Source organism: Somniosus microcephalus, chromosome 31, assembly GCF_052327205.1.
Source record: "Somniosus microcephalus isolate GS21.2 chromosome 31, FLI_Smic_1.0, whole genome shotgun sequence".
Lineage (NCBI taxonomy): Eukaryota > Metazoa > Chordata > Chondrichthyes > Squaliformes > Somniosidae > Somniosus > Somniosus microcephalus.
Genome location: NC_141017.1, coordinates 36,492,891 through 36,634,244, shown reverse-complemented (window position 1 = coordinate 36,634,244; position 141,354 = coordinate 36,492,891). Strand labels below are relative to the sequence as shown.

Sequence of the window (141,354 nt, the reverse complement as noted above, 5' to 3'; positions counted from 1 at the left end):
AAACTACCTTGTATTTCTGGCCCCTAGTTTTGGATTCTCCCACCAGTGGAAACATTCTCTCCACATCTACCCTGTCCAACCGTTCATCATTTTAAAGACTTCCAAGTCTTCTCTTTTCTAAAGAAAAATATCGCGCAACGGGCGCAGCCTGGTGCTAATTACAAAGTATTTGTTCTTCAGTGGGTGAGGGTGTCCAAGCTGGAAATAAAACTTGGCTTCCACTGCCAGAAGCAGGAGTACCCCTGGTGAGATGGAGCACAGTTTGATGCAGAATAAAGTTCCCTCTCCTCGGGACCGACGTCAGAAACACCATCCATTCTGACCAGGCACAAACTAGTGAGCTTGTGCTTCCCAACATCGGGTTGTCAACTGGGTGGACGTATTCCTGCAGGTTTCATCACAACCTCCCGCATCCAACCACCCCACCTCGTCAAATAGCCTCCTCCCCGGTCTCTCGTTACTTTTATAATTAACAAACTAAGGGGTTCAAAGAATATTGAGATCTCTGCGCTCCTCCAATTCTGCCCTCTTGCACATCCCCGATTTTCATCGCTCCACCATTGGCGGCCGTGCCTTCAGCTGCCTGGGCCCTAAACCTCTCCGCCTCTCTCTCCTCCTTTAAGACGCTCTTTAAAACCGACCACTTTGACCAAGCTTCCCTGTCCTAATATCTCCTTATGTGGCTCGGTGTCAAATTTTGTTTTATAATTGCTCCTGTGAAGCCCCTTAAGATGTTTTACTACATTAAAGGCGCTATATAAATGCAGGATGTTGTTGAAAATGATAAACATTTTATTTTTTAAACACCCCCTGTGATTTTTCTCCCGGGTTTTGCTCCCAGCAGTGTGCCCGAGATTAATCTTCAATTCCTGGAGGGTTGGTGACCCTATCACAGCACAGAATCGCCCTAAGAGCGAGTTTCCCGTGGGACTCCGACATCTGTCTGGGTTCAAATATAGAGGTGAAAAGGCATCTCTAACCAACTGTGGTAGCCAGGGGGAGGGCACGTGCTGCTGGGCGAGGGGGGGGGGGGGGGGGGAGGACATCAATCAGGGTTCCTGCCCAGGCCCATGGGAAGAATGCTCGCCTGGGAGGCGCTGCAGGAGAGGGGGACGGAACTGACAACAGCACCAGGACACCGTGAGCCCATCTTGCACATGTCCCGGGGGCCGGTTTCAGAGTAGCACTGGCACAGCTCCAAGTCCCGCTCTCTCGGGGGAGCGGAGACCCAATGAGAGAAGTGGAGGGAAGGGATTAAGAAAAGGAGTTGTGTTCTCGTCACTCAGACTGCAATTCAGGACCAACCTTGCACTGTTTTCCAAGTAAGTCTGGACATGTCCGCTTTCTGCTGGTTGAAACCCAGAGACATTTCCTCTACAGAAGTGATCTCAAATGCAGAAAATAAATTCTGGAGAGAGAAACAGAGCAAAATCAAACACAAAAGGCCATTCTTGCGCAAAGCAAGACGTTCACTTCAATTTTTTTCCATTTCCACAGGCCCCCCAAAGGTCCCTTTCCCAAGAAGCCAGTCTCAGACTATGCTTAGTGAGTATCCGCAGACATTCGACCATGAGTGGCATCGTAGCCGAGCAGGGTCTTGTCCTTGCTCATGGTTGTTGCATGTTGCTACAGAGCGACCAGGACCAGGGACCCTGGCTCAGAGCGAGGGTCAAATCTGGGCCCCTGCAGGTGTGTGTCAGGCTCAGGGCCACACTGGCTAAAGCTTTGCTACCACAGATCATAAACAACGGGCCTGTCGCACACTCTCCCCAGAGCCTCCCATTTTCCCCACAACCCATACCTTCCCTTTCCACCATCTACAAGGCACAAGTCAGGAGTGTAATGGAATACTCTCCACTTGCCTGGATGAGTGCAGCTGTAACAATACTCAAGAAGCTCGACACCATCCAGGACAAAGCAGCCTGTTTGATTGGCACCCCATCCACCACCTTAAACATTCACTCCCTCCACCACCGGTGTACCATCTACAAGATGCGCTGCAGCAACTCGCCAAGGCTTCTTCGGCAGCACCTCCCAAACCCGTGACCTCTACCACCTAGAAGGACAAGGGCAGCAGGCGCATGGGAACACCACCACCTCCAAATTCCCCTCCTAGTCACACACCATCCTGACTTGGAAGTATATCGGCCGATCCTTCATCGTCGCTGGGTCAAAATCCTGGAACTCCCTCCCTAACAGCACTGTGGGAGCACCTTCACCACACGGGACTGCAGCGGTTCAAGAAGGCGGCTCACCACCACCTTCTCAAGGGCAATTAGGGATGGGCAATAAATGCTGGCCTTGCCAGCGACGCCCACATCCCATGACTGAACAAAAAAAACCTCACCGCCCAACACAGCCTGGTAGCTGTGTTTCCCCCAACACACATGTACACTCATGTAACCTGCTTCCTCACCCACACTCCCAGGTCAGATCCTAACACGGTCTCCCCATTCATTCCCAGCTCTCAGAATTTCGGATATACCGAACTCCACGGTCATGGTGGAATTAAAGCTTCACGACGTTTGACACTCCAACCATCCTCACTTTGTATTTTGCCTCTTTCAGTCACCACTTAAACCAGGAAGGGAACCTACAGCCAGATCCACGGTGACGGGCTTCGAGTAGACGCTGCTCTCCCCTTTTTCAAACTGGTGCTCCAGGCGTAGCAGGACGGACTGGGAGTCCCACTGGGCCAGGGTGAGGAGATGGAGGTTGTGAGGCAGCTCTTCCTTCAGGGCCGAGAACTGGAAACGGCAGGAAAACAAATGAAATAATGGGGAAAAGATTATTCAATTGTGCTACATAGAATGCACACCACAGAAACAGGCCATTCGGCCCAACCAGTCCATGCCGGCGTTTATGCTCCACTCGAGTCTCCTCCTGTCTTTCCTCATCTCACTCTATCAGCGGAACCCTCTATTCCCTTCTCCCGCATGTGTTTATCGAGCTTCCCCTTAAATGTATCTATACTATTCGCCTCAACCACTCCCTGTGGCAGCGAGTTCCACATTCTCACCACTCTCTGGGTAAAGAAGTTTCTCCTGAATTCCCTATTGGAGTTATTAGTGACTATCTTATATTTATGGTCCCAAGCTCTGGTCTTGCCGCAAGTGGAAATGTCTTCTCTACGTCTACCCTATCGAATCTTTTCAGAATCTTAAGACCTCTCTCAGGTCACTCCTCAGAAAAGAGCCCCAGCCTGTTCAGTCTTTCTGGGTATAACCGCTCAGTTCTGTATTTGTATCTGAGACACTTCAAAATATTAACCATATAAGATATAACGTATGTGGCAACGAAACATTTTATATTTATAAATTATTATAAATATATATAATGAATGTATTGCTGCTCATGGGTAGCCCGGAGCCAGAGCGTGACGTTGAAAGGATGCTGCTGGAACTCACTGGTGTCAGAGCTTGCCCTCCTCCCCTGCCCTCAAACACTCCCAAACCCATCCTTCAATTGGCTTACCTCGGTAATGTGAGTCGGACGGGCGCTGTAGGGTGTTCCTGTGGCCTCGGCCATGATGGCCCACGGAGCCATGTACTCTGCCTGCGCTTGCAGTCTGTGGAGCTCGGCGGAGGCTTCGACCGTGTCCAGGAAGACGAGGTGCTTCCCTCGCGCCACCAGCCCGCTGCCGTCGTAACCCGGCTCCAACAGCGCCTCACCCACACCTCGGTTATCATCGTACAGCAGTCTCCGGTGCACCTGCGGTGATTAGCGCAGGAGTTCAGTTCTGTGGCAATGGCTGGGAGTCAGGGACTGGTCACTCGATCTTTAATCCCATGGTTACAAACCAACAGGTGGCCAATAACGTTCCCAAATTCACCACAACATTGAGGTCTTACCATCTGGCAATTACAACCAAATCCATCACTTTCAATTCCCCCTTTAATAGTATTGGCACATTTTTATTACCAATCACTTCACACCCACCGCCACCCCGCCCCCCGCAGGGAATAACTGAAGAGAGATTTACCATGAGTTCCAGTGAACCATCCGTGATACTGCTCCCTCCCTGCGATCGATCGGTGAGCACAGTCAGCTGAATCTTGCCGTCCTGAGGAGAGATTACACAAATTAGGGTTGTACTCCCTGGAATTTAGAAGGTTAAGGGGTGATCTGATCGAAGTTTTCAAGATATTAAAAGGGAAACAAATAGGGTAGATAGAGAGAAACTATTTCCGCTGGTTGGGAAGTCTAGGACTAGGGGACATAGTCGAAAAATTAGAGCCAGACCTTTCAGGAGTGAAATTAGGAAACACTTCTACACACAAAGGGTGGTAGAAGTTTGGAACTCTCTTCCGCAAACGGCAATTGATGCTGGGTCAGTTGTTAATTTTAAATCTGAGATTGATTGATTTTTGTTAACCAAAGGTATTAAGGGATATGGGCCAAAGGCGGGTGGATGGAGTTAGGTCGCAGATCAGCCATGATCTCACTGAATGGTGGAACAGGCTCGAGGGGCTGAATGGCCTCCTCCTGTTCCTATGGAACAAGATCAACGCCATTAATCCAAGCCCGAGGGGCTTGGTGGGTAAACCCCTCCACCAAACCGCTGCAGGGTGACGAGCGGCCACCTACACCAGCTGGGTCTTGGCTCCGATCCGAGCTCACCTCTGCGGAGGTATCCGGAGTGAGAGAGTTAGCCTCAGTGCCCTTGGCTGTTCCTACCTCCTCCTCCCCCCCGCGCGGTATCCGGAGTGAGAGAGTTAGCCTCAGTGCCCTTGGCCGTTTCTTCCTCCTCTCCCCACCCCCCCACCCGCCGTGTCACGGTCCAGCGACCCCTGCTGCAGAAATGTGCGCAGTTTGGGTGGAGACAGAATCCGGATGTGAGGCACACAGCGGTGGAACGCTGTCGACACTCACTAGGGGCCACTCTGAGGAGATGCACTGGGGGCGGGGGTGGGGGTGGGGGCGGGGGGGGGGGGGGGAATGCCCACGGGACTGTACCCCAGCAAGGAGCGGAGGTGGGGCTGGACTCGGCTTACCATAAACAGGGTGGGGTGGGGGGGGGCCTTTGTCCCGGGAAGAGGGTGTAGAATTAAAAGTTAAATTAAAACAAGGTTTTACCTTCATGTAAATACGAGTGTTCACAGGATAGTAGTTCCCAGCAACGGGCTCGGTTTGACTCAACGGCCATGTTGCTCGATAATCTCTCCTTGAAGCAAAACGGGTAATTACAGAATGCAGTACAGTGCATGGTGACTGTACTGCCCCAAACAGGAGCCGTAATTCGTAATCCCCACCCTTCGTTTAACTCCCATTCTTTGGCTGCAGTTTTACGATTTAAAACGTCTGGTCGTGGGCAGCTTCGGAGCAGAGCTTTTGTGGAATGTGCTGCCGACAGCTCACTGCTCCCGGACTGGACTTTCACAATCTCACTGCAGCGGGATATTACCTCACACTAGTGGTCAGTGGTAGCACTCTCACCAAGAACACAAAATCCAGGCTGACGCTCCCCAGCGCAGTACTGAGGGAGCGGCGCACTGTCGGAGGGGCGGTACTGAGGGAGCGGCGCACTGTCGGAGGGGCGGTACTGAGGGAGCGGCGCACTGTCGGAGGGGCGGTACTGAGGGAGCGGCGCACTGTCGGAGGGGCGGTACTGAGGGAGCGGCGCACTGTCGGAGGGGCGGTACTGAGGGAGCGGCGCACTGTCGGAGGGGCGGTACTGAGGGAGCGGCGCACTGTCGGAGGGGCGGTACTGAGGGAGCGGCGCACTGTCGGAGGGGCGGTACTGAGGGAGCGGCGCACTGTCGGAGGGGCGGTACTGAGGGAGCGGCGCACTGTCGGAGGGGCGGTACTGAGGGAGCGGCGCACTGTCGGAGGGGCGGTACTGAGGGAGCGGCGCACTGTCGGAGGGGCGGTACTGAGGGAGCGGCGCACTGTCGGAGGGGCGGTACTGAGGGAGCGGCGCACTGTCGGAGGGGCGGTACTGAGGGAGCGGCGCACTGTCGGAGGGGCGGTACTGAGGGAGCGGCGCACTGTCGGAGGGGCGGTACTGAGGGAGCGGCGCACTGTCGGAGGTGCCATCTTTCAGATGAGACGTTAAACCGAGGCCCCGTCTGCTCTCTCAGGTGGACGTGAAAGATCACCAAGGCACTTTTTCGAAGAGGAGTCTCCCTGGTGTGCTGGCGAATATTTATCCCTCAGCGAATATTTATCCCTCAACCAATATCACTTAAAACAGATTATCTAGTCACTATGTCATTGCAGCTTGCTGTGCACAAATTAGCTGTTGCGTTTCCTACATTACAACAGTGACTACACTTCAAAAGTACTTAATTGGCTGTAAAGCACTTTGGCACGTCCAGAGTTTGTGAAAGGCGCTGTAGAAATGCAAGTCTCTTTAGTGAATTAACTGGTTTCACCCGTCAGTTGCCGAGTACTTTTTATATAACAAGATGCTAAGGTGGTTGGGTAAAATTTCAGGGGCTCCCTCCACAGCATCACCTAGTGGCCAGAGCCTGTGACAACATTGTTACATAGAAGATAGGAGCAGGAGTAGGCCATTCGGCCCCTCGAGCCTGCTCCAACATTCAATGAGATCATGGCTGATCATCCAAATTCAGTACCCTGTCCCTGCCTTCTCCCCATACCCCTTGATCCCTTTAGCCTTAAGAAATATATCCAACTCCTTCTTGAATATATTTAATCAATTGGCCTCAACTGCCTTCTGTGGTAGAGAATTCCACAGGTTCACCACTCTCTGGGTGAAGAAATTCCTCCTCATCTCTGTCCTAAATGGCTTACCCCTTATCCTTAGATTAGACTGTGACCCCTGGTTCTGGACTCCCGGCCATCGGGAACATCCTTCCTGCATCTAGTCTGTCTAGTCCTGTTATAATTTTATACGTTTCAATGAGATCCCCTCTCATTCTTCTAAACTCCAGCGAATATAAGCCCAATCGACCCAATCTCTCCTCATACGTCATTCCTGCCATCCCAGGTATCAGTCTGGTGAATCTTCGCTGTACTCCCTCCATGGCAAGAACATCCTTCCTCAGATAAGGCAAGCAAAACTGCACACAATACTCAAAGTGTGGTCTCACCAAGGCCCTGTACAACTGCAGCAAGACATCCTTGCTCCTGTACTCGAATCCTCTCGCTACGAAAGCCAACATACCATTTGCCTTCTTAACCGCCTGCTGCACCTGCATACTTACCTTCAGCGACTGGTGCACAAGGACACCCAGGTCTCGTTGCACTTCCCCTTTTCCTAATCTATTGCTGTTCAGATAATAATCTGTCTTCCTGTTTTTGCCACCAAGTGGATAACCTCGCATTTATCCACATTATACTGCATTTGCCATGCATCTGCCCAATCACCCAACCTGTCCAAATCATCCTGGAGTTTCTCGGCATCCTCCTCACAGCACACACGCCCACCCAGCTTTGTGTCGTCTGCAAACTTGGAGATATTACATCTAGTTCCCTCGTCTAGATCATTTATATATATTGTGAATAGCTGGGGTCCTAGGACCGATACCTGCGGTACCCCACTAGTCACTGCCTGTCACTCGGAAAAAGACCCGTTTATTCTAACTCTTTGCTTCCTGTCTGCCAACCAGTTCTCTATCCAAGTTAGTACCTTACCCCCAATCCCATGTGCCTTAACTTTACACGCTAATCTCTTATGCGGGACCTTATCAAAAGCCTTCTGAAAGTCCAAACACACCACATCCACTGGTTCTCCCTTATCTATTCTACCAGTTACATCCTCAAAAAATTCCAGTAGATTAGTCGAGCACGATTTACCTTTTGTAAATCCATGTTGACTTTGTCCAATCCTGTCACTGTTTTCCAAGTGCTCTGCTATTACATCTTTTATAATGGACTCTAGCATTTTCCCCACTACCGATGTCAGGCTTACCGATCTAGAATTCCCCGTTATCTCTCTACCACCTTTTTTGAATAGTAGGGTTACATTAGCTACCCTCCAATCCATGGGTACTGTTCCAGAGTCTATAGAATTTTGGAAGATGACCAGCAATGCACCTACTATTTCTAGGGCCACTTCCTTAAGTACCCTAGGATGTAGATTATCAGGCCCTGGGGATTTATCGGCCTTCAATCCCGTCAATTTCCCTAACACCATTTCCCTACAAATACTGATTTCATTCAGTTCCTCCCTGTCATTAGACACTATGTTCCCCGGCATCTCTGGGAGGTTATTTGTGTCCTCCTTTGTGAAGACAGAACCAAAGTATGTATTTAATTGGTCTGCCATTTCTTTGTTCCCCATTATAAATTCCCCCCCGATTCTGACTGCAAGGGACCTACGCTTGACTTCACCAATCTTTTTCTCTTCACATATCTATAGAAGCTTTTACAGTCAGTTTTTATGTTCCTTGCAAGCTTACTCTCATATTCTATTTTCCCTTTCTTAATTAATCCCTTTGTCCTCCTTTGTTGAATCCTAAACTGCTCCCAATCCCCAGGTTTGCTGCTTTTTCTGGCCAATTGATATGTCCTCTCCTTGGATCTTATGCTATCCCTAATTTCCCTTATAATACAGGATTGCCAATCCGTGCTCTTACCTCCGTGTAAGGATCTGTCTCCCGTTGGAATCCGTGTAGAAAACTCCATCTGTTTTTAACGGCGTGTCAAAGCGGCTGATAACTTCCTTGCCGATTTTGTCACTGAAGTTTAGGAAAAAGGGAAACAGGAAGTTAAACTTGCACCTGGTTCCCCTGGAGCGCACATGGACACAGACAATGTTTCTTAAAGTAGGGAAAAAACCTCGAAGGTCTGATGAAGACTTGCTGCACTTTATATGGGCTGTATTGTGTAAAGATGGTTGTTCCGGTAAACACTGATGGGTATGTGCACTGTATGGCACAGCATGAAGACATGCCAACCAGGGGCACCCCTACTCCCCCTCACCCACCAACCTGACCCCGTGTGTCCAGGTCATTCTCACCCCTGACCCCGTGTGTCCAGGTCATTCTCACCCCTGACCCCGTGTGTCCAGGTCATTCTCACCCCTGACCCCGTGTGTCCAGGTCATTCTCACCCCTGACCCCGTGTGTCCAGGTCATTCTCACCCCTGACCCCGTGTGTCCAGGTCATTCTCACCCCTGACCCCGTGTGTCCAGGTCATTCTCTCTCCCTGACCCCGTGTGTCCAGGTCATTCTCACCCCTGATCCCGTGTGTCCAGGTCATTCTCTTCCCCCTGACCCCGTGTGTCCAGGTCATTCTCTTCCCCCTGACCCCGTGTGTCCAGGTCATTCTCTTCCCCCTGACCCCGTGTGTCCAGGTCATTCTCTTCCCCCTGACCCCGTGTGTCCAGGTCATTCTCTTCCCCCTGACCCCGTGTGTCCAGGTCATTCTCTTCCCCCTGACCCCGTGTGTCCAGGTCATTCTCTTCCCCCTGACCCCGTGTGTCCAGGTCATTCTCTTCCCCCTGACCCCGTGTGTCCAGGTCATTCTCTTCCCCCTGACCCCGTGTGTCCAGGTCATTCTCTTCCCCCTGACCCCGTGTGTCCAGGTCATTCTCTTCCCCCTGACCCCGTGTGTCCAGGTCATTCTCTTCCCCCTGACCCCGTGTGTCCAGGTCATTCTCTTCCCCCTGACCCCGTGTGTCCAGGTCATTCTCTTCCCCCTGACCCCGTGTGTCCAGGTCATTCTCTTCCCCCTGACCCCGTGTGTCCAGGTCATTCTCTTCCCCCTGACCCCGTGTGTCCAGGTCATTCTCTTCCCCCTGACCCCGTGTGTCCAGGTCATTCTCTTCCCCTGACCCCGTGTGTCCAGGTCATTCTCTTCCCCCTGACCCCGTGTGTCCAGGTCATTCTCTTCCCCCTGACCCCGTGTGTCCAGGTCATTCTCTTCCCCCTGACCCCGTGTGTCCAGGTCATTCTCTTCCCCCTGACCCCGTGTGTCCAGGTCATTCTCTTCCCCCTGACCCCGTGTGTCCAGGTCATTCTCTTCCCCCTGACCCCGTGTGTCCAGGTCATTCTCTTCCCCCTGACCCCGTGTGTCCAGGTCATTCTCTTCCCCCTGACCCCGTGTGTCCAGGTCATTCTCTTCCCCCTGACCCCGTGTGTCCAGGTCATTCTCTTCCCCCTGACCCCGTGTGTCCAGGTCATTCTCTTCCCCCTGACCCCGTGTGTCCAGGTCATTCTCTTCCCCCTGACCCCGTGTGTCCAGGTCATTCTCTTCCCCCTGACCCCGTGTGTCCAGGTCATTCTCTTCCCCCTGACCCCGTGTGTCCAGGTCATTCTCTTCCCCCTGACCCCGTGTGTCCAGGTCATTCTCTTCCCCCTGACCCCGTGTGTCCAGGTCATTCTCTTCCCCCTGACCCCGTGTGTCCAGGTCATTCTCTTCCCCCTGACCCCGTGTGTCCAGGTCATTCTCTTCCCCCTGACCCCGTGTGTCCAGGTCATTCTCTTCCCCCTGACCCCGTGTGTCCAGGTCATTCTCTTCCCCCTGACCCCGTGTGTCCAGGTCATTCTCTTCCCCCTGACCCCGTGTGTCCAGGTCATTCTCTTCCCCCTGACCCCGTGTGTCCAGGTCATTCTCTTCCCCCTGACCCCGTGTGTCCAGGTCATTCTCTTCCCCCTGACCCCGTGTGTCCAGGTCATTCTCTTCCCCCTGACCCCGTGTGTCCAGGTCATTCTCTTCCCCCTGACCCCGTGTGTCCAGGTCATTCTCTTCCCCCTGACCCCGTGTGTCCAGGTCATTCTCTTCCCCCTGACCCCGTGTGTCCAGGTCATTCTCTTCCCCCTGACCCCGTGTGTCCAGGTCATTCTCTTCCCCCTGACCCCGTGTGTCCAGGTCATTCTCTTCCCCCTGACCCCGTGTGTCCAGGTCATTCTCCCCCTGACCCCGTGTGTCCAGGTCATTCTCACCCCTGACCCCGTGTGTCCAGGTCATTCTCACCCCTGACCCCGTGTGTCCAGGTCATTCTCACCCCTGACCCCGTGTGTCCAGGTCATTCTCACCCCTGACCCCGTGTGTCCAGGTCATTCTCTTCCCCCTGACCCCGTGTGTCCAGGTCATTCTCTTCCCCCTGACCCCGTGTGTCCAGGTCATTCTCTTCCCCCTGACCCCGTGTGTCCAGGTCATTCTCTTCCCCCTGACCCCGTGTGTCCAGGTCATTCTCTTCCCCCTGACCCCGTGTGTCCAGGTCATTCTCCCCCTGACCCCGTGTGTCCAGGTCATTCTCCCCCTGACCCCGTGTGTCCAGGTCATTCTCCCCCTGACCCCGTGTGTCCAGGTCATTCTCTTCCCCCTGACCCCGTGTGTCCAGGTCATTCTCTTCCCCCTGACCCCGTGTGTCCAGGTCATTCTCCCCCTGACCCCGTGTGTCCAGGTCATTCTCCCCCTGACCCCGTGTGTCCAGGTCATTCACTCCCCCTGACCCCGTGTGTCCCGGTCATTCTCCCCCGACCCCGTGTGTCCCGGTCATTCTCTCCCCCTGACCCCGTGTGTCCAGGTCATTCTCTCCCCCTGACCCCGTGTGTCTAGGTCATTCTCTCCCTGACCCCGTGTGTCCAGGTCATTCTCTCCCTGACCCCGTGTGTCCCGGTCATTCTCTCCCCCTGACCCCGTGTGTCCAGGTCATTCTCTCCCTGACCCCGTGTGTCCAGGTCATTCTCTCCCTGGCCCCGTGTGTCCAGGTCATTCTCTCCCCCTGACCCCGTGTGTCCAGGTCATTCTCTCCCTGACCCCGTGTGTCCAAGTCATTCTCTCCCTGGCCCCGTGTGTCCAGGTCATTCTCTCCCTGACCCCGTGTGTCCAGGTCATTCTCTCCCTGACCCCGTGTGTCCAGGTCATTCTCTCCCTGACCCCGTGTGTCCAGGTCATTCTCTCCCTGACCCCGTGTGTCCAGGTCATTCTCTCCCTGACCCCGTGTGTCCAGGTCATTCTCTCCCTGACCCCGTGTGTCCAGGTCATTCTCTCTCCCTGACCCCGTGTGTCCAGGTCATTCTCTCCCTGACCCAGTGTGTCCAGGTCATTCTCTCCCCCTGACCCCGTGTGTCCAGGTCATTCTCTCCCTGACCCCGTGTGTCCAGGTCATTCTCTCCCTGACCCCGTGTGTCCAGGTCATTCTCTCTCCCTGACCCGGTGTGTCCAGGTCATTCTCTCCCTGACCCAGTGTGTCCAGGTCATTCTCTCCCCCTGACCCCGTGTGTCCCGGTCATTCTCTCCCTGACCCCGTGTGTCCAGGTCATTCTCTCCCTGACCCCGTGTGTCCAGGTCATTCTCTCCCCCTGACCCCGTGTGTCCAGGTCATTCTCCCCCTGACCCCGTGTGTCCAGGTCATTCTCTCCCTGACCCCATGTGTCCAGGTCATTCTCTCCCTGACCCCGTGTGTCCAGGTCACTCTGACCTTGCCCTTAGGGCGAGATGTGATGAGCAGTATCTGTGCCTTTGTATCCGGACCTGGATACTTACTGCACTGGAATCGGCCCGACAGTCCATTCAAGTTCAACAAACGTTTGGTTTTTGTAGAGTCGGACAACCTGTGAGCACCACGACGAAAAGTTTTGATAAACTTCCTGAAATAAATCTGTCTGCAAAATGGATGAAAAGGAACTCTTTATTTCTGTCACGTATTTCCCTCTGTTCGATCGCCGAATACCCCACGCATGATATCCCCACCCGCAGAGAGTTATGCGTAACCCGTAATCTGTCACTAAACCTCAGTTAGAGAGGTGTAGAGAATGGAAATAGGTCACCAGTGCAGCAGGGCATCCTTCAGCTTGGGGCCGAGCAGCAGGAGCTTTACTCTGCACTTATCTTGTAATCTGCCTGAGCCAATACGTCCCACTCGAGACTTGAGCACAAAATCTAGGCTGACACTCCAGGGCGGTACGGAGGGCGCGCCGCGCTGTCGGAAGGGGCGGTACGGAGGGCGCGCCGCGCTGTCGGAAGGGGCGGTACGGAGGGAGCGCCGCGCTGTCGGAAGGGGCGGTACGGAGGGAGCGCCGCGCTGTCGGAAGGGGCGGTACGGAGGGAGCGCCGCGCTGTCGGAAGGGGCGGTACGGAGGGAGCGCCGCGCTGTCGGAAGGGGCGGTACGGAGGGAGCGCCGCGCTGTCGGAAGGGGCGGTACGGAGGGAGCGCCGCGCTGTCGGAAGGGGCGGTACGGAGGGAGCGCCGCGCTGTCGGAAGGGGCGGTACGGAGGGAGCGCCGCGCTGTCGGAAGGGGCGGTACGGAGGGAGCGCCGCGCTGTCGGAAGGGGCGGTACGGAGGGAGCGCCGCGCTGTCGGAAGGGGCGGTACGGAGGGAGCGCCGCGCTGTCGGAAGGAGCGGTACGGAGGGAGCGCCGCGCTGTCGGAAGGGGCGGTACGGAGGGAGCGCCGCGCTGTCGGAAGGGGCGGTACGGAGGGAGCGCCGCGCTGTCGGAAGGGCCGTCTTTCGGATAAGACGTTAAACCGAATGCCCCATCTGCTCTCAGGTGAACACAAAAGATCCCATGGTACAATTTCGAAGAAGAGCAGGGGAGTTTTGCCCGGTGTTCTGGGCTAATATTTATCCCTCAATCAACATTGCTGAAACAGATTATTTGGTCATGATCACATTGCTGTTAGTGGGAGCTTGCAGTGCACAGATTGGCTGCTGCATTTCCTACATTACGAAAGTTCGAAACACAGACCTGCCCTCCCCGGTCTGTAGGCTCAGTTACTCACTGGATAAACCCTTTGAACGTGCAACTCTCTGATCAGGTGCCCAGTGCTCACACCCGGGCTGCCCGGCCACTCATTCCATTTATAATAAAAATAGAAGCTATACTGCCTCTCGCTCCCCTTTACCTGGACTGTGTATGTCTTCACAGTTTTGGACATTGGGAAAGGAAATTGTTGTTTCGGCCGAAAAATATAGGCTCCAGAGGCTTGTTTGCTCTTGTTGCCAGGACTGGCACTGTACCTATTCAAACACATTAACAGCACAGATTCAGGGATAACCTCAGCCAGATAAGCAAAGGACTTTTTTTTTTTTTTTTAAATTAAAGGTTCTCTCCTGAAGGTGTGGTTCTGCAGGGACGAGCAGGGCTCCAGTAGTTCGACTACGGCGTGCATCACAGCCCAGGCCGACACCGGCACGCACCCGATTTCCAGCAGGGGTCACTGGTCAGCGATCGGAAGCAGGAACCGTGCCTGGATTGTGCCCACCTTAGCCAAAGGGGCTCCGAGGCCAATTACAGGGGCCTGAACATCACCCCAACCAAGAGCGGCCAACCCCGCTCAGTCTAGGGGTCAGAGACACGCACCCGTCTCCTGTGTGGCTCAGTACCGCCCCACAGGGCGTATTTAACCACGAGGCATAGCAGCAACTAACTGCTGCACAATTAATCGAATGTCTTGCACATACCGCCTCCCCTCCACGCTTCAAACTGTCCGACATGCAAATAAATGGAAAGACCCACCCCAACACTGCAAACCCCACATCGTCCAGTGGCGGGCTAGGGCTGAGTGGGCCGAACGGCCGTTCCCTGCTCCACACGTCCTCAATTTCTGTAACATTAGAGTGTAGCGCCTCCAGCAATGTTCCCGTTAAGCTGTGCCCGACCGTCTGAAGCTCCCAAGACAGCCGCTTGCTGGTTCCTCAGTGGAAAAACCGCCCACACACGGAAGTTTGAATGGGCTGCTCACCCAAAAAAAATAATTGGAGGGAACATTGGTCTCGAGTATGCTGATTAAGCCTGTCGTCAACAGAACATGCTGGAGACACTCAGCAGGTCAGGCAGCATCTGTGAAGAGAGAAACAGAGTTAACATTTCAGGTCGATGACCTTTCGTTGGAACTGACGTAAGGTCATCTACCTGAAACGTTAACTCTGATTCTCTCTTCACAGATGCTGCCTGACCTGCTGAGTATCGCCAGCATGTTCTGTTTTTATTTCAGATTTCCAGCATCTGCAGTATTTTCTTTTTGTAAGCCTGTTATCAATGCTGGTTCAAGTTATGGAGCAAAGCAAGGTCTGGTTAACTGGTAGAGAGGGTCCACGGTACCAGAAGGTCACTTACCAGTGGAAACTCTGGGTAACAGACAGAGAAAGATTCTTGCGCAGATTCTCAATCCCACTGATCAGGCCGGTGTCCTCGTCGAATAATACTCGGATATACTGCACACGAAGCACGGGAGAGAAAGATTAAAGCACCATTTGCAACCCATCTCGCACATTAAACCTTTCCTGTGCTGGGGACGATCTGTTACTACTGAGAAAACTAGGTGGATCCCCAGAGCGGGAGAACACCAAGGTGGCAGGAGTAGCAGAGAAGACACGGACATCGGGGAAGAGTTACCTACTTGCATGGACTTGGGCAGCGAGATTCGGCCGGCTATTTGACCATGGGGGGGAGTCACAGCCAAGCCTGATCCACGCTGTTGCCCGACTCTCTGCACACACGCACTCTCCCGCAGGGTGTGAATGGGAAGGGGCAGTACGTTCAGTATCCCCCAGTTGTCCTGGTGTAAGCGCACCCAGTGCTGGTGGTACTGAGCCACAGACTGTCTCTCAGGGACTGTGCTCGATACCCAGCCAGTGCTGATTTTGGGTTGGCTGTTTGGGAGGGCTCATGCTGTAAAATACATGCGTACAGATGTCCGATTAGGTACAAAAACTTAGCTGCAATGCCTCACTTTAAGGGAATTGGTGAAAGAACCAGAGGCGACATGCAGAAAAAAAATTTACGCAGCGACTTGTTGTGATCTGGAGCACGCTGCCTGAAAGGGCGGTGGAAGCAGATTCAATAGTAACTTTCAAAAGGGAATTGGATAAATACTTGAAAAGGAGAAATTTTCAGGGCTCTGGGGAAAGAGCAGGGGGGAGTGGGACTAATTGGAGAGCTCTTTCAAAGAGCCGGCACAGGCAGGATGGGCCGAATGGCCTCCTCCTTCGCTGTATGATTCTAAGTGGTGTAATTGCCAGCGGACCCTCCCTGTCGAGGCCCCTCACATGAAGCATGGCGCACACAGGGGTGGACATTCCCCATGGGACTATAGCTCTGTAACACCACCACGGAATAGACTGCTTACCTCATTTTCAATAGTGAGGGCTTTCCTTCTCTGGACCTGATGGCTCCTCACTGACCTGACCTGTCTGCTAAACACAGAGCTGTCAGGCGTCCTGGACACACTGTAAATGCTAAAACCCAACGCTGGCACCCTGGCCTGGAACACCAGCTCGTTCATTGCGTAGCCACGGTCCTTCCGTACCGCTTTTGTAAAATTTGACACGGCAACAACCTGAGAGAGAGAGAAAGACAGACAGAGAGAGATAGCGTGAGAGACCGAGCCAGCGCGAGAGGCAGACCGAGCCAGCGCGAGAGGCAGACCGAGCCAGCGCGAGAGGCATTATTACCAAAAAGTTACTACACCACTGTACATTATATATTTATATATTCCAACTTTTTGAGCCACTGGCTTTAGAGTAAATCACTGAGGTGAGCTGTTAAATGACAGCACTGCTGAAACAGCAGGTTTGATGCATTACAAGTTAATAAAAACCCTTCCGATATATCCAAGTAGTTCTTAAAATAGTTTTTAGATTTACATTACCTGGTTTAGTACCGTGCTGCCTCTGGGGTCAGAAACGGCGTAGTGAGTGCCATTGACAGGGACTCGTACATACAGGCTCACTGCTCGGGCCAAGGGATTGTAGAGAGTGACTGTAAACTGGAGGCACAGGGTTAATACTCAACCGTCAATCGTACCAACGCCACACAGAGATAGCACCCCAGGAAATAAAAAGCGAAATAAGATAACGTTACTGGAACTCAAATGATATCCACTATAATCTGACATCATAAGAGAAACACTGGGGGGGGGGGGGGGGTTAGAAAGAAGGAAGGGAGGGTGGAGGGGAGGAAGGAAGGGGGCGAGAGACCTACTGAGCTGCTGCAAACCTACTTTGCCGAGTCCTTCGATGCGAGGGCAGGCGCTGATGTTGAGTTTGTTGCAGAAGATGAAATTCTGCTTCGTTCCACTGAGACGCGACAGAGCGTTACTAACGAGCACCTACGAGCGAGAGAGCACAACATAAGACACTAAACACAGGACAACCCTTCTACAGCAAATCCCCATCTCACCTGACCACTGAATGATGCTGTAAGGGAGGCACTTCGAATGCCACGCAGCGTTTGATATTGTCTGTCATGGCCGTTTCCTGATACCTCAGCACCCCCTGGTGTGGAACGTGCCGTATTGGGGGGGGGGGGGGGGGGGGGGGAAGATGGTCATTCCTTGGCACTCGGGTGGTGTTACCCGTCAGCCCAAGCCTGGATGTTATCCAGGTCCTGCTCTAGGCTGGCATGGGCTGCTTATTATCAGAGAGGTTGTGAATGGAGCTGAACACTGTGGAATCATCAGCAAACAGCCCCACTCCTGCCCTGATGACGGGGGGAAGGTCACTGATGAAGATAGTTGGCCTAGGACGCTTCCCTTAGAAACTCCTGCCCCAATGCCCTGGAGCTGTGATAGCTGCCTGCTCCTGTTAGGTGCATGGTTGTCCACCTCCATTCTCGACTGGACATTAGTAGGACGACAGAGCTTTGCTCGGATCTGCTGGTTGTTTAGCCTGAAGGTACCTAGCCCCGTGTGTTAGCTTCACGCGTTCTCGAGTAAACCTGGTGCAGCTCTTAGCATCCCCTCTACCTCCTGGATTGAACCAGCATTGGTCTCCTGGCTTGATCCCAATCGAAGAGTGAGGAATGCGCCTCACCTTGAGGTTACAGATCCTGAAGGTGTACAATTCCGCTGCTGCAGATGGCCCCCACAATGTCAAGGTTGCCCAGTTTTGGTCTGCTAGATCTGTGTGCCCCAAATGGCACGTTACACAATGGAGGATGTCCTCACAATGGAGACAAGACTTTGCCTTCACAAGGATTGAGTGGTGGTCAATGGTACCACAGCTATGGTAGACACATGCATCAACAGCAGGTAGCCTGATGAGGATGTGATCAAGTAGGTTACTTCCTTATAGTGGCCATTTAGGACTGAGATGAGGAGGAATTTCTTCACTCAGAGGGTGGTGAATCTTTGGAATTCTCTACCCCAGAGGGCTGTGGATGTTGAGTCGTTGAGTGTATTCAAGACAGAGATTGATTGATTTTTGGACTTGAGGGGAATTAAGGGATATGGGGATCGGGCGGGAAAGTGGAGTTGATGTAGAAGATCAGCCATGATCTTATTGAATGGCGAAGCAGGCTCAAGGGGCCGTATGGCCTACTCCTGCTCCTATTTCCATGTGCCAACTTTGGTGTCAGTGACCGCAATTAATCTTCTCTCCTAACCTCGCTCCAAGGACCATGGCTTCTCGATAAAATCTGTAGGGTGGACAGATTCTGGTCATACCTCACACCGGTCCCAGCCTTTGGACAGCCTCTTGGCGTAATCATCCGCGACGTGCTGCTTCTCTGTGCCGGAGACAGCGTCGTGATGCTGGGCCACTCCCATCGCCTTCTCTAAATGTAAAAAGGCCACGCTCAACATTAATTCCACGTGATCGCAAGACAAGCATCAAACCGCCATTAGACACAGAATGCTGTGAAGATAAACCAGAAAGAGTGCAGATAAAGAGAGCGCAAAACTACATGGAGGGACCAAGAGGTCACCCAGCGACCCCACAGCAACGAAAATCTCAGCTCCCTCCGACTGGGAGTCACGTCCCATCTACCCAAGATGTCGGCAGTGCGATTCAATGCTGTTCCCTCTCCTCCTCTCAGTGACAGAAAACAGGGGACACAATAAGATCAGGGCCTGGTGTTTCCGCTCGGTTGCACTGATTTTTTTCCAGCACCATTTCCTGTCCCCCGCCGAGATCGGCCAATCCAGCGGAAAAGATGGCTGAACTTTAAGCGCAAATTAGGTTCAGTGCAAATCGCGATCTTTTGCGCCGGTTTTTAAAAAAAATCGCACTGGAAGCCGGCCCCGCCCACAACACTGCCCCCTCCCCCCACGATCGAATTAATCATCACGGCGAGTCTCCGCTAATGGCGCCCTTTTGCGGCCCTTCGAGGAGGCTCCAAAAATTAAGCTTTATTTTTTTAGGTGCTAATAGGCACCTGTTAGAAGCTTTAGAGTATAATGTTTTTTAATTTGCTATGAATCTGACAACGTTACATTAAAAAAACGATACAGAACCGGTTACTAGTAAAGTCATTTTCAATCATTACAACAGTGACTACACTTCAAAAAGTACTTCATTGGCTGTGAAGCGCTTTGGGACGTCCGGTGGTCGTGAAAGGCGCTATAGAAATGCAAGTCTTTCTTTTTTTTCCCAGTTAAAACCGGGTTACTCACAGGTGCTGAACTCGACGTCGATTAAAAATGCTTATTTTTTGTGATAAACCCAGTTTGTGTGTTAACAAAACTGCACCAAGTTACTACTTAAATAATATCAAGGAATATTTTTTAATGCAAATTTTAAAAAAAAGATAAAACCATGTTCTAAAACGCTGCCCGATTGCGCTGGTTCATGGAAGATTTTACGGGCAGCGATGTGCGAACTAGTGCAACTTTGCGCCCAGATCACCGACTGCACCCAAAGAGGGAACTCGAGCCCCAGGTGCTCACTGTGGGAGATCTGCGGGCAGTGACCTTTGCCCCCTCGTTACACAGAGCAGCGTGTTGGGACGTTACTTAGAGCCCTTCCCTGGGTTTTTCTTTTGGCCGCTGTCCGCCCGCCCGCTCCCTCCCGACGGCGCTGACCGGTGTGCGATACGGGCCCCAGGAGTGTCGGTCGCCCTCCAGTCCCTCGCTGAATTTTCCACGAGAGCCCGGACAGTGATTGGCAGTAGGCTCTTCCACCGCGTGAGGCATTGCAGCCGTGCCAGATCCCGTCCGCGTCCACAACCCTCGTTCCAGCGGGAGTTACTGAATGGCAGTCAGGGGCGGCGGCCGTGGCCGATTTTCCCTTTTCTAGCCCGGGGACACTGCAGCCAAGGTGACACCAGCGCTCAGATCACATGACACAGCACCGGCCAGTGACTGAACGCGAGGCCTTCTGGTCTTCATGGGTCAGATACAAACTGAGCTGCCCAACAGGGAGGGACGGAGAGAGAGAGAGCGAGCGAGCGAGCAAGAAAAAGAACGAACTTACATTTCTACAGCACCTTTCACAACCTCAGGACACCCCAAAGCGCTTTACAGCCAATGAAGTACTTTTTGAAGTGTAGTCACTGTTGTAATGTAGGAAACACACGGCAGCCAATTTGCGCACAGCAAGCTCCCACAAACAACAATGTGAGATTGACCAGATAATCTGTTTTAGTGATGTTGGTGGAGCGATAACTATTGGCCCCAGGACATCAGGGAGAACTTGCCTATTCTTCTTTGAAATAGTGCCGTGGGATCTTTTATATCTCCAACAGTGCAGCGCTCCCTCAGTACTGCCCCTCTGACAGTGCGGTGCTCCCTCAGCACTGCACTGGAGTGTCAGCCTGGATTTTTGTGCTCAAGTCTCTGGAGTGGAGCTTGAACCCACGACCATTCTGACTCGGAGGCGAGTGTGCTGCCCACTGAGCTCCTAGGCAAGGGAATGAAGAGGAGTAGAATACAAATAACAAAAGGCGTCTTCTGTAGTTTTATTCAGCGGGAAAGAAAGTGGTGTAATGAGCCGCCATCTTGTACAAGCCTGTGTAATGTGGAAATTCAGGCGGGCGATAGGAGTGTGGATAACGGAGGCTCCACCACCCTGCGTCAATAATTAGGGGTTTCAGGAGAGAGGGTCTCCCGAGCCAGTGCTCCGTCCCTCTCCACGCTGTGTGCCTCAGACTGGAGGTTTGTCTCTGGTCAGCAGGGCTACACAGTGCTGTCCCCCTTGGCTGACCAACCACTGTAACGTCATAGGTTTCCTGAGATGCGGGTGGCAACATGTAATTCGGGGAGTGGGACTCACTCAGTACAGAGCTGTCTCCGACACCGTAAGGGCCACTGTGAGAATCCGAAGCCGCCAGGACCTCCAACTGATTGCAGATCTACAAAGGAAACAGATATTGGAGACAGTAACTTCCTGACTAATGAAAGAACGCCTCACGTCTGCCTGATCAGTGTCCCATTGTTCCATCAGGAGCTCCTTCCTCAATTCCATTTATTGCAGAATCTGGGGTATTAGTCACACTTGGTGACTTTACAACGTGTAATGCGCAGGGGCTGAGTTACGGCTCGACCTTGTAGAACCGTAGAATAGTACAGCACAGGAGGCGGCCATTCGGCCCGTCGAATCTGTGCCGGCTCTTTCGAAGAGGAGGACCATGCGCTCAAACTCTTCGTAGAACTTGCGCAGTTCACATTAGCCCATGATTCCCATTCCTGCATTGCCCCCATGCAGCCCACTGTTGCATCTTTCCCATGCACCCATTCCTGCATTGCCCCCATGCAGCCCACTGTTGCATCTCTCCCATGCACCCCATTCCTGCATTGCCCCCCATGCAGCCCACTGTTGCACCTCTCCAATGCACCCCATTCCTGCATTGCCCCCATGCAGCCCACTGTTGCATCTCTCCCATGCACCCTATTCTTGCACTGCCCCCATGCAGCCCACTGTTGCATCTCTCCAATGCACCCCATTCCTGCATTGCCCCCCATGCAGCCCACTGTTGCATCTCTCCCATGCACCCTATTCTTGCACTGCCCCCATGCAGCCCACTGTTGCACCTCTCCAATGCAGCCCATTCCTGCATTGCCCCCATGCAGCCCACTGTTGCATCTCTCCCATGCAGCCCATTCCTGCATTGCCCCCATGCAGCCCATTCTTGCGTCGCCCCCATGCAGCCCATTCCTGCGTCGCCCCATTGCTGCCACACCCCTAACGTACCACCAGCTCGTTCCTTAATCCCAATTCATTTTTTTTTAAATGGAGAGTATGTTTTTTCTCTGTGCTTCTGCCGATTGAAGCAGCTCGGAACCAAACCACAAACCCGTGCAAAAAGGAAAAAAAATGAAGGGACCTACAAAGCGGAGAGAAAGATGATATTGCGTCCACATAAACCTGGCCCACCTGCAGGAAATTGTTGCTCAGCCTCTCGTATCGCTTCAAAGCCGGGCGGCTGGTGAAGTAACCTGTCCAGAACTGGTGGGGACCGTCTGCGTACGGGAAGAAATCATCGGACTTCACAGACCTGCGAGGGTTTGTTATTTTAAAAAGCAGAGGGTTAAAGGCTGCAGTTATACTGCCTGTTTCACATTGTTGTGAGGCGCTTTCCCAGTTTGAGTTAACACTTTCAGGGACTGAGGGGAGGAGAGCGCAAAACCAGCTGGAGACTTACCAGGTCAAGTTTGCCTTGTTTAACTCATACAGATAGCAGGATGGGGTGGAGTAGAACACATTGACGTCACTCCCAGCGCTTTGCTGCTTAGAAACAAAACGAGAGGTTTGAATTAATTGATTCATCCTCCAACAAAAATGCAAGTCTTTTCTTTCTTTCTTTACACCCATCGGGAAAGGATGAACAGGCTGGGTCTATTTTCTCTTGAAAAGAGGAGGCTGAGGGGTGACCGAACAGAGGTCTTTAAAATTATGAAAGGTTTTGATAGAGTGGATACAGAGAGAATGTTTCCACTTGTGGGGAAGAGCATAACTAGAGGCCGTCAATATAAGATAGTCACCAAGAAATCAAATAGGGAATTCAGGAGAAACTTCTTTACCCAGAGAGTGGTGAGAATGTGGAACTCGTTACCACAGGGAGTGGTTGAGGTGAATAGTATAGATGCATTTAAGGGAAGGCTAGATAAACACATGAGGGAGAAGGGAATAGAGGGCTACGCTGATAGAGTTAGATGAGGAAAGACGGGAGGAGGCTCGAGTGGAGCATAAACACCAGCATGGACTGGTTGGGCCGAATGGCCTGTTTCTGTGCCGTATATCCAATGTAATCCTGTGTAATATCTGCCAAGTGTATGTCCATGTGCACAGATCAGGCTCCGCTGTTTGACTCTTTCCACGGTCGAGCAGTCTAGCAGTAGCAGTACTGCCTAGGCCTATGAATGAAGAGACGACCCTTGGTTGGGTCTGTGATCCATGTACCCCAGCTCGACTGTAGAGAGAAGGCACAGAATTGGAATTTTAAAAAACAGGTGGTCCAAAGTCTGCTCCAATTAGACTCCTGGACTCTCACTAGACTCCTGCAAATCAACAAGGGAGTGCAAAAGGTTCTGTGTGTCAGGGCTTTCGAGTGAATGATCCATCCCTGAACCCTACTTCAGCCCCTTTAGGTTGGAGAACTGTGAGCTGGGGAATGACACAGGGCCCTGGGGGATTGTAAGTCAGGAGAATCAGTAAAAAGCACGGCGAACAGACGAGGGTTCTGCAGCAACATTACCGCAGCATTCACGTGTTTGATGAGCTTGTCCAGGTTCTTGTACCACATGTTCGCGTTCTGAAACTGGAAGTCCGATCCCATGGTCATGATGATGTGCTTGGTCCGGTAATGTCGCGCCTTAAGGTAGGAGACACACACACACAGTTAAACACTCAATGGCATTTACATAGTGTCTTTTCATAGCAAAATGCCCCAAAACACTGGAGTATTTTAGATCTACTGCCTGTCCCTTTAACACCGCCTAGCGTTATAAAACCTTTATAAATCACTGGTTAGGCCTCAGCGGGAGTATCGAGTCCAATTCTGGGCACCGCACTTTAGGAAGGATGTGAAGGCCTTGGAGAGGGTGCGGAGAAGATTTACTGGAATGGTTCCAGGGATGAGGAACTTCAGTTACGTGGATAGACTGGAGAAGCTGAGGTTGTTCTCCTTCGAGCAGAGACGGTTAAGAGGAGATTTGATGGAGGTGCTCCAAATCATGATCGGTTTAGAGTAAACAAGGAGAAACTGCTTCCAGTGGCAGGAGGGTCGCTAACCAGAGGACACAGATTTAGGGTGATTGGCAAAAGAATCAGAGGCGACATGAGGAAACATTTATTTATTTATTTTTTTTAATCGCAGCGAGTTGTCGTGATCTGGAATACGCTGCCTGAAAGGGCGGTGGAAGAAGATTCAATGGTAACTTTCAAAAGAGAATTGGATAAATACTTGAAGGGGAAAAATTCACAGGGCTATGGGGAAAGAGCAGGGGGGAGTGGGACTAATTGGAGAGCTCTTTCAAAGAGCCGGCACAGGCACGATGGGCCAATTGGCCTCCTCCTGTGCTGTACTCCTGAAAGTAAGCATGCAGGTGCAGCAGGCGGTTAAGAAGGCAAATGGTATGTTGGCCTTTGTAGCGAGAGGGTTCGAGCACAGGAACAAGGATGTCTTGCTGCAGTTGTACAGGGCCTTGGTGAGACCACACCTGGAGTATTGTGTGCAGTTTTGGTCGCCTTATCTGAGGAAGGATGTTCTTGCCATGGAGGGAGTGCAGCGAAGATTCACCAGGCTGATACCTGGGATGGCAGGAATGACGTATGAGGAGAGATTGGGTCGATTAGGCTTATACTCGCTGGAGTTTAGAAGAATGAGAGGGAATCTCATTGAAACTTATAAAATTCTAACAGGGCTGGACAGACTAGATGCAGGAAGGATGTTCCCGATGGCCGGGGAGTCCAGAACCAGGGGTCACAGTCTAAGGATAAGGGGTAAGCCATTTAGGACAGAGATGAGGAGGAATTTCTTCACCCAGAGAGTGGTGAACCTGTGGAATTCTCTACCACAGAAGGCAGTTGAGGCCAATTCATTAAATATATTCAAGAAGGAGTTAGATATATTTCTTAAGGCTAAAGGGATCTGGGGAGAAAGCAGGGACCGGGTACTGAATTTGGATGATCAGCCATGATCTCATTGAATGGCGGAGCAGGCTCGAGGGGCCGAATGGCCTACTCCTGTGCTGTACTATTCTATGATTCTAGTGCCCAAACTACTTTTGAAGTGTGTGTCTGTTATGTAGGGAGATGCGGTAGACAGACATTCGGTACCACGAACGATCTACAAACAGGAGACCGGCCAGTTAACGGGTGATTCATTTTACTGGGAGTACATCGAGGTGCTGAATCTGTTGGTGCGGCTGGGGGTAGCAGGACAATGCTGCACCTTTCGAGACTGTGTGTTGTTTGCAGTGATGGGGCCACAGAGAGGGGGAAGCTGGGCAGCTGCATCCGAGATCCATCCTGGCCTCTTTTGAGATGGCGTCGGGTCAGGTTGTTGGCAAACTAAGTTGTGTTGTTTTAAATCCTGAACGTATTTGGCCATTAAAGAGTCCCTGATCTCCTCGGCCCCAAGACGGAAGGTGCTGAGGGGAGGCCAGAACTTTCCCAGCATCTGATGTAACCTTCCCCCCCCCCCCCACCCGCCCAACAACCCGGTAGCTGCAGAGAGAGTGGCATTGTTAGGAAGGAGGTCATACACTCGCTCCCCCATGGGGAAGATGGTACCTGACAAAGGCAAAGGCGATTTTGTAGGGAGAGTTGAGCATTTATAAACCCGAGGCTGACTCCACTTGGCTCCTGATGGGAGCCGTGTTGAGTGAAGGGGCGGGGAGCGGAGGTTGCAGCACCTTCCACTGGGGAGCGGTGTTGAACAGAAAAGCGGTGGGCAGTGTTCTCTGGTGGCAGGCTTTAAGACCGACCGCTGGATTATTTGACTGTGGAAGGCGTCACAGCGGAGCCCATCCTCTCCTGAAGCCACAATATGGCTCGGGTCAGGAGCGGGGGATCAGGAGCAGGACCCCTGGCTAACGTCTCCATTGATGCCAATGTCGCACCCAATCCTGTCCTGGATAAAATCACCCGACTCAGGACAGCCCAGGTATCACCTCGTGGGGCTTCCTCGTCTTTCTGGCCTAATATTACAGTCGGTGGCTCCAACTACCCCCACCGATCAGTCAGGGAACCTCACGTCCAAACACTAACTCCCGAGTAAAGAAACACACTCGCCTGTTTGTGCGCCGTTAGTAAGAAGTATGAAACAATCCAGTCCACGTTGTACTCATCCAGATCTTTATCATCTTTGATGGGCTCATCTGAACAAAGCTCATCCCAACAGAGCATTCTGGGAGGGTTATATCCATTGGGAAGAACACCTGGGGGAAAAATGTAAAAAGCATTAACGTAACAAGACAGGATGATTCTTCGGACTGCATAAACGAAAAGGTAAATATGTAGAAGAGCTCGATAGTTATTACTGAACGATAGCGTTCTGTTCAATCCTTTTCACTGCATGTGGTAGAGATCATTCGATGCACAAACTCCTTTTGTTATTGTGTAACTATAATAGAAAGGCTTTAAGGAGCTCCCTCGTTATCATTCCTCTTCTCCCCGTCATTTTCATTGATTTACTCTGCTTCCATCACCAAACTCAACCAATACCCAACTCTCATTCCCATACCTTCCATCTCTCGCCTCAGAGTCAGAAGGTTGTGGGTTCAAGACCCACTCCAGGGACTTGAGCACAAAAATCTAGGCCGACACTCTCAGTGCAATGCTGAGGGAGCGTCGCACTGTCGGAGGGGCGGTGCTGAGGGAGCGCCGCACTGTCGGAGGGGCGGTGCTGAGGGAGCGCCGCACTGTCCCCGGGGCCAATATTTATCCCTCAACCAACATCACAAACAGATTATCTGGGTCATTATCACATTGCTGTTTGTGGGAGCTTGCTGTGCGCAAATTGGCTGCCGCGTTTCCCACATTACAACAACGACTACACTTCAAAAAGTACTTCATTGGCTGTAAAGCGCTTTGGGCGTCTGGTGGTCGTGAATGGCGCTGGAGAAATGCAAGTCTTTATTTATCTCAAAACCCAACCAATACCCAACTCTCATTTCCATAGCTTTCATCTGCGCTCCCTATAACCCTCTTCACTCCCACCCTTTGCTCACTCCTCTTACACTAGCATCGAGACGCATTTACGGTGCTGCCTGTTACCAGGTCTACCTGGCTCGGGTTATCATACTTTCCCACCACCGGAGGAATAATCGCGAGAAACCATTTGCAATGCAGCAGTTTTTACAAAATGGTGGTTTGATGAGGAAAAATAAATAAACAGACAGAAAAGATGTTGAACCACCTGTGAACAGGTCAGCGCTGGGTCTGGGCAGATCTGCACTGGCTCTCCACACTTGTTCCATTTCCCTGAGATGTTCTCGGTTTCTCTTGTCCTGATAATCGAGGCGGCCAAAAAAAAACCCATCGAATCCCATCTGCAGAGTAAAACAATAAAGAGAGTGCAACTCGCAACATGTAATGTTACCGCGGGTTAGTAACAGGTCTCTGCAAACAGGGCTACCGAGACATTCACTCGGCGGGGCTGCAAGGCCTCTCTCATTTTTCTTCTCTCCCTTTTGACAAGTGGCCTGGCGTCTCCAATTCCCTACGGACTGAAGTCCCAATCCCAAGCAGCAGTGGCAAGATTGGGAACTCACTGCGTGGGCTGGCAGCAACCCACATACTGTACACGAACTGCCTGTGTCGGGGCAGCAGGTCCACCGTGCACTCTTGCTCTGCAGAGCCACCGAGTGGCTGGAAGCTGCAACTACATCGTGACCGTTGACATGTAAAATTGAATGGGAAATGTTGACATGGCAATTTACAACAGTAAAAGTGAGACCAACAACGATGATGACAGGACGTGAGGTTTGTGGACATGGAGTGGCATTTTTAATTATCTTCTTTTTAGGCAGTCCCTCGGAACCGAGGATGACTTGCTTCCACACTAAAAATGAGTTTGCAGGTGACTGATGAGTCCAATGCGGGACCAACAGTCTCTGTCACAGGTGGGGCAGACAGTGGTTGAAGGGACGGGTGGGTGGGGTGCTTGGGTTGACATGCGCTCCTTGCGCTTGGCTTCCGCTTGCTCCCAGCGAAGAGACTCGAGGTGTTTGGTGCCTTCCCGGATGCTTCTCCTCCACTTTGTGCGGTCTTGGGCCAGGGATTCCCAGGTGTCGGTGGGGATGTTGCACTTTTTCAAGGAGGCTTTGAGGGTGTCCTTGAAGCGTTTCCTCTGCCCACCTGGGGCTCTCTTGCCGTGTCGGAGCTCCGAGTAGAGCGCTTGTTTTGGGAATCTCATATCGGGCATGCGGACAATGTGGCCCGTCCATCGGAGCTGATCAAGCGTGGTCAGAGCTTCGATGCTGGGGATGTTGGCCTGAGCAAGAACACTGACGTTGGTGCGCCTATCCTGCCAATGGATTTGCAGGATCTTGCGGAGGCAGTGTTGGTGGTACCTCTCCAGTTATATTAGGTCACTGATTAATAAAATGAACAGAATTCCTACCTGAGCAAACAGGGAGGCCTGTTCTTTGGAATGGCCGAATGGGTCGATGTGCCAGGCCACACGGGGACGCCCACACTCTCCAAACGTGTCGTTGAGAAATTGGAAGCCCAGGGTCATTTGATCGATGATGGCACTGTAGTGGGTGGTTGCCTCGTCATTCATGCACCAGCCTCCGTTAACAAACTCCAACCTGCCTGCAGAAGCAAGACAGTCTTGGCTTAGAACAGGGAAAATCCAACCAAACTAGGGGCTTCCGAGGGCTCCCCGTCCTCGGACTCAGTTGATGCAGGGGGCCATTTAACTGAAGGACGCGACGGGTGCCAACAGTACAAGCGGACGCGCTCGTGCAGCTCCAGGCGTTATTTTGGTTGCTCGCTAACAGGGGAAACGAGATCGCGGCCGTCGTACGGAGCCGCGGCAGGAAAAGAGAGAGAGAGCGAGCACGAGAGAGAGAGCGCGAGATAATCACAAGAAACCATTTGCAATGCAGCAGTTTTTACAAAATGGTGGTTCTGGTGACAGACGAGGAAAAACAAACACAGAAAAGATCTTGAACCACCTGTGAACAGGTCAGCGCCGGGTCTGGGCAGAGCTGCACTGGCTTTCCACATTTGTTCCATTTCCCTGAGACGGAGAGCATGGTCACATTACCTTCATCGACCAGCCGTTTCACCAGCTCCTTCATCGCCCCGGTCTGCTGCTTCCACCAGCGGTAGAAGAAGGCAATCTCCACATAGATGAATCGCTTGGCCGGGTCTGCCTGCAGTTGTGGGATGACAGAGTCCAGGATGTACTGTACCCCGGCACGCTGGATGGAAGTCTTGGCTGAATGGAGAAAACATAAGACCATAAGAATTAGGAGCAAGAGTCGACCATTCAGCCCCTCGAGCCTGCCCCGCCATTCAATAAGATCATGGCTGATCTTCAACCTCAACTCCACTTTCCCGCCCGATCCCCATATCCCTCGATTCCCCTAGAGTCCAAAAATCTATCGATCTCAGCCTTGAATATACTCAAAGACTCAGCATTCACAGCCCTCTGGGGCAGAGAATTCCAAAAATTCCCCACCCTCTGAGTGAAGAAATTCCTCCTCATCTCAGTCTTAAATGGCCGACCCCTTATCCTGAGACTATGCCCCCTAGTTCTAGACTCTCCAGCCAGGGGGAAACAATCTCTCAGCATCTACCCTGTCAATCCCCCTCAGAATCTTGTATGTTTCAATGAGATCACCTCTCATTCTTCTAAACTCCAGAGAGTATAGGTCCAAAACAAATACTATTTTCTGAACTTGGGCTCCAAAACAGCTTTGAAAAATTCAAACTCGTCTCCTGAGAGGCCCACGAGACAAAAAGAGAGAGAGAGAGAGACACACACACACATTACATAGGAACAGGAATAACAACAGAAAATGCTGGAAATACTCAGCAGGCCTGGCAGCATCCGTGGAGAGAGAAACAGAGTTAACGTTTCAGGTCTGGGACCCTTCATCAGAACTCTCCACGGATGCTGCCTGGCCTGCTGAGTACTTCCAGCATTTTCTGTTGTTATTTCAGATTTCCAGCATCCGCAGTATTTTGCTATTACATAGGAACAGGAGCCCGTTCCGCCCTTTAATTAGATCATGGCTGATCTGCGACCCAGCTCCATTTACTTGCCGTTGCTCAATATCCCTCGATACCCTTACCCGAGTGATCGTAGTCTCGAAAGCTCCAATTGTCCCAGCATTAGCGAGGGAGCAACTTCCAGATTTCCGCGACCTTCTGCGTGGAAAAATGGCTTCATGATTTCACTCCTCAAGGGGCCGAGCTCTAATTTTAAGACTCACGCACAGGAAAGGTCAACTCCCTCTGTTTCACTTCGAATATTGCCATGGAACTTTTTAGCACCCACATGAACCACAAATACCTGACAACACCTCTGACAATGCAGAACTCCCGCAGTACTGCACTGCAGGTCTTAGCGCAGCGGTCCTACCAAGTAGTCGAAGAACTTGAATGTATTCACCTCCATAATAATACTGATCCACTGTCTTAAGCCATCCCACATCATTGTGAGTGTGTGGCACCAGGTGTACATTCAGCATCTCAGGGTTGACAGCAGGACAGGCCTTGTGGAGGAAGAAAGTGAAATGACATTAATACTTAACCTAAAAATAATGTTTAACTGATCCCGGAGCCAGTTTTCTCATCTGACGGGTGCTGGATCTCAAGGACTGTGGTCGAGGACACTCGCGGGGAAACCCGCTCCTCGGTTCAATGTGAAAACATGAGTCAAAGGTTAGCACCTTTCCACACGACCTCGCCAATCTCCCAAGTCTGGGTTTGCAAACTGGTTGAAAAGGCTTGGGCTCATCCAAGACTCTGCTGCCCGTGTCCTAACTCGCACCAAGTCCCGTTCACCCATCACCCCCTGTGCTCACTGCCCCGTGTCCTAACTCGCACCAAGTCCCGTTCACCCATCACCCCCTGTGCTCACTGCCCCGTGTCCTAACTCACACCCAGTCCCATTCATCCATCACCCCGTGCTCACTGCCCCGTGTCCTAACTCACACCAAGTCCCGTTCACCCATCGCCCCCTGTGCTCACTGCCCCATGTCCTAACTCACACCCAGTCCCGTTCACCCATCACCCCCTGTGCTCACTGCTCCGTGTCCTAACTCTCACCCAGTCCCGTTCACCCATCACCCCGTGCTCACTGCCCCGTGCCCTGACTCGCACCAAGTCCCGTTCACCCATCACTCCGTGCTCACTGCCCCGTGTCCTAACTCACACCCAGTCCCGTTCGCCCATCACTCCGTGCTCACTGCCCTGTGTCCTAACTCACACCCAGTCTCGTTCACCCATCACCCCGTGCTCACTGCCCCGTGTCCTAACTCACACCCAGTCTCGTTCACCCATCACCCCGTGCTCACTGCCCCGTGTCCTAACTCACACCCAGTCCCGTTCACCCATCGCCCCCTGCCCCGTGTCCTAACTCGCACCAAGTCCCGTTCGCCCATCACCCCCTGTGCTCACTGCCCGTGTCCTACCTCACACCAAGTCCCGTTCACCCATCACCCCCTGTGCTCGCTGCCCCGTGTCCTAACTCACACCCAGTCCCGTTCACCCATCACCCCCTGTGCTCACTGCCCCATGTCCTAACTCACACCCAGTCCCATTCGCCCATCACCCCCTGTGCTCGCTGCCCCGTGTCCTAACTCGCACCGAGTCCCGTTCACCCATCACCCCCTGTGCTCACTGCCCCGTGTCCTAACTCGCACCAAGTCCCGTTCACCCATCACCCCCTGTGCTCACTGACCTACGTTGGCTCCCAGCCCGCCAACACCTCAATTTTAAAATTCTCATCCTTGTTTTCAAATCCCTCCTTGGCCTCGCCCATCCCTATCTCTTTAACCTCCTCCAGCCCCATAACCCTTCGAGATCTCAGCGCTCCTCCAATTCTACCCTCTTGCGCATCCCTGATTATAATCGCCTTCAGCTGCCTGGGCCCTAAGCTCTGGACTACACTTCAGAAAAGTACTTCATTGGCCATGAAGAGCTTTGGGAGGTCTTGACCTCGTGAAAGGCCCTGGAGAAATGTAAATTCTTCTTCATTGAAGGGAAGTGATTTCTATAAAAAGAATCCCCTGCTTCCTCTTTCTAAAATATTTTGAAGTAGATTTGCTTTTAGTTTCTGCTCCCTCGGTCCAGGGTCCTGGGCCGCTCAGGTCTGCTAGTTGGATAAGAACCTCTCCAGTCATAGGAGCCTGCTAACCATGTGGCCTTCAGTGTGCTGAGTGAGGGATCAGTATCCTTGCCAGCGAGACATTCAGTCCCAGACACTTCCTCCTGCATGTCTAACTTGGGTTCCTAGTTACACAGTGTTGCCCTGACGACTCAGTGGATAGATATGGTGCCTGGCGCCATACAGACCAGAGAGGGCCCGAGTATCTGCGGAGTGGTGGTGGCGGTGAGGTCACTAAGATTCAGGGCTCGTGCTCCCATTCGCTATCCATCGAGCAGCTATCAGAAATGACTGCGATTTCCCCCTGCGGTTGAATAACACCCGACACCCTAGTGTCTGGATCCTCGCATTAAGAGTGGCCACAAATTGGCTGCCGCATTTCCTACGTTACAACAGTGACTGTACAGCGCTTTGGGATGTCCTGAGGTTGTGAAAAGCACTTTAGAAATTCAAGTTCTTTCTTGTCTCTTAATATTTCGCTGAAATTTTACATGGATTTTCATATTCAGTTAGGTCCGGACAGATGAAAGGAAAAATGAAAACAGGAAAGTGCGGGCAGCACGCAGCCAGTCTGTGAGCACCTGCGAGAGATAGTCGATCGCACTGAGACGTTAATCTATCAGAAGTGGCCCGTCCCCATGATCTGGCCACCGTGAATCGAACCAAACTCTCCCGTTCAGATGCTGACTGCTCCCTGCACCTCCTGTTTTTATCTAAATCCTTGTATATTCAGCCCAGACACTGTTTTGCATTGCGTCTGGCGCCTGTTTACTGTTTGTGAGTTCCAGCTTATGATTCAAGGCTCTTTGAACTTCCTGCTGACTAAACACGAGATTTTAAACCATTAAATAAATGGAGAGGGTCGTGACATTGTTCCAGTGTTTGTTTTTCAGTTTGATGAGTTTATTAATACTCCTGCTTCCCCTGCTACCCCCGACCTTCCCACCCCACCCCCGGTGCCTCCAACTGTGCCCCTCACACCCCTCCCCCCCTCCTCAATCAGGAGAAACGGAGGGCAGTCTGAGGAGAGTCACCCCAGGCACTCACATACACCTCTTGGGAGCTGGGAGTGAACGGCGGGGTGAAAGTCTTCAGCGCCACCTCCTAATATCGAAAGAAAGACTTGCATTTCTATAGCGCCTTTCACAACCTCAGAGCATCCCAAAGCGCTTCACAACCGATGAAGTAGAGTCACTGTTGTAATGTGGGAAACGCGGCAGCTAATTTGCGCACAGCAAGCTCCCACAAACAGCAATGAGATAATGACCAGATCATCTGTTTTTTAGTGATGTTGATTGAGAAGTATTCGCCAGGACACCAGGGAGAACGCCCCTGCTTTTCTTTGAAATAGTGCCGTGGGATCTTTTACATCCACCCGAGAGCGCAGACGGGGCTTCGGTTTAACATCTCATCTGAAAGACGGCACCTCCTACAGTGCAGCGCTCCCTCAATATTGACCCTCCGACAGTGCGGCGCTCCCTCAATACTGCCCCTCCGACAGCGTGGCGCTCCCTCAGTCAGTGCTGCACTCCCTCAGTACTGCCCCTCCGACAGTGCAGCACTCCCTCAGTACTGCCCCTCCGACAGTGCGGCGCTCCCTCAATACTGCCCCTCCGACAGCGTGGCGCTCCCTCAGTACTGCCCCTCCGACAGTGCCGCACTCCCTCAGTACTGCCCCTCCGACAGCGCGGTGCTCCCTCAGTACTGCCCCTCCAACAGTGCGGCGCTACCTCAGTACTGCCCCTCCGACAGCGCGGCGCTCCCTCAGTACTGCCCCTCCGACAGCGCGGCGCTCCCTCAGTACTGCCCCTCCGACAGCGCGGCGCTCCCTCAGTACTGCCCCTCCGACAGCGCGGCGCTCCCTCAGTACTGCCCCTCCGACAGTGCGGCGCTCCCTCAGTACTGCCCCTCCGACAGTGCGGCGCTCCCTCAGTACTGCACTGGAGTATCAGCCTAGAGAGAGATCTTGGAGACTAGAGTGCTTTCAAACCTAGTGTATCTAACTCCCGTCAATCCTAAATCATTCAGCAAAAGTACCTCCTACACACCTGCAGGATATATTTTTACACTTCTTAATGTAAAATCAAGAGCCGAGGTGGGACTTGTGTTTAGGTCAGTCTTGTGTGTTACAGCTGCTAGTTTAGAATAAAGGTCGCTGTTGAGAGGCTGGGCACGCAGCGGGTTCACACACTGTCCTTTCATCTCCAAAACAGATTGAAAAACGGCCTACACAGGTGGGAATAGGCTCGCCTCTGCCAGCTGGAAGTTTGGGAAGTGAAGTTAATTTAGGGACGTCAACATTCAGTACTTAGTGGCAGAAGTACAGGCTCGAAGGGCCGAAGGGCCTACTCCTGCTCCTATCTTCTATGAAGTCGCGCGCACAGACACTGCCCGTGATCTGGCACAAATTGGCAATTTCCCTCGGAAAGGGCATGAAGGATGGCTGGTGTAGCAAGTGGGGATGGAAGTGGAAACTGGTTCAACTATCGGGGGGCGGAGTAGGGTTCGAGGCAGTGTTGGGTTTACAGTCTGTCCCGGGAAAAAGTGCCGAGTGTCCCACAACACAGGGTTGAAATGAGGAAGGCCATTTAGCCGATCCCAGGTCACTCATCCTCAACAGTCCCTGATCACATAACATAAGAAATAGGAGCAGGAGTCGGCCATTTGGCCCTTCGAGCCTGCTCCGCCATTCAATAAGATCAAGGCTGATCTAGATCGTGGCCTGCCACTGATTCTTAAATGATCCCAGGGTTCACCTCCTGCAGCCTGGCCAGAAATCCACTCCACACACTGGTCGGTGTCAAGGAGATGTGCCGCCCTTCAGTTCAAAGTCCCGTCACAGTTTAAACAGGTACACCATATAGGGCCACCTCTTTTCAAGGTTTTACAGAAAGAATTTGAGAAATGAATCTGAGAACTCCTCTGTGCACCACCTGTAGGATTTGAACAACAATGGGTCCCAGTGACCAAAGTGGACAGAATGCTCATCTTGATGAGCAGTAAAAGTGATCCAAAAAAATGGTTACACAAGTCACTTCCCTATGTTGAGACATAAAGACGAGCCTGTTACTTAATGTACCATCATTCCGGAAAATAAAACGGACCGCGTAAGGTTCAATTATTCTGTGTTAAAATATGATCTATTTTGATGCATCTTTCTCAGAAAAAGAAACACAATTCTATTTAAATGGCTTTGCAGTTCCTCTCAAAACTTCCTAAACCACTAACTTTCTTTGGGCAAAATAAACGTTATGTGTCTGATCAAATTAGAAAAATCGCCTTAGGAACAATCCAAACTCACAAGCACACTCTCTTAGCTCATGAAAAAAGAATCCCTTGCTGAATAATATCTGTAGAAAAACACATTGAAAGCCTTGCTTCAGTGTTTTAGTAGAAACCAGAAACAGTGCAGTTGTTTAAGAAAAATGTAAATGGGGTTATGCACAACAGACCTGCAACTTCTGAAAGCTGACAAGTTAAAGTCGCTTTTACACAGATGTTGGTTTAGTTCAGACTCCAGACCAGAGACGGGGACACTGCCACTCGATCAGGGAGGCGATTTTAGTAACTTCAAATGCAGTGACCCAGCTCACAAGCACCGTGCTCTGAATTGATGCATGTGTAAAAACAGCTCAGGTAGAGAGCCTTGAAATGCTCCACTCTCTCCCCCTTCTCTTGCTCTCTCTCTCCATTCCCAACATCTGGTGCCGTGGTCTCGGATTTCTCGCCCGTTCCCCTGCGGCTCCCACCAGACCGCTGATCAGATCACACTGCCCCAGCTGTAGGGGGTGTTTGTGGGGGGTGGGGGGTGGGGGGACCACACCAACCTGCCCTCGCTGGGCTTTGCCCCCCCACTCACCTGGTAGCCACAGGTAGCCCCGGCACCATCGGCCCCGAGGAGCAGGATCCGGAGAGCGAGGATCCGAATCCAGCTCCAACCCGGCGCTGCCATTACCCCGGGTCAGGTGACACCGCGCCACGTGATCCGAGAAAACGATACATACAGAGCGGGTCAGCTGACCGGGCTTCACTCCCCCCCCACACACACTGCAAGAGCTGCACTTAAAGCAGGCACTCAGGCCTGACATCACAATCGGCTAAAATGTCGCAAAGCAGTTCCACTAAAGTCCTGCCCATCCCACATGTCTACCTGCAGGAAACTCTCGTTTAAACGGCACCAGAATGCTCTATTAACTGGAAAAATTCATACTCTGAAAACAACACCTCAGTAACCGGAAATGTTGCCGAGTCTCCCGCGGTGGCCGAGTTAGTCAGTGGGGGTAGTTCTCGGCTTCTTGGCGCTGTCGGAAGTTGGAACACCTCAATAACAGGAGTCTGACACTCCCGCGCTGCCGGGAGTCTCTTTCGATCCGCCATTTTTCTGTGTGTGTCTCCATCTTTATCGTGAATTATCACCCCCATCTTGCATTATGGAATTCCCAAAAGTTGGTCCAAGCAAAAGGAAGAGAGTGGTGTTAACTTTAAAACAGAAAATCGACATATGCAAACGACTAGAAAGGGGAGAGAAGCGTATCAACATTATGAATGAATTCAAAATCGGTTCGTCAACAATCTACGACATCAAATCGCAGAAGAATAAGCTGCTCGAGTTTTATTCAAGCTCGGAGACATCTAAGAGTGTAGAGAAACGGCATACGCTTCATAAGCCTAAGCTTGAAGAGCTGGATACTGTGCTTTATGAGTGGTTTTCTCTTAAGCGTTCAGAGGGTGTTCCACTTTCTGGACCTATGCTAATCGAGAAAGCGAAGGATTTCTACGCAAAGATGGAGCTCACTGACAAGTGTGCTTTCTCTGACGGATGGTTAACTTGCTTCAAGTTACGTCATGGGATACGACGACTCGATATTTCCGGGGAGAAGAAATCAGCTGATCACAACGCCGCAGAAGAATACTGCGGTTATTTCAATCGGATTGTGCAGCAACACGATTTGTCGCCAGCACAGATATACAATGCTGATGAAACTGGCTTATTTTGGAGGTTTTTACCAGAATCAATGTTTGCTGGGGCTAGTGAGGCTAATACTTCAGGTTACAAGAAAAATAAAGATCGTGTAACCATGCTAACATGTGCAAATGCTGCTGGATCACACCGGGTTAACCTTCTTGTTATTGGGAAGTATAAAAATCCCCGTGCATTTAAAAATGTGAGGCACTTACCTGTTGAGTACAAAGCTCAAAGAAATGCTTGGATGGATAAGGAAATCTTTTCGAATTGGTTCTATCATATTTTTGTTCCATCTGTGAGGGAACATTTCCGTAAAATAGGGAAACCTGAAGATAGCAAATGCATTTTATTGCTTGATAATTGTAGAGCCCATCCGCATGAATCCGAGTTGGTTTCGGGAAATATTTTCACCATTTATTTGCCACCAAATGTAACTTCTCTCATACAACCCATGGACCAGGGCGTTATCCAAAATCTCAAGTGTCATTACAAGAAAGACTTCTTACGTAAACTGATAAGCCAAGATGACAATATTCACACATTTCAGAAGGAATACAATCTTAAAGATGCCATCTTTAATGCTGCATGTTCCTGGAACTTGGTGAAAGGTCACACGTTGAGACAAGCCTGGTGCAAATTGTGGCCTTCTGTAATGTTTGCTGAAGGTTCTTCTTCAGAGGAGGAATTTCATGGGTTCAATGTTCGTCCCAAGAGGAGTACAGTAATGGAAATGGCTGGCATGGTGAAAAATGTAGGCCCAGCAAACCCTCTACGTCACCTCACTGAAAGTGATATTGAGCAGTGGGTTGATGCAGATAGAGAAGTTGGCGTTGTGCATGTGCTAAGTGATGATGAAATCATGGAGAATGTTTTGAATCCAAAGAAAGAAAAAGAAAGTGAGATGGAAAGTGAAGAGGATGAGATTTCTGAAGAGAAGATTTCTTGGGCTAAAGCTGCCGAAGGATTTGCTTTAATCCTCCAATTTGCTGAAAGGCACCCTTGCTACTCTGCCCAAGAAGCTATGCAACTCCATATTCTGCATTCCAACTTTCTACAAAAAAGGCAAGAGTCCACTAAGCAAGCAGACATCCGGGACATGTTTAGGCAAGCTTCCAAAAGAGTTGGAGCAGTAGAAGTGCCTGAAGAATCTGTTGAAGTGCATGATCCTGATGACCCAGCCAACATGGAATAAGTGTAGTGTCAACTACAGTACTGTATAGTCATTTACTGTATAAGTTGTTTTACTGTTACGTAATTAGAGTTATGGATTACCCTAACTGGCAGTACTGTACTTAAGCATCTTCCACCATCCATTTAACACAACATTCTGTAGGTGAGTACCTAGTGAGTAATTCTAACAAAGAAAGACTTACATTTCTACAGCGCCCTTCACAACTACCACAGGGAGTGGTCGAAGCGAATAGTGTAGATGCATTTAAGGGGAGGCTGGACAAGCATGAGGGAGAAGGGAATAGAGGGTTATGCTGAGAGTTAGATGAGGAAAGATGGGAGGAGCATAAACGCCAACATGGACTGGCTGGGCCGAATGGCCTGTTTCTGGGCCGTACATCCTATGTAATCCTATGTACCAGACGTCCCAAAGCGCTTTACATCCAATGAAGTACTTTTTCCAAGTGTAGTCACTGTTGTAATGTAGGAAACACAGCAGACAATTTGCGCACAGCAAGCTCCCACAAACAGCAATGTGATAATGACCAGATAATCTGTTTCAGTGATGTTGATTGAGGGATAAATATTGGCCCAGGACACCGGGGAGAATGCCCCTGCTCTTCTTCGAAATAGTGGCCGTGGGATCTTTTACGTCCACCCAAGAGGGCAGACGGGGCCTCAGTTTAACGTCTCATCTAAAAGACGGCACCTCCGACAGTGCGGCACTCCCTCAGCACTGCACTGGGAGTGTCAGCCTAGATTTTTGAGCTCAAGTCTCTGGAGAGGGACTTGAACCCACAACCTTCTGACTCAGAGGCGAGAGAGTGCTGCCCACTGAGCCACAGGCTGACACTTACATAGATACATAGATACATAGAAGATAGGAGCAGGAGTAGGCCATTCGGCCCTTCGTGCCTGCTCCGCCATTCGATGAGATCATGGCTGATCCTTTAATTCAGTATCCCGTCCCCGCCTTCTCTCCGTAACCCTTAACCCCTTTTGCCCGTAGAAATATATCTAATTCCCTCTTAAATATATTTAATGAGCTGGCGTACACTGCCCTCTGTGGCAATGAGTTCCACAGGTTCACCACTCTCTGAGTGAAGAAATTCCCCCTCATCTCTGTCCTAAATGGTTTAGCCCTTATCCTTAAATTATGTCCTCTAGTTCTGTTCTCACCCGCCAAGGGAAACATTCCTTCTGCATCCAGTCTGTCTAGACCTGTCAGAATTTTATACACTTCTATGAGGTCCCCTCTCAATCTTCTAAACTCCAGTGTGTACATCCCTAAACTACATAGTCTCTCCTCATAGGTCATTCCCGCCATTCCTGGTATCAGCCTGGTGAATCGCCGCTGCACCCCCTCCATGGCAAGAACATCCTTCCTCAGATGAGGCGACCAAAACTGTACACAGTACTCGAGGTGTGGTCTCACCAGTGCCCTGTACAGCTGCAGCAAGGTATCCCTGTTCCTGTATTCTAACCCTTTTGCTATGAAGGCCAGCATACCGTTTGCCTTCTTGACCGCCTGTTGCACCTGCATGCTCGCCTTCAGTGACTGGTGTACAAGAACACCCAGGTCTCTCTGTACTTCCCCCTCTCCCAATCTATTGCCATTTAAATAATAATTTGCCCTCCCGTTCCTGCACCCAAGGTGGATAACTTCGCACTTGTCCACATTATAGTGCATCTGCCATTTATCCGCCCAATCGCCCAGTCTGTCCAAATCGCTCTGGAGCTTCCTGGTCTCTTCCTCTGAGCCCACCCCCCCTCCTAGTTTAGTGTCGTCTGCAAATTTGGAAATGCTGCATCCGACTCCCTGATCCAGGTCATTAATGTAAATTGTGAACAGCTGGGGGCCCAGGACAGATCCCTGTGGTACCCCACTTGTTACTGCCTGCCATTCAGAAAATGAGCCGTTTATTCCAACTCTCTGTTTTCTATCTGACAGCCAGTTCCCTATCCACGCCAAAACTTTCCCCTTTATCCCATGAGCCTCAATTTTCCATGCTAATCTTTTATGTGGGACCTTATCGAAGGCCTTTTGGAAGTCCAGGTACACCACATCTACTGGCTCTCCCCCATCTATTCTACCAGTTACTCCCTCAAAAAATTCCAATAGATTAGTCAAGCACGATTTACCCTTTGTAAATCCATGTTGACTCTGTCCTATCCTGTCCCCATTTGCTAAGTGCTCCGCTATTTCATCCTTAATGATGGACTCCAGCATTTTGCCCACAACTGATGTAAGGCTTACAGGTCTGTAATTACCTGCTTTTTCCCTACCCCCCTTTTTGAATAGTGGGGTAACGTTAGCTACCCTCCAATCCATCGGCACTGTTCCCGAGTCTAATGAATTCTGAAAAATCATCCTTAGTGCATCCGCTATCTCTAGGGCCACCTCCTTCAGTACCCTAGGATGCATGTTATCAGGCCCTGGGGATTTGTCCACCTTCAATCCCTTTAGCTTCCTTAACACCATATCCTTAGAGATATTGATTTGCGTCAGTTCCTCCTTTGCCAATGTCCCTATTTTTCCCAATATCCCAGGGAGGTTTTTTGTGTCTTCCTTCGTAAAGACTGACCCAAAGTATGCATTTAGTTGATCTGCCATTTCCTTATTTCCCATTATATATTCCCCCGTATCTGACTGCAATGGACCAACTTTGGTTTTTACCAGTCTTTTCCTTTTGATATATTTATAAAAGCTTTTGGAGTTAGTTTTTATATTTTCCGCCAGCTTGTTTTCGTAAGCTATTTTGCCCCTCTTGATCATGCCCTTTGCCCTCCTTTGCTCTATCTTAAACTGTTCCCAATCTTCCGCTCTGGCGCTTTTTTTGGCTATTTTATACGCCCTATCTTTGGATTTTATGCTGTCTCTAATTTCCCCTGTTATCCACGGTTGAGTCACCTTTTTAGATTTCCTTTTATGCCAGATTGGTATAAACAATTTTTGCAATTTTGTCATTCTATCTTTAAATGTTTGCCATTGTTTATCTACCTCCAGTCCTCCCAGGAACGTTGTCCAATCAGACCTACTCAGTTCCCGTCTCATGGCATCATAATTCCCCTTGTTTAAATTCAGGACCTTAGTCTCTGAGTCAATTTCTTCGCTCTCCATTTCGAGTGAGAAATCGATCATGTTATGATCGCTCTGACCCAAGGGTCCCCGTACAACAAGATTACTGATTAGTCCCTTCTCATTGCACAGTACCCAGTCCAATATAGCCTGTTCCCGAGTTGGTTCCTCGACATATTGATCCAGATAACCATCCCTTAAACACTCAAGGAATTCCTCCTCCTCATTATTTTTACTGATTAGGCTAGTCCAATCTATATGTAAGTTAAAGTCACCTATGATGACAGCTGTGCTCTTATTGCACGCTTCTCTAATTTCCCTCGTGATGCCCTCCCTAACCTCTATTTTACTATTTGGAGGCCTATATACCACTCCTATTAATGTTTTTCGCCCCTCGCTATTTCTTAGCTCCACCCATATAGATTCTGTATTAACTGAGTTAATATCCTTCTTTTCAATTGCATTTATCCCCTCTTTTACTAGCAATGCTACCCCTCCTCCCTTTCTTTTTTGTCGATCCTTCCTAAATACTGAATACCCCTGTATGTTAAGCTCCCAGCCCTGCTCACCCTGCAACCATGTTTCCGTAATCCCAATTAGATCATAATTATTAACCTCTATTTCCACTTGTCACTAGGTTCACTAGATTGATCCCTGGGATGAGAGGGTTGTCCTATGAGAGATTGTGTAGAGTTGGCCTATACTCTCTGGAGTTTAGAAGAATGAGAGGTGATCTCATTGAAACATATAAGACTCTGAGGGGGATTGACAGGGTAGATGCTGAGAGGCTGTTTCCCCCTGGCTGGAGAGTCTAGAACCAGGGGGCACAGTCTCAGGATAAGGGGTCGGCCATTTAAAACTGAGATGAGGAGCAATTTCTTCACTCAGAGGGTTGTGAATCTTTGGAATTCTCTAGCCCAAAGGGCTGTGGATGCTGAGTCGTTGAGTATATTCAAGGCTGAGATCGATAGATTTTTGGACTAGTGGGGATATGGGGATTGGGCAGGAAAGTGGAGTTGAGGTCGAAGATCAGCCACGATCTTAATGAATGGCGGAGCAGGCTCGAGGGGCCGTCTGGCCGACTCCTGCTCCTCATTCTTATGTTCTTATGTCTATATAATTCTAACATCTCTATGTAATTCTAGGTAACATAGAATGTACAGCACAGGAACTGGCCATTCAGCCCATCTGCTCCACACGAGCCTTCTCTCAGCAGATCCTTCTATTCCTTTCTCCCTCGTGTGTTTATCGAGCTTCCCCTTAAATGCGTCTATACTATTCGCCTCCACCACTCCCTGTGGTAGCGAGTTCCACATTCTCACCACCTTGGATTGTTGGGTCGAGGCAAAATAATGGGACTCAAGGCAGATAAATCACCTGGACCTGATGGCTTACATCCTAGAGTCTTGAGGGAAGTGGCGGTAGGGATTGTGGATGCATTAGTAATAATTTTCCAAAACTCCCTGGACTCAGCAAAGGTCCCGGCAGACTGGAAAACTGCTAATGTAACACCCTTATTTAAAAAGGGCAGTAGACAGAAGGCTGGAAACTATAGACCGGTTAGCCTAACATCTGTGGTAGGTAAAATTTTGGAGTCCATTATTAAGGAGACAGTAACAGGACATTTGGATAATCATAATTTAATAGGACAAAGTCAGCATGGTTTTATGAAGGGGAAGTCATGTTTGACAAATTTGCTGGAGTTCTTTGAGGAAGTAACATATAGGTGGATAAAGGGGAACCAGTGGACGTAGTGTATTTAGACTTCCAAAAGACATTTGACAAGGTGCCACACAAAAGATTATTGCTTAAGATAAAAAATCACGGGATTGGGGGTAATATTCTGGCATGGATAGAGGATTGGCTATCTAACAGAAGGCAGAGAGTTGGGATAAATGGTTCATTCTCAGACTGGCAATCAGTAACTAGTGGTGTTCCGCAGGGGTCAGTGCTGGGTCCCCAACTCTTTACAATCTATATTAACGATTTGGAGGAGGGGACCAAGTGTAACATATCAAAGTTTGCAGATGATACTAAGATGGGAGGGAAAGTAGTGAGTGAGGAGGACATAAAAAACCTGCAAGGGGACATAGCCAGGCTAAGTAAGTGGGCAGAGATTTGGCAGATGGAATACAATACTGGAAAGTGTGAGGTTATGCACTTTGGCAGGAAAAAATCGTAGAGCAAGTTATTATCTTAATGGCAAGAAACTGGAAAGTACTGAAGTACAAAGGGATCTGGAGGTCCTGGTGCACGAAACTCAAAAAGGTTAGTATGCAGGTGCAGCAAGTGATTAAGGCCAATGGAATGTTGGCTTTCATTGCTAGGGGGATAGAATATAAAAATAGGGAGGTATTGCTTCAGTTGTACAAGGTATTGGTGAGACCGCACCTGGAATACTGCGTACAGTTTTGGTGTCCATACTTAAGAAAGGACATACTTGCTCTCGAGTCAGTACAAAGAAGGTTCACTCGGTTAATCCCGGGGATGAGGGGATGGACATATGAGGAGAGGTTGAGTAGATTGGGACTCTACTCATTGGAGTTCAGAAAAATGAGAGGCGATCTTATTGAAACATAAGATTGTGAAGGGGTTGGATCAGGTGGATGCGGGGAGGATGTTCCCGATGATGGGTGAAACTAGAACTAGGGGACATAGTCTTAGAATAAGGGGCTGCTCTTTCAAAATTGAGATGAGGAGGAACTACTTCACTCAGAGGGTGGTAGGTCCATGGAATATGCTGCCCCAAAAAGCTGTAGAAGCTACATCATTACATAAATTTAAAACAGAAATAGACAGCTTCCTAGAAGTAAAGGGAATTAAGGGTTACGGGGAGCGGGCAGGAATTTGGACATGAGTCTAGGTTCGGATCGGACATGGCCCTGTGGGTAGCGGAGCGGGCCCAGGGGCCGTGTAGCCTGATCCTGCTCCTATTTCGTGTGTCTAATTCTGTTAGATTCAGGAGATGGTTCTGTGATAGTGGATTGGCGGTTAGGATCAGATCAGCCATGATCTTATTGAATGGCGGAGCAGGCTCGAGGGGCCGATTGGCCTACTCCTGCTCCTATTTCTTATGTTCTTAGAAGCCTGAGCCCACAGCTAGTCTAGTCCGACCCAGGATCTTCTGTGAAAGGGGATTTTACACAGGAGGGCACCGGTCAGGAAATTTAACCTACAATAGCAAAAAAGGCAGGCATATACTTGGAAACTGATATTTTTTTTTGGATAGAATTTGGCAATCGGGATTGCTGCATTAAACATAGGAACAGGAGGAGGCCATTCAGCCCCTCGAGCCTGTTCCACCATTCAATGAGATCATGGCTGATCTGCAACCTAACTCCATCCACCCGCCTTTGCCCCATATCCCTTAATACCTTTGGTTAACAGAAATCTATCAATCTCAGATAAAAAATTAACAATTGACCCAGCATCAATTATCATTTGCGGAAGAGAGTTCTAAATTTCTACCACCCTTTGTGTGTAGAAGTGTTTCCTAATTTCACTCCTGAAAGGTCTGGCTCTAATTTTTAGACTATGCCCCCTAGTCCTAGACTCCCCAACCAGCAGAAATAGTTTCTCTATCGACCCTATCTGTTCCTCTAAACACAACAGTTGCTCCGAAACGTAAAAAAATAAATAAATTGTATAACTTTCTATCGCACTTTTCACGACCTGAGGATGTCCCGAAGCGTTTTTACAGCCACGTAAGTACTTTTTGAAGTGTAGTCACTGTTGTAATGTGGGAAACGCAGCAACCCAATTTGCGCACAGCAAGCTCCCACAAACAGCAATGTGATAATGACCAGATCATCTGTTTTTAGTGATGTCAATTGAGGGATATATGTTGGCCCCGGGTCACCGGGGAAGAACTCCACTGCTCTTCTTCAGAATAGTGCCCGTGGGATCTTTTACATCCAGCTGCAAGGGCAGATGACACCAAATTGGGGGGGGGGGGGGGGAAGAGAGTCAATACTGAGGAGGACTGCAACAAGTTACAGGAGGACATTAATAAACTTGCAGAATGGGCATATAATTGGCAAATGAAGTTCAACACAGATAAATGTGAGGTACAGGTTGAGCGTCCTGAATCCGGCAACCTTGGGACCGAGGCCGAGCCGGTTTTCGTGTTTTTCCGGACTTCGGAACGTGTTTCTGATGTCCGAAAATATCGCAACCTGGGCTCGGGCGTTTCCAGACTTCGGACATCAGAAACACGTTCTGAGTCCGGAAATGCCTGGGCCCAGGTTATATTTCCGGTTTTTGGACGTCACCTTATAGTTCTCCTTGCAGGCCTGGTTGTCCTCGCTTCTTCACAACGCATGGTAAGCCTCCCTCTCGTTTTTGCAGCGCAGTACTCTGAGCTGTACTTAATGTGAGCCGGACGTCCCAAAGCGTTTTACAGCCAATGAAGTATTTTTTTTTTTGAAGTGTAGTCACTGTTGTAATGTAGGAAACGCGGCAGAGAATTTGCGCACAGCACAAACAGCAATGTGATAAATGACCAGATCATCTATAGAGGGGGCTGCGATGTGCTGGATAGGCAGCAGTTTTAATTTCCAGGATCTGAACCTACACACCCGTTCAGCAGGAGTCACCCTACCCGGCCCAACAAACTCCGGGTCGGTCGGGTTCTCTCATTGAAGTGGGCCTGGGCTAACTAGATCCAGGTCAGTCAATATCCCAAAAGGAAGTCACAGTCTGAGGCTTAGCATTGCAAAGGGAACACGCTAAAAGCCCCCGCTATCTGGCTGCATTAGCACGTGTGGCATTTGAGCCTCGCGCCCATCAACTGCACCCCCCTAGACAAGCAAATAAAGAGGCCGCTTTGAAAACATGTACTGCAAATAAAGAGTTTATTAAACACAATCCCTTGGCAATACAAGTCAATATTGTAAATGCACAGAATCTCAAACATCAAGGACCTACAACTGTATGCAAGTCCCTATTAATACAGATTCCCAGAATGTCTACTGAAAGTACATGCATCTGGGAATTTACTTTAAAAGACTATTTGTGCAATGCACAGACCAATTGGTCAGGAGGACAGGCGTACTGGCGTCACCAGCCCAGCCTCTCCGCATTTTCTGGGACTGAAATAGGCAACATTTAAGTCTCAGGTTTTTTTTCCCCCTCTAAAATGTAGCAGCATTATGTAATTTAAGGCAACACCACAGCATTTTATTTGGAAAAAAAATGATATGCATCGTCCACAGTAATTAAAATAGAAATCTCGCCCTGTTTGAGTGCGGAGGCGAGAAATACAAAACGGCAATTAGGGACAGCCAGACGCAAACAGGTTTTAGTTTTCCTGCTCCTCAATTGCTCTACAGTTGTACAAACACATGATTTCCTGAGTGTATGCAGAACTGACGCAACACAGCACTCACGTTATGATGGCTCGGCTCATCCCTCGCATTGCAGAAGTAAATGCGACCGTTAGATTGGCGTGCAAAATTGTCCACTGTACACAGAGTCATCAGGGTCATTCTCAAACAGAGCGGTGCGGTTCCACCCCAGGCCGCTCCTGGTTTGGGTTGCTGAATCACACTGGTTGGACGGGCTCTCTCGTGTGCTGCAGGATCTTTTAAGCCGCGCAGTAGTTGAAGGACTGAAGCTGTGGCAAAACAAATAACTGGACTCAGGTTCTGTACCAGATACATTGCACATCGAGACCCAGCAGAAACAAAAAACCACGCAGACCACTCGCTGCGCTCCACACACGCACATACACCCAAAACTTTTGCATGAAACAATTTTTTTTCTCCCAAATAAAAAGGATATCTCAGAACGGCTTTGTAGATCAAGAGAGAATTTTGGACTGGTTGGGATGACAAGTGCTGTACCAGAGGACTTTTTTTTTTTTTTTTTTTAAATCAGTCTCGGGATGTGGGCGTCGCTGGCAAGGCCAGCATTTATTGCCCATCCCTAATTGCCCTCGAGAAGGTGGTGGTGAGCCGCCTTCTGGACCCGCTGCAGTCCGTGTGGTGAAGGTGCCCCCACAGTGCTGTTAGGGAGGGAGTTCCAGGATTTTGACCCAGCGACGATGAAGGAACGGCGATATATTTCCAAGTTAGGATGGTGTGTGACTTGGAGGTGGCGGCGTTCCCATGCGCCTGCTGCCCTTGTCCTTGGTGGAAGAGGTCACAGATTTGGGAGGTGCTGCCGAAGAAGCCTTGGCGAGTTGCTGCAGTGCATCTTGTAAATGGTTCACACTGCAGCCACGGTGCGCCGGTGGTGGAGGGAGTGAATGTTTAAGGTGGTGGATGGGGTGCCAATCAAGGATACTGTTTGTGTGTAGTCAGCGGTAATAAACTGGGCATCGTACAAAGTACCAATTTCTGGATTAACGCAATGGAGCTGTACCCAAACATACCGACTTAAATGAGAGCCCTGTATGAGGGGAGATGGACGTGACTCATTCCCATAAGCGAGAGGTTCATTAATACAGTGGCCTCTGGGGGAGAAAACATCTTTACGGAAAAGATCAAATCCATCGTTAGGGCGGAAGGCAGTGAGAGACAAAGAACATGTACTTTACACAGCACCTTCACACCTTGCATCCCCACCACACTCTCCCCCAGCCAACACCACGGACATCTGATAAACCCTTCAGTAATGGGGCAAGTTCGAAAGGGACCCGACAGGATCAACACCGGCACTCACCTCTGTTCTGGAATCATCCCCAATGCTTTGTACAATTCGTGGGTTGTCGGCAGCGAGTGCCTCCGGGGGTTTGCTCCTTTGGACGGTGGGCTTGGAGTGTGTATGGGAGCACAGCGAGAACGCGCGGACCACATGCCCATCTTTCGATTGGTTAGACGCGGCGACATATTTATTTGGTCCGGGCCTAGTAAAGTAAAGCAAAGGTGAGTTAGTAAACCCGTACACAGAGGGACACGGGCACTCGAAGACAGAATAAGCAAGCTCCCGAATAGATCAGTCACTCACCTACTCTAATCCTTAATTTACTTGAAATTGGGGCTCGAGAGTGGTATGCCCCACGATTAACTACACCATTTTCCTTCCCAAACAAGTGTGACTTTTGTTTAAATAGCATGTACTTCAAAGGTAATGCATGGTATGAAATGTGTTGAGCTGTTGGAGAGGTGGCGAGACACGGTGTCAAATTAAAGTCTCTTGCACCAATCTATCCCCAACAGTTTTATTTTCACTCAAAAGCTCTCTCCAGAGCATGTGTTGTTCACTGGCCAAGACATGGGTGGTCAGGGGAGCGGGCCCAGGTAATACACTCAATGGTCTTGATTACCATCTCCTTTTGCCTTGCACCATCCCAATGTCTGTTAGTCTCTCCTGCCTTCCACCCTATCACAGACCTTCCCTTTTGTTCTTTCCTTCCCTCTCCCTGCCCCACACTTGCTTAAAAACCTGGTCCATCTCCAGCTTTTTCCAGTTCTGACAAAGGGTCATTGACCTGAAACGTTAACTCTGTTTCTCTCTCCACAGATGCTGCCTGACCTGCGAGTATTTCTAGCAGTTTCTGTTTTTGTTTCAGATTTCCAGCGTCCGCATTATTTTGCTTTTGAATATGCTCAATGCCTTTGCAAATATGGTGGTCTGAGGCAACAGCCAATCAAATGTTACTGTTGGGGGGTGGGGGGGGGGGGGGGCAGGAGGGGAAAGAGAGCGAACCTGGGGCCAGTTCAGCAGTAGTGATAACGTTGGCCATCAACTGGAGTCCTACCACAAAAACAGATCCAACATACCAGGGGGACTGAGGGGCCGCAGGCCGAGGGCCCCGATCCCCAAGGAAGGGTATGGCCCCCTTGCCTTTACAAAAGATAATTAGAACGGGAATGGGAGGAGAACTCTGCTCCAGCCAGCTGAGCATAAAGGGGCGAGGTTCAAGAGAAGTACAGAAGAGCTGAAAGATGTACTGTGTGGTCTTGATTATAAAAGTGTTTGAAATTCGGATTGTTGAAGGACTGTCGGAGAATGGAAGGGGTAGGGACGAAGCAACACAAGAAACACTTCTTCACAAAGGGAAATCTGGAAAACTCTCCCCCCCAAAATGCTGTTGAGGCTGGGGGTCAACTGAAAATTGTGTATCTGAGGTTGATAGATTTTTTTTTATTTTTTTAGTTAAGGGTTATGGAACCAAGGCAAGTGGATGGAGTTAGGTCGCAGATCATGCATGATCTCATTGAATGGTGAAACAGGCTCGAGGGGCTGAATGGCCTCTTCCTGTTCCTATGGTCCTAAAAGCCCATCTACTTAGTTTTGTGCACAGTATCTCCCAAACAACTTGGGGGAAAACAAGGTATTTTAAAAAAAGAATCCCCAGACTGCACTCTAGTTATTAGATTGAATATCCAACACAACAACACAAGAAACTCGACACCATCCAGGACAAAGCAGCCCGCTTGATCGGCACCCCATCCACCACCTTAAACATTCACTCCCTCCACCACCGGCGCACCGTGGCTGCAGTGTGTACCATCTACAGGATACACTGCAGCAACTCGCCAAGGCTTCTTCGGCAGCACCTCCCAAACCCGCGACCTCTACCAACTAAAAGGACAAGGGCAGCAGGCGCATGGGAACACCATCACCTCCAAGTTCCCCTCCAAGTCACACACCATCCTGATTTGGAAATATATCGGCCGTTCCTTCGTCGCTGGGTCAAAATCCTGGAACTCCCTCCCTAACAGCACTGTGGGAGCACCTTCACCTCACGGACTGCAGCGGTTCAAGGCGGCTCACCACCACCTTCGAGGGCAACTAGGGACGGGCAATAAATGCTGGCTTTGCCAGCGACGCCCACATCCCATAAACAAATAAAAAAAATATCCTGCCCAAGGCCACTACTTTTCGTAGAAAAAACATTTGGAACGACAGAATGCAATTCCAAAACACTAGTAACAATCCTACAATCCACGTAATAAAACAGATCTCATCGTAAACCAGCGCTCCTTTGGCAATCTTCATTAGGCGAGATTTAGAAAGAGGTAGCCCCTTACTGGCCATAGCAAAGGGAGTCCGCAGCTTCCAGTTGGGCTTTGTCCTGTGATCCCGAAATGGAGTCAGGTTCAAGAACTGCTCCTTCACGTGTAGTGCACAATCCTCCTCAAACAACCTCCTCTAAAGCAATAAAACAAAAGAGAAGCGGTTTGCAGCAGAGGACATAACAAGAATTAGGAGCAGGAGTCGGCCATTCGGCCCCTCGAGCCTGCTCCGCCATTCAATAAGACCATGGTTGATCTTAGACCTCAACTCCACTTTCCCGCCCGATCTCCATATCCCTCGATTCCAAAAATCTATCGATCTCCACCTTGAATATACTCAACGACTCAGCATCCACAGCCCTCTGGGGTTGAGAATTCCAAAGATTGACCACCCTCAGTGAAGAAATTCCTCCTCATCTCAATCTTAAATGGCCGACCCCTTATCCTGAGACTATGCCCCCTAATTCTAGACACTCCAGCCAGGGGGAAACAACCTCTCAGCATCTACCCTGTCAATCCCCTCAGAATCTTGTATGTTTCAATGAGATCACCTCTCATTCTTCTAAACTCCAGAGAGTATCGGCCCAATCTACACAATCTCTCCTCATAGGACAGCCCTCTCATCCCAGGAATCAATCTAGTGAACCTTCGTTGAACCGCCTCCAAGGCAAGTATCTCCTTCCTTAGATAAGGAGACCAAAACTGTGCCCAGTACTCCAGGTGTGGTCTCACCAAGGCCCTGTACAATTGGAGCAAGACTTCCTGACTCTTATACTCCAACTCCCTTGCAATAAAGGCCAAGATGCCATTTGCCTTCGCGTGTGCCCGCTGTCCCCGCGTGTGCCCGCTGTCCCCGCTGTCCCCGCCTGTCCCCGCTGTCCCCGCCTGTGCCCGCTGTCCCCGCCTGTGCCCGCTGTCCCCGCCTGTGCCCGCTGTCCCCGCCTGTGCCCGCTGTCCCCGCTGTCCCCGCCTGTCCCCGCTGTCCCCGCCTGTCCCCGCTGTCCCCGCTGTCCCCGCCTGTGCCCGCTGTCCCCGCCTGTGCCCGCTGTCCCCGCCTGTGCCCGCTGTCCCCGCCTGTGCCCGCTGTCCCCGCCTGTGCCCGCCTGTGCCCGCTGTCCCCGCCTGTGCCCGCTGTCCCCGCCTGTGCCCGCTGTCCCCGCCTGTGCCCGCTGTCCCCGCCTGTGCCCGCTGTCCCCGCCTGTGCCCGCTGTCCCCGCCTGTGCCCGCTGTCCCCGCCTGTGCCCGCTGTCCCCGCCTGTGCCCGCTGTCCCCGCCTGTGCCCGCTGTCCCCGCCTGTGCCCGCTGTCCCCGCCTGTGCCCGCTGTCCCCGCCTGTGCCCGCTGTCCCCGCCTGTGCCCGCTGTCCCCGCCTGTGCCCGCTGTCCCCGCCTGTGCCCGCTGTCCCCGCCTGTGCCCGCTGTCCCCGCCTGTGCCCGCTGTCCCCGCCTGTGCCCGCTGTCCCCGCCTGTGCCCGCTGTCCCCGCCTGTGCCCGCTGTCCCCGCCTGTGCCCGCTGTCCCCGCCTGTGCCCGCTGTCCCCGCGTGTGCCCGCTGTCCCCGCGTGTGCCCGCTGTCCCCGCGGTTAACTCGGTTTCTTGTACTCGGACACCAAAATCCCTTTGAACATCAACATTTAATAGTTTCTCACCATTTAAAATAAAAGTGTGGGTTCGGGGGGGGGGGGTAAAAGTGTGGGTTCGGGGGGGGGGGGGGGTGGGTGGGGGGGGGGGGGGGGGGGGGGGGGAAGAGTCCTGGCTCCACAACTGTTCCGCAATAGAACCGACGCAAGCATCCCCTTGGGCTCTTTAGATGCTCGGTCCAGTAGCAGGAATATCAGGAGCAGTTCCCAACTCACCTCCTGACCCAGTCGAATTGCTGCCTCCGTGAACTTTTCCCGCTCCGCCTTGAAGTTCTTTCGCTGCTCCTCAAACAGCTGGCGCTCTTTGTAAAACCATTCCTGCTCCTCCAGCAGATCAGAACCTTGGGCGAGATCTTCCTGCCGAACGGCCAACTGGTCCTGGAATATTAAAGCGGCCGAAATCCGCTTTTTTAAAAAAAAGAGGAGTTTTGGCACAAACTACCCCATTTCATTACGTCCCTACAACCTCTGGAGATCCCATTAAACTGCGAACCACCAGGACTGCCCACTTGCGTACTAAAGCGTCACATCTCTGAATCCTTGTTCTAGGATGTCGGAGGAAGGTCCTCATCTCGGTCTTAAATGGCCGACTCCTTATCCTGAGACTATGCCCCCTAGTTCTAGACTCTCCAGCCAGGGGGAAACAACCTCTCAGCATCTACCCTGTCAATCCCCCTCAGAATCTTATATGTTTCAATGAGATCACCTCTCATTCTTCTAAACTCCAGAGAATATCAGGCCAATCTACACAATCTCTCCTCATAGGACAGCCCTCTCACCCCAGGAATCAATCTAGTGAACCTGTGTGGTCTCCCTCCCACCCCTCCCTGTAAATGCACAAAAGCCGCACCAAGACTCGCCACCTCCCCTCGCCCCAGAGTCTCTCTCCTTTTTGGGCAGGACAAAACATGGCTACAGACTAATCTCGCTCTTCGGGCTACACCTTAACAGGCGCGTCTCAGACACTTGAGCCTCGTCACCATCGCCCGCCCTCCCCAAAGATAGGAGTGTTCCCGCCTGCAGTACGGTAAAGAGGGAAAGTCTCAACAAGGCTGCCCTTTGAACTCCGAACCCGTGAGTTAAATGCTCCTCCGAGCCTTCGGAGCTCAACTCCATCGTAGTAATTGGAGATTGGAAACCGGGGCAGGAGGAGGGGACTTCCTCTGAGCAATGCCACTGGACATCTACTAGCACAGTGTCAGCCTGTGGCTCAGTGGGCAGCACCCTTGCCTGAGTCAGAAGGTTGTAGGTTCAAGGCCCACTCCAGAGACTTGAGCACAGAAATCTAGGCTGACACTCCCAGTGCAGTACTGAGGGAGCACCGCACTGTCGGAGGGGCAGTACTGAGGGAGCGCCACACTGTCAGAGGGGCAGCACTGAGGGAGCGCCGCACTGTCGGAGGGGCAGTACTGAGGGAGCGCCGCACTGTCGGAGGGGCAGTACTGAGGGAGTGCCGCACTGTCGGAGGGGCAGTACTGAGGGAGCGCCGCACTGTCGGAGGGGCAGTACTGAGGGAGCGCTGCACTGTCAGAGGGGCAGTACTGAGGGAGCGCCGCACTGTCAGAGGGGCAGCACTGAGGGAGCGCTGCACTGTCAGAGGGGCAGCACTGAGGGAGCGCCGCACTGTCGGAGGGGCAGTACTGAGGGAGCGCCACACTGTCGGAGGGGCAGTACTGAGGGAGTGCCGCACTGTCGGAGGGGGCCATCTTTCAGATGAGACGTTAAACCGAGGCCTTGTCTGCTCTCTCAGGTGGACGTAAAAGATCCCACGGCACTATTTTGAAGAGCAGGGGGGTGTAGTTCTCCCTGGTGTCCTGGGCCAATATTTATCCCTCAATCAACATCACTAAAACAGATGATCTGGTCATTATCACATTGCTGTTTGTGGGAGCTTGCTGTGCGCAAATTGGCTGTCGTGTTTCCTACATTACAACAGTGACTACACTTCAAAAAGTACTTCATTGGCTGTAAAGTGCTTTGGGACGTCCTGAGGTTGAGAAAGGCGCTATAGAAATGCGAGTCTTTTTTAACATAGAAAGAACTGAGGAAGAGGGAGGAGACTGGTGCAGGGAGAAGAGAGATACGTACAGCATTATAAGAACAAAAGTGGGACAAAATTGCTCCTTAGCGAACACTTGTGCTAATCAAAGAAGCTAAAGGATTTGCTGCTCCAGTATGAAAATGGTGTCCATTCAAACCTGGTGTTGCCCAGGAGCCCGTACCTCGAGAAGCTGCTGCTGTGCACAGATCATGTCCTTACTCTGCTCCAGCTCCAGCTTCAACTTGGCAATTTCCTTGTCGTGGTCGGTTACGCTGACAACGTGCTCAGCCTCCACAGCAACCAGTGACTTCTGCGCAGCTGAGGGGGGAAAGAGATTGCAAACGGAGAGTGGGATTCAGTAAAGCTTAAAAGGCATCAAGGGGTATGGGGAGAGAGCGGGAATATGGTATTGAGCTAGAGGATCAGCCATGATCATATTGAATGGCGGAGCAGGCTCGAAGGGCCGAATGGCCGACTCCTGTTCCTAGTTTTTGATGTTTTTATCGGCCACTCGTTATACTGAACAGTCACCAATAAGACACCTGAAATCGATGGCTGCTGGTTAGTCATTTCATTCATTCTTGGGACACGGCCAAGGCCAGCATTCATTGACCACCCCTCAAGGTGGTGGTGGTGAGCCGGTTTGTGGCGGTTTGATACAACCGAGTGGCCACTTCAGAGGGCAGTTAAGAGTCAACCACTTTAAGAGTGGGACCGGAGTCACATATAGGCCCAGACCGGGTAAGGGCGGCAGGTTTCTTTCCCTAAAGGGACCTTAGTGAACCAGTTGGGTTTTCACGACAATCCGACAGCTTCACGCTCATTTTTAATCAAGACCAGCTTTATATTTCCAGATTAAAATTTTTTTTTAAATTTTTTTTAAAATCCAAATTCACCAACGGCCACGATGGGATTTGAACTCCCACAAGGTGATCTCATTGAAACATTCAAAATTCTTACAGGACGTGACAGGGTGGATGCAGGGTGGATGTTTCCCCTGGCTGGGGAGTCTAGAACCAGGGGTCACAGCCTCAGAGTAAGGGGTCGGTCATTTAGGACTGAGATAAGGAGAAATTTCTTCACTCAGAGGGTGGTGGAGGCTCGGTCATTGAACATAAGAATTAGGAGGAGTCGGCCATTCGGCCCCTCGAGCCTGCTCCGCCATTCAATGAGATCATGGCTGATCATCGACCTCATCTCCACTTTCCTGTCCGATCTCCGTGTCCCTCGATTCCCTTAATATTCAAAAATCTATCGCTCTCTGTCTTGAATATACTCAACGACTGAGCCTCCACAGCCCTCTGGGTAGAGAATTCCAAAGATTCACCGCCCTCCGAGTGAAGAAATTTCTCCTCATCTCAGTCCTAAATGGCCGACCCCTTATTCTGAGACTGTGACCCCTGGTTCTGGACTCCCCAGCCAGGGAAACATCCTCCCTGCATCTACCCTGTCAAGCCCTGTAAGAATTTTGTATGTTTCAATGAGATCACCTCTCATTCTTCTAAACTCTAGAGAATATAGGCCTAGTTTACTCAATCTGTCCTCCGAGGACAATCCCCCCATCCCAGGAACCAGTCTGGTGAACCTTCGTTGCACTCCCTCTATGGCAAGTATATCCTTCCTTAGGTAAGGAGACCAAAACTGTACACAATACTCCAGGTGTGGTCTCACCAGGGCCCTGTATAATTGCAGTAAGACGTCTTTACTCAAATCCTCTTGTAATAAAGTATATTCAAGATAGATCGATAGGTGTTTGGATATGAAGGGAATCAAGGGATATGGGGATTGGGCGGGAAAGTGGAGATGAGATAGAAGATCAGCCATGATCTTACTGAATGGCGGAGCAGACTCGAGGGGCCGAATAGACAACTCCTGCTCCTATTTCTTATGTTCTCTGGACGATTAGGCCAGGCCTCTGGATTATTAGTCCAGTAACATAACCACTACGCTACTGGACCAGAAAGCAAACAGCCAGTGTAAATTACACTCTGCTAAGTGAACGGATGGACGTGTCAATTCACAGACATCTCCTGATGTTGGGCTGCTTTTTAAAAATTAACAAGATGTTGGGGATGGGGGTGCAGGTAACGTAACTGGCAGTCACCCGACCAAGATATCGCACAGCACCTGGCAGCAATAGACCGCTCTGGACCCACACTAGCCATCCAGTCACAAGGGAGACTGGCGTCAGGGAGCGATCGACATGTGGACAGGGTTTCTGGGTAGGATAGTGGGGGTAAAAACCCTGGAACCCTTTAAGAAACAGGTGGTTGCTGTGATATGGGGAGGGTGCAGAGACACTGGAATTTCTCCTATTTGAGCGAGCAGGGATGAACCCAATATCCTGCCTCATACCTTACGGTTAGAGTGACACTGGCAGCACTGCCCAACCAACAGTGGGTGAAATTTAAAATGGTCACAAAGGGTACAGTAGCATAGTGGTTATGTTACTGGACTAGCGAGCCAGAGGCCTGGACTAATGATCTGCTAGTTCAGAAGTTCAAATCCCACCACGGCAGCTGGGGAATTTAAATTCAGTTAATTAAATTAAATAAATCAGGAATAAAAAGCTAGCATCAGTAATGGTGACCATGTAACTACCAGATTGCCGTAAAAACCCATCTGGTTCATTAATGTCCTTTAGGGACGGAAATCTGCTGCCCTTACCTGGTCTGGCCTATATGTGACTCCAGACCCACAGCAATGTGGTTGGCTCTTAACTGCTCCTCTGAAATGGCCCAGCGAGACACTCAGTCGTTTCAAGAAAGTGACTCACCACCACCTTCTCAAGGGCGATTAGGGATGGGTACATCCAGTGGCTAAATAAAAAACAAAAAAAAATCCACTTTTTTATATAGTTATAATGTGGACAGAGGCTCCCTCGTATTGGACTTGGAAACAGCAGCTAGCACCAACTCCACCCCTCCCCACCCAGCCAAGGACTTTTGAGATGTGCTGAGGACCATTAGCTGAGGGACTCCTTGGCTAATGTGTAAAAGGAGAAAAAGTTTGTACACAATGGGGTCCGTTACACGATGTAAATTCTTATCAAGACTTAAAGCCCCACTTCTCGCGCATCAGATAATTGCCAGTCCAGCTGCCGTAAAGAGATAAGGCGCCATTCACTTTACCCACGGCGCCGAGTTTCTCCATGTGATCCTTTAAGGAGGTCCAGTACTTCTGAATGCTGTCCGTGAGATGCCCCCTGGCCGTATCCTGGGATTCGTTGAGGCTGATTTCTTCCTCCTATTTCAAGCAATCAGCACAGAATTTCAGCAACTTAGTTTATCACACAGCAACATTACTTCAAGTATTCAGTACTGAATACCAGACATTCAAAGCGCAGTTTACAAAGACACCCATTGCACAATCGTGTGTACAAGTCCCTTGGTGTGGACTGAAAACCCTCCAGTTCTGATGGGCAGGCCACCAGTCTACCTGGGGCAGACCTGACCTCGGTTCATTCAGCCTCCAACTGGATCAAAACCGTTGGCAACACAATTGTCCGATACTGGGAAACTGTGTGATAGACAGAGCTGTATAATTCAGCTGACAAAACAGAATCTATCTTCCAATAACATTGCAAAAGACAGTTTAAACATTACGGATAGTGACATGATTTTAAGAATGAGATGATAGTCAATTGTGTTATGTTTGCTCAATCAATTGTGAGAATGGAGAAAGAACATGAATTTATAGTGTCCATCACACCTTCAGATGTCCAGCACTCCATGGCAATTCATTGCTTTTGAAGTGTGATCGCTGTAGTTTCGCAGCAGCCAATTTCCCCACAGCAAGGTCCCATGAACAGTAAAGACCCCAGTTACTCGGTTTTGGTGATGTTGGTCGAGATATTGGCCAGGACACCAGGAGAATGCCCCTGTGCTTTAAAATAGTGCCCTGTAAACTATTACGTCCAGCTAAATAGGCAGACACGATATCGGTTTAACATCTCATCAAAAGACGGCACCTCCGACAGCGCAACGCTCCCTCAGTACTGCCCCTCCGACAGCACGGCGCTCCCTCAGTACACAGTCCCTCCGACAGTGCAGCGCTCCCTCAGTACTGCCCCTCCGACACTCCCTCAGCACTGCACTGGAGTGTCGGCCAATGTTATCTGCTCAAATCCTGAAGTGGGACTTGAACCTAGACCCTCTGACTCAGGTAAAAGTGCCACCACCTAGCCAAGGTGACACTGAAAAACAAATAATAATGGCTCCTTTTATTTGGCATCATTCTATGATTACGAAATCAATTACTGCATTCTCCCACTTCCCCTTCAGAATGCAGAAACTCACTTGGGCCGGGGGGGGGGGGTGGAAAGTGATAAAAGCACAGTTCCAGGGATGATGGGGGCTTATCATGCAATGAATTACAGTTACAATCTTGCATGCATCAGCACAGAAGGAGGCCATTCGGCCCATCGTGTCCGTGCTGGCCGACAAAGAGCTCTCCAGCCTAATCCCACTTTCCAGCTCTTGGTCCATAGCCCTGCAGGTTACGGCACTTCGAGCACATATCCAAGTACTTTTTAAATGTGACGAGGGTTTCTGCCTCGACCACCTTTTCAGGCAGTGCTGCTGTTAAATCGCAGCATTTCTCTTGGAAAGAGGGAACACACTAGAGGCAAGACTAGCTCCGAGTGGCAATGACAGCCCCTTTAAAACTACAGGATGTTTAGTTTTAAGACAGCCTTCACTTCTGCATTGGTGCTACAGTAGTTCCATCTCTTGCTTTCCAGCCACAGAAAACTTACAAATCCCTGTGGGCAAATGATGGGAATAGGTTAAAGAGCGAGCAGAGAGCACCAACGACATAAAGCATCCCTGGAGTCCCTGTGGCACACACAGGCTGCCTCTTAAACTCTTTGGGAGCATGTTGCCACCTCAGGTAAACGCCACCCAACGGCACAAACTCACACCCGGGATTGCAGGATTCTGCTTACAGCATCCCAGGAGGCCATTCTTAATGTCAGCCTCAGCCGTGGCTCAGTGGGCAGCACTCTCGCCTCTGAGTCAGAAGGTTGTGGGTTCATAGTCCCACTCCAGAGACTCGAGCACAAAATTCTAGGCTGACACTCCCAGGGCAGGACTGAGGGAGCACCGCACTGTCGGAGGGGCAGGACTGAGGGAGCGCCGCACTGTCGGAGGGGCAGGACTGAGGGAGCGCCGCACTGTCGGAGGGGCAGGACTGAGGGAGCGCCGCACTGTCGGAGGGGCAGGACTGAGGGAGCGCCGCACTGTCGGAGGGGCAGGACTGAGGGAGCGCCGCACTGTCGGAGGGGCAGGACTGAGGGAGCGCCGCACTGTCGGAGGGGCAGGACTGAGGGAGCGCCGCACTGTCGGAGGGGCAGGACTGAGGGAGCGCCGCACTGTCGGAGGGGCAGGACTGAGGGAGCGCCGCACTGTCGGAGGGGCAGGACTGAGGGAGCGCCGCACTGTCGGAGGGGCAGGACTGAGGGAGCGCCGCACTGTCGGAGGGGCAGGACTGAGGGAGCGCCGCACTGTCGGAGGGGCAGGACTGAGGGAGCGCCGCACTGTCGGAGGGGCAGGACTGAGGGAGCGCCGCACTGTCGGAGGGGCAGGACTGAGGGAGCGTCGCACTGTCGGAGGGGCAGGACTGAGGGAGCGCCGCACTGTCGGAGGGGCAGGACTGAGGGAGCGCCGCACTGTCGGAGGGGCCGACTTTCTGATGAGACGTTAAACCGAGGCCCCGTCTGCTCTCTCAGGTGGACATAAAGGATCCCATGGGACACTATTTCGAAGAGGAGCAGGGGAGTTCTCCCCGGTTTCCTGGGGCCAATATTTATTCCTCAATCAACATCACTGAAGCAGATTATCGGGTCATTATCGCATTGCTGTTTGTGGGAGCTTACTGTGCGCAAATTGGCTGCTGCGTTTCCCACATTACAACAGTGACTATACTTCAAAAAAAAGTACTTCATTGGCTGTAAAGAGTTTTGGGACATCCTGAGGATGTGAAAGGCGCTATAGAAATGCAAGTCTTTCTTTCTTTCTCAACAGCACGTGTCAAACAATTAGGCAGCATCGTCCCCCGGTCAGCTTTACAGAGGGGGCAGTGACGGCGAGCTGCGGAGAGGACTTGAAGCTTTCACATCATACATTGCCCCAGCAGAGGTTCGGTAATACCAGTGCAAACGGAATAAATGATCCTAATAGAAGACAGTGACGATGTGAAACAAATAATACTCCTCTTCACAACAGCAGAAACTATCACAGCGATAGAACGGACCCCGCCCACCACAACCAACCCACAACTCAGTACGAGAGAGTTTGGAACATTCCAACAGTGCCAGACCTCGGGGTCCGAATGACATTCATGGGCTAAGCAGGATCCCATTAGAATCAGTTAGTAACAAAGACACCCCCATTGTTCCTTTTAACACAAGTACAGAAGCCAAGTACTCACCGTCAGCGACTGAGGAGAACTGGCTCTGCCGAGTTTCTTGTGAGGACTGAGAAATTCACTTATTTCTCTCTTCATTTGGTTCAGAACCCTCTTCAGCTCTGCATTGTCCAATGCTAGCTCCTTGATTTGTGCCTCATAGTTACTTGCGAGCACTTTGTACATTTCCCCTTCCCTCCTGCAGCAGAGAGCAGACATGATGTGTTTAGAAGCTGGTACTGGGTCATTCTCTAGACAACTGAGCTCTCGTGGCTCACCTGCTGCCAACATCAGCCCATGCCATCTTCAACCAGGGCAGAGGAGATGCCAACAGCAAATGTACGGCTGCAATCTCCTGGTTCATTTTATAAACTCCGCAGCAGTAAACAGTTTTCACCTCCTCCCTTCCCACTGTCCAGGGCCCCAAACATATCTTCCAGGTGAAACAGCGATTTACTTGTACTTCTTGCAATCTAGTATACTGTATTCGCTGTTCACGATGTGGTCTCCTCTACATTGGGGAGGCCAAACGCCGATTGGGCGACCGCTTTGCGGAACACCTCCGTTCAGTCCGTAAGCCTGACCCCGAGCTTCCGGTCGCCTGTGACTATAATTCTCCGCTCCACTCCCACTCTGATCGCTCAGTCCTCAACCTCTTACACTGTTCCAACAAAACTCAACGTAAGCTCGAGGAACAGAATCTCATCTTTCGATTAGGCACTTTACAGCCTTCTGGACTCAACATCGAGTTCGACAATTTCAGACCATAACCTCGGCCCCTAGGTTTTCTCTCTCTCTCTCACATGGCAGCTGTCGATCATTCAGCCATCACCATTTACACCACCTCTAGAGCCATCTTTTGTTTCTTAACTTTGTCCCATTACCTCTCCTTTTGCCTCGCACCATCATCCCTTTTGTCATTTACTCTCTCCTGCCTTCCACCCTATCACAGACCTTCCCTTTTGTTCTTTCCTCCCCTCCCCCTCTCCCTGCCCCTAAACTTGCTTAAAAATCTGTTACATCTCCAACTTTTTCCAGTTCTGACGACGGGTCATCGACCTGAAACGTTAACTCTGTTTCTCTCTCCACAGATGCTGCCTGACCTGCTGAGTGTTTCCAGCATTTTCTGTTGTTGTTTCTGCAGCAGTAAATGGCATCAACTCTCACACTCAGAACACAAATACAGCTCCTCAATGAAAAATGAAGGGTCAAAGCTGGCAACAGTGATTGGTTTGAATTATGATAGTGATTGTTAGAGGGGAAATTCAGACCTCACCAACGCTACAGGCTTCATTACTTCTACTTCTTCCGCATCCCTGATTATAATCGCTCCACCTCTGGCGGCCATACCTTCAGCTGCCTGGGCCCGGAGCTCTGGAATTCCCTCCCTAAACCTCTCCACCTCGCTACCTCTCTCTCCTATTCCAAGATGCTCCTTAAAACCTACCTCTGACCAAGCTTTTGGTCACCTGCCCGAATATCATTCCTGTGCTCGCTGACCTACCTTGGCTCCCGGTTAAGCAGCGCCTCGATTTCAAAATTCTCAACCTTGTTTTCAAATCCCTCCATGGCCTCGCTCCTCCCCATCTCTAATCTCCTCCAGCCCCACAACACCACCGCTGCCCCCACCCCCGCCCCCAAGATATCTGCACTCCTCTAATTACACCCTTTTGAGCATCCCTGATTATAATCGCTCCACCGTTGGCGGCCATGCCTTCAGCTGCTTAAGCGCTAAACTCTGGAATTCCCTCCCTAAACCTCTCCGGATCTCTCTCCTCCTTTAAGACGCTCCTTAAAACCTACCTCTTTGCCCAAGCTTTTGGTCACCTGCCCTAATTTATCCTTATGTGGCTCAGTGTCAAATTTTGTTCAATAATGCTCCTGTGAAGCGCCTTGAGACTTTTTACTATGTTAAAGGCGCTATATAAATACAAGTTGTTGTTCTACACTCATGGAGGAATAGCACAGCTGAAATAGGAGGGGAGTGGCCCAGGTGCTCAGAGCAGCTACACTTAGTGCAGCAGGGTAAGAGGGCAGAGCTTTGAGCCTTGCTCAGTTCAGGTCCCGAGTAGAGTTGCACCAGAGAATGCCGAGCCTCTCAGAAGGTGGTGAGGGGAAATGAAAGAGTGGCCTCGCTAAAGCAGAACCTCAGGCCTTGCAGAAACAGACCAGAGAGGGAGGCATCGGCATAAGTATGGAGCGGGCAGCTGCCCGTCAACTTAGGCCAAAGGCAGCGTACAACAAAGCATGATGGGGAGTATGGTAGCATAGTGGTTATGTTACTGGGCTAGTAATCCAGAGGCCTGGACTAATGATCTGGAGACGCGAGTTCAAATCCCACCACAGCAGTTGGGGAATTTAAATTCAGTTCATTAAATAAATCTGGAATTAAAAGCTAGAATCAGTCATGGTGACCATGAAACTACCGGATTGTTGTAAAAACCCATCTGGTTCACTAATGTCCTTTAGGGAAGGAAATCTGCTGCCCTTACCCGGTCTGGCCGATATGTGACTCCAGACCCACAGCAATGTGGTTGGCTCGTAACTGCCCCTCTGAAATGGCAGCTCACCAACACCTTCGAGGGCAATTAGGGATGGGCAATAAATGCCGGCCTTGCCAGCGACGCCCACATCCCGTGAATAAATTTTTTAAAGTAACCGTTTAAATAAAGGACGCGATGGCTGTCAGCCACAAAGTAGCCGCGCACGCGCAGTTCCAGTGGATTTTTTGGTTGTTCTCACAGAATCACAGAAACCCCACAGTGCAGATAGAGGCCATTTCGGCCCATCGAGCCTGCACCGACACATATCCCACCCGATCCCCGTAACCCCTACACCAACACATATCCCACCCTATCCCTGTAACCCCACGTATTTAATCCCCCTAACACTAAGGGTCAATTTATCATAGCCAATCAACCTAACCCGCACATCTTTGGAGTGTGGGAGGAAACTGGAGCACCCGAAGAAAACCCACGCAAACACGGGGAGAATGTGCAAACTCCACACAGACAGTCGCCCGAGGCCGGATTCGAACCCGGGTCCCTGGCGCTGTGAAGCAACAGTGCTAACCACTATGCCACCGTGCTGCTTTCCTCGCCTGATTTCCCACAGATTGGAGAGTGAGAAAGGTGAGGGGTGGAAATTTCAGGTATTGTGGGGTCTGTAATGTGCCTGGAAGGTGATATTAGGATGTCGCCAGCTTGTGAGATTTTTGTTGTGATCTCGCAGAGTGTGCTTATCGCTATCAGGTCCTCTGTCTGTTGTGGTTTGAACACGCGGCTGGTGGCGCAGGATGTTAGGATTTAACCGGCTGGGAAAAGGATCATTGAGGAAGAGAGTAGAGACACTGCGGAGAGATAGAGAGAGGAGCGCTAGACAAAGACTGGGGAGGGGAACGAGAGGCGGCAGAGGTAGAGAGGCGTGGTTAACTCATCAGAATGAACTGCTAACACTTCCAGTACAATTGAACAAGGAAATGTGACTTTGAAGGTGATATTAGGATGTAGTCAGATTGAGAGAGAGTTTTATTTTCACCATCCGCTCCTCTGTCTGTTGTGGGGAACGTTGCTTTTTCAAATTTGGGACCCGACATTTATGCGCAGAATGCTTCTGTGCGGTTTCCAGTTCGTTGGCAGCAGTCACTCCGTTAAGTAAAATGGAGGCACTTTCCTGGAACACAAGGGCTGCCACTTCACACATGGCAGGACCCATTTGAAATCGGACCAGTTCGCAAATAGCGCATGGCGGAGGCATCCTCGGGTCAGCAACAAGGCCATTCTGGTCACTTTGAAGGGAAATATCTGCCCAGATCCCTCTGAAACCGATTGACTCAAGCCCCCTTCACCGACTCCACCACCTCATGGAAAGCAATTCAATCTAAACTGTCCTGATCTCAATCCAACACTCCCTATTGTAAAGTTTATGAATATCAAACTGATTTAAGTGTTTACAAAAGCAAAATACTGCGGATGCTGGAATTCTGAAATAAAAACAGAAAATGCTGGACATACTCAGCAGGTCAGGGCAGCATCTGTGGAGAGAGAAACAGAGTTAACGTTTCAGGTCGATGACCCTTCGTCAGAACTAAAGTCAGATTAAGTGTTTAGTTTGTTTATATCCCCAAGAATCTTGAGTACTTGACAACACAAACTCCCTTTTCTCCCCCCATGGTAATGAGAGAGTAGCAGAACCACCGTGGGATCTGTTCAAGCAGAGAGTGCCTGCCAACACGGCCTCCGACAGTTATTCGGTTAGGATTGCAGGGTCTAATCCAGCTTTAGATTTGACAGGGCGAAGAGACGGCAAAAAAACCATTTCCTACCTCGATTCAGTCTTGCCCGTTTTCCACAGGGAGCGTCTTCCATCAGATCGGCCAATGTGATTCAGGATGTCTATAGCTTAAACACATCGAAGAGTAAGGGGGGTTTGAGTTTATTGAATTTGCTACTACCATGCTGCCAATCAGCAGGTTCTCTCGAACCCACAGGCGAAATAGCCTGACCTCGCAGAGGCCCATGAGAAACCAGCATAGATTTACCCCCACCCCCCCGTCCCGCCATTCCTCCCCAGTAACTCTTCCCACTCATCCCTTCCGACAATCTTGGGAGGTCACCCATTTATCTCCTCCGCAGTCCCCAGCTGTGTAAAGTATACAGTCCTGCAGACACAGATGCAGAGGCCTGTGTTTGAAACTCTATAAAAACCCAATGGGTTCCAAACAGAGTGAACCTATTTTACAAAACTTTACATTTACTTGCCTTTTTAAAATCAGGGCCAGAGTAATCTCCTGGACTAGTTTCCATCGCCAAAGTGGGGGGGCTGGGGAGGAATTCTCCCCCCGAATTGGCCTCTCCCATGAGATCTCATCTCTTTCGGGTGGGCTGTGGGTGTGTATCTATTGTGATGCACAGGGCATCCCAGTTTATGGACAGGCTTTCCCGTCCGTCCTTGTTCATGTGTTTTTGTGTTGCTGTTCATGTTGGTCACTGCCCAAGGTTCCAGCCCGAGACTGAAGGTTAGGCAAGTACAGTCCCCAGCGTTTAGATCGGGCTTGTTGGAGTCAACACGATTTGCCCGCTATACTCGGTAGACAGTAAAAATCAAAAGAGCAACCAACATATATATATATATTTTTTTTAAAACAGGCAATCTCCATTTAGCAACCGTTTCAAATTGTTAGCAGTTCCATCATGATTCTCATCGCTAAGGTGATCGCACTTTAACAAGGTGCAAACACCTGATTGAAACTGCGTGAAGACCCGACATAGAAACATAGAAGATAGGAGCAGGAGTAGGCCATTCGGCCCCTCGAGCCTGCTCCGCCATTCAATGCGATCATGGCTGATCATCCAAATTCAGTACCCTGTCCCTGCTTTCTCCCCATATCCCTTGATCCCTTTAGCCTTAAGAAATATATCTAACTCCTTCTTGAATATATTTAATGAATTGGCCTCTACTGCCTTCTGTGGTAGAGACCGACTGACTGAGATCAGCAGAGCCTTTTAAACCTTTTACAGGGTTAGTACTTACTGAAATAAAACCAGAAAATGCTGGGAACAGTCACGGTGACCTTTCATCAGAATGCTGACGAAGGGTCATCGACCTGAGACGTTAACTGTTTCTCTCTCCACAGATGCTGCCTGACCTGCCGAGTGTTTCCAGCATTTTCTGCTTTTATTTCCGATTTCCAGCATCCGCAGTATTTCACTTTTAAGTACTTATTGAAGGGTCCGGAATAATCGGCGCGTTTAATATGTTAGAAGTGGCACCTTTGCAATTGGCGGCTATGGTAATTTGCCAGATACAGGCAGCTGCTCGGGAGACGCATGGATGGTTTGAGAGGTGGGGACGGTGTTTCCACATCTGGAACCCCCCCCCCCCAAACACTAAAAACAACAAGATTAAAAGTTACCAATCCTTTTGTCCCTTTTGTCCGTCAGGTGGTGATGCATCTTCTCCTTCAGTTTGCTCAGTTCCTGCTCCTTCCTCTTCAGGTCATGGACATGTTGAGCAGCCCGACTCGCAATAATACTCTGTAACTTCGTCACCTGTATTAGAGACAGGAGCGGTCACTAACCCAGAACACGGCATGCCGGGTTTAACTGAGGCACACACTTAGCCATGGTCACTTCTCGGGGTGCTAAGGCCCCCCAAACTCAAATTCCCTCCCTAAACCTCTCCGCCTCTCTCGCCTCCTTTAAGACGCTTCTTAAAACCGAACTCTTTGACCGAGCTTTTGGTCACCTGTCCTAATATCTCCTTATGTGGCTCGGTGTCAGATTTTGCTTGATAATCGCTCCTGTGAAGCGCCTTGGGGTGTTTCACTACGTTATGCAACTTGTTATTACACAGGATATACAACACAGAAACAGGCCATTCGGCCCAACCAGTCCATGCCGGTGTTTATGCTCCACTCGAGCCTCCTCCCGTCTTTCCTCATCTAACTCTATCACCATAACCCTCTATTCCCTTCTCCCTCAGATGCTTGTCCAGCCTCCCCTTAAATGTATCGATACTATTCGCCTCAACCACTCCCTGTGGGAGCGAGTTCCACATTCTCACCACTCTCTGGGTAAAGAAGTTTCTCCTGAATTCTCTATTGGATTTCTTGGTGACTATCTTACATTGACGGCCTCTAGTTATGCTCTTCCCCACAAGTGGAAACATTCTCTCTGTATCCACTCTATCAAAACCTTTCATAATTTTAAAGACCTCTATTAGGTCACCCCTCAGCCTTCTCTTTTCAAGAGAAAAGAGCCCCAGCCTGTTCATCCTTTCTTTGTTGTTTTGCCTCATGTGGGGTTGAATTCCAAAGGGTGTCAGCCAACTTCTACTGCCTCAGCCAAGTGTCTGAAAAAACAGGGGCCCTGAGAACGAGCCTGCTCCTGTCCTTGCCCAATAGCCACATGCCCCAACAGATCACTGGAGAGCGATCAAGAATGGCACCCTGGCTGAGTGTTTCACCGCTTCCTCCCAGGCACAGAGACAAACTGTATCACCCATTCAGCCTCCCCCTCTCCCCCCAGCCCTCACTACAAGACCTAGAGCCTTGCTGCTGTGACTCGGTGTATTTACCCAGCGATGGTTCGAAGCGGTCTCTGGAGGAAATATACGGCCGCAGGGCAACTATACACCTGATCGTCTCTCCCCAGACACACTTACTGGATCCAATGGTCTAGATATCGGCCTTTCTGCGCTCCCCACCCGCAGGTCAAAGAACAAACCCCATAAACGTCCCCTTTCCTTTCATCGTCTGGTCGGGAGCACAGGCTGAACTCAGTGAGCAGCAGCTGCTAAGGACTAGAGGGTGGGGGAGAACCAGAGCTCGGCATGGTTACAGGCCTAGTTCACCATCTCAGCAGTGGACCTTACCTCATCCCTATTGCTCTTCAGCTGGTTATTCAAATTCCAGATGCCCTTCTGTCCTTGTTGCTCCTTCACTTGTAGAGCAGAGACTTCCCGCTCCAACGCCACCACCTGTTCCTGTTTGGAAAGTATAACGAGTGAAAGTGTAAGCCTGCAGTATAGCTTTTGAAGGGCCAAACTTCAGTGTTATTTAATCCTCCCTCCCCTCAGCCATGGCCCAGTGGGTCGCACTATCACCTCTGAGTCAGAAGGTTGTGGGTTCGAGTCCCACTCCAGGGACTTGAGCATAAAAATCTAGGCCGACACTCCCAGTGCAGTACTGAGGGAGCGCCGCACCGTCGGAGGGGCGGCGCCGGGGGCGGCGCCGGGGGAGCGCCGCACCGTCGGAGGGGCGGCGCCGGGGGAGCGCCGCACCGTCGGAGGGGCGGCGCCGGGGGAGCGCCGCACCGTCGGAGGGGCGGCGCCGGGGGAGCGCCGCACCGTCGGAGGAGCGCCGCACCGTCGGAGGGGCGGCGCCGGGGGAGCGCCGCACCGTCGGAGGGGCGGCGCCGGGGGAGCGCCGCACCATCGGAGGGGCGGCGCCGGGGGAGCGCCGCACCGTCGGAGGGGCGGCGCCGGGGGAGCGCCGCACCGTCGGAGGGGCGGCGCCGGGGGAGCGCCGCACTGTCGGAGGGGCGGCGCCGGGGGAGCGCCGCACTGTCGGAGCAGCTGATTGATCTCCAGCATGAATCTCTCGTGCCACACGCTTTAATAAAGAAACGGGCCAACGGTGTTGAATTCCCATTCTGAAGCTTTCTGCTACCTTGGTGGATCAATCCCGAAGCCTCTGCTAGCACTGTGAAACAAGCAGGTCGAGAACAATGGGAAAGAGAGATGTGAGCAAGATCCTCCCCAACACCCATTAAACCAAACCACCTCGCTTTGGCGAGAGGAGTGCAGTGGAGGCAAGGTGCCGATGAACCCCAGACCTCTACCTGGACAGGCGGCCGGAATGGTCACCTTCAGTATCCTCAGCCAGTAACGCCCCGGACATGAATCTTGTCAGTCATGTGGGAATGACTTATGAAATAATACTGGGCGGCCTGCTGGTGGCGCTGTCCAGGGAGAGTATAAATACTTGGGCACGGGCCCAGCTTGCTCAGGACATTCTTTAACAGGAACTAGTGAAGGACACAACTAGATCTCCATGTTGAAAAACAGTTGATTAAAGCTTTGTTTAATACTCAGACCAAGTGCCTCATAGTTTTCTTACGTCAGCCCCAACATTAAGATTTGCTAATAGGTTTACCTTACAGGCCCCACTTCCAGTTTAACCCACCTGTAGTTTTAACTGGCTGCTTTTCAAGCAATCCTGCTCGCTGAAGGATTTAAAACGCTCCGCTTCTAGTCCATCCACTTTAGCCACACTCTTGCGGTGGAGCTGCAGCAGGCTGTACACGCAGTTTATTAGTGCTACGAGGTTGAAGCTCGAAGCCAGACTCTCCTCAAAACTATCATCGTCGTGCAGAGAAGGAAGTCCCAGTGCACTCAGCTCCTGCAATATTTGATGAACAGTCATCCCCATTTGCTCAACACCGGCTCCTCAAAAATGAGAGACTGGGGGAAATGGCTCAAAAAAAACTGTCCACTCATCTCTCGGGCAATGTGTAACTGCGGGACAGACTGACAGCTGGTAGAAAGGAGGCCCTGTACAAGCAGCCCATACCAGCATTAACCAGACAGCCTCACTCAAAGCTTACAAATATTGGGGGAAATGGCAAACCGAGCTTCAGTCTGGGCCTAACCCATGCTGGGACTGCCTACACTCCACTAAAGTGTATAGATGCATCGAATATGCAGCACAGAAACAGGCCATTCGGCCCAACTAGTGTTCTATGCCACGTCACAAAACAAGTTTTTTTCTTATTCGTTCCCGGGATGTGGGCGTCACTGGCAAGGCCGGCATTTATTGCCCATCCCTAATTGCCCTTGAGAAGGTGGTGGTGAGCCGCCTTCTTGAACCGCTGCAGTCCGTGTGGTGTAGGCGCTCCCACAGTGCTGTTAGGGAGGGAGTTCCAGGATTTTGACCCAGCGACGATGAAGGAACGGCCGATATATTTCCAAGTCAGGATGGTGTGTGACTTGGAGGTGCTGCTGCCCTTGTCCTTCTAGGTGGAGGTGGTCGCGGGTTTGGGAGGTGCTGCTGAAGAAGCCTTGGTGAGTTGCTGCAGTGCATCTTGTAGATGGTACACACTGCAGCCACGGTTATACATTGTGCAACTATAAACCAAAGCTGGCCATTTAATACAAGACTCATGCTGGCACAGAGAGCTACAGGTCTTCATTTCAGCACCAATACCCCTCCTCCCCCCCCAGGACCATTTATAATGAGAGATTGCCACAAAATTAAACTCTCGTCAACAGGGATATAGAGGCCATTTCTCAGTATGTTGCGCCTGCAGTGTGGGGAGCGCACCTGTGATTACAATTGGTTTTCAGTGGCATCTACTGGGTGTGCACTGGCACTGCACTCCTGGAGGACAGAGTCTTGCCCTTTAAGGGGCTTTCAATTGGGCTGACCTGGGAGCTTCTCGAACCCTCTGGGGGAGAAGCTGGGGTCACAACTGGTTCAATGGTCAATAAAATGATCAGAGTGGGACCGATGCAGCAGCATCCAAATCACGGGACCCATCGACTGCAAACAAGTGAAGCGATTACTCTGGGCTTCTGATGGGCACGGTCATTCCTGTACAGGGCCTTGGTGAGACCACATCTGGAGTACTGTGCACAGTTTTGGTCTCCTTATCCAAGGAAGGATATGCTTGCCTTGGAGGCGGTGCAACGAAGGTTCACTAGATTGATTCCTGGGATGAGAGGGTTGTCCTATGAGGAGAGATTGAGTAGATTGGGCCGATACTCTCTGGAGTTTAGAAGAATGAGAGGTGATCTCATTGAAACATACAAGATTCTGAGGGGGATTGACAGGGTAGATGCTGGGAGGTTGTTTCCCCTGGCTGGAGAGTCTAGAACTAGGGGGCATACTCAGGATAAGGGATCGGCCATTTAAGACTGAGATGAGGAGGAATTTCTTCACTCGGTTGTGAATCTTTGGAAATGAACAGACGGAGAGAAGAAAATCGAAAGACTCGGGTATGTATTTAATTTCTTCAACAAAAAAATAAACAACTTGTATTATATAGCACTTTTAACATCGTAAAACATCCCAAGGCACTGCACAGGAGTGTCAAAACAAAATTTGACACCGAGCCACATAAGGATAAATTAGGGCAGGTGATCAAAAGCTTGGTCAAAGAGGTCGGTTTTAAGGAGCGTCTTAAAGGAGAGAGAGAGAGAGAGAGGCGCGGAGAGGTTTAGGGAGGGAATTCCAGAGCTTAGGGCCCAGGCAGCTGAAGGCACAGCCACCAGTGGGTGAGCGATTATAATCAGGGATGCTCAAGAGGCCAGAATTGGAGGAGCGCAGAGATCTCGGGGGGGTTGTGGGGCTGGAGGAGATTACAGAGATAGGGAGGGGGGCAAGGCCATGGAGGGATTGGAAAACAAGGATGAGAATGTTAAAATCAAATTTTAAATTCTGGGTAGAGTTTAGGGTCCTTGGTTTGCTTTGAGCCTGTCGTGTCCAGGATCAGACCGATGGTTTCTTGCTATGGCCGTAGTGAACAGTAGTGTCACACGATTCCAGAGACCACAGCATCTGTATTTACACCATCGGCCCCCAAAACTAAACCAGCATTTCACTTCAGCCTACCTTGTTTAGGTACAAGAGGCACTCCTCGACGTTGTCGCCCCAGCAGAAAGCACTTTGGTTGAAAAGACTTGTATGCAACAGCACTGGGGAGCAGTGCAGAGTTATGGTGCTGGCAGTGGAGAATGGAGACGCAGATTGAGAAACACGCCTCAAGATGAAACTCTTTGCATCTGTGGACAGATTGGATTTAAAGAGGTCACAACCGAGAGTCAGTTAGGCCGAGGGTGTCCAAACTACAGCTGGAGGGCCAAACTGCAGCAGTGCCCACAGGGCAGTGCTGTCTTGCTTCACAAATCTTACAGTAAATCAATCAAAAATTGAAGGAAGGCAGAGGAGGCAGGACTGGTTAATGTAGGAGTTAACCAACAGAGTTAGTAGCCGAGACAGGAAGCAACATTTAATCTCATTCATTTCTCATCGCACAGCACTATTGAACTAGCTGGGGATGGGGAGTTCTCCCCGGTGTCCTGGCCAATATTTATCCCTCATCCAACATCACTAAAACAGATTATCTGCTCATTATCACATTGCTGTTTGTGGGAGCTTGCTGTGCGCAAATTGGCTGCCGGTGTTTCCTACATTACAACAGTGACTACACTTCACGTAGTACTTCATTGGCTGTAAAGCGCTTTGGGACGTCCTGAGGTCGTGAAAGGCGCTATAGAAATGTTACACAAACACTCACCCGGGGAAAGTCCAGCTTCAACTATAGACATGGTCTTCCAGTCACCCATCTCGCCAACCGGTAACCCAACTTGTCCGAGGAAGAAAATAGTCATCATTAGAGGATTATTTTGGTGGAGGGGTAAAGTGAGATAGAGGAAGATAATACAAAAAGCAAAAGAAGACAAGTAAATGAACAAGGAAGTTAACATTGATTAAAAAAAATATATAATGTCCATCACAAATCAAGTGCTGGGGCAGTTCACCACTTTACCCTCATGCCACCATCAAGTGACCTACTGGATTGGGGGAGGCTCGTGTGGAGAGTAAACACCAGCATAGACCAGTTGGGCCGAATGGCCTGTTTCTGTGCTGTAGACTCTATATGTACTTTTAAAAAAAATTAGTTCCTGGAATGTGGGCATCACTGGCAATGTCAGCATTTATTGCCCGTCCCCCAATTGCCCTCGAGAAGGTGGTGGTGAGCCGGCGCCTTGAACCGCTGCAGTCCGTGCGGTGAAGGTCCTCACCACTACTTGCCATTAGGATGGGGTGGGCAGAGGAGGAAATGCCCTCAGATTATCGGCCCCCTGTCTCATTCTCAAAGGCAATCCCAAACACCACATTAAAGATGCGGTCTGCTCCAGACCATCACTGCAGTGGTTGCCCAGGTGTCGCGAGAGGTGTAATACCGTGCTGGACCCGTCACAACTTGGTAAAACCATGCAACTATCACACCGCCTTAAGCACCTACATCTTCAGCGTCCTGCAGCTTTCCACACGGTTACCGTGGCACCCGCTGACACCCTCCACCAAAAAAACAGCGGGCACTGAAAAAGGCCTTTGCATTAAAATATAATCATAGAATAGTACAGCACAGAAGGAGGCCATCCAGCCTGAAGTGGGACATTGGCACCTTTCAGGAATTAAGGGGTTAACAATGCAACTTGCACACTAACAACGGTTGAGACAGAGACCCGCGGAGACAGCTCAGACATGCTGACCACAAGGTCTCGGTGCTTTTCAAGATTAGATGAAATGAGTTCAGAAGCACCATCTATGATTAACCACAAACTATGGAACCTAGAGATAAGTAAAACCACACGGGGCACAGCGAGACAGAAATGCAGACATGTGGTTTTACTAAAGGTTACAAACTATAACAACAGGTGAGATCATAAACATAGGCGAACGGTTGTGTGACGCGAGATAGTGAATTAGCCAACCAGCAACTGTGCACGCGGGCCTTAGGCCAATTAAAACAGTGCAACGGGATTGTGCATGAGGTTGTGTTTGTATGATTAAGTGTATAAAAGATTGCTTAAAATTTGTAACCGCGGAGAAGTCTCCTGGTGCGCCAGTAGAGATTGTCTCCCCACCGGTGTATTAAAGACCATTCGAACAACGATCTAAAACCTTGTGTCGAGTGTTGGTTTAAAATACTCCACAAGCCCATCGAAATACATGGCAATCCAAGTGCAGCCACTCTATGGCACTGTCCCATACACCGGGGGGGGGGGGGGGGCGGAAGAAGAGGGGAACAGGGACATTCAAGCGGGGGAGGAGGGGGGGGAGGGAGGGGAGGGAGGGGGAGGGGGAGGGGAGGGAGGGGGAGGGGGAGGGGAACAAGGACATTCAATGGGGGGGGGGGGCGAGGGGAGGGGAACAAGGACATTCAATGGGGGAGAGGAGAGGGGTGGGTAACAAGGACATTCAATGGGGGAGGAGAGGGGAGGGGAACAAGGACATTCAATGGGGGGGGGGGGGGGAAGAGGAGAGAACAAGGACATTCAATGGGGGAGAGGAGAGGGGAGGGGAACAAGGACATTCAATGGGAGGGGGGAGGGGAACAAGGACATTCAATGGGGGAGGAGAGGGGAGGGGAACAAGGACATTCAATGGGGGGGGGGGGAAAAAGAGAGAGGAGAGGGGAGGGGAATAAGGACATTCAATGGGGAGAGGAGAGGGGAGGGGAGGGGAACAAGGACATTCAATGGGGAGAGGAGAGGGGAGGGGAGGGGAACAAGGACAATCAATGGGGGGGAAGGGAGGGGAACAAGGACATTCAATGGGGGAGGAGGAGAGGGGAGGGGAGCAAGGACATTCAATGGGGGGAGGGGAGGGGAACAAGGATATTCAATGGGGATGGGGAGGAAGGCAAGGACATTCAATGGGGGGGAGGTGGACATTTAACCCCAGTAACCCCCCCCCAATGCAGACTTGCACAACAAACGCCCCGCCCCGCCGGTTGGTCACTCGGCCAGGAGGCCGTGCCGAGGAGCTGCAGCATCGCCCCAGGCTCAGGTTCTCACCTCCACCAGCCAATAACTCCCTGAGCTGCACGCTCCCCCAAGCCCCGCTTTAAATCTCCCTCCCTAACAACCGCACCCCCTCCGAATGCCAGCACCGATTGGACCAGACCCTTTTCGGGTCCCTCCAATCAGAAACAGTGCAACGGAAATATTCTGGCCAATCGGAAAGCGTCAATACTGCACACATGCAGAGCTCGCTGTGGATTTTGGGAGCCGTAGTTCTCCCCCCCTCCATTCCCCCCCCCAATTCTGGCAGCTGCCTGGCCTGTGGGCACTGCCCCCTGTGGCAGGATGTCCACTCAGCACACGGGACCACAGAATTCAGTGTGTAGGGATCAGTGTGTGGGGATTAATTAATGGACCTTAACTCAGTGCCTCAGGCACCTCCAACACTCAAGAAGCTCGACACCATCCAGGACAAAGCAGCCGCTTGATTGGCACCCCATCTACCACCTTAAACATTCACTCCCTTCACCACCGGCGCACCGTGGCTGCAGTGTGTACCATCTACAAGATGTACTGCAGCAACTCGCCAAGGCTTCTTCGGCAGCACCTCCCAAACCCGCGACCTCTTCCATCTAGAATGACAAGGGCAGCAGACACATGGGAACACCACCACCTCCAAGTTCCCCTCCAAGTCACACACCATCCTGACTTAGAAGTATATCGGCCGATCCTACATCGTCGCTGGGTCAAAATCCTGGAACTCCCTCCCTAACAGCACTGTGGGAGCACCTTCACCACACGGACTGCAGCAGTTCAAGAAGGCGGCTCACCACCACCTTCTCGAGGGCAACTAGGGATGGGCAATAAATGCTGGCCTTGCCAGCGACGCCCACATTCCATAAACGAATTTTAAAAAAATCAAGGCGTTTATCCCTCTCTCCATGCAAGGTTCCACATAAGAAACTGTTAGCACAGAAAGAACTTGCATTTCTATAGCGCCTTTCACGACCTCAGGACGTCCCAAAGCGCTTTACAGCCAATGAAGTACTTTTGAAGTGTAGTCACTGTTGTAATGTGGGGTGCGCTCGCTCATCCACTTTGGATCTAAGATAGATCTGTGTATTTTCTAAATGGTGAGAGACTAGGGACTGTGGAAGAGCTGAGAGATTTAGGGGTCCATGTGCAGAATTCATTAAAAACTAGTGGGCAGGTAAAAAAAAAAAATTAAAAGGCAAATGGAATGTTAGCCTTCATCTTCAGGTGGCTGGAATACAAAGGGATGGAATTTTTGCAACAGTTATATAAAGCTTAGGTCAGACCGTATCTGGAGCACAGCGTTCAGTTCTGGGCAACGCCCCTCAGGAAGGATCTATTGGCCTTGGAGGGTACAACACAAATTCCCTGGATACCGGGGCTACAAGGGTTAAATTATGAGGACAGGTTTCATAGACTAGGCTTGTATTCCCTTGAATATTGAAGATTAAGAGCTGATCTACTTGAGGTGTTTAAGATGATTAAAGGATTTGATAAGGGTGGATGGAGAGAAACTATTTCCTCTGGTGGGGGGAGTCCAGAACAAGGGGGCATCACCTTAAAATTAGAGCCAGGCCATTCAGGGGTGATGTCAGGAAGCACTTCACACAAAGGGTTAGTGGAAATCTGGAACTCTCTCCCCCCAAAAGCTGTTGAGGCTGGGGGGAGGGGGGTCAACTGAAAATTTAAATACCTGAGATTGATAGATTTTTGTTAGGCAAGTGTATTAAGGGTTACAGAACCAAGGCAGGTAGATGGAGTTAAGATACAGATCAGCCATGATCTAATTGGATGGCAGAAGAGGCTTGAGGGGCCGAATGGCCTCCTCCTGTTCCGATGTTGCTGTTCTTCTGTTACTGAGGCTGCGCTGTCAATGGGGGTACGTGGAGTGCAGGCCCAGCACATCCCACAGTCAGGGGGCACTGATTCTTTGATTGTCACCTACAAATCTACAGGAATCTCCAAACTAATCGGAGAGATCCAGAGGCATAGATTTGCTGCTTGCCTGCTACAGAATGCACAGTCTCTCGTAGTAAGCAGCCCCTGGCAGCTAGTTGTGAAACAGCTTTAGGGTTCCGTTGCAGATCACTTCACTGCTGTTATCAGCATGCATGTTTCTATATTTAACGAGTTGATCAGGTAACATTGATGCTTTTAAGAGGAGGCTGGATGCAGACATAAGGGGGTAGGGGAAATTTAGAAAACATTTTACTTTTCCTGTCTCTTTGTTTCTCTCTCTCTTAATCCAATCTTTCTTTCCCTCTCTATTTCTCTTTCTGTACCTGGTTTGACTCTTTATTCACCGTTTCCTTCTCCGTCGTGCCTCTGTTTCTTTCTCAATCTTTAACTCTCACTGGTTAAGGAGATAGACTGTTGGCCCCGCCGTTCACCGAGGCCCCAGATGCCCCGCTCTCAGCTTGCACCTCCAGAGATACGCCGCAAATTATATTCAAGCTGAAGGGTGCTGAAAACAGTAATGACGCACTCTGTGAGATTCGCTGCACCAGCAAGATTTTAAGGTTCTGCCCCCTTTATTCTGGACTCCCCCCACCGCCCCCCCACAAAGGAATTAGTTTCTATCGACCCCACCAACTCCTTTAATCATCTTACTCGATTAGTTCACCCCTTAATCTTCTATACTCGAGGGAATACAAGCCTAGTTTATGCAACCTGTCCTCGTAATTTAACCCTTTCAGCCCCCGGTATCATTCTGGTGAGCCTGCGCTGCACCCCCTCCACGGCCAATATATCCGTCCTGAGGTGCGGTGCTGAACGCAGTGCTCCGGCACCTCAGACCATCCCTTACACATAGCCCAGGCCCTGAATCTCAGCGGGCCTTGCAACCACATCAAGGGAAGGGTATCAGAGCGGAGTCCTCAGGCCCTGTGCATTCACATCTGGTGAGGGGTGGGTGGGGGGGGGGTCAGTGGATAACACCACGAAGTGGACACCCATCTCCGCGCTCCTCCAATTCTGGCCTCCTGCACATCCACGATTTTCATCGCTCCACCATTGGCGGCCGTGCCTTCAGCTGCCTGGGCCCTAAGCTCTGGAATTCCCTCCCAAAACCTCTCCGCCTCTCTCTCCTCCTTTAAGATGCTCCTTAAAACCGGCCTCTTTGACCGAGCTTTTGGTCAACTGCCCTAATATCTCCTTATGTGGCTCGGTGTCAAATTTTGTTCGATAACGCTCCTGTGAAGCACCTTGGGACGTTTTACTACATTAAAGGTGCTATATAAATACAGGTTAGCGCAAGGGTACGGAGCACTCTGACAAACTGGACATGAACCCCGGGCTGCGAGGCTTAGTGTAACCCTAGGGAGGAGTCTGCTCGGTAACCAGTGGGACAGCTACTGATAAATTGAAAGATACAGAGCGTGTAAAGTAAGTGAGCCTTGCATTTATATGGTGCTTTGCATGCTGTCGCAAAGCGCTTTATAGCCAATGAAGTACTTTTTGAAGTGTAGTCACTGTTGTAATGTGGGAAACGGGGCAGCCACTTTGCACACAGCAAGATCCCACATACAGCAATGTGTTAATGACCAGATAATCTGTTTTAGTGATGTTAGTTGAGGGATAAATATTGGCCCCAGGACACCGGGGAGAACTCCCCTGCTCTTCTTCAAAATAGTGCCTTGGGATCTTTTACGTCCACCTGAGAGAGAGCAGACGGGGCCTCGGTTTAACATCTCATCCGAAAGTAAAGCAGCACAAGGTTTGACAGGTTACCAGTTTAATACAAATGTTGCATTGGGTACATGTCCGAGGTTGGAACTACAATCCTACACACTGCGGAGAACCAGTGAATCGGGCAGGCCGTGCAGTTCAGGGCTCAGGGGAGCCCGAAGTCGTCGCATCCTCTTTATGCACGAGCTGTGGCTTGTCTTCCCCGTCCTGCGGAGGGTGGACGAGGACCTTGTCGATGATCCCGAATTCCTGAGCCTCCACGGGGCTCATGTACCGATCCCGCTCCATTGCTCCTTCTGTAAAATACCACAGCCATGACGGGATTCGACGAGCCAGCAGGTTACCTACGGCTTTCGAGGGTACACTGTCCCCGCCACTTAGAACATAAGAATTAGGAGCAGGAGTCGGCCATTTGGCCCCTCGAGCCTGCTCCGCCATTCAATAAGATCATGGCTGATCATCGACCTCAACTCCACTTTCCCGCCCGATCCCCATATCCCTTGATTCCACTAGAGTCCAAAAATCTATCGATCTCAGCCTTGAATATACTCAACGACTCAGCAACCACAGCCCTTTGGGGAAGAGAATTCCAAAGATTCACCACCCTCGGAGTGAAGAAATTCCTCCTCATCTCAGTCTTAAATGGCCGACCCCTTATCCCGAGACTATGCCCCCTAGTTCTAGACTCTCCAGCCAGGGGAAACAACCTCTCAGCATCTACCCTGTCAATCCCCCTCAGAATCTTACACCGTCCTCGCTCATCGCGGACAGCCGCCTCTATCAGCCAAATGTCACTCACGGTTTACCATCGCCATAGGCGGCAATGACAAAGGTGCCGTTTAAACCGTATTAAGTGCATCGGCTATTTCGGGCAGTTTGGTGTTTACCGGCCTATTAAAAAGACAATTAAAAAAATTTTTTTTTTACGGCTGCATCCGATCAACTTTGTGACTGAAACAGACACCAATAGAACCAAGACATTGTATCACAGCTTTACCCGATCTCACCGTAAACCTTCAGCTGGCTGAAGCTGCCCCAAGTCTCCACCCACCCCCTCCCGCCGTGGTTGGCAACAGTGCAAACAGTGGATGGAGACTTGGGGCAGCTACAATAGGCCGGAGGAAGTGCAGCCCCGCCGCCGTCAGTCACCACCTCCCCCCCGCCCCCGCCCCAGGGGTCTCGAGACCCTCCCAATGCTGTGGGCCGCACATCCACAAAGTACTCTTTGGTGACAACACCGCGTAGAACGGGCAAGTCGCCTGGACACCAACGTGCCCGCCATCAGCGGTGGGGTCCATACTTTGAACAGACAGACGTGCCTCGGGGAATGACCGGGGCAGGAAACCATGAAGGCGGAGAGCGATCTCGCAGCCCATCAGTTCCAATATCTCAAGTGACACTCGAGTGACTGGGAGGTGTTGGCTCACAGCCGCATACAGCTCCACGGTTACTACGCGCCCTCCCGGTCCCTTGCCCAAGTGCACCATCATTCACTTACAAACTTAGATAGATAGTGAGTGTTGGCAGGCTATCCTACCAAGGAGGGCATCACAGCTGAGCCATATCCTCTCTTCAGCCAATGCCCACACATGTGCTCTTCCAGCAGAAGTTGCTAAGAGTCCCTGGCGGATTTTTCCGTCACCCTAACCCAGGGATCTGAGGCCAACTGTGTTGCCCTAACACTCAAGAAGCTCGACACCACCCAGGACAAAGCAGCCCGCTTGCTTGGCACCCCATCCGCCACCTTAAACATTCACTCCCTCCACCAACGGTGCACCGTGGCTGCAGTGTGTACCATCTACAAGATGCACTGCAGCAACTTGCCAAGGTTTCCTGGGCAGCACCTCCCAAACCCGTGACCTCTTCCACCTAGAAGGACAAGGGCAGCAGGCGCATGGGAACACCACCAGCTCCAAATTCCCCTCCAAGTCACACACCATCCTGACTTGGAAGTATATCGGCTGAGAGGAAGAGAGGCCACAACCCAGCCATCTGTCCGATTAGGTCCGGTATCAGCTACTTGTCACGCTCGTATGATTTCGCTGTATAACTAGTGTGTTATATTCCGTCCTAAACGCCGATTAAACACAATATACCCACCAGATTGGTTTGCACTCGATCCCGTTTACCAGAGATACACGAATCTCTGCAGTCACCTGAGCCAGAGGTCCAAGTCTCCCCTCCCACCAGGGTGAATCTATACCGCGAAGCATCGGGGGGGGGGGGGGGGGAGGGAGGAGAACAGGATCGTTTTAATTCGCCAATTACCGATCACGTAACACCGACCAAGCTCGGAAGTTATACCTGCACCGAGCACTCACCGATCACCGACAGAAGCTGCTTCGTGTGCTTGGCATAAATGTGATTGATCTGCCTTTTGATTTTGAGGATCTCCTCCGCCTGTATAGCGATGTCAGTCGCCTGGCCCTGCGAAAGGAGGCAGCATAACACAGCAATTAGATTTTTATTTTTTTATTTTTTTTTATTTGAAATTTGTGCGCCGCTCCCTCGCTGCAACGAGTCTGAGGATTCTCCCCCTGCACCCCCCACCCATGCCTTTGGTATCCCTGCATCACTCAAAGCCAACTGATGTAAAAAGACTACTGAGCCCTTGGTTTGAGAATAAAATAAGGCTTTAATCAACTGTTTCAAAACCATGAGATTTCTAGTTACAATCACTAGTTCCTGGTTACAGAAACATCCTGAGCAAGCTGGGCCCACGCCCAAGTATTTATACTCCGTGGACGGCGCCACCAGCTGGCCGCCCAGTGTTACTTCATGAGTCATGATAAGATTCACGACACCAACAATATGTCAATCGCCACCCACAGGAAATAAGAACATCTCAGGAGAGAGAGAGAGAGAGAGAGAGAGAGAGAGAGAGAGAGAGAGAGAGAGAGAGATAGATAGAGAGAAAAAAAACCCACTAGTATTTATCGGGAGTGTTACCACACTGGAACAACTTCCAATCACGAAGCCACTTCGATGTAGGAAAATGTCCCAAACTGCTTCACTTAAGCTTATTGAGAAAATGGACACAGAACCAAACCAGGAGATATTTGTTCAAAAGCTGCCGCGAGGCGGGTTTAAAAGGAGAGTCTGATATGAGAAGGTGGAGGGACGGAGGGGGATTCCGGAGTGTGGCACGGCCGCCAGTGATGGGGCGAAGGGTAGGGGGAGATCTACCAAAGGCTACAGTCAGTTTGGGGGGAGGAATGGAGGCGGCGACGGAGATGGGAGTAACACATCACACGATGGGCTGCTTTGAAATGCAGCAACTGTTGTCGGGAAGGCAAACAGCGGCAGCCATTTTGCACACAGCAGGATCCCACAAACTGCAACCAACTGAATGTGACCAGTTGATCTGCCTTTTGGTGACGTTGGTTGAGGGAGGAATGTTGGCCAGGACACTCAGTGAACTCCCCGTTCTCCATCAAATGGTGCCACGGGGTCTTTTAACGTCTTCCTGACCATTTGCTTGACGTCGCATCCAAACGGCGGCATCGCAGACAGTGTGGCACTCTCTCAGTACTGCACCGAGGTGCAAGCCTGGATTATGGACTCAGACCCCAGTAATGAGGCTCAATCCTTTCTGAACCAGAGGCTGGCGTGCAACCAACAGAGACACAGACAGGCCCCTGTTCTCCCTCGAGTGCTGGGCCATTAGGAAAAGACAGTACAAGGTGGGGGAACGTGCCACTATTTCCAGCCATTAACACCCCACCAAGTGTCCGCTTGTCTCAAGATAAATCTGGGGTAAAGGGGTAGTGGAAATCTGGAACTCTCTCCCCCAAAAAGCTGCAAAGGTTGGGGATCAATTGAAAATGTCAAAACTGAGATCGATAAGATTTTTGTTCGGCAAGGGTATTAAGGGTTACGGAACCAAGGCGGGTAAATGGAGTCAAGATACAGAACAGCCATGATCGAACTGACTGGCAGAACGGGCTCGAGGGGCTGAATGGCCTCCTCCTGTTCCACTGACATCACTGACAAAAAAGGACTTGCATTTCTATAGCACCTTTCACGACCACCAATGTCCCAAAGCGCTTTACAGCCAATGAAGTGCTTTTTGAAGTGTAGTCACTGTTGTAATGTGGGAAACGCGGCAGTCAATTTGTGCACAGCAAGCTCCCACAAACAGCAATGTGATAATGGCCAGATAATCTGCTTTTTCTTATGTTGATTGAGGGATAAATATTAGCCAGGACACCGGGGAGAACGCCCCTGCTCTTCGAAATAGTGCCATGGGATCTTTTACGTTCACCTGAGAGAGCAGACGGTGCCTCTGTGTAAACTCTCATCCAAAAGACGGCACCTCCGACAGTGCGGTGCTCCCTCAGTACTGCCCCTCCGACAGTGCGGTGCTCCCTCAGTACTGCCCCTCCGACAGTGTGGCGCTCACTCAGTACTGCCCCTCCGACAGTGCGGTGCTCCCTCAGTACTGCCCCTCCGACAGTGCGGCGCTCCCTCAGTACTGCCCCTCCGACAGTGCGGCGCTCCAGACAGTGTGGCGCTCCCTCAGTACTGCCCCTCCGACAGTGCGGCGCTCCCTCAGTACTGCCCCTCCGACAGTGCGGCGCTCCCTCAGTACTGCCCCTCCCTCAGTGCTGCCCCTCCGACAGTGCGGCGCTCCCTCAGTACTGCCCCTCCGACAGTGTGGCGCTTAGTACTGCCCCTCCGACAGTGCGGCGCTCCCTCAGTGCTGCCCCTCCGACAGTGCGGCGCTCCCTCAGTGCTGCCCCTCCGACAGTGCGGCGCTCCCTCAGTACTGCCCCTCCGACAGTGCGGCGCTCCCTCAGTACTGTCCCTCCGACAGTGCGGCGCTCCCTCAGTACCGTCCCTCAGACAGTGCGGCGCTCCCTCAGTACCGTCCCTCAGACAGTGCGGCGCTCCCTCAGTACTGCCCCTCCGACAGTGCGGCGCTCCCTCAGTACTGTCCCTCAGACAGTGCGGCGCTCCCTCAGTACTGCCCCTCCGACAGTGCGGCGCTCCCTCAGTACTGCCCCTCCGACAGTGCGGCGCTCCCTCAGTACTGCCATCCGACAGTGCGGCGCTCCCTCAGTACTGCCCCTCCGACAGTGCGGTGCTCCCTCAGTACTGCCCCTCCGACAGTGCAGCGCTCCCTCAGCGCTGCATTGGAGTGTCAGCCTGGATTTTTGTGCTCCAGTCTCTGGAGTGGGCCTTGAACCCACAACCTTCCGACTCCGAGGCGAGGGTATCACCCACTGAGACACGGCCGACACCCTAACTGAACTGCCTCTGAATCAGAAGGGTGTGGATTCAATCCCCGCTCCTAGGCTGGCATCTTTTAGAGACATTAACTCGAAACAACTTCTTTCTTTCATCTAACAATGGTACTTCCACAGAACCGGGTATAACACGAAAGGAAGCCCACACAATGCAGAGCTGGGGATATGTGAGTGCTCGCAGTACTTACATATGCCGCTCCCGAGGGTTGGTGAATCATGATGCGTGCGTTGGGCAGGGAGTGCCTCATGCCCGGGCAGCCTGCGGCCAGAAGCAAGGACCCCATGCTGGCCGCCTGCCCCACGCACCACGTAGAGATGGGGTTCAGGATGTACTGCATGGTGTCGTAAATAGCCAGGCCGGCAGTCACCACACCACCTACACAGGGGGCGAAAAGGAATGGCAGTCACTGAACAGCTCGCAAAAACACGGGGACACAGGGTGGGCACAGGTGCAGGCTCGTGTCCCACTACACTCAGTACAAATAAACCGCCCAACACACTCCGCCTTCCCGGTTATCCTCACTGTACTGAAATCAAGATTGCTCGTTCCCTCTTTCCTCCAAACTGCGGAACTCCTTCCCTTCCTCAGTCTTCCCTTCCTGCTTTGATCCACAACCTTCTTGGCCGCCCCTTACTCTTCTGACCTCGGTAATGCCCTTTGGACCCTCACCTCCCTTTCCAAATAAAACCAAACGCACGAGCAGGGACCTCTCAATAAAAAGAAAGACTTGCATTTCTATAGCGCCTTTCACAACCTCAAAGACGTCCCAAAGCGCTTCACAGCCAATGAAGTATTTTTGAAGTGTAGTCACTGTTGTAATGTGGGAAACGCGGCAGCCAATTTGCGCACAGCAAGATCCCACACACAGCAATGTGATAATGACCAGATCATCTGTTTTAGTGATGTTGATTGAGGGATAAATATTGGCCCCAGGACACCGGGGAGAACTCCCCCCTGCTCTTCTTCAAAATAGTGGCCGTGGGATTTTTTACATCCACCTGGGAGAGCAGACGGGGCCTCGGTTTAACATCTCATCCGAAAGACGGCACCTCCGACAGTGCAGCACTCCCTCAGCCTGGATTTTTCTGCTCCAGTCTCTGGCGTGGGGCTTGAACCCACGACCTCCTGACTCAGAGGCGAGAGAGAGTGCGACCCACTGAGCCACAGCTGACACCAAGTCCTAGTCCAACCAATTATTCGGGAGGTTATATCGAAGCACGGGGGGGAGGGGGCAGCACCTGCGACTGTCCTCGTGAAATATGAAAGCGTGGACTTATCCAGCGGCAGTGCAGACAGACCTCATCGTGGACCTTGTGAAGTGCGGCTAGAATCACCAGTGACGTTAGTTGGGAATGTAAATGAAGGTGGGCAGTGACGGGAGTGAGGTCCTAGTGACCCCGTCACCGAAATCGGCGCAGCAACTTTAAAACACCTCCGCTGACGTATTTCAAGGGCTCCTTGACACCAAAAGCTGACACAGAGACACGGACACACAACACGCACTCACCTGGACTGTTGATGTACATGTGGATTGGCTTCTTGTTACTCTCGGACTGAAGGAACAGGAGCTGAGCGATCACTAGACTGGCGACAGTGTCGTCTATCTGAGAGAAACACACACAATTATTAAACTCTACCACAGGCAAAAATCGGAGACATTTAAAAAAAAATATATATACTCACAGGTCCCATGACACAAATAATTCTTTCCCTCAACAGTCTTGAATAGATATCGTAAGCTCTCTCCCCACGACCCTGAAAAGGAAAGGCAATTACTGGATACATCTGACTGTTCGCAACCTCGGCGCTCTAGTTGACCCCAAGCTGAGCTTCCGACCCCACATCCTCTCCATCACCAAGACCGCCTACTTCCACTGACGTAACATCTCCTGTCTTCAGCCCATCTGCTGCTGGAGCCCTCATCCACGCTTTTGTAACCTTCAGACTTGATTATTCCAATGCTCTCCTGGACGCCCTCCTACCTGGCACTCTCTGTAAACTTGAGCCGATCCAAAACTTGTGTGAAGTCCCGTTCGCCCATCACCCCTGTGCTCACTGACCTACATTGGCTCCCGGTTAAGCAACACCTCGATTTTAAAATTCTCATCCTTGTTTTCAAATCCCTCCATGGCCTCGCCCCCCTCCCTATCTCTGTAACCTCCTCCAGCTCTACAATCCTCCGAGATCCCTGCGCTCCTCCAATAAGAGGGTGTGGATAAAGGGAGAGTGCGAGGATCGAGGGAGAGCGAGGATGACATTCTAGCCCAGGACATGTTGCCGTCGTGTACTGGCGTCTGTGCGTTATCTGATTAACAAGGAACCGCTGTCCCACTTACCGTCTGTTCGATGACTATGGGGATTAACGGGTGGCTACAGCCAGATGTCTGATGAATCTTCCTGCATCCCGTCACCAGCTGTCCGGAATGCTGTACAAACGTCTAAAATAGAAGATAAATAAATACATACACGAAATGGCGATATAGCTACAGCACAAGGATACACCGACTCTGAACTCCAGCACTTTGCCCGCATCCTCTAACCTCGAGTTCTGGCTGCAGTCGCCGGCACCCTCTGGTACTTCACCCAAGGGAGTTGCACTTTGTGTCTGATCAATCACTGGGAATGTCAGAGTCAGGACCAATCACAGAGTCGTACAGCGCAGGAGGAGGCCTGTGCCGGCTCTTTGCTAGAGCTATCCAATTAGTTCCACTCTCCCCGTCCTTTCCCCATAGCCTCTCCCAACATTCACACACACCAGGGCTCCACGGCCAATTCCAACATCCCAACTTCCGCCCTAGTTGAAAATGGCTAACTCACCATGAAGCGAACTGATCTCTTCCTGGTCTCTATAGATCAGTGCCGCACCAGGCAGTGCCGAGTTTGTAGGTTTTGTACGGCGCTCCCTCAGTACTGCCCCTCCGACAGTGCGGCGCTCCCTCAGTACTGCCCCTCCGACAGTGCAGCGCTCCCTCAATACTGCCCCTCCGACAGTGCGGCGCTCCCTCAGTACTGCCCCTCTGACAGTGCTGCGCTCCCTCAGTACTGCCCCTCCGACAGTGCGGCACTCCCTCAGTACTGCCCCTCCGACAGTGCGGCACTCCCTCAGTACTGCCCCTCCGACAGTGCGGCGCTCCCTCAGTACTACACTGGGAGGGTCAGCCAGGATTATGCGCTCAAGTGAGTAACTGATCTAGGAGTCTGGGGAGCCCCAATTCAATTCTGGATTCGTGATAACTGGTGTCAGCCTGGGCAGAAGCTTAAATCAGCCTCGGTGTCTCTAGGGCTGGGAATTGGGAAAAAGAAAAATGAGGTAGGGCAAGAACAAGATCAGATCAGACTCGGTTGTGATGCTGATGGTTGTTTAAACTAGGCGAGAAGCCGTCTGATCAAATCCCTCTCTGGAGGGCAATGCGCACCCCTTTAGTTACAGGAGTTGGCACCTTAGCCCAGTGGTTTTTGTACAGAGGGGTCCACGCGGGGGAACAGGTCGGCGAGAGACCGATCACCAGAAAGAGTGAGCGAGGCCCAGGGCCAGGTTAACACAGGGAGGCAGCAAACTAGGTCACATCATGAAATACCAATGACAAAAGATCTGACAGCTTCAGTTTGGCAACTTCTGCACTTGGAGAAAATGTTTAATTTAAGCTTAGTGCTTTTTTGAAAGGGCTGCAGTTGGTTTGAGTAACTCTGCCCCTTGACCCCCCTCCTCCTGCCCCTTAACCCCCTCTCCCCTGTCTGCCCCCTGTGCCCTCACCCTTTGCCCCCCACACCCTTTGCCCCACTCACCCTGTGCCCCACCTTTTGCCCCCACACCCTTTACCCCTCACCCTTTGCCCCACTCACCCTTTGCCCCCACACCCTGTGCCCCACTCACCCTTTCCCACTCACCCTGTGCCCCCTCACCGTGCCCCCCACCCTTTGCCCCCTCACCCTTTGCCCCCACACCCTTTTTGCCCCCTCACCCTTTGCCCCACTCACCCTTTTTGCCCCACTCACCCTTTGCCCCACTCACCCTTTTTGCCCCACACCCTGTGCCCCCCACACCCTGTGCCCTCCTCACTCTTTGCCCCACTCACCCTCAGCCTCTGCAGCATGTTGGTTTGTTTGTCTCTCTGATCTCCGACCCGGAAATTCTCCGCCAGCCGATGCCGGAAGTAGTTTCCGCCTTTCACCATGGTAACGGGGCCTAGAGCCAAACCTCAGCCTTTTTAAGGCTGGAACCCCCCCGGGAAACTCCCCGCCCGGCGCGGGGTCGCGTTATTAATAAAATCCGCAATAATCTAATGTCTTAAACACCTTTTTTCCCGCCTCTGTAAAGTAGGCAGTTTTGGCCAACCATAAAGTAGCGCGGAGTTTCCTTGGTGTGAGAGCTTGTTGTGGACACAGAGAAATCATCAATCCCAAGCCCAGGGGAGGCTTCTGAATCATAAAATCACAAGATCATACAACCATAGAGTCTTAAAATCATAATCAGTGAATCATAGCAATTTACAGCACCGAAGGAGGCCATTCGGCCCATCGTGTCCGTGCCGGTCGACAAAGAGCTATCCAGTCTAATCCCACTTTCCAGCTCTCGGTCCGTAGTCCTGCAGGTTACGGCACTTCAAGTACATATCCAAGTACTTTTTAAATGTGATGGTGGGTTTCTGCCTCTACCACCCTTTCAGGCAGTGAGTTCCAGACCCCCACCACCCTCTGGGTGAAAAAAGTTCTCCTCAACTCCCCTCTAATCCTTCCACCAATTACTTTAAATCCATGCCCCCTGGTTATTGACCTCTCTGCTAAGGGAAATAGGTGCTTCCTATCCACTCTATCTCAGTCCCTCAATTTTATACAACTCCATTAAATCTCCCTTCAGCCTCCTCTGTTCCAAAGAAATCAACCCCAGGCTATCCAAATATTTTCATATTTTTTATCCACCCTTTTGGTTTATGCGTTTTCCTTTTTCTCTCTCTCTCTCCCACATGACAGTTGTCTCTCACTCTGCCATCGCATTTCACACTTCATCTAGAGCCATTGTCTGTTTCTTTACCTGTCCTATTACCGTCTCGTCTCACCTTGAATATCTCTTAATGTCTCTTCCTTCATCCCCTCCCCACTTTCTCAGCCCCCAAACTGCCTTTTGTTTCATTTCCTGCCTTTTCTCTCAGTTCTGTAGAAGGGTTTTGACCTGAAACGTTGGCTCTATTTCTCTCTCCACGGATGTTGCCTGGCCTGCTGAGTTTTTCCAGCATTTTCTGTTGTTATTCCAGCCTATCCAATCTTTCCTCATAGCTAAAATTCTCCAGTCCTGGCAACATCCTCGTAAACCTCCACCGGTGTTGCGAAACGTTGATTGTACACAGTATCACTATATTTTAGTATTTGTTCTTGGAATGTGGGCAAAGGTTAATCAAGCAACATTCAACAGACTGAATTTGTGGTTTCTCATTCCCATCCAGCCTGGGCAATATTTATCCCTCAATCAACATCACTAAAAAACAGATTATCTGGTCATTAACACATTGCTGTTTGTGGGAGCTTGCTGTGCGCAAATTGGCTGCCGCGTTTCCTACATTACAACAGTGACTGCACTTCCAAAAAAAAACTACTTCATTGGCTGTGACACGCTTTGAGACGTCCAGTGGTGGTGGTGAAAGGCGCTATATAAATGCAAGTCTTTCTTTTTGAGAAACCACAAATTCAGTCTATTTTTGCACTTAAAACAATTGAATAATTTTAAGGAAACAACGTAAATAATAAAGTGGCAACAAACTGAATGGACATTATTATTGGAGTAGAGACTCTATCTCTGTGTGGTTTTGGAGCCCGATCATGGGAAAGGAGGTGTTGGCCAGCTGGGTGTGGAAGTGTAACTTTGTGTGGCAGGGGAAGTGTTGCAGTTTTTTGCTCCTAGTTTCTTTGCAACTGTTATTTTGCTACAGTTTTTTTTGAAAGTTATTTAGCTGCAGTTTTTTTTGCAACAGTTTCTTTGCTACAGTATTTTTGCCACAGTGAAACATGTCGAGTAAGAGCGGCAGCGAGCAGCTGATGCAGAGAGTGGTGAAGCAGCTCCGGCTGGAGGCCAGTGTGGAGCGGGTCAAGGTGAGAGGGGAAAAGGGCAACTTTCCAGCAATTCCAGGGGGCTTTAAACAAGGGGCAAGGGCAGGCGAGGCGGGGCAGCTCCTGAACACACGGGCCCGGGGAGACAGCAACACCCATTGCACTCTCCCCCACTCACTGCAAAAACCCACTGCACTCTCCCCCAACTCACTGCAAAAACCCACTGCACTCTCCCCCACTCACTGCAAAAACCCACTGCACTCTCCCCCACTCACTGCAAAAACCTACTGCACTCTCCCCCACTCACTGCAAAAACCCACTGCACTCTCCCCCACTCACTGCAAAAACCCACTGCACTCTCCCCCACTCACTGCAAAAACCCACTGCACTCTCCCCCACTCACTGCAAAAACCCATTGCACTCTTCCCCCACTCTGCAAAAACCCACTGCACTCTCCCCCACTCACTGCAAAAACCCACTGCACTCTCCCCCACTCTGCAAAAACCCACTGCACTCTCCCCCACTCACTGCAAAAACCCACTGCACTCTCCCCCACTCTGCAAAAACCCATTGCACTCTCCCCCACTCTGCAAAAACCCATTGCACTCTCCCCCACTCACTGCAAAAACCCACTGTACTCTCCCCCACTCACTGCAAAAACCCACTGCACTCTCCCCCACTCTGCAAAAACCCATTGCGCACTCCCCCACTCTGCAAAAACCCACTGCACTCTCCCCCACTCACTGCAAAAACCCACTGCACTCTCCCCCCCACTCACTGCAAAAACCCACTGCACTCTCCCCCACTCACTGCAAAAACCCATTGCACTCTCCCCCACTCTGCAAAAACCCATTGCACTCTCCCCCACTCACTGCAAAAACCCACTGCACTCTCCCCCACTCACTGCAAAAACCCACTGCACTCTCCCCCACTCACTGCAAAAACCCACTGCACTCTCCCCCACTCACTGCAAAAACCCATTGCACTCTCCCCCACTCTGCAAAAACCCATTGCACTCTCCCCCACTCTGCAAAAACCCATTGCACTCTCCCCCACTCTGCAAAAACCCACTGCACTCTCCCCCACTCACTGCAAAAACCCACTGCACTCTCCCCCACTCACTGCAAAAACCCATTGCACTCTCCCCCACTCTGCAAAAACCCACTGCACTCTCCCCCACTCACTGCAAAAACCCACTGCACTCTCCCCCACTCACTGCAAAAACCCACTGCACTCTCCCCCACTCTGCAAAAACCCATTGCACTCTCCCCCACTCTGCAAAAACCCATTGCACTCTCCCCCACTCTGCAAAAACCCACTGCACTCTCCCCCACTCACTGCAAAAACCCACTGCACTCTCCCCCACTCACTGCAAAAACCCACTGCACTCTCCCCCACTCACTGCAAAAACCCACTGCACTCTCCCCCACTCACTGCAAAAACCCATTGCACTCTCCCCCACTCTGCAAAAACCCATTGCACTCCCCCACTCTGCAAAAACCCATTGCACTCTCCCCCTCTGCAAAAACCCACTGCACTCTCCCCCAGTCACTGCTTTACACATTGCCCTCCAGTCACTCCCTCCCACTCACTGTAAAAACACATTGCACTCTCCCCCACAGTCACTGCTTTACACATTGCCTGCCACCCCCACCCCTGCACCTCCAGTCATGCTCGCCACCCCATTCACCACCCTCTGAGTGAAGAAACTCCTCATCTCAGTCCTAAATGGCCGACCCCTTATCCTGAGACCCCTAGTTCTAGACTCTCCAGCTCGGGGAAACTGCCTCCCAGCATCTACCCTGTCAATCCCCCTCAGAATCTTGTATGTTTCCAATGCGATCTCGTTCTAATGTTACCATTGCAGGTCTCCCAGGCAGCTGTGGATCTGAAAAACTTCTGTCTCCAGAATGCCCACAAAGACCTTCTGCTTGTGGGGGTGCCTTCGGGTGACAATCCATTCAGACCGCCAAGGTCCTGCCTTCTGCTGTGATCTCATCGTCCGGCATCGTACAGCTGTCCCGTAAACGGTAACGGAAGTGGAATACTTTATCTGTATATTTTGTTTATATTCCTGGGATAGAGAGCACAGCCATGTAAAAACCCCTTGCTCTTTCTGTCCGCAGTATAATTATATACTTCCGCTCACGGTTTGCTTGATCAGATCATGATTATGGAACCAAGGCGGGCATATGGAGTTAGGTCACAGATCAGCCGTGATCTCATTGAATGGCGGAACAGGCTCGAAGGGGCTGAATGGCCTCCTCCTGTTCCTTTGATCCTAGATGCCTTGTGAGACTGATCATGTTCTGAGAGCTCAGAGCACACATCAGAGGAAAGTGACCGTTTGAAAAGTGCGCAATAAAGTTAAGCTGTTGGGTTTTTTTGTGCTCCCTCAAACCGACATCACTAGAACAGTGAAACGAAAGCTAAACGCTGCGGATGCTGGAAATCTGAAATAAAAACAGAAAATGCTGGAAACACTCAGCAGGTCGGGCAGCATCTGTGGAGAGAGAAACAGAGTTAACGGTTCAGGTCGGTGACCATTCCTATGACGAAAGCCCATCGAGCTGAAACGTTAACTCTGTTTCTCTCCCCACAGATGCTGCCTGACCTGCTGAGTGTTTCCAGCATTTTCTGTTACTATATCACTAGACCAGATTATCTGGTCATTATCACATTGCTGTTTGTGGGAGCTTGCTGTGCGCAAATTGGCTGCCGCGTATCATAGAATGGTTACAGCACGAGAGACGGCCATTTGGCTCGTCGAGCCCGTGCCGGCTCCCTGCAAGAGCACTTCAGCTAGTCCCACTCCCCCCGCCCTTTCCCCACAGCCCTGCAAATTTTTTTCCTTCAGGTACTTACCCAATTCCCTTTTGAAAGCCACGATTGAATCTGCCTCCATCACCCTTTCAGGCAGTGCATTCCAGATCCTAACCACTCGCTGCGTAAAAAAGTTTTTCCTCATGTCGCCTTTGGTTCTTCTGCCAATCACCTTAAATCTGTGTCCTCTGGTTCTCGGCCCTTCTGCCAATGGGAACAGTTTCTCTCTATCTACTCTGTCTAGACCCCTCATGATTTTGAACACCTCTATCAAATCTCTCAACCTTTGCTCCAAGGAGAACAACCCCAGCTTCTCCAGTCTATCCACGTAACTGAAGTCCCTCATCCCTGGAATCATTCTCGTAAATCTTTTCTGCACCCTCTCTGAGGCCTTCACATCCTTCCTTAAGTCTGGTGCCCAGAATTGGACACAATACTCCAGTTGAGGCCGAACCAGTGTTTTATACAGGTGGTTCATAATTTCCACACTTCTGTACTCTATACCTCTATTCATTAAGCTCAGGATCCCGGAAGCGCCTTTAACCGCTTTCTCAACCTGCCCTGCCACCTTCAATGATTTGTGCACATATACCCCCAGGTCTCCTTGTTCGTGCACCCCCTTCAGGATTGTACCCTTTCGTTTATATTTCCTCTCCTCATTCTTTCTACCAAAAGGTATCGCTTCACAATTTTCTGCATTAAATTTCATCTGCCACGTGTCCGCCCATTCCACCAGCCTGTCTGTCTTCCTGAAGTCTATCACTCTCCTCCTCACTGTTCACTGTACTTCCAAGTTTTGAGTCATCTGCAAATTTTGAAATTGTGCCCTGTACACCCATGTCCAAGTCATTAATATATATCAAGAAAAGCAGTGGTCCTAGAACCGACCCCTGGGGAACACCACTGTATACCTTCCTCCAGTCCGAAAAACAACCGTTCACTACTCTGTTTCCTGTCACTTAGCCAATTCCATATCCATGCTGCCACTGTCCCTTTTATTCCAAGGGCTTCAACTTTGCTGGCAAGCCTATTATGTGGCACTTTGTCGAACACCTTTTGGAAATCCATGTACACCACGTCAACTGCATTGCCCTCATCAACCCTCTCTGTTACCTCATCAAGAAACTCAATCAAGTTGGTTAAACACGATTTGCCTTTAACAAATCTGTGCTGGCTTTCTTTAATTAATCCACACCTATCCAAGTGACTGTTAATTTTGTCCCTGATTACTGTTTCTAAAAGCTTCCCCACTACCGAGGTTAAACTGACTGGCCTGTAGTTGCTGGGTTTATCTTTACACCCAGTGACTGCACTTCATTGGCTGTGAAGCGCTTTGGGTCGTTCTGAGGTTGTGAAAGGTGCTACATAAATGCAAGTTTGTTCATTCTTGTTGAGGTGATGACTATCAGTGCTTGGGAGTGGAAGGCTTTCTGCCAGTTCCGTTACCCTTGGCACCCCCAAGTCAGGTACAGTACTGGCAACTGCAGACTAAATCTCCCTCTGCTCTGCCCTGCCCTAACCCTATATTGGCTCAATGCATTGGACTCCCAACAGGCTGTGTCATGGAGCGATACAAAGCTGATTTGCATCTGTGTTGGGGTGGGTTCAATTTTAGTAACTTGTGGGGTAACATTTTTTTTTGGGGGGGGGGGGGGAGGAATAGCAAAGCCAGGAGGAAGGTCCCCTCGAGATGTTGGGCACTGTCTCACGATGGATTACACAGCAGCATCAACAAAGGCCAGCCGCCAGCTTTCTGTGCTGAGCGATGCGTTCACACGCTCAGTTGCCCTTCGCTAAACATCGCTGAAGGTCAGGTCACAGTAGAGTATAATTGAGGAATGTAACCCGACAGGGGCCCATCCCCGGTCTCTGCAAAGTAAGCTCATCTCGGCCGCGGCAGTCGCAGGGCTCCAGGGTCCCGACTCGAGCTCTGTCTGTTCTCCACTGACCTCCGCTAGAACGTGCGGCCATTGAGAAACCAGAAGGCTGGGTGGTGCCTCCCACCTACTCCACCGTCTGGACTCGCACGGGTCAATAGGCACTTGGGTGGGGCACTGGACCGGCTTCTGTGAAACTGTCCCCTAGCAGCTTGCAAGGTGAAAAATCGACAAAACAAAAATAAAATCCTAAAGCTGTCGTTTTGTTTTGTTTTCCTTTCAGGTCCAGTGATTAATTTAATCGGGGTGTTGTGTAATCTCTGGATGAACCTAATAATGGTACATTCCTGTACAACGCACCAGACTGAAACATGATCACTAACGCACCAATACGGACACCTGCAAGAACGGAACAGAAACGCTCACATATGTAATGGGGACTGCTCTGGCAAGAATATATCCAGCTATTTCGAGAGGGGGAGGGGAACAAGGGTTATTTACATAAACTGGTTGAAGAATGGTTCATTCCACTGAGCTTTAGATTTAACACAATATACTGAATACAGGAAGATGACATTTGAAAATTCCAGAAACGAAACTGGGCAACCGGTTTTGAGACAGTTTGTACAGATCCACCACTCGGTACTAAACTGTTGCAGTAGTTGAGCTCTGCCACTGGAGGCTGCTAGTGAGCGGTGTCAATTCTCTAGCAGCACCTAGTGTCAGAACGGAGACGCTGCAACATTTGCAAGGGCGGGACAGCTAAAAGTTGCTCCGAATGGTAGACTCCTGAGCACGAGGAAGCCGATCGTTTTGGCAATTAATGAAGGAACAAAAAACCCGTTCGAGGTGTTCCCTGAAAACCTAGTGAGCCTGCCAATTTCGGAACCGCGTAGAAAAGTAACAGAAGCCCAGAGTATCCGACTGGTAGTGAACTATGGGATTAAGACCCACTCTAGATTGGTAGACAAGGGTGACACTTGGTTCATCAGTAGGGCTGTGCGCTTTTCTTGGGGTGCAGTTTGCAAAGTCCAGCAAAATTGGGTTACGAGAGAACAGGGCCAGTAAATTTCATGGCGATTTTAGGAAAGGCGTGAAATTCATTGGGTTATTTCCCCCTTAGCTTTATGGAGTTCCAGGAACACCATGCAAAAAATTGAACCTGTGGAAAGTGTATGTCCCTACTCATTGCTGATAGTATCTCAAGTATATATACTTGATTTTACTGGTACCAAAGGTGATTTTCATAGAATCATACAACGCAAAAGGAGGCCATTCAGCCTATCGTGTCTTTGCCAGCTCTTTGAAAGAGCTCTCCAATTAGTCTCACTCCTCTGCTCCTTCCTCATAGCCTTGCAAATCTTTCCTTTTCAAGTATTTATCCCATTCCCTTTTGAAAGTTACTGTTGAATCTGCTTCCACTGCCCTTTCAGGCAGCGCATTTCAGATCACAACAACTGGCTGCGTTTAAAAATAAATAAATAAAATAAAAAAATAAAAAAATAATTCCTCCTCTCCCTCCCCCCTGGTTCTATTGCCAATGACCTTAAACCTGTGTCCTCTGGTTACCGACCCTCTTGACAGCGGAGACCATTTTTGCTACATTTAAGATTCGTCCGAGTCATTCATTTATCGAATAAACAGAGTGCGACCAGTGATGGTGAGCACAGCCGTTCCTTCGCACACCCATTCACCGTACACAACGTGCATTACAGATCCTGCAGTCCTGCAAAAACCTTTCCACCTCTCTGTCACCAGTGCAAACCCCTGTTGCGAACCTGTAAGAATTACATACAATTTACAGCACAGAAACAGGCCATTCGGCCCAACTGGTCTATGCCGGTGTTTATGCTCCACACGCGCCTCCTCCCACTCCTCTTCATCTCACCTTATCAGCATATCCTTTGATTCCTTTCTCCCTCGTGTGTTTATCCAGCTTCCCCTTAAATGCATCTATGCTATTTGCCTCAACCACTCCATGTAGCCCTTGGGGACCCTTAGGACCTTTCTCAAGTCACCATTCTTCCCGTGAGAGCCCTGACAGTGAATGCCAACCGCGCGGTATCACCGCTGATCCCACCCCTGCCTGCTGCTCACATACTGAATATTGGGCTGCACACCACACCATCCATTAACGCCCCAGTCCTGTTTCAAGAAACATGATTCTTCAGAGTATTTGTTTCCTTCTTTTAATGGCCACTTGGAGTATTTGAAAACAGTCACAAATTACAAATGTACCATTAGTATTTACCGAATGGCTGTTTATATATAAAGTCTTGTGACGCATGTAGATTTTTTTTTTAATGAAATGTAATTGGGTTTCTTTGCCAACCTGAATAGATGGAATTTGAGTTTGCACAAGTGATGACTTTGAGACTCGTTATCAATGGCAAAGTGAGTTCCAATCGAGCAGGCTCACTGGCTGCTCAGCCCGAGATGCAGGTCGTAAATCGCAAAAATCACCACACACGCAACAAGAGAGCATTTGAGGTGCGTCATTGGCTGTCCTGTTACATAGCAACCTACCGATCGTGCCAATGGCCTGTTTGAACGTCTGCTGGAGGGAGTGCTCAAAGTTTTGACGGCACAGTAACTGGATTCCCTCGAGCCCCGAGACGACACGTTCTCAACAATGAGCACTCCCTCCAGCTCCCATTTGTAAACGTTTTACAATAAGAAATCTACAAGAACACACTTTCCCTTTTGGGAGTAAAGCTCATGTATTACTGTTTTATGGAGTACAGAGGAACGACCCCCACACCCCCCCCCCCTCCCCATAAGCACGGCAGCCAGTTTCCTTCTTGGAGTGACATGCCCCCGTACAGTGCAAGGCACAGCTTCCATATCTGCAAGAGTATAAACAGGCCCAGTGTGAAGTAATCCAACCCAGGCTGATCTAGAATGGTGTTCTCATCACTGGGATAACACCGTGCTATATAGTGGTTGCCAACTCTAGGCGTATCCCTGGAGGTTTCTTCACATGTCCTCCTACTGCCCTGCCCCGCCCCGTCAAACAGCCTTTTTTTTAAAAACCCATCCCCAATATTCTCATAACTATTAAACAAAAGTGTTCATTGGGTGGGGGGGGTGGCACACTTTTTTATCGCCCCAGTGATTTTCCCTCCGGGTGTTGCTCGCCGCAGTGGTCTGGAGATTAATTCTTTCAATTCCTGGAGGGTTGGTAACTCCACTTTCACACCCCTCCTTTACTTTGGGATTGCTGCACGTTCAGTTTCCTGACCTGGTCTTGCCAGAGCTGGGCTGTGAAGCATTCCACTGTGTGTGTGGTACAGTATTTGCTCTTCTATTGATCATAACGTGCTGCAGTTGCCAAGTGCATTTTGTAAAAATAGATTGAAAATGCTGTTTAGTACAAAAATCTCCATGTTTGGTGTGCGAGTTCTTGTAATGTACCAATATTCGATTGAACGCACTGAATTGGATCTGTCTGCAACCCTGACCTGGCTCTGGGAAGTTTACTCCTGTACGTAACAGGCATGAAACCAGCAAGGGATTCAATTTGTGTCTTAAAAGTGACCCACGACCCAGTCAATTGTCATTTTATGTAATAAGACCGCCTTTTTTGTTCCCCTGTCTCCGGCGTTTACTTTATAACTCCCAGTTATTTTCTCTGCAACCCAAAAGATGACCAGTGTTATTCTGAAACCAGACATTAGGAGGCGAGGCGGGGGGACTCGTTCCTCACGGGGTCCATTCTAAGCAGCAGCACAACTGAGATCAGGAACTCTGCATCCGGTGATTTATATTCCACCATGCTGTGTGTTCCATCACATAGGAACAGGAGGCCATTCAGCCCCTCAAGCCTGTTCCGTTATTCAGTTAGATCATTGTTGATCTGTATCTTAACTCCATCTACCCGCCTTGGTTCCATAGCCCTTCATACACTTGTCCAGCAAAAAAAAATCTGATCAATCTCAGTTTTGACATTTTCAGTTGACCCTCCAGCCTTTTATGGGGGGAGAGGTCCAGATTTCCACCACCTGCCTCCCTCGGTTTCCATTTAGGAGCAGTAGCCTGGACAGTCTCCAAATTAAGAGACGATTGGCGTTGGGAGACTGCTCATGGAAATTGTAGATGTGCAAAATTACAGGAAAGTAATCTTGTGCGTTCGGACATCAAACATGCAGATTACAAGGATTTGATTTCAGAAAAAGCAGATGAAGTACTCTGTATGTATTGTGCATAACTTCCTAAACACCAGTCACGGAGCTGGTGAATACACCAGAACTCTCGGATCTAATCTGTAACCTTCAGCTTGCTAATTGTGCGTTTAAAAAAAAAAAAAAAAAATTGTATATATTTACTAGGTAGATTATGAATTGAAATTTCTCTTCTGCTTTCCATTATTCAACTGGCACACAAAGCATGATGAAGTGGCACCTGGCATCATGCAGAATTCTGAGCTTTCCTCCATTCACAAAGGGTGAATCATTACTTAAATTTAGACAGAAGCTTTATCGTCACAAAGTGCTTTTACACAATTAATTACTTTTTTTTGGGTCAGTGACTTATGTAGGCAAATGTAAGATTAAACTATTCAGTATTATTTCTTTATAATATATATATATTTTACAAATCCCTCTGAACATAATTAATTCATTAGGTAAATCGAGGACATCTTTATAACTCTCTAGTTGCACTTCTGCTGGTCCAGCCACCTCCGCCACGCCTGCTGGTGCAGCCACCTCCGCCACGCCTGCTGGTCCAGCCACCTCCGCCACGCCTGCTGGTCCAGCCACCTCCGCCACGCCTGCTGGTCCAGCCAGCTCCGCCACGCCTGCTGGTCCAGCCAGCTCCGCCACGCCTGCTGGTCCAGCCAGCTCCGCCACGCCTGCTGGTCCAGCCATCTCCACCGCACAAGCAGGGACAGGAACTTTATTTTAATAATTATTATTACATTCAATCTAAAAACTGAAGAGACAATTGTTCATCGATATGTAAAACTATCCTCTATAATATTAACATGGGTTTGGTCCACATGGTGAGCGGCCTTTAGCTGGTGCCTATCCCCTGGTAGAATGGGACTTGGATCGCTGGCAGGAGTTGGCGGACCAACGGTGCAAAAAATAAATTAACCTCCTTCCAAGTTGTACAGACCTTCCAAGACTAGCTTGTAATTTCTTTTGAAGTTTTAACTTTGCTTCCTCGAGCTCATTGTGGCCGACCCAGCAGCTGAGAAGGCGAGCAAGACCGGCACCCCCAACCTCTTCTCAAAGCTCCGCCAATGCGAGGAGACGTGCCAGAGGGGCTTGGGGATGCTTTAACACCAAGGTCTCTCCCTCCGCCCAGCCCCTCCTGTGAGGAAGCACTTTGGCTTTGTCGACCTCTCCCACAATGCAGGTGACACTAGGAACGCGACAGATGGGAGCATGTTCTGTGCCACAGGACGGTGTAGCATTCCATTGCCCTGTGCTGCCTGAGACCAGTGTCTCTTAAATCAATTTTACCTGCATCTTACATAGGATGGAGAGTGAATGAAAAAGCAGTTTGAGCCGTCACTATTTTATCTTGTACCACAAACTGTAAAAGTGTACGTTAATTATTAAAGATGAAACCGTGTCAATAATGTGGTTTGTTACTGTATTAATACCAAATAAAGTCTTTCTAATACAGTTCTGCTTTTCCTAGATATATTCCTAAACCATTTACTTTTTATTCCAGATTGAAAGAGGGTGGACTGTTACCGAGTTTAAAAAGCAGCAAAGTCTTGGAATAAGGTGTGAACAGATACATAAAGGTGCCTATTAGGCTGCCCTGACAGTCTGCCTAAAAGGGTATGGGGAAAGGATGGAGGGGGTGGGGACTAGGAGATTGGACTGCAGAGGGGCAAGTACAGGAAACTCTCGATTTACCGGCACCCAAATAACCGGAAATCTCTGTTAACCGGCAAAATTCAGGAGTAGGTTCAGGTAAGTTTTACTTCATATTAGTGGCAGTTCCTGGATCTGTGGCTGTGTAACTGGGGTTCCTGCACTTGTTGCTAAGCAACAGGGACGCTTGGTCTGTGGCTGGAGTTCCTGCATATGTTGCTAAGCAACAGGGAAGCCTGGATTTGTTGCTGTGTACGGAGCTCTCGTACCTTTTAACTATACCTCTCTGTAACCCGGACTTTTTGATAATCCGGCACTGCGCCGGTCCAGTCAGTGCCGGATAATAAAGAGTTTCCTGTAGTTGCTACTGCTGAAGGCCGAGCCCTCCAACTGGTTGGATGGTGTGTGTCCATGCTGTGATCAGGAGGGATGGTGGAAACGCAGTCTCACATTTGGTTGCGTGTTGCACCGCTCACCCTGCTGCTTGTGAGACACTGCTGGACCCTGCCATCCAAGCTCATCACTTGCCCAACGAGCATCTAGTGGAGGTAGGGAGGCACTTGGGGGGTCAGGGTGGCTCTGAAATGACACACCTGGCCATGGAAGTTCAGAAGCAAGTCAACCCTCCATGGCAGATTCGGAGATCCAGTATCTGTCTACTGTTGATGACTCATTAGCCAGAGTGGCTCAGTAACGGAACCTGGAGGGGTAGAACGCTCACTGGGGATGGCTGGCTTTCTTACCAACAGTTCCAGCTAACCCTGCAGTCAAATAATCCCAGGGATAGGGCAGTCCTAGATGGGCAAGCAGCGAGAAGCTTACCAGTGGCAATCTGTGCAGTTTCTGTTGAACTCCAGCAGTAACAAGGGGTTGCTAGCCAAGACTCTACCTTTAAAAAAAAATTCATTCATGGGATGTGGGCGTCGCTGGCAAGGCCAGCATTTATTGCCCGTCCCTAGTTGCCCCTTGAGAAGGTGGTGGTGAGCCGCCTTCTTGAACCGCTGCAGTCCGTGCGGCGAAGGTACTCCCACAGTGCTGTCAGGGAGGGAGTTCCAGGATTTTGACCCAGCGACGATGATGGAACGGACGATATATTTCCAAGTCAGGATGGTGTGTGACTTGCAGGTAGTGGTTTTCCCGTGCGCCTGCCGCCCTTCTCCTAGGTGCTGGAGGTCGCGGATCTGGCCTGTTTCTGTGCCGTACATTTCTATGTAACGCCTATCTTTTTGCACCTGGTTCTTTCAGTCAGACTGTCTCCTGGGCCAATCATCTTCAGAGAGGTGCCAGTGTTGATGTTCCCCTGTTAAACCTCCAACAGAACACTATTCACACCAAGCTTCTCTGTATATTTTATTGAAATTCACAAAGAGGAACACATTCATACTCAGCAATCGCTTAAACATGGAATACTGTTACACCACTCACTACCTGCGATTCTGTAACCAGAAAACATGTCCAACCCAACAATTCTGCAGGGGTCCATTTTACTGAAGGAGAATGGTCAGCTCGCTCCACAGAGTCCACCTGACATCCAGTTCTTGGTCAGAAAGAAATAAACTGGGAGGATTTAAGGAAGGAATGTAACCAGCTCTTTGCACTTTCAAGCTAAATCCTAAATAGTGTTAAAAGTGACGTAAACTACTTAAAAAAAAATTAACACTTCAGTTAAGTGGCCTGGAGTCTTCCAAAGACATTTGTGTAACACAAACTAACAAAGTCCTAAGTTAGATGCTGAGGTAATACAGACACCAAAGACTTTAAACTTCGGTGAAGGGGGGGAGGGAGGGGGGATGTCAGTACTTGAGATATGTACCACCCTCAGAGAAAAACAAGAATGTTCGATATCCTGCACACACTTGGAAAATTTAAAACTTTTACAAAGTTCTTTTCTTAAAACCTCCAAAGGGCCTTGGCCTTACTTATAGGCCTGAGAAGGAATGATTGAAACAAAAAACTGAATGAAGAAGAGGTAGCTTCTTTTTAAAAAATAAAAACTTTTCGAAGTCAACGATGCCGTTTGCCGCTGACTTTGTTCTTGAAACCCGGGCTCTACAATCTTCCCTTTAAAAACCGTTGGTGAAAGGAACGGCGGTCAGACTCATCGCTACAGAACAATCCACATGCTGCGTCCACTGTCCGCCAGGCGCTTCAGCGAGCGACCTAGACAAAAGCCAACATTCACGTTAAATCGCCACATTCTCCGCAGTTCCGAGGCTGGGATTTCAATGCAGCTCCTGTCAACCAAAACCTGAAGTAATGAGGCCAGTCTCATGCTCGTCAGCAGCCAGTGAGATTGAAAAGCAAGACGGACAGAATGGTCATGCGATTACTATTAGCTACTGGAATGGCTTGACATGCCTCGCTGACATTTTGAAGGGTCACGTGATTGTCCGTCCGTATCTCGCTGCCCTTGTGGCACTAGACTTTGGACAGCTGAGGCATCACGTCACTGCGCAAGCCTGCGGAACAACCTCACAGGTCAGGTGGGGCTACTCAAACTCTAAAATTGTGTCGCTCACTAACTTTTGTTGTCCAGGGCCACTAACTGAACCAGCCTTGCTTGGGGAGCACGCGGAGGAACATCGCAATAAATGGCACCATAGAGTGACAGGACATGGGTCTCCACCCCAGCTTCCTCACGCAAGAGTTCCCGACTTTAATGATGCCACTATCGGCAGTTACAAGTGAAGACCAGGCACTTTCCCAAGGAAGGGCAAAATAAAAATGAAAGCTACATGCCCAGGGCTTCGATTTTAACGGGGACTCCTTCGCTCCTACTAGCACTCCCTCACCTTTCTTGGTTGGAGAGCCAGAGAGAGAGAGAGGCACAATAAATAACAAATAAAAGAAACCCCAATGAGTTGTGCCCCTTTGACACCCGAGTTTTTGTTGGGCTGCTCGGTGCCTCTATTTATAAACTCCAGGATCCCAGAGGAGTTGATTTTCTTCAGCCAATGCCTGTGGGAACTGGCCGCAGCGAATTTTGAAAAATCGGGCGTCTTCCCTCCTGAAATTCCTGGCTAACCCTCTCCGCCTCTCTCTCCTCTAAGATGTTCCTTAAAACCTCCCTCTTTGACCGAGCTTTCCTGCCCTATAATATCTCCTTAGGTGACTCTGTGTCAAATTTTTTTTGGATAAATCGCTCCTGTGAAGCGCCTTGGGATTAGAGGCACTTGGAGCTGCGCGACTGCTGTGAGACACTGGGCGAGGGGAGGCAGGCTGCAAAATGGCCCCAGGTTGGCTCACGCGCACCGCTGTACCGCAACAAGCTTACACGCCGAGTTAGGGCCACTCACACCCCCCCGGCACTAAGGCACACCTTTATGCAGAGCTTCATTTGTCATCCTGTTGACGTTGCGGAAGGTACTCTCGGGAACCAGCCACCTCATTGCCACATCGACGCAACTCTTACGGAAGGTACTCCAAACACTGCCGCTGCATAAGAGGATTGGAGAGAGAGAGGGAAAAGGGAACGTCAGCCTAGATTTCCATTCCTTGTGCCAGATGGTATTGGGGAAAAATGCACCATTTAACTTACCTTGTTTGCCCCTGTACAGCAGTCAAGTCTCCAACTCCCACAGTTGCAAAGATGCCAGTGTTTAGGTTCCATGCGCCCTTCAAACAAGTATGATACGTCTTGGGTCTGAAAAAATCAGTAATAGAATTTGATTGTATTTCACAGCTACACACACAGCGTAGCTTACTAACACAGGATTGGTTATAGGGAGAGGCAGACACTCAGATAACCAAATAGTCAGTAGCGCACAACGGTTCCTGTGCTAGTAGAGGGGGGGACGTACTGTGAGAGTGCAGTAGCACGTTGAATATTTCAGATTAGAGAACTATTAGAGAGTTCTGGTATCAACTCCCTGAAAGGGCGGTGGAAGCAGAGTCAATGATAACTTTCAAAAAGGGAATTGGATAAATCCTCGAAGGGGAAACATTTGCAGGGCTCCGGGGAAAGAGCAGGGGGAGTGGGACTACTTGGAGAGCTCATTCAAAGCGCCGCTACAGGCACAAAGGGCCAAATGGCTGTATGATTCTGCTCGATATTCTTTGGGGCCCAGGGAATATTTATGTGGACGTTTCCTTCAGGCGATGAAATGAATGTGGTACAGTATGCATGGTCTGTGAAAGGAGTGGGCTTGATGGGTCAAATGACCTATTCTCACTCCAGAATTTACATATTGTACAGTCATCAGGTGGTTAAGATAAATCTAGCATGTCCGTTCATTCTCGCTCATAGGAATAGCAGAGACTTTGCGCAGGTGGTGAAATTTTCACCCCCAGATTAAACATGCAGCCTCCCTATCTGTAACCTCCTCCAGCCCTACAACCCTCCGAGATCGCTGCGCTCCTCCAATTCTGGCCTCTTGCGCATCCCCGATTTCAATCACTCCACCATTGGCGGCCGTGCCTTCAGCTGCCTGGGCCCCAAGCTCTGGAATTCCCTCCCTAAACCTCTCCGCCTCTCTCTCCTCCTTTAAGACGCTCCTTAAAACCGACCTCTTTGATCAAGCTTTTGGTCACCTGTCCTCGTATCGCCTTATGTGGCTCGGTGTCAAATTTTGTCTGATAACACTCCTATGAAGCACCTTGGGACGTGTTACTACATTAAAGGCGCTATATAAATACAAGTTGTTGTTGTTGTTACTCTACGTTAACAGTATAGTGGTATCCTCAATAAGTGAATGCAGTCTCTAACATTGCGGACAGAGTGTACCACTGGTAGTGTGTGGTAACCATGTCTAAACTTGAACCATTCCCAACGTCACAGCTCCCGAAAATTTCAACCCCAAGTTTTTCCTGTCTCAGTACATGCCGTATTGAACAGGTGTAGGCAGCACACTGCATTAGTGAGCAATAGCAGGTGTGCACACTGCACTAGTGAGCAACAGCAGCTGTGCACACTGCACTAGTGAGCAACAGCAACTGCGCACACTGCACTAGTGAGCAACAGCACACACTGCACTAGTGAGCAACAGCACACACTGCACTAGTGAGCAACAGCACACACTGCACTAGTGAGCAACAGCACACACTGCACTAGTGAGCAACAGCACACACTGCACTAGTGAGCAACAGCACACACTGCACTAGTGAGCAACAGCACACACTGCACTAGTGAGCAACAGCACCCACTGCACTAGTGAGCAACAGCACCCACTGCACTAGTGAGCAACAGCAACCACTGCACTAGTGAGCAACAGCACACACTGCACTAGTGAGCAACAGCACACACTGCACTAGTGAGCAACAGCACACACTGCACTAGTGAGCAACAGCACACACTGCACTAGTGAGCAACAGCACACACTGCACTAGTGAGCAACAGCTGCACACACTGCACTAGTGAGCAACAGCTGCACACACTGCACTAGTGAGCAACAGCTGCACACACTGCACTAGTGAGCAACAGCACACACTGCACTAGTGAGCAACAGCACACTGCACTAGTGAGCAACAGCACACACTGCACTAGTGAGCAACAGCACACACTGCACTAGTGAGCAACAGCACACACTGCACTAGTGAGCAACAGCACACACTGCACTAGTGAGCAACAGCACACTGCACTAGTGAGCAACAGCACACACTGCACTAGTGAGCAACAGCAACCACTGCACTAGTGAGCAACAGCACACTGCACCAGTGAGCAACAGCACACACTGCACTAGTGAGCAACAGCTGCACACACTGCACTAGTGAGCAACAGCACACACTGCACTAGTGAGCAACAGCTGCACACACTGCACTAGTGAGCAACAGCACACACTGCACTAGTGAGCAACAGCACACACTGCACTAGTGAGCAACAGCAACCACTGCACTAGTGAGCAACAGCACACACTGCACTAGTGAGCAACAGCACACTGCACTAGTGAGCAACAGCACACACTGCACTAGTGAGCAACAGCTGCACACACTGCACTAGTGAGCAACAGCACACACTGCACTAGTGAGCAACAGCTGCACACACTGCACTAGTGAGCAACAGCTGCACACACTGCACTAGTGAGCAACAGTAGCTGTGCACACACACACGCACGCAAGCCATGCATCGTGATGTGATTATGGTCACATATTAGAACTTTCATGTTCATTTATTAATAAAACATCAAATATCATGCAGCCACACTGATACCCACTCCCCCTATACAAGCTGCACAATTCAAGAGGGAGAAGCACACACACACACGAGCTCCAAGTGCACGCTTACATTGATCCACAACCCCAGTTACACACTCGAGGGAATGGCCGAAAACACAAGACAGTGACAGTGTTTTAAACCCTGGATATGTTAAAAAAGGACTCAGAAAAAGTATGGGGATCGTTTGTGCTCATCAAGTCGAAGGATGATTGTGCCGGGGAACAGAACAATTTCCCAACTCAAGCCTCCAGCGCCAGCATCGAGGATTCTTCGGTCAGGTACCACACAGGCAGGCCATAGAGTGAAGCGGCTCCAATTCTCTCCCAACAACATGCCCCAAGTCCAACCTCAGAAGACCAGCCCCGACAGCACCTGTGCAGCATTTCCATTTCTGACCCCAGCCAACCTTGTGGTCGCTCCGAGCCACACTGCCAAGTTAACACCAACTGATGCTGAACGGAGGAGATTTTAACGCTACAGGCAAGAGCCTTCATGAACTGGGCTGAGACTCACCAAACTCATTTAACATTGCACCCTTAAAGGCAAGACAGCGAGGAAACTTGCATCTCATCAGCTTGGGTTGGCTCCAGATCCTAGAGGTGAAAGGTCAGTGTGCGAACCTACCCCTAAAGTCCCCGAATGGAACAAACTTCAGATTTCCGACGACAGTAAAACGTATAATGCAAGTGTAGCATCGGGTCCACCAGGTCAACACAGTTTCATAACATGGCTGCACACATTTTGAAGGTTACTTTTCCCTTACCTTATTTGTCCTTCTTCATCTGAAGGGTATGCCAAGAGCAGCAGTCCTATGTTAATGATGACATGGTTGGTTATAGGGCAGACCTTGAAACAAAGACAGATCACGATGGTACAGCTGTTAATCACAGTTCCAAAAGCCAAGGGAACAAGAATGAAGCGCGCTGAAAGTACAATCAGTAACTGACGCTCACGATTCTCCACACACCACACAAGGCCTTTGAGCTGATAGCACAGAGCTGCCCAAGAGACAATGTGATGTGTTTATATAGAGAGGGTGGATTTAGCAGAGAGGTCAGTAACCAGGGGGCATAGATTTAAAGTAATTGGTCGGAGGATTAGAGGGGAGTTGAGGAGAACTTTCTTCACCCAGAGGGCGGTGGGGGTCTGGAACTCACTGCCTGAAAGGGTGGGAGAGGCAGAGACCCTCATCGCATTTAAAAAGTACTTGGATCTGCGCTTGAAGTGCCGGAACCTGCAAGGCTACGGACCAAGAGCTGGAAAGTGGGATTAGGCTGGAGAGCTCTTTGTCGGCCGGCACGGACACGATGGGCTGAATGGCCTCCTCCTGTGTTGTAAATCTCTCTGATTCTATGAGAGATATGTTAAGCGGGTGATTAAAGGTGGGGTGATCTGTGGAAAACAGTTGGGCTCGTTAGGCCTCAATCCTTTGTCTATTCCTAAAAATTCTTGTGCTTTTATATCGAGCTCCTGAAGTCCATGGCAATAAATTAGCAAAAACCTGCCACTCTCTGGGTAAAGAAGTTTCTCCTGAATTCCCTATTGGATTTCTTAGTGACTATCTTACAGGAAACTTTGGTTTATCCGGAGGTTAACTGTCCGGAATGCTCGAGCCACCGGCAAAAATCAGGAGCCGTTTCGTTAGTTTTTTTTTCTTTTCGTTGCTTTTTTTTCACCAGTCAGGCTCTGCAAGGTCTCGCTGAAGCTGTTGCTAAGCTACAGAGACGCTTGCAAGGTACGGCCGACTGTTTAGAAGCTGTTCAGGGTTTGTTGCCAGATATGGAGCTCAAAATCTCCGTATGTTTCAACATTAGCGCTGGTTTGTCCGGCAGTTTTGATGGGACGGCAACAGCTCGGTCCCGTCGGTGCCGGATAGCACAAAGTTTCCTGTATATTGATGGTCTCCAGTTTTGCTCTTCCCCACAAGTGGAAACACTCTCTCTGTATCCACTCTATCAAAACCTTTCATAATTTTAAAGACCTCTATTAGGTCACCCCTCAGCCTTCTCTTTTCAAGAGAAAAGAGCCCCAGCCTGTTCATCCTTTCCTGATGTATATACCCTCACATTTCTGGTATCATCCCTGTAAATCTCCTCTGCACCCTCTCCAGTAACTCTATATCCTTTTTATAACATGGTGACCAGAAATCTACACAATTTTACTGACAATCTTAATCAGCATCTATTTTCCTCCTCACTTATGTGACACAAACCGAGTGCCCCCATGACTGGGCCAATATATGGAGTTGCTACACGAAGAATCACACCGTGAAGCCACGTCCTGTCTGTCACCCACACTGCCAAGCTGCCTCAAACACATCCTTTGTTCGGTCTAAATCCACTCACCTCCAGGATTACAATATCATAGTCACTGAAGGAACAGTAGCGCTGTGACCAGGACGCATCATTCCTTATAACCTCATTAATGACGTATTCGAAGTCGAGGGTCAGCTGCTCCACAGTGAGGTACTTGCCCTAGAAATGGACAGGATGCAGGAGATGGAGATGTCCCATTAGACCCTTTCTCATGCAAATGTAAAGCAGTGAAAGGGATGCAACAGCTTTTAAACCCGTCCTCTTAATCTACCTCAGCAGAGCGGCCTCGATTGGTATTGACAGCATGTATCAGAGCACGTACATACCAAACTGTGTCGGCCGTGGCTCAGTGGGCAGCGCCCTCGCCCCTCAGTCAGAAGGTTGTGGGTTCAAGTCCCACTCCAGAGACTTGGGCACAAAAATCTAGGCTGATACTCCAGTGCTGTACTGACAGAGGTGCCGTCTTTCGGATGAAACGTTAAACCGAGGCCCCGTCTGCTCTCTCCGGTGGAGGTGAAAGACCCCACGGCCACTATTTTGAAGGGGAGCCGGGGAGGTTAGCCCCTCGAGCCTGCTCCGCCATTCAATAAGTTCATGGCTGATCTTCCACCTCAACTCCACTTTCCCGCCCGATCCCAACTCCCTCGATTCCCTTAGTATCCAAAAATTGTGGGAAACGCAGGAGCCAATCTGCGCACAGCAAGCTCCCACAAACAGCAATGTGATAATGACCAGAAAATCTGTTTTAGTGATGATGATTGAGGGATAAATACTGGCCCAGGACACCGGGGAGAACTCCCCTGCTCTTCTTCAAAATAGTGGCCGTGGGATCTGTTACGTGTAGCTGAGAGGGTAGACGGGGCCTTGGTTTAACGTCTCACCCTCCGGCAGTGCAGCGCTCCCTCAGTACTGCCCCTCCGACAGTGCAGTGCTCCCTCAGTACTGCCCCTCCGACAGTGCGGCGCTCCCTCTGTACTGCCCCTCCGACAGTGCGGCGCTCCCTCAGTACTGCCCCTCCGACAGTGCAGCGCTCCCTCAGTGCTGACCCTCCGACAGTGCAGCGCTCCCTCAGTACTGCCCCTCCGACAGTGCGGCGCTCCCTCAGTACCGCCCCTCCGACAGTGCAGCGCTCCCTCAGTACTGCCCCTCCGACAGTGCAGCGCTCCCTCAGTACTGCCCCTCCGACAGTGCAGCGCTCCCTCAGTACTGCACTAGTTTTTATGCTGAAGTCTCTGCAGTGGGACTTGAACCCACAACCTTCTGACTCAATGTGATCTGAAGGGCTCAGTGTCTTATCCCATGGACCATCGAGGCTTCCCAAACATGCTCCACGAATGCTATATCAATGTTCCCTGTGAGCTGCGCTTCGTTCTGTGCGGCCTGTTTCTTTTAGTGCGCAGTCCCTTTAAATTACTGAGCACGAGCGGTATTTACAGTGGAGAAGCAGGTGAGCGGCCTGCGCAGGACCTTTCCCATTACTGCATGGCCGTGCAGCTTAGAGGGAACCTTGTCCTATATATGGGTATTCTATGCCACAATACAGTTTACTTACACACTCCTTTACCATCCTTAATTACTGCAAACAACACTCAAGAATGAACAGATTTCCCCAACAAATGTTGCACTCCCAGAATTCGAATGTAACATTGCCCCGCTGTCACTGCATATTTACCAGTTTATCATCACAAACCCAACTTATCCCAATATGCCGACAGCCATTTTTCATAAAGATTGGAAAAATAAATCCAGAGCTCTTACACTTTTGAGCCAGAAATAGCCAGTAATCAGGGATCTAGTGACTGAAGCGCTGTATCTTACAATGCAGTATCGTTGCTAGGCGTATTCGGAGTGTTGGTACTTCAGAGATTTACCAAAGATAAAACACCCGTATAATATCCTGTGATACTTCAATTCAGGTTACTCCCACCAGCACCACTGACAGGCCTGTAAGTACCAGTACTTCACCGTAGAGTTTACAACTCCAGAGACCCTCCCCAGGCATAACTCAAATCTGAAAGGATTAAAGCTGGGAGACTTTTCCTGCTGGGCTCTTTTCACAGTTCAATCTTGCACACCCCACCGTTACAATCATAGTGACAGCAAACCAGGCTAGTACACAGTACAGTCGATGAGTCCGCGAGGCTGTTGGTCGCCCAGCAGGGTGCCACCACAGCGGGTTTTTACCCTTCTGAGTGGGGAAGGGTTACGACGCGCATTGGTTACGTTACCTGATACGAAGCACTTTCTTTAAAAGGTTTCAGATTCCTTCCCCTCAAGTCAGTCACTACAAAAGGCAGCGAGATCTTATCATCATATCCTGTTAGAAACGAGATCTGGTTTAGTTTCCCATCAGCGAACTCTTGTCTTAGCAGCAAACCAGCTGGCAACTGTTGTAAGATTAAAAGAAGCACTTCCAGATCCTCAGTCACTCCATTAGGCTAACTACAGGAAACTCTTTGCTATCCGGCACCGACGGGACCGGCGTGGTGCCGGTTTATCAAAAAGTCCGGATTACAGAGAGGTATAGTTAAAAGGTACGAGAGCGCCGTACACAGCAACAAATCCAGGCTTCCCTGTTGCTTAGCAACATGTGCAGGAACTCCGGCCACAGACCAAGCGTCCCTGTTGCTTAGCAACAAGTGCAGGAACCCCGGTTACACAGCCACAGATCCAGGAACTGCCACTAATATGAAGTAAAACTTACCTGAACCTACTCCTGAATTTTGCTGGTTAACAGAGAGTTTCCTGTAGTACTTTTTAAATAAAAGGAGCGAGCCGTCCAAAATTCAATCCTTCGATTTAACCCTGCAATTCTACCACCACAAACTATTAGGTAGGCAATAATGAAAACAAAGTTCCACCTACTTGAATCGCTATTTGGAGGTTGAGCCAATGTGGACAGCGGAAGCTGCCCATTCCCACTCCCTCAGCTGTACCACGACGGGAGTGAATGCATTTCAGCACCGACGCCAGTGAGAGTGTGGTGCCCACCCAGTTTGACGACGAGGTGAAAATCTGTCTGTGGTTAATGGACAGCAGGCCTGCGTGTTTCACCCGGTCACTGATTTAACAAAGCACAGCTCCCGAGCGTCAAAGCAGCACCGACATTTAACGGTGACATCGCTCCAAATCGCTCACACTGAGGAAGGGTTTAAAAACCAGGGAGGGCATGACTTGGAAACTAAGAGTAAACAGGAAATTCAGGCAGAACTATTTTCTACAAACTGTAGCTGAATAAGTTAGCAGGGGAAAATTATAATTGATACGCACGGCATTAACGGCATCAGAAAGAGACTATTTCATTTCTGGAGATGGGGGGGGGGGGGGGGGGGGGGGGGCGGATTTGGTGGGGAAAGTGGGGTTGGGATCAACCAAAGAAGGGATAGATTTATAAAGAGAAAACGCTGGAAATACTCAGCAGCTCAGGCAGCATCTGTGGAGAGAGAATGTGACAGACCTGAACCAGCTTTCTCTCTCCATGGATGCTGCCTTGACCCGCTGAGTATTTCCAGCATTTTCTCTTTATATTTCAGAATTCCAGCATCCGCAGTATTTTGCCAATGGGACAGGCTTGTTGGGTCAAATGGCCTTCCCCGTGTTCCTCACATAGAAACAAGCATTCAATACAATGCAACTGCTGAAACTGCCAAGACCATTTTCAAAGCAACTCGCAGGGACTTTTATAAAATAACAAAACTGTACCTCCCAGCACCGCTCACAATGCTTTGCAAATACATTAAAAACAGATACCGTTAGGTATAGCTCAATAACCGATTGTTTGATAAATAGTCAGACGTTACATATCAACTTGCAGCAAAGGACCCAGTTCACCCCAAAGCAAACTACAGGAAACTCTTTTTTATCCGGCACCGACGGGACCGGCGCGGTGCCGGTTTATCAAAAAGTCCGGATTACAGAGAGGTATAGTAAAAGGTACGAGAGCCCCGTACACAGCAACAGATCCAGGCTTCCCTGTTGCTTAGCAACAGCTGCAGGAACCCCGGCCACAGACCAAGCGTCCCTGTTGCTTAGCAACAAGTGCACGAACCCCGATTACACAGCCACAGATCCAGGAACGGCCACTAATATGAAGTAAAACTTACCCGAACCTACTCCTGAATTTTGCCGGTTAACCGAGATTTCCGGTTGTTTGGGTGCCGGTAAATCGAGAGTTTCCTGTATTACCACTTCACCATCACAGTAAACTTTTTAACTTGCTCTGTAAAAAGGTTTGAAAAGTGGCACTCCACCGTACGTACCCCCTCATTGCATTTTCAAGCAGACTGCCGTCGCCTTAATAAAACATATTCTCACTGTAGAAGACGATAGTCTTTGAGGTGCTGTGTGCTACGTTATGATTTACGAACATGCATTAACTCCTACTTCTGGTTCGAAAGAAAAGTTGTGTGCAGGAATTTCCTAAAGGCCAAGCGACAGCAGTGAGGTGGGAGTCCCAGCAGCGAAGTGTCGGAGCCAAGGACGTTTCCAAGTGGCACCATCCACGTGCTTCAAGGTCAGAACGCCAGCCTCGGGCTGCACCAGTTTCTCTGCACGATTACAGCGGGGGCAGGACAGGCAGGGCGAAGGGGCAGCGATTCAAGCCCTCTAATCTCAGCTTTGTTGCAAAGAAACTCTGGGCAAAGGTATGAATGGGATCAGGAAGAGACTACAGGGAACTCTCTTTTTACCGGCACCTAAATAACCGGAAATCTCTCTCAACCGGCAAAGTTCAAGAGTAGGTTCAGGTATGTTTTACTTCATATTAGTGGCCGTGTAACCGGGGTTCCTGCACCTGTTGCCATGCAACAGGGACGCCTGGATCTGTGGCCGTGTACGGGGCTCTCGTACCTTGGTAAGTATACCTCTCTGTAATCCGGACTTTTTGATCAACCGGCACCACGCCGGTCCCGGATAAAAAAAGAGTTTCCTGTATTTCATTTCTGGAGACAGGTGGGGGATTTGGTGGGGAAAGTGGGGTTGGGATCAACCAAAGAAGGGATAGACGTTGTGTGCGGAGGAGAGAGAGAAATCGATCCTTAGCACAGAGAATCAGGTCACTCTTAGATACCTTCAGTAACTGGCTGGCAGCCTGGTTTGGGCGGGTCGGGTGGGCAGAAAGAGATGACAAACTGTGGGTGAGACACTGGTCTTTACTCGTTAGACCTGGGTTCAAATTTGTTCAATGTCTCTTGGCTGTAAAGGTCCAACATTAAATGGGTTTGGCCCGTCTCCGCACAGTTCGTGATGGGCACAAAACTGTCCCCAACTCGACATTAAACAGACAATCTCACTCAAGAGTGCTGGTGCAGTCGGAGAGTTCGTTGAATGTTGGTGCTGATCCATAATGCTGGGCAAAGCACACAGAGCGTTACTCTGCTTCCAGTGTGTTTCTGACCTGGGTGGGAGTGCTCGATGCCGACACTGGGCCATTGAAAAGAGGAGTTCCCAATCTCCAGCACCTTGATCAGCACAAAATCCACCGGAAGAACTTCGAAAGAACCAGTTAAGAAAAAAATGAAACCTGAAATCTAAAATAAAAGCCGAGAATGCTGGAAACCCCAGCCTGGGGTTGCTCAGCGTTTGAGAAGAGGACACACGGCCCCTTTTGGGTCGTTGTTTGGGAGTCGAGGCCAAGATCAGATCAGCCACGATCTTACTGAATGGCGGAGCAGGCTCGAGGGGCCAAATGGCCGACTCCTTGCTTCTAGTTCTTATGGGTTGGGAGACTGAACCAGTAACTGGCTCTGAAAAAAAGTTAGTTGCCCATCCAGCCAGCCAGAAAGGACCTGCATTTATCTAACTTTTCACATCCCAAAGTGCTTCACAGCCAATGACGAACTTTTGAAGTGCAGTCACTGTTGTTGGGAAACATGGCAGCCAAATTATACATAGCAAGATCCCACCAACAGCAGTGAGATGAAGGAGTAGATAATCTGTTTTGCTGGTGTTGGTTTAGGGAGGAGCATCATCAAAGGGACACTCCTCGAAAAAGTGCTGTGGGTCTTGTACTTCCACCTGAACAGGCAGATGGGATCTCGGTTTAATCAGTAAGAAATCAGTATTTGTAGGGAAATGGCGTTAGGAAAATTGACGGGACTGAAGGCCGATAAATCCCCAGGGCCTGATAATCTACATCCCAGGGTACTTAAGGAAGTGGCCCTAGAAATAGTAGATGCATTGCTGGTCATCTTTCAGAACTCGATAGTCTCTGGAACAGTACCCATGGATTGGAGGGTAGCTAATGTTACCCCACTATTCAAAAAAGGTGGTAGAGAAAAAGCAGGGAATTATAGACCGGTAAGCCTGACATCGGTAGTGGGGGAAATGCTGGAGTCCATTATAAAGGATGTAATAGCAGAGCACTTGGAAAGCAGGGACAGGATCGGACAAAGTCAACATGGATTTACAAAAGGTAAATCATGCTTGACTAATCTACTGGAATTTTTTGAGGATGTAACTGGTAAAATAGATAAGGGAGAACCAGTGGGGATGTGGTGTATTTGGACTTTCAGAAGGCTTTCGATAAGGTCCCACATAAGAGATTAGTGTGTAAAGTTAAGGCACATGGGATTGGGGGCAAGGTATTGACTTGGATAGAGAACTGGTTGGCGGACAGAAAGCAAAGAGTTGGAATAAACGGGTCGTTTTCCGAGTGGCAGGCAGTGACTAGTGGGGTACCGCAAGGATCGGTCCTAGGACCCCAGCTGTTCACAATATATATTAATGATCTGGGCGAGGGAATTGGATGTAATATCTCCAAATTTGCAGACGACACAAAGCTGGGTGGGAGGGTATGCTGTGAGGAGGATGTCGTGAAACTCCAGTACGATTTGGACAGGTTGGGTGATTGGGCAGAAACATGGCAAATGCACTATAATGTGGATAAATGTGAGGTTATCCACTTTGGTGGCAAAAACAGGAAGGCAGATTATTATTTGAATGGCAATAGATTGGGAGAAGGGGAAGTGCAAAGAGACCTGGGTGTTCTTGTGCACCAGTCGCTGAAGGTAAGCATGCAGGTGCAGCAGGCGGTTAAGAAGGCAAATGGTATGTTGGCCTTCGTAGCAAGAGGGTTCGAGTACAAGAACAAGGATGTCTTGCTACAGTTGTACAGGGCCTTGGTGAGACCACACCTGGAGTATTGTGTGCAGTTTTGCTCGCCTTACCTGAGGAAGGACGTTCTTGCCATGGAGGGAGTGCAGCGAAGATTCACCAGGCTGATACCTGGGATGGCAGGAATGACGTATGAGGAGAGATTGTGTCGATTGGGCTTATACTCACTGGAGTTTAGAAGATTGAGAGGGGATCTCATCGAAACCAATAAAATTCTGTCAGGCCTGGACAGAACAGATGCAGGAAGGATGTTTCTGATGGCCGGGGAGTCCAGAACCAGGGGTCACGGTCTAAGGATAAGGGGTAAGCCATTTAGGACTGAAACGAGGAGGAATTTCTTCACCCAGAGAGTGGTGAACCTGTGGCATTCTCTGCCACAGAGGGCAGTGGAGGCTAGTTCATTAAATATATTCAAGAAGGAGTTGGATATATTTCTTAAGGCTAAAGGGATCAAGCGATATGGGGAGAAAGCAGGGACAGGGTACTGAATTTGGATGATCAGCCACGATCTCATTGAATGGCAGAGCAGGCTCGAAGGGCCGAATGGCCTACTCCTGCTCCTATCTTCTATGTTAACGTCTCATCCGAATGACGGCAGCTCTGACAATGTGGCACTCCCCCAGTACTGCGCCGAGGCATCACCTTAGATTTTTGTGCTCAAGTCCCTGGAGCGGGACTTGAACCCACAACCTCCTGACTCACGAGGCGTGAGTGCTGCCCACTGAGCCACGGCAACGATTGAAATGTGAGAAAAAACTAGGAGAAGAACGAGTTATTACTTGGGACCTGATTATTCCGCCCAGTTCCCAAAGGGCGAACCTACTGGTTTAAAGCACCACCTAACAAACCAACACCAGAGTGACGAGGGCCCGGGAGCAGGTTCGCTGCCGACCCCTCTTTCTGAGGAATCGTGCATGTTACAGGGACAGAAGTGAGCAACGGACCTTCCGATAAGGGAAGTGTAGCAGCCAAGACCCGTGGAGCGTCACAGGGTTATTGCAAATTAAGCAACAAACAGCACGCTGGCAGCCAGAATACAGGCTTAACAACTTGCATTTATACAGCGCCGTTAACGTAGTAAAACATCCCAAGGCGCTTCACAGGAACGTTAGAAAACAAAACTTGACACCGAGCCACACAGGGAGATATTAGGGCAGAGGACCAAAAGCTTGGTCAAAGAGGCAGGATTTAAGGAGCGTCTTAAAGGAGGAGAGGTGGAGAGGTTTAGGGAGGGAATTCCAGAGATTAGGGCCCAGGCAGCTGAAGGCACGGCCACCAATAGTTGAGCGATTAAAATCAGGGATCCTCAAGAGGCCAGAATTAGAGGAGCGCAGAGATCTGGGAGGGTTGTGGGGCTGGAGGAGGTTACAGAGATAGGGAGGGGACGAGGCCATGGAGGGATTTGAAAACAAGATTAGAATTTTAAAATCGAGGCGCTGCTTAACCGGGTGCCAATGTAGGTCAGCGAGCACAGGGGAGATGGGTGAACAGGACTTGGTGCGAGTTAGGACACGGGCAGCCGAGTTTACGGAGGGTAGAACGTGGGAGGCCGGCCAGGAGTGCGTTGGAATAGTCAAATCCAGAGGGAACAAAGGCACAGGTGATTTCTTAGCACTTAACTCACCATCGTCATCTACAACCATGCCAGAAGGGTCGAGCACATAGTGCAGCTTTATGTAGTTCACATAACCGGGCTCTGCTTGTGCAGGTTCTTGGAGCTGGCTGGCGGTATTGTCCACTGTGGCTGATTCACTCTGAGCAAACCCGCTCGTCACTTCAGTCCTCGGTCTAGCGGGAGACGCTACACCATTGTCCAGAGCAGGTTTCCCTGGTGCTGTGCAAGTGCAACCTGACACAAGCGAATGTGAATGTTTGTGGCTCAAAACAGAACCCGAGGGGTCTGCAACACAACTAGAACACTGCATCGATAACGTTGCTTCAGAGGAGGAGGAGGAGGAAGGCGCGAATTCAGAAGCCTCATTTCTCTGTGTACTGAGCAGCTTGTGGCAGTCTTCTGTGGCTGGCCCTTGTAGGGCACCTTCCTTTTGTTTGGACACAGCTTCACCTAAACTACACGACGCTTCAGTGGTGCTCGTGGCAGCTCGCGCTCGCCTGAAAATGTCAGCTGCAAACTCCTTCGCCTTGCCTGCGGCAGAGGATCGGTCACAGTGGGCCGGGTTACACTCGGCCAATACCGCCTGCTTAGAGCTTTTAAGTTCCCAGCTCAGCGTTTCCTCAGAGCAGCTTTCAGTGCGCGAGCAGCTGTTAGTGTCGGCTTTGTGGAAGATGCAGTCCGACGTTCCGTCGCTGGATAAAGGGCGATTCGTGCCTTCGCACTGCTGATAACCGGACACGACACTGTCCATTACTGGTGAAATAAGACTAGGGTCCACCTCACGGGATCCTGGAGGTTCGCTGTTTTCGCTGCTCTTACTGTACAGAATCTGTCCTTTCTCACCTGAAACACGCAGAAAGCCAAAACAAAATCTGTTAAACAAATCTGAATTGGAAAGAACAGTTGCTTAAGGCAGTGCATAGCTTTGCTCCACAAACATACCCATGGTCAAAGCGATCTCCTGGATCGGTTTTGATCGCCGGAGAGTAATTTCCCAGAGTTTTTTTCCCCCTTGACGGTCCAGGGGTTTGCTCTGGTTATCTGCCTCTCCCAGGAGATTACATGGCTGCAGGGGCGAGGGGAGGGATAGGAAGAGTCTGGTCGTGATGCTCCGGCCATGAGTGTGGGGCAGGTTGGATGGACCAGCTGGTCTTTTCCTGCCCTTTATTTTCGTATGTTCGTAAACCAGCAAGGCCTCTGACCAATGTTCCCCCTAATTTATTTTCCCGGAGCACGGCCCCCTTGGGGGTTCACGGCCCAGGGACCGGCAGTGAGCTGCGCAGCAGATAGGGAACGTTGCCTCTGACCAAATTTCGCCATCTGTGCCGAGCTTTTTGACGTCAGCCGGAGGCGGCAGTTATAGGGTTACAATTGATCGCAATGGCCCTGGGTTAGAGATAGGAAATCCAGTGACTCCGATGGAAGTATGCCCGTGTGGGCATGGAGTGAGGACATGATTAGGCTTGGTTGCATTGCCCAATAGGGAGAGATGGTATATAGTTTATACCCAAGTGCTGAGAGTGAAGATTTAAGAACCTTTGCTGATCATTATGGGGGAGTCAGATGGAGAGTGTCAGTACATTGGAAATAAGCGACTGTGGTGCCCATATACATAAAGAAAAACATTTGCATTTATATAGCGTCTTTCACAATCTGAGGACGTCCCAAAGCACTCTACAGCCAATAAAGTACTTTTGAAGTGCAGTCACTGTTATAATGTAGGAAACACAGCAGCCAATTTGAACACATCAAGCTCCCACAAACATCAATGTGATAATGACCAGATAATCTGTTTTAGTGATGTTGATTGAGGGATAAATATTGGCTCCACGATACTGATAAACCCCCCTGCTCTTCTTCGAAATAGTGCCATGGGTCTGTTACATCCACCTGAGAGAGCAGACAGGGCCTCCGTTTAACGTCTTATCCGAAAGATGACACCTCCAACAGTGCAGCACTCCCTCAGTACTGCCCCTCCGACAGTGCGGCGCTCCCTCAGTACTGCCCCTCCGACAGTGCAGTGCTCCCTCAGTACTGCCCCTCCGACAGTGCAGCACTCCCTCAGTACTGCCCCTCCGACAGTGCGGCGCTCCCTCAGTACTGCCCCTCCAACAGTGCAGCGCTCCCTCAGTACTGCCCCTCCAACAGTGCAGCGCTCCCTCAGTACTGCACTGGGGTGTCAACCTAGATTACTTGCTCAAGTGGGGCTTGAACCCATGACGTTTTAACTCAGCCAGATGCAGTAGTGGAGGTGAAAACCAACTGGATGCTCCAGTGAAGGGGGAGGAAAGTTGAGGATATTTCTGCGGATGAAATAATTTGGAGCAAATGTTCTCCCTTATCTGTAATTATCTTTTGACTAACCCAACCACACATACCATCTAGGCTCCCACATGAACACTTGGGACATACCTGTTGTGTTTACCGATATTGCACATGCTACCAGTGAGTAGCTGGTATTGAGTAACACCACTCCGTCTTTCTTGAGCTGGAAGGCAGGCTGAAATGTGGGGAAGGGATACACCACCTGGTACTTTGTGTGAAGCATGAAGCCATGCTGTAGACAGTGGGCGTTCTGCTCTTCTGTAAAACACACAACAGCAAGTTAGGTCTCTGCAATGTTAAGTACTGCAGCTTTAACACACACCCTAGGGAAAGGGTAGCATAGTGGTTATGTTACTGGACTAGTAATCGAGAGGCTGGGTTAATGATCCGGAGACGTGAAACTACTGGATTGTTGTACAAACCCATCTGGTTCACTAATGTCCTTTAGGAAAGGAAATCTGCTGCCCTTACCCGGTCTGGCCGGTATGTGACTCCAGACCCACAGCAATGTGGTTGACTCTTAACTGCCCTCTGAAATGGCCTAACAAGACACCCTACGAAAAACTGCAGCGGTCGAAGAAAGCGGCTCACCACTACCTTCTCAAGGGCAAGGCAGGAGTGTTCCCTCCCAGTCGGGGAACACTTCAGCAGTCAAGGACATTCAGCCTCCGATCTTCGGGTAAGCATTCTCTAAGGTGGCCTTCGAGACACACGACAACACAAAATCGTCGAGCAGAAACTGATAGCCAAGTTCCGCACCCATGAGGACTGCCTGAACCGGGATCTTGGGTTCATGTCACGCTACATGTAACCCCACCTGACGTAGGGTCATCCAGACTCGAGTCGTCGTTGGCTTGTTCACTCTACACAGATGCGGCCGGACCTGCTGTGATTTCCAGCAAAAAAAATGTTTTTTGTCTGTTTTTTTGTTTTTCACACAGACCCCAACATCTGCAACATTTGACCCCACCTCATTGTTCTGTGATGTAATGTTTTCCTGACTGACCTGTTTGGACACCATTTACACCTTTGATTGCTGTGATTATCTCTCTGCCGAGGTGTGATAAATGGCAGTTAGGAAGATTACCTGTAAGCATCTGACATTATGCTCTGACTATATAAGCTGTGTCTTTATGCATCTCTCCACTTCACCTGACGAAGGAGCAGCGCTCCGAAAGCTTGTGACTTCAAATAAAGCTGTTGGACTATAACCTGGTGTTGTGTGACTTCTTACAAGGGCAATTAGGGATGGGCAATAAATGCTGGCTTTGTCAGCAACGCCCACATCCTGTGAATAAACAATAAAAAAAACATACAAGTAAAAAAAATGTTCTTTTAATACCTGTGCTAAGCAAAGCCATGTCCTTGCAGTCGGGACAGAACGCAAAGGGCGGTGTAGCAACAGTTGTAATATAAATATCTCTGTCATTTTCATCACTCATCACCATGTTTATCAGCAGATCGTTCACTGAGCGAATGCTGTATTAAAAAGAAATTGAATTACATTGTCACATAATGGGGGAAAAAATATAATTTTTAAAAAAAAATTTGGCTGGTGAAGGAAGAACAAAGACCCGCCCCACCCCCACCGGGACTAAGTAAGCAGAAGTGAATCACCCACACTTCCTCTAGCAGCTGGAAGAGGAACAGATTCTGTCGTGCAGGTCACTTACCTGCTCCTGTTGGGAAAAGCTAGAAAGGGGGGAAATTAAACTGTTCATAAAAAAAGAGACACCAGAACAGCAAGATCCCACAAATAGTAAACGACGAGTTAATCTGTTTTAGGTGGTGTTGGTTCGGGAAGAAATATTGGCCAGGGCACTGGGATAATCCCCTGCTTCAAACAGTGCTAAATACCATCAACAGCGAGCGGGCGGTGACTCAGTTTAATGACTCATCTGATTTTTGTGCTCGAGTCTCTGGAGTGGGATTTCAACCCACAACCTTCTGACTCAGAGCAGAGAGAGCCAAACCAACACCCTTCAAACCTTAGTTCTGGGCACTGCCTCTCAGTGAGGATATATTGGCCTCGGAAGGGGAGCAGTGCAGATTCACCAGAATGATACCACGGCTGAAAGGGTTAAATTATGAGGCCAGGTCGCACAGACGAGACTTGTATTCCCTTGAAGATTAAGGAGTGAACTAATTGGAGGTGCTTAAGATGATTAAAAAGGAGTTGATAGGGTCGATAAAGAGAAACTATTTCCTCAGGTCAGAGAGTCCAGAACAAAAGGGGCACAACCTTAAAATTAGAGCTAGAGGTGATGGCAGGAAGCACTTATTCACACAAAGGGTTAGTGGAAATCTGGAACTCTCTTCCCCCAAAAAGCTGTTACGGCTGGGGGGGTCAATTGAAAATTGAAAAACTAAGACTGATAGATTTTTGTTGAGCAAGGGTATTAAGGGTTACAGAACCAAGGCGGGTAGATGGGAGTTAAGATACAGATCAGCCATGATCGAACTGAATGGTGGAACAGGCTGGAGGGGCTGAATGGCCTCCTGTTCCTATGAATACTTACTTGAACCCAAACACAATAAGTTTCGAGGGATCGCTTGGCCATTCACACACTGTTAGATACAAGTCGCTGTACACTTCCTGATCTTTGAAGAGGTGCACTTGTCTCACCTAAAATTCAACACAAAAAAGGATTAAACAAATCTTCCTTTTTCTTCCACAACCGAGTAATTCAGAATGTAACTACAGGAAACTTTCGATTTACCGGCACCTAAATAACCGGAAATCTCGGTTAACCGGCAAAATTCAGGAGTAGGTTCAGGTAACTTTTATTACGTGCCTTCCTCCATTTGTTGCTGTGCAAGGGTGTGGCTGCAGCTGTTGCTAAGCTACAGAAACGCTTGCAACTTGTGGCCATTGTTCTGAAGAACAGGGTTTGTTGCTTTATACGGAGCTCTCAGCTCCATATCTTTTACTATAGCGTTCGGTTATCCGGAATTTTTGATGAACTGGCACCACGTCGGTCCCGTCTGTACCGGATAAAAAAAAGTTTCCTGTATTGTACTAAAAGTGAGTATGTCGTTAAGTATAGCCCGTGTGTGTTTGAACTGGAAGTCACTCTCTCCTTTGGGTCAACAATCCCATGTCTGTTTCCTGGACAGGATGGTGCCTAGTCTGCCTGGCTTCAGTCTCTGCTGCTCGCTATGTGGGAGTTATGAGGTGCACACGAGCAGGCTGGCCTCCTCCACAGTGCATTGCGCAAGGAATCACAGACATGATGCCACTTTCTTTCACTCCCTCTGTCCCTGTGACCTCCTCCAGCCCTACAGCCCTCCGAGATATCTGCGCTCCTCCAATTCTGGTCTCCTGCGCATCCCCCGATTTTAATCGCTCCACCATTGGTGGCCGTGCCTTCAGCTGCCTGGGCCCTAAGCTCTGGAATTCCCTCCCTAAACCTCTCCGCCTTTCTCTCTCCTCCTTTAAGACGCTCCTTAAAACCTACCTCTTTGACCAAGCTTTTGGTCACCTGTCCTAATTTCTCCTTATGTGGCTCGGTGTCAAATTTTGTTTTCTAACGCTCCTGTGAAGTGCTTTGGGAACTTTTACTATGTTTAAGGCGCTATATAAATACAGGTTGTTGTTGTTGTTGAGAACCTAAAACAGAGAGGAAAGAAAAGGGGCCATGCCCATCCAAGGATTTATTTGAGTTTTTTTTTTAAAAAGTGTAAATTACCCTGTGCTCGCTGACCTACATTGGCTCCCGGTTAAGCAACGCCTCGATTTCAAAATTCTCATCCTTGTTTTTAAATCCCTCCGTGGCCCTCGCCCCCCTCCCTATCTCTGTAACCTCCCCCCACCTCCGAGATCTCTGCGCTCCTCTAATTCTGCCCTCCTGAGCATCCCTGGTTATAATCGCTGAACCATCAGTGGCCGTGCCTTCAGCTGCCGGAGCCCCAAGCTCTAGAACTCCCTCCCTAAACCTCTCCGCCTCTCTTTCCTCCTTTAAGATGCTCCTTAAAATCTACCTCAGCTGCCCTAATTTCTTATGTGGCTCGGTGTCAATTTTTTTTGCCTTATGACACTCCTGTGAAGCGCCGTGGGACATTTTACTACGTTAAAGGCGCTTTATAAATACAAGTGGTTGTTGTTGTGTTCTCTCACCACAAGAAAACCTTTGGTACTCACCTTTTTCAACTTGTCGTGAATGTTGAACTTCCACCAGTACAGGTAATACACATAGTAGGGTAATTCGTCAAACTCCTGCTCGAGCACATCCCTGGTGTAGGACAGCACATACCTACCGCATTTTGTAAAACCAAGGAATATGTGGCTGTGGGAGGGAAGGGAAGGGAATATAAAAAAAAGAGATGAAACTATAGAAAGCAAAAATGAAAGTACAGGAAACTTTGTGCTATCCGGCACCGACGGGACCGAGCTGCTGCCGTTGCCTATAAAGTGCCGTACACTCCAGAGTTAATGTTGAAAGATTATCTCCGTATCTGACAACAATCACTGTTGCTTAGCAACAGCTTCTAAACACTCGTGTGTGGCTGCAAGGGTCTGTAGCTAAAGCTGTTGCTATAGCTACAGACCTTGCACTGCTTGACTGTGGGAAAAAAAAGCAAAGAAAACAAACAAGAATAATAAAAAAACAGCACCTGATTTCTGCCGGTGGCTCCAGTTTGCCGGATAGCTCACCTCCGGATAGCACAAAGTTTCCTGTAACAGCCTCTGGTTATTACAGAACGACAAAATTCAACAAAACATTCAAATACCTTCGGGCAGCAACTATGAAATGTTAGCATTATTGTTTTGGGAATGGTCTCTAATCGTTCTCCTTCTCTGCTGAAGCCATTGGTTGCTTGCTCGGGTACAGCGCCACAGACACACAGTTTGCCTTTGGTCCTTTGCCCAGGGAGTCACAGCCAAGACCGCACTTCCTTCCACTCATTCTTCATTGTGAATCATGACGAGGCGCATCGGGTTATCACTGTTGTGTGGGGGAGCGGGGGGTGGGGGGGAATCACAGTCGAACCTGATCTTATCCTCATCCAGTGTAAAGCTCACGTATACCTTCTAGAAGCAGTCACTGCACAAGAATATAAGAAATAGGAGCAGGAGTCGGCCATTCGGCCCCTCGAGCCTGCTCCGACATTCAATAAGATCATGGCTGATCTTCGACCTCAACTCCACCTTCCTGCCCGATCTCCACATCCCTTGATTCCCCTAGAGTCCAAAACTCTAGCGATCTCAGTCTTGAATATACTCAACGACTGAGCATCAATGTTCCCTGTAAAAACATTTTTTTCCATGCACAGGCCCTTTAACTGGCTGCGTGGGCCATTCAAATCTTCGCGCACGCGCGGTTATTCCCATCGGAAAGCCGGTGAGCGGCCTGCGCGGGACCTCCAGACCGTCGCACAGCTAAACGGGAACGCCGCTGAGCATCCACAGCTCTCTGGGGTAGAGAATTCCAAAGATGCACAACCCTTCGGAGTGAAGAAATTTCCCCTCATCTCAGTCCTAAATGGCCGACTCCTTCTGAGACTGTGACCCCTGGTTCTAGACTCCCCAGCCATAGCGCACGAGGAAAGGGAACTTTTAACTTTCCTCTCCCTAACTTAGGGGAACGGAGCCTGATTGCGGCTTCGGTGCTGCTGCCCAGCCGAGATCAGTTAACTCAGCTCAGAGCCCAGACCCCCAATTGAAACTGGCATCTTCCTGATCTGCTTGTCTAGATCAGCCAAGATCTAACTGAATGGCCTCCTCCTGTCCCTACTTACTCACTGGCTACACTCTCTGAGCCACGAGGAAGCCGCTCAGCTCTGCACTTCAAACATTTCTACATCGAGAGTAACTGAGCTGGATTAAACAGACAGGTGGACAGAGTTAGAATTCAACAGTCCTGAAAAGATGCATCAGACTACAGCCAGATTGCAATGCTGCCATAACCATCGTTATATAAGCTACAGACTGCTCGGCCATTGCCCGTCACCAACCCAGAGTGCTGCTTTGAAGAAATCTGCAACAATTATTTTCTCATTCACTGACATTGGGTAAAATCCAGAGGAAATCTGGAAATGGCAACATTGCACATTACCTTTATAAAGCAGTCTGCTATTTCAATGGACCCACTCCAAGTGGCTTTTATACCAGGTAGATAGAACAATAACAATTAATCTGACGTTAAGAGCTAAATACTGGAGACTCCAGGATACTAAATACAAGTTGTCTGGGCCCATACATTATGCTGTGGGACTCTTGGGGGCTCAAACAATGAATGCATTTGTCGGAAAAATCCTCTCTCCGCTATTTTAGCACTGACATGAGCCTGCTTAAGATTAAGGGTTAATGCCTCCGTCGATAAGTGCTGTTGCAGATACATTAGTATCCCACAGAATAATGGCAAGAGCTTGGGGCCGAACATTCTGAAGTTAAAATCAATGAATGAACCAAACTCTTTGTACATAAAGGCTTAGAATAGAGGTCATCAAAACGATTGCTGACTCAGGAAATGGTACGTACCCAGCTAGTAAGAAATCATCATCCACAATGTTCTTCAGGGGCACACAAAGAATGGGAGGCAAATTCTGGAACATTCGGTGAGAGAACTGGCCAGTTATCTGTAAAAAAAAAATAGGAAAACCTAATATCCGTTCGTAACCGGAAGAAAATAAGAACCACAGGACAATGGGTAATCAATTGGGCAAGAACTGGGTTGAAATGGTTTGATACTTTACATCGCCCATAATCTTACACAGCCCATCACCTGACCCAACTGTGTAACGACAAACTGCGGAGAGAGAGCTGCTAGAATGGGAAACCTGCCTCACCAGTCAGCTGAGTGCTGAAGTTGGGGACGAGGAACCCACTGTCCACCCACTCCTCAGCGGAACACCCCTCCTGTTCCAGGACAAGCGCGAGAAAACAGCAATGCCCGGAAATATCCCGACAGGCTAGACTGAACAGAGATAACTTTTAAGCTCGGTTTTTAATTAATGAATTTAATTAGCGCGAGTAAGGGCCCCTAGAGGATCCCTTTAATGTCAAGAACCATTCCCTGATGCAAAGCTGGTGTCACAATATACAATTCCCGGTTGTTAAACAAGCTCCTTCTTAACTTGCTGTGCCAATTAAAACCTGGATTAGGAATCACTACAAGCCCCGTGACAAATTTATCAGAATATGGGAAAGCTTGAAGTGAGTCGCCTCCCAATCCATGAATGGCACCTCAATCATCGACGACGCAAATAGGTCTGGAGAGGTTTGCTCAATTTTTACTGACTCGTTTATCGAAAAGCTGAAAATTCTATACATATTAAAAGGGCGGAAGCTTAAACTGGGAGAGTCGCGAGCACGTCACTGACCCAGCCAAGACAGAGGATGGGGAAATAAAAGAAAAAGACTTGCATTTCTATAGCACCTGTCACGATCGCAGGATGTCCCAAAGCACTTCACAGCCAATGAGGTACTTTTTGAAGTGTAGTCACTGTTGCAATGTAGGAAACGCGGGAGCCAATTTGCTATCACATAGAATCAGAGATTTACGGCACAGGAGGCCATTCGGCCCGTCGTGTCCGTGCCGGCCGACAAAGAGCTCTCCAGCCTAATCCCACTTTCCAGCTCTTGGTCCGTAGCCCTGGAGCTTACGGCACTTCAAGCACATATCCAAGTACTTTTTAAATGTGATGAGGGTTTCTGCCTCTACCACCCTTTCAGGCAGTGAGTTCCAGACCCCCACCACCCTCTGGGTGAAAAAAGTTCTCCTCAACTCCCCTCTAATCCTTCGACCAATTACTTTAAATCTGTGCCCCCTGATTATTGACCTCTCTGCTGAGGGATGAAAATTCCTCTGTCCGTTATTGGGCATTAATCCTTAAGATCAACGGGGAAACACCAACGCTAAAGTAGCAGACAAAGGAATTCCCTGCAACCACATCTGTTGCTGATATTACAGTGTCATCTCAATCCAGACCCCCAAATCCCAGGCTGCATCTGAGCAAGTATTAAAACACACACACACACATTAAAGAGAATGCTGAAAGCCGGTGTAACAGATAATCTTGCCTTTTTTTACAGCATTTTAAGATTGATGTGACAATTCAAATGAATTGCACCGTCATATATGCATGCATGAATTGCATCATCCTTATATATAATATAGAGGGGTCTAGACAAAGAGAAACTGTTCCCATTGGCGCAAGGGTCGAGAACCAGAGGACACAGATTTAAGGTGATTGGCCGAAGAACCAAAGGCGACTTGAAGAAAATCTTTTTCACTCAGCGAGTGGTTATGATCTGGAATGCGCTGCCTGAAAGGGAGGCAGATTCAATCGTGGCTTTCAAAGGGGAAATGGATAAGTACTTGAAAGAAAACATTTTGCAGGGTCTACGGGGAAAGGGCGGGGGAGCGGGACTAGCTGAAGTGCACGGGCTTGACGGGCCGAATGGCCTCCCTCTGTGCTGTAACCATTCTATGATGGTAGGTAACCTTGAAAGAAAGACTTGCATTTCTATAGCGCCTTTTACAACCTCAAGATGTCCCAAAGCGCTTTACAGCCAATTAAGTACTTTTTTGAAGTGTAGTCACTGTTGTAATATTGGAAAACGCTGCAGCCAATTTGCACACAGCAAGCTCCCACAAACAACGACGCAGTAATAACCGGATCATCTGTTTTAGCGATGTTGTTTGAGGGATAAATATTGGCCAGGACACCGGGGGCGACTCTTCTTCAAAATAGCGGCCTGGGAATCTTATATGGCCACCTGAGAGAGCAGACAGGGCCTCGGGTTTAACGTCTCATCCGAAAGACGGCACCTCCGACAGTGCGGCGCTCCCTCAGTACTGCCCCTCCGACAGTGCAGTGCGGTGCTCCCTGTCAGCCTAGATTTTGTGTTTAAGTCTCTGGGGTGGGACTCGAACCCACAACCTTCTGACTCAGAGGGAGCTGCCCACTGAGCCACAGATTTATTTCATAAAAAGCATTTTAAGTTGGATTGGTTAATGGAAAGTGTTTTGATAAGACATATGTGTGCAACAGATCTGTGGAGAGAGAAACAGAGTTTCAGGTCGATGTCCTTTCGTCAGAAGTGCACCATCCTTTAATCATATATATATATATATATATACTATGAATAGCACCACCCTGTAATTATCTTTTGGATGAGACGTTAAACCGAGGCCCCGTCTGCTCTATCAGCTGGACGTAAATTATCCCATGGCCACTATTTCAAAGAAGAGCAGGGGAATTCTCCCTGGTGTCCTGGGCCAATATTTATTCCTCAATCAACATCACTAAAAAAAAACAGATGATCAGGTCATTATCACATTGCTGTTTGCGGGAGCTTGCTGTGCACAAATTGACTGCCGCGTTTCCTACATTACAACAACGACTACACTTCAAAATAAAAAGTACCTCATTGGCTGTGAAGTGCTTTGGGATGTCAGGTGGACGTGAAAGGCGCTATCGAAATGCAAGTCTTTCTTTTTATACACGCACATACATATATATTTATTATTAAACACACATACATACATATATACACGTATTTACACACGCATACAAATTTTTACACACGCATACACATACATGCACACGCATACACATGCACACACGCGCCTACACACATGCACACGCCTACGCGCACACACATGCACACACGCATACACATATGCACGCACGTACACACGCGCATACACACGCACACATATGCACACGCGCGCATACACATATACACACGCGCGCATACACATATACACACGCGCGCATACATATACACGCGCGCGCACACGCACACGCGCGCGCACACGCACACCTATACACGCGTACACATATACACACGCGTACACATATACATACACGCGTACACATATATATACACGTGCACATATACACGCGCACACATTTACACACGCGTACGCATTTACACACGCAGATATATATTTACACGCGCATATATTTACACGTGCGCACACGTACATACACACGCACACACACGCGCACACACGTGTGCACACGTACATACACACGTGTACACACACGTACACACGCATGTACACGCGCGCACATACGCACGCACATATATACACACGCGCACACATACGTGCGCGCGCGCACACATACACGCGCGCGCACACATACACGCGCGCGCACACATACACGCGCGCGCACACATACACGCGCACACACACATACACGCGCATACACGCGCACACACATACACGCGCACATACACGCGCACACATACACGCGCACACATACACGCGCACACATACACGCGCACACACACATACACGCGTACACATATACACGCATACATATATACACGCATACACATATATACACACGCGTACAATATACACACGCGTACAATATACACACGCATACAATATACACACGCATACAATATACACACATACTATATACACACATACTATATACACACGCATACTATATATACACATGCATACTATATATTTACACGCATATATATACACGCGCATATATACACACGCGCATATATACACACATATATACACGCACATATATACACACGCATACATACACATATATGTACGCATACACATATGTACGCATACACATATGTACGCATATACACATGTACGCACACACATATGTACGCATACACACATATATGTACGCATACACACATGTACGCATACACACATGTACGCATACACACATGTACGCATACACACATGTATGTACACATATTTACACACGCATACATATATATATATTACACACACTCCTATTTTTGTGCTCAAGTATCAAGCCTGAACCCACAACCCTCTGACTCAGAGGGAGCTGCCCACTGAGCCACAGATTTACTGCATAACAAGCCTTTTGAGCTGGTCTGGTTGCTGGAAAGTGCTGTGATTATCAGGAGAGTAATGATAAGGGATGTGAGAGTTTGTTGCTGCAGTCAGTCACTGGGGGAAACTGTGCCGAGCTGATCTGAGCTGCGCCTCCCCCAGCCCCACCTTTATCTGGGGGTGGTGGGGATTTTTTGTGTAGGGGAGTATGTCAGTGTTGGGAGAGGTTACGCGGGGCCGGGGCAGTACCTTCAGGCGGTGTAAGCTCCTCAGCACGCTGCTTTTCTTCCTCCCGCTCGGGCGCTTGCTCCAGCCCGGCGCCATTTTCTTCCTCCCGCCTCCCCAACCCCCAGCGCAACCCACCTTACTGGGCCCGCTGCTCCCGCCCCCCGACCTGCCTCTCCCTCTCCCATTGGCCACCGATCGCCCCGGCCCGGCTCACCATTGGTCAGTCTCCGCGTCAATCAGGGATTTTTGTGCCCGCAGCGAGTTCGGTGGAGAGGTCGCGCACACCTGGCTGCGCCCCCTGCAGGGCCAGGCGGCGAACAGCAACTGAAAGGAAAGACAGGAACAAGGTTGGTGACCCAGCTTTCCCCCACTGACTGATTGGGGCAATAAACTCTCACATCCCTTATCATCACTCCATTCCCAGCTTTCCCCCAGTGACTGACTGGGGCAATAAACTCTCACATCCCTTATCATCACTCCATGCAACAAGACCTGGACGACCTTCAGGCTTGGGCTGATAAGTGGCAGGTAACATTCGTGCCACACAAGTGCCAGGCAACGACTATCTCCAACAAGCGAGAGTCTAACCTCTGCCCCTTGACATTCAACGACATTACCATCACCGAATCCCCCACCATCAACATCCTGGGGGTCACCATTGATCAGAAACTTAACTGGACCAGCCACATAAATACTGTGGCAGCAAGAGCAGGTCAGAGGCTGGGTATTCTGCGGCAAGTGTCTCACCTCCTGACTCCCCAGAGCCTTTCCACCATCTACAAGGCACAACTCAGGAGTGTGATGGAATACTCTCCACTTTCCTGGATGAGTACAGCTCCAACAACACTCAAGAAGCTCAACACCATCCAGGACAAAGCAGCCCGCTTGATTGGCACCCCATCCACCACCTTAAACATTCACTCCCTCCACCAACGGCGTACCGTGGCTGCAGTGTGTACCATCTACAAGATGCACTGCAGCAACTCGCCAAGGCTTCTTCGGCAGCACCTCCCAAACCCGCGACCTCCACCACCAAGAAGGACAAGGGCAGCAGGCGCATGGGAACACCATCACCTACAAGTTCCCCTCGAAGTCACACACCATCCTGACTTAGAAGTATATCGCCGATCCTTCATCGTCACTGGGTCAAAATCCTGGAACTCCCTCCCTAACAGCACTGTGGGAGTACCTTCACCACACGGACTGCAGCGGTTCAAGGCGGCGGCTCACCACCACCTTCTCAAGGGCGATTAGGAATGGGCAATAAATGCTGGGCCTTGCCAGCAACGGCCACATCCCACAAACGAATAAAAAGAAACTCTCCTTATAATCAAAGCACTTTCCATCAACCAGTCCAGCTCAAAATGATTTTTATGCAATAAATCTGTGGGCAGCTCCCTCTGAGTCTGAAGGGTGTGGGTTCAAGCCCCACTCCAGAGACTTGAGCACAAAAATATATGTGTGTGTGTGTGTGTGTGTGTATGTATAAAAAGAAGTAACTTGTATTTCTGACAAAGCTGCAGTTTTGGTCTCCTTATCTAAGGAAGGATATACTTGCCTTGGAGGCGGTGCAACTGTGGTGTATGTAACCTGTTCCACCTTAAGAGAACTTAAGCCTGTTCCACCTTAAGAGATGTACTACTTTCTCTGGCTGCTGTATACGTAATACCGGTGGTGACCACCGGTATATAAGCACTGTGTAGTAATATTGTATTTTAGTATAGTCCTGACCTCCAACCAGTAAAGACCTGTTGAACTTTAATCTTGTAGTCTGTGTTAGTAATTACAACTAGAACACACAGACTTAACAGTGGCGACGAGTCCGATTCTTACCCTGCGGCAGTTTATATCCACGGCGGCTTCGTCCACAGAACGGACATCGAAGAGAGGCTTCCACCCTCATCACCCTGCTGGAAGACACGGCACGCGGCAGACATCGAGAAACCAGAGTGCAGAAGACATCCTGAACTCGAAGCCTCCATCAGCGGCTGTCAGCTATCTTCTTTCTTCCTCGGTGGTGGGTAAGCCGGGCAGCGACGCGACCAGAAAGTCGGCCGCGTTGGCTGTACAGACGGGGAGGGAAGACGGAGGAATAAGGGCGGTGAGATCGATCGCGACCGGAGATAAGGGCCGGGCCGCATTCGGGCCGAAAGGCGCAGCGCGGGGACATCGATCGCGGCTGGTGATAAGGGCCGGGCCGCATTCGGGCTAAAAAGGCGCAGCGTCTGGGGCAACTGAAGGCGCGAGAGCCGCGGTGAAGCGGAGACAGCGTCGGGGGACGGGTGAAGACCGCCAAGCGCGGGAAAACCGCCATTTTGTAGGCGGAGGACGAAGACGAGCGGGAAGCCGCCATCTTGGATAAAAATTAAAATAAATTAAATTGCAACGATGCCTAAACATGGGAACATTAATACCTTTGATAGCGACATCGAAGATTGGGCCATGTGTGTAGAACGCATACAAAATTATTGTAAAGCAAATAAAATTCCAGATGAAGAGAAAGCACTAACATTATTAAACTTAATGGGTGCGAAGACATACGGGCAATTGAAACACCTTTTATCACCAGATGAACCGGCGGATAAGACGTTCGAGGAGATTGTTACTGTCCTGAAAAATCATCTAAACCCCACGCCGCTGATGCTAGCGGAACGATTTAAATTTTACAGCAGAAGGCAGCTGAAGGATGAAAGCAATGCTGAATATTTAATGGAATTGCGTAAGCTAGCAAAGTACTGTCAGTTTGGAACGAGACTGACAGAGGCGCTACGAGATAAATTTGTGTGTGGTTTATTAAAAGAAGATACACAAAAGCGACTGCTCGAGGAGAATGAGCTGACGCTTGAGAAAGCGGTCACTATGGCAGCAGCACACGAAGCCGCAGCGAGAGGCACGGCAGTAATGCAGCTACGGTCACCGGAACTCAGTACAAATAAATTGGGTTTGAGTACTGTAAAATGCTATCGTTGTGGAAAGACAACGCACGATCAGAACCAGTGTTGGTTTAAAAACCAAGAATGCAGAACGTGTGGCAGGCTTGGCCACATAGCTAAAGTATGCCGGTCAGGAAAGAAGACCAGCAACAAAAAGTCACCGCAAGAAAAATACATAAAGGTACACAAGGTGACAAAGAACAGTTTGACCAAACAGAAGTCAGATTCAGACGCTAGCAGTAATGAACTGGGTAGCTTAAGAGTACACAACGTTGGTAAGGATGCAGATCTCCAGACAATTTGGGTCACCCTTCAGATAGCAGGAGTCCAAGTAAAGATGGAATTGGACACTGGATCGGCATTGACGGTCATGAATAAGAAAGATTACAAAAGGTTATTCCAACATATTCCCTTACGGGATACGGAGATTATATTGAAAACATACACAGGGCAAAGAGTGTACCCCATCGGAAAGATAGAGGTAAAAGTGGTCCACAAGGGCGAAGAAAGCCAAGTAATGGACTTATATGTGCTACCTGAAGGAGGTCCACCACTACTGGGACGGGAGTGGATTAGGAAAATGAATATGGACTGGCACTCCTTGAAGGCACTAACGGTAGATTCCGGGGAAACAGATGTCAAACCTAAACGATTGTCCAAAATATTGGATGATGCTAAAGAGGTGTTCCAGCAGGGACTGGGAACACTGAGAGGAATTACGGCAAACATCAAGATTGATGAACACGCACACCCAAATTTTTTTTAAGCCAGACCGGTACCCTATGCAATACGACCTACTGTAGAAGCGGAACTGGACGCGCTAGAACGTTCAGGTGTACTGTCTAAGGTAGATTGGAGTGAGTGGGCTACGCCCATTGTTCCCGTTATGAAACGTCCTTCGAGCAACAAGCCAGGAGAACCAGGGAAGGTTCGCATCTGTGGAGATTTCAAAATCACCGTTAATCCGGTGCTTCACACGGTGCAGTATCCGCTTCCGCGGATTGAGGATATTTTTGCTTCGTTGTCTGGCGGGAAACACTTCACCAAGATAGACCTGGCGCAGGCGTACTTGCAGATGGAGGTTGAAGAAGAGTCACGCCAATACCTCACGATCAACACGCATCGAGGTTTGTACCGGTACAATAGGCTGGTTTTTGGAGTGGCATCGGCTCCAGCAATTTGGCAGAGGGCCATGGAGCAGGTATTACAGGGAATTCCAGGCACACAATGTTACCTGGACGATATTCTGATTACAGGTGATGGTGATGAAGAACACCTCGCAAACTTGGAACTGGTGCTCAACAGACTGAAAGAGTATGGACTTAGAGTTAATCGGCAGAAATGTGAGTTCTTCCAGAAGCGGATCTCGTACTGTGGTCATGTCATTGACCGGGAGGGGCTTCATAAGTCTCCTGACAAGATAGAGGCAGTTGTAAAGGCTCCCGCTCCGGATAATGTCTCTCAGTTGAGGTCGTTTCTAGGATTGATTAACTATTACCATAAATTTCTACCAAATCTATCCACGGTACTGCACCCGCTAAACGCTCTTTTACAGAAGGGGGTACCATGGGAATGGAGCGAAAACTGTAAGAAGGCATTTCGCAAAAGCAAAGAATTGATCACCTCAGAGGAAGTGTTGGCTCACTTCAACCCGACACTGCCTATTCGGTTGGCTTGTGATGCTTCTCCATATGGTATTGGGGCAGTACTCTCACACAAGTTGCCAAATGGCACGGAAAGGCCAGTTGCGTTTGCATCCAGATCATTGACCTCCGCTGAGCGCAACTATGCGCAGATCGATAGGGAGGCTCTCAGCCTTGTATGGGGAGTGAAGAAGTTTAATCATTACCTGCAGGGCCAAAAATTCACACTTCTGACAGACCATCAGCCGTTGGTATCCATTTTTAACCCTAAGAAGGGTGTTTCAGTGATGACAGCACAGCGTCTCCAGAGATGGTCCCTTTTCCTAGGGGCACATCAATATCAAATAGAATTCAAAGGTACGAAGCAGCATGGCAATGCTGATGGGCTGTCGCGCCTGCCGCTACCTGAAGAAGAAGAAACGACGAAAGTTGACCCTGTTGAGTTATTTCATTCGACCATCATCGAGTGTTTACCAGTCACCAATGCAAGTATTGAAAGAGAAACCAGGAACGACCCGACACTGTCCAGAGTCTACGAGGTGACAGTGAAAGGATGGCCAACATGTGGTGATCCTCTGTTACCGGCATTCTCGGCAAGGCGAGACCAGCTGTCCGTCTGCCATGGTACTTTGATGTACGGGACAAGAGTGATTATTCCTCCCAAGTTAAGGGAAAGAGTTCTAAAAGAACTGCATGAAGGTCATCTGGGGGGAGTTAAGATGAAAAGTCTTGCTAGGGCTTATGTATGGTGGCCGGGTATTGACCAACAGATAGAGGAGTTGACGAAAAGCTGCGCTGGGTGCCAAAAAGTGCAAAATGCACCTCCGATCGCACCACTACACCCATGGGAATGGCCTTCAGCCCCATGGCAACGCGTACATATTGACTTTGCTGGTCCATTCATGGACTCCATGTTCCTAATTGCGGTGGACGCACATTCCAAATGGCCAGAAGTGATCAAGATGAATACCACTACTTCAGAAAAGACAATTGCGGTGTTAAGAACAATATTCGCAAGGAACAGATTGCCAGAACAGATCTGTTCGGACAACGGACCACAGTTCGTGTCAGAAGAATTCCAAAAATTCTTAAAGAAGAATGGGGTGAAACATTATACCTCTGCCCCATATCATTCGGCTACAAACGGGTTGGCCGAGAGATTTGTCCAAACATTCAAAAAGGCAATAAAGGCCATGAACGACGATCAGATTCCGCTACAGCAAAGGAGGGCAAAGGGCATGATCAAGAGGGGCAAAATAGCTTACGAAAACAAGCTGGCGGAAAATATAAAAACTAACTCCAAAAGCTTTTATAAATATATCAAAAGGAAAAGACTGGTGAAAACCAAAGTTGGTCCATTGCAGTCAGATACGGGGGAATATATAATGGGAAATAAGGAAATGGCAGATCAACTAAATGCATACTTTGGGTCAGTCTTTACGAAGGAAGACACAAAAAACCTCCCTGGGATATCGGGAAAAATAGGGACATTGGCAAAGGAGGAACTGACGCAAATCAATATCTCTAAGGATATGGTGTTAAGGAAGCTAAAGGGATTGAAGGTGGACAAATCCCCAGGGCCTGATAACATGCATCCTAGGGTACTGAAGGAGGTGGCCCTAGAGATAGCGGATGCACTAAGGATGATTTTTCAGAATTCATTAGACTCGGGAACAGTGCCGATGGATTGGAGGGTAGCTAACGTTACCCCACTATTCAAAAAGGGGGGTAGGGAAAAAGCAGGTAATTACAGACCTGTAAGCCTTACATCAGTTGTGGGCAAAATGCTGGAGTCCATCATTAAGGATGAAATAGCGGAGCACTTAGCAAATGGGGACAGGATAGGACAGAGTCAACATGGATTTACAAAGGGTAAATCGTGCTTGACTAATCTATTGGAATTTTTTGAGGGAGTAACTGGTAGAATAGATGGGGGAGAGCCAGTAGATGTGGTGTACCTGGACTTCCAAAAGGCCTTCGATAAGGTCCCACATAAAAGATTAGCATGGAAAATTGAGGCTCATGGGATAAAGGGGAAAGTTTTGGCGTGGATAGGGAACTGGCTGTCAGATAGAAAACAGAGAGTTGGAATAAACGGCTCATTTTCTGAATGGCAGGCAGTAACAAGTGGGGTACCACAGGGATCTGTCCTGGGCCCCCAGCTGTTCACAATTTACATTAATGACCTGGATCAGGGAGTCGGATGCAGCATTTCCAAATTTGCAGACGACACTAAACTAGGAGGTGGGGTGGGCTCAGAGGAAGAGACCAGGAAGCTCCAGAGCGATTTGGACAGACTGGGCGATTGGGCGGATAAATGGCAGATGCACTATAATGTGGACAAGTGCGAAGTTATCCACCTTGGGTGCAGGAACGGGAGGGCAAATTATTATTTAAATGGCAATAGATTGGGAGAGGGGGAAGTACAGAGAGACCTGGGTGTTCTTGTACACCAGTCACTGAAGGCGAGCATGCAGGTGCAACAGGCGGTCAAGAAGGCAAACGGTATGCTGGCCTTCATAGCAAAAGGGTTAGAATACAGGAACAGGGATACCTTGCTGCAGCTGTACAGGGCACTGGTGAGACCACACCTCGAGTACTGTGTACAGTTTTGGTCGCCTCATCTGAGGAAGGATGTTCTTGCCATGGAGGGGGTGCAGCGGCGATTCACCAGGCTGATACCAGGAATGGCGGGAATGACCTATGAGGAGAGACTATGTAGTTTAGGGATGTACACACTGGAGTTTAGAAGATTGAGAGGGGACCTCATAGAAGTGTATAAAATTCTGACAGGTCTAGACAGACTGGATGCAGAAGGAATGTTTCCCTTGGCGGGTGAGAACAGAACTAGAGGACATAATTTAAGGATAAGGGCTAAACCATTTAGGACAGAGATGAGGGGGAATTTCTTCACTCAGAGAGTGGTGAACCTGTGGAACTCATTGCCACAGAGGGCAGTGTACGCCAGCTCATTAAATATATTTAAGAGGGAATTAGATATATTTCTACGGGCAAAAGGGGTTAAGGGTTACGGAGAGAAGGCGGGGACGGGATACTGAATTAAAGGATCAGCCATGATCTCATTAAATGGCGGAGCAGGCACGAAGGGCCGAATGGCCTACTCCTGCTCCTATCTTCTATGTATCTATGTATCTATGTACAGCACAAGGTGGACAATTTCCTAATGGCATATCGAAACGCCGCTCATGCAGTGACTAACCAAAGTCCTGCCATGATGTTTTATAACAGGAGGTTGCGGTCCAGGTTGGACTTGTTATAAACCAAATGTGCGGAGGGAAGTGGAAAACAAACAGTTCCGGCATATTAATAACAAGACCACTCGAAGTTTCGACGTAGGACAACCAGTGTTGGCAAGGGACTATGGAAACGAAAAATGGCAGTCCGGAACAATTCGGGCCAGACAAGGACCTCTAATGTACACAGTAGATATTGGTAACAATGTGATAAGGCGTCATGCGGATCAACTGGTAGAATCGAGAGCAAGGGTCGAACCCATGGTTGCGACAGAGACAACTGTGGAAGACGTTAATGAACCTGAAGCATCTACCTCGGCAGGGAATGTACCTGAGGATGATAACACCCAATGCATGGGAGACCAACTAGAGGAGTCACCTCAGCAACAGGAATCAGAGACCACTGAAAGGCGTTATCCAAACCGAATCAGAAGGCCTCCTGAGAGACTGAACCTTTGAACTGTTTATACCTGAAGTTATATATGTTATTATTATGTTATGTTAAATGGGGATATGACTGTTAAGCTAAAAAGGGAGGATTGTGGTGTATGTAACCTGTTCCACCTTAAGAGAACTTAAGCCTGTTCCACCTTAAAAGATGTACTACTTTCTCTGGCTGCTGTATACGTAATACCGGTGGTGACCACCGGTATATAAGCACTGTGTAGTAATATTGTATTTTAGTATAGTCCTGACCTCCAACCAGTAAAGACCTGTTGAACTTTAATCTTGTAGTCTGTGTTAGTAATTACAACTAGAACACACAGACTTAACAGCAACGAAGGTTCACTAGATTGATTCCTGGGATGAGAGGGCTGTCCGATGAGGAGAGATTGTGTAGAATGGGCCTATACTCTCTGGAGTTTAGAAGAATGAGAGGTGATCTCATTGAAACATACAAGATTCTGAGGGGATTGACAGGGTAGATGCTGAGAGATTGTTTCCCCCTGGCTGGAGTGTCTAGAACTAGGGGGCACAGTCTCAGGATAAGGGGTCGGCCATTTAAGTTCGAGATGAGGAGGAATTTCTTCACTCAGGGGGCTGTGAATCTTTGGAACTCTCTGCCCCAGAGGGCTGTGGATGCTGAGTCGTTGAGTATATTCAAGGCTGAGATCGAGAGATTTTTGGACTCTAGGGGAATGAAGGGATATGGGGATCGGGCAAGAAAGTGGAGTTGAGGTCGATGATCAGCCATGATCTTATTGAATGGCGGAGCAGGCTCGACGGGCCGAATGGCCGACTCCTGCTCTTATTTCATATGTTCTTATGTACACCTGAAACGTTAACTCTGTTTCTCTCTCCACGGATGCTGCCTGACCTGCTGAGTGTTTCCAGCATTTTCTGTTGGTTATTTTGTATTTCTATAGCGCCTTTCACCTCCACTGGATGTCCCAAAGCACTTTACAGCCAATGAAGTACTTTTTTCTGTAGTTACCTGGGTAGGTTTCTCAGTACTTGGATTAACCTGGGGATTGGTTTCCTGCTCATCAAACAACACCCAGTTAATGCATGAGAAAGAATGAGGAAGTTATGATGAACCTGTATAAAACACTGGTTCGGCCTCCACTGGAGTATTGTGTCCAATTCTGGGCACAATGGGAAGGATGTGAAGGGCTTAGAGAGGGTGCAGAAAAGATTTACAAGAATGGTTCCAGGGATGAGGGACTTCAGTTACGTGGATAGACTGGAGAAGCTGGGGTTGTTCTCCTCGGAGCAGAGAAGGTTGAGAGGAGATTTGATAGAGGTGTTCAAAATCATGAGGGGTCTGGACAGAGTAGATAGAGAGAAACTGTTCCCATTGGCAGAAGGGTCGAGGACCAGAGGACACAGATTTAAGGTGATTGGCAGAAGAACCAAAGGCGACATGAGGAAAAACTTTTTTTTTGCAGCGAGTGGTTAGGATCTGGAATTCACTGCCTCAAAGGGTGGTGGAGGCAGGTTCAATTGTGGCTTTCAAAAGGGAATTGGATAAGTACCTGAAGGAAATAAATTTGCAGGGGAAAGGGCGGGAGAGTGGGACTAGCTGAAGTGCTCTTGCAGAGAGCTGGCACGGGCTCGACGGGCCGAATGGCCTCCTTCTGTGCTGTAACCATTCTATGATTCTATAAGGAAGCAAGAAGGAAAAAAATAAAGAACCTGCATTTATACAGCACCTTTCACAACCTCAGGGCGTCCCAAAGCGCTTTACAGCCAATGAACTACTTTTTTGAAGTGTAGTCACTGTTGCAATATAAGAAAAACAGCAGCCAATTTGTGCACAAACAGCAATGTGATAATGACCAGGTCATCTGTTTTAGTGAGGTTGATTGAGGGATAAATATTGGCCCCAGGACACCGGGGAGAACTCCCCTGCTCTTCTTTGAAATAGTGCCATGGGATCTTTTACGTCCACTTCAGACAGCAGACGGGGCCTCGGTTTAACGTCTCATCTGAAAGACGGCACCTCCGACAGTGCAGCACTCCCTCAGTACTGCCCCTCCGACAGTATGGTTCTCCCTCAGTACTGCCCCTCCGACAGCGCGGCACTCCCTCAGTACTGCCCCTCCGACAGTGCGGCGCTCCCTCAGTACTGCCCCTCCGACAGTGCGGCACTCCCTCAGTACTGCCCCTCCGACAGTGCGGCACTCCCTCAGTACTGCCCCTCCGACAGTGCGGCGCTCCATCAGTACTGCCCCTCCGACAGTGCAGCGCTCCTTCAGTACTGCCCCTCCGACAGTGCGGCACTCCCTCAGTACTGCCCTTCCGACAGTGCGGTGCTCCGTCAGTACTGCCCCTCGACAGTGCAGCGCTCCCTCAGTACTGCCCCTCCGACAGTGCGGCGCTCCTTCAGTACTGCCCCTCCGACAGTGCAGCGCTCCCTCAGTACTGCCCCTCCGACAGTACAGCGCTCCCTCAGTACTGCCCCTCCGACAGTGCAGCGCTCCCTCAGTACTGCCCCTCCGACAGTGCAGCGCTCCCTCAGTACTGCCCCTCCGACAGTGCAGCGCTCCCTCAGTACTGCACCTCCGACAGCGCAGCGCTCCCTCAATACCGGCATTGGAGTGTCAGCCTAGATTTTTGTGCTCAAGTCTCTGGGTGGGATGTGAACCCACAACCTTCTGACTACGAAGCACGAGTTACCCACTGAGCCACAGCTGACACTAAGTGACCAATTTAAAGTGTGCAAGAAGCACATATGCCAAAGGTCAAGAAGGGTGTGAAACTTAAGTCCCAATGTTTATGGTACTGGACTAGCAACCCTTAAAATCAGAGCTAGGCCGTTCAGGGGTGATGTCAGGA

The 141,354-nt window shown here is 49.9% G+C and overlaps 5 protein-coding genes across 10 annotated transcripts in view; 1 reads left to right on the top strand and 4 right to left on the bottom strand.

Annotated features, from left to right (window-relative positions):
* Positions 1-35,845, bottom strand: part of man2b1 (mannosidase, alpha, class 2B, member 1) — a 37,292-nt gene extending 1,447 nt beyond the window's left edge. Inside the window, exons 1-23 of one of the 2 annotated variants that reach the window (XM_085971823.1) lie at positions 35,727-35,844; positions 30,149-30,251; positions 28,796-28,969; positions 28,145-28,338; positions 26,939-27,071; positions 25,813-25,958; positions 23,273-23,389; positions 22,220-22,302; positions 21,952-22,072; positions 20,851-20,929; positions 18,306-18,415; positions 16,863-16,970; positions 16,512-16,628; positions 15,990-16,199; positions 14,978-15,075; positions 13,764-13,878; positions 12,404-12,522; positions 8,544-8,645; positions 5,077-5,164; positions 3,983-4,063; positions 3,475-3,711; positions 2,598-2,747; positions 1,306-1,408 (exon numbers count right to left, since the gene is read on the bottom strand). In XM_085971823.1, the coding sequence (XP_085827949.1) occupies positions 1,306-1,408; positions 2,598-2,747; positions 3,475-3,711; positions 3,983-4,063; positions 5,077-5,164; positions 8,544-8,645; positions 12,404-12,522; positions 13,764-13,878; positions 14,978-15,075; positions 15,990-16,199; positions 16,512-16,628; positions 16,863-16,970; positions 18,306-18,415; positions 20,851-20,929; positions 21,952-22,072; positions 22,220-22,302; positions 23,273-23,389; positions 25,813-25,958; positions 26,939-27,071; positions 28,145-28,338; positions 28,796-28,969; positions 30,149-30,251; positions 35,727-35,819 (2,881 nt within the window). In that variant the 5' untranslated portion in view covers positions 35,820-35,844. Of the gene's footprint in view, positions 1-1,305; positions 1,409-2,597; positions 2,748-3,474; positions 3,740-3,982; positions 4,064-5,076; positions 5,165-8,543; positions 8,646-12,403; positions 12,523-13,763; positions 13,879-14,977; positions 15,076-15,989; positions 16,200-16,511; positions 16,629-16,862; positions 16,971-18,305; positions 18,416-20,850; positions 20,930-21,951; positions 22,073-22,219; positions 22,303-23,272; positions 23,390-25,812; positions 25,959-26,938; positions 27,072-28,144; positions 28,339-28,795; positions 28,970-30,148; positions 30,252-35,726 lie in introns of those variants that run through there. The other variant, XM_085971824.1, reaches the window with a different exon arrangement.
* A 10,073-nt stretch (positions 35,846-45,918) lies between these two features.
* LOC147097750 (afadin- and alpha-actinin-binding protein-like) lies at positions 45,919-72,016 on the bottom strand. 3 transcript variants are annotated; one of them, XM_085971820.1, is made up of 13 exons: positions 71,927-72,016; positions 71,242-71,411; positions 68,815-69,030; positions 67,503-67,613; positions 66,043-66,178; positions 64,453-64,528; positions 60,153-60,327; positions 56,855-56,969; positions 53,905-54,041; positions 51,899-52,087; positions 50,061-50,181; positions 47,746-47,929; positions 45,919-46,696 (listed from the first exon to the last, which is right to left on the bottom strand). In XM_085971820.1, the coding sequence occupies exons 1-13, from the start codon at positions 71,973-71,975 to the stop codon at positions 46,519-46,521; spliced, it is 1,857 nt and encodes a 618-aa protein (XP_085827946.1). In that variant the 5' UTR covers positions 71,976-72,016; the 3' UTR covers positions 45,919-46,518. The 3 variants fall into 3 exon arrangements, with proteins under 3 accessions (XP_085827946.1, XP_085827948.1, XP_085827947.1); XM_085971822.1 differs by having other exon boundaries at positions 51,899-52,060; XM_085971821.1 differs by having other exon boundaries at positions 64,453-64,522.
* A 5,895-nt stretch (positions 72,017-77,911) lies between these two features.
* On the bottom strand, positions 77,912-88,419 carry clpp (caseinolytic mitochondrial matrix peptidase proteolytic subunit). 3 transcript variants are annotated; one of them, XM_085971815.1, is made up of 7 exons: positions 88,303-88,419; positions 85,469-85,570; positions 84,816-84,887; positions 84,640-84,736; positions 83,320-83,507; positions 80,204-80,309; positions 77,912-78,178 (listed from the first exon to the last, which is right to left on the bottom strand). In XM_085971815.1, exons 1-7 carry the CDS (start codon positions 88,402-88,404, stop codon positions 78,021-78,023), a joined length of 825 nt encoding a protein of 274 aa, XP_085827941.1. In that variant the 5' UTR covers positions 88,405-88,419; the 3' UTR covers positions 77,912-78,020. The 3 variants fall into 3 exon arrangements, with proteins under 3 accessions (XP_085827941.1, XP_085827942.1, XP_085827943.1); XM_085971816.1 differs by lacking the exon at positions 88,303-88,419 and adding an exon at positions 87,209-87,335; XM_085971817.1 differs by lacking the exon at positions 88,303-88,419 and adding an exon at positions 85,950-86,044.
* A 516-nt stretch (positions 88,420-88,935) lies between these two features.
* On the top strand, positions 88,936-99,507 carry LOC147097748 (guanine nucleotide-binding protein G(I)/G(S)/G(O) subunit gamma-10-like). Its single transcript, XM_085971819.1, has 3 exons — positions 88,936-89,216; positions 91,042-91,204; positions 94,158-99,507. The coding sequence occupies exons 1-2, from the start codon at positions 89,133-89,135 to the stop codon at positions 91,165-91,167; spliced, it is 210 nt and encodes a 69-aa protein (XP_085827945.1). The 5' UTR covers positions 88,936-89,132; the 3' UTR covers positions 91,168-91,204; positions 94,158-99,507.
* Positions 99,508-101,042: 1,535 nt separating this feature from the next.
* Positions 101,043-130,376, bottom strand: dcaf15 (DDB1 and CUL4 associated factor 15). The gene is made up of 13 exons (XM_085971814.1): positions 130,267-130,376; positions 125,706-125,803; positions 123,366-123,510; positions 121,744-121,850; positions 120,567-120,703; positions 119,312-119,482; positions 116,909-117,742; positions 110,400-110,488; positions 108,202-108,330; positions 106,620-106,702; positions 103,244-103,348; positions 103,025-103,140; positions 101,043-101,865 (listed from the first exon to the last, which is right to left on the bottom strand). Exons 1-13 carry the CDS (start codon positions 130,339-130,341, stop codon positions 101,810-101,812), a joined length of 2,145 nt encoding a protein of 714 aa, XP_085827940.1. The 5' UTR covers positions 130,342-130,376; the 3' UTR covers positions 101,043-101,809.
* Positions 130,377-141,354: the final 10,978 nt, after the last annotated feature.

What these genes read in the sequence shown, in the direction of transcription:
- LOC147097750 (XM_085971820.1), bottom strand. Translation starts at nt 71,975, where the DNA reads ATGGGTGACTGGAAGACCATGTCTATAGTTGAAGCTGGACTTTCCCCG. An exon ending in GCAGCCAGTTAAAACTACAG is followed by an intron (nt 67,614 to 68,814) that starts GTGGGTTAAACT and finishes CTTTCCAAACAG; the next exon opens with GAACAGGTGGTGGCGTTGGA. An exon ending in CAAAAGGGACAAAAGGATTG is followed by an intron (nt 64,529 to 66,042) that starts GTAACTTTTAAT and finishes GATGTGTTTAAG; the next exon opens with CTATAGACATCCTGAATCAC.
- clpp (XM_085971815.1), bottom strand. Translation starts at nt 88,404, where the DNA reads ATGAGGAAAGATTGGATAGGCTGGAATAACAACAGAAAATGCTGGAAA. An exon ending in AAATAGAGCCAACGTTTCAG is followed by an intron (nt 85,571 to 88,302) that starts GTCAAAACCCTT and finishes CTTCTATTTTAG; the next exon opens with ACGTTTGTACAGCATTCCGG. An exon ending in TTATTTGTGTCATGGGACCT is followed by an intron (nt 84,737 to 84,815) that starts GTGAGTATATAT and finishes TGTTTCTCTCAG; the next exon opens with ATAGACGACACTGTCGCCAG.
- LOC147097748 (XM_085971819.1), top strand. Translation starts at nt 89,133, where the DNA reads ATGTCGAGTAAGAGCGGCAGCGAGCAGCTGATGCAGAGAGTGGTGAAG. An exon ending in CCAGTGTGGAGCGGGTCAAG is followed by an intron (nt 89,217 to 91,041) that starts GTGAGAGGGGAA and finishes TTACCATTGCAG; the next exon opens with GTCTCCCAGGCAGCTGTGGA.
- dcaf15 (XM_085971814.1), bottom strand. Translation starts at nt 130,341, where the DNA reads ATGGCGCCGGGCTGGAGCAAGCGCCCGAGCGGGAGGAAGAAAAGCAGC. An exon ending in AATATCGGTAAACACAACAG is followed by an intron (nt 117,743 to 119,311) that starts GTATGTCCCAAG and finishes TGCGTGTTTCAG; the next exon opens with GTGAGAAAGGACAGATTCTG. An exon ending in GCTGTACAGGGGCAAACAAG is followed by an intron (nt 103,141 to 103,243) that starts GTAAGTTAAATG and finishes CCTCTTATGCAG; the next exon opens with CGGCAGTGTTTGGAGTACCT.